General features: G+C 38.8%; 5 protein-coding genes across 9 annotated transcripts; 4 read left to right on the top strand and 1 right to left on the bottom strand.

Annotated features, from left to right (window-relative positions):
• Positions 1 to 5,767: 5,767 nt before the first annotated feature.
• Positions 5,768 to 30,295, top strand: LOC135414074 (desmoglein-1-like). The gene is made up of 16 exons (XM_064654341.1): positions 5,768 to 6,011; positions 12,564 to 12,599; positions 12,969 to 13,097; positions 13,772 to 13,927; positions 14,055 to 14,202; positions 15,064 to 15,227; positions 15,478 to 15,612; positions 16,186 to 16,371; positions 16,553 to 16,812; positions 17,719 to 17,861; positions 18,012 to 18,230; positions 19,375 to 19,866; positions 21,942 to 22,090; positions 22,768 to 22,828; positions 24,210 to 24,418; positions 25,856 to 30,295. The coding sequence occupies exons 1-16, from the start codon at positions 5,964 to 5,966 to the stop codon at positions 26,825 to 26,827; spliced, it is 3,507 nt and encodes a 1,168-aa protein (XP_064510411.1). The 5' UTR covers positions 5,768 to 5,963; the 3' UTR covers positions 26,828 to 30,295.
• Positions 30,296 to 38,624: 8,329 nt separating this feature from the next.
• Positions 38,625 to 63,420, top strand: DSG2 (desmoglein 2). 2 transcript variants are annotated; one of them, XM_064654355.1, is made up of 15 exons: positions 38,625 to 38,823; positions 45,528 to 45,563; positions 46,451 to 46,585; positions 47,551 to 47,709; positions 47,971 to 48,115; positions 49,311 to 49,471; positions 50,298 to 50,432; positions 50,576 to 50,761; positions 51,810 to 52,069; positions 52,898 to 53,040; positions 53,690 to 53,917; positions 55,855 to 56,085; positions 57,108 to 57,250; positions 58,260 to 58,595; positions 60,623 to 63,420. In XM_064654355.1, the coding sequence occupies exons 1-15, from the start codon at positions 38,779 to 38,781 to the stop codon at positions 61,643 to 61,645; spliced, it is 3,366 nt and encodes a 1,121-aa protein (XP_064510425.1). In that variant the 5' UTR covers positions 38,625 to 38,778; the 3' UTR covers positions 61,646 to 63,420. The 2 variants fall into 2 exon arrangements, with proteins under 2 accessions (XP_064510425.1, XP_064510432.1); XM_064654362.1 differs by having other exon boundaries at positions 57,108 to 57,254; positions 58,264 to 58,595.
• A 241-nt stretch (positions 63,421 to 63,661) lies between these two features.
• Positions 63,662 to 132,698, bottom strand: B4GALT6 (beta-1,4-galactosyltransferase 6). 4 transcript variants are annotated; one of them, XM_064654385.1, is made up of 10 exons: positions 132,062 to 132,157; positions 119,560 to 119,613; positions 118,557 to 118,673; positions 118,093 to 118,206; positions 112,059 to 112,183; positions 111,394 to 111,510; positions 110,400 to 110,587; positions 108,028 to 108,150; positions 107,013 to 107,114; positions 63,662 to 65,518 (listed from the first exon to the last, which is right to left on the bottom strand). In XM_064654385.1, exons 3-10 carry the CDS (start codon positions 118,654 to 118,656, stop codon positions 65,194 to 65,196), a joined length of 1,194 nt encoding a protein of 397 aa, XP_064510455.1. In that variant the 5' UTR covers positions 118,657 to 118,673; positions 119,560 to 119,613; positions 132,062 to 132,157; the 3' UTR covers positions 63,662 to 65,193. The 4 variants fall into 4 exon arrangements, with proteins under 4 accessions (XP_064510455.1, XP_064510446.1, XP_064510474.1 ...); XM_064654376.1 differs by lacking the exon at positions 119,560 to 119,613 and having other exon boundaries at positions 132,062 to 132,698; XM_064654404.1 differs by lacking the exons at positions 63,662 to 65,518; positions 119,560 to 119,613 and adding an exon at positions 85,394 to 88,100 and having other exon boundaries at positions 132,062 to 132,693.
• On the top strand, positions 84,242 to 91,627 carry LOC135414099 (transthyretin). The gene is made up of 4 exons (XM_064654411.1): positions 84,242 to 84,415; positions 85,189 to 85,328; positions 89,450 to 89,585; positions 91,345 to 91,627. The coding sequence occupies exons 1-4, from the start codon at positions 84,347 to 84,349 to the stop codon at positions 91,450 to 91,452; spliced, it is 453 nt and encodes a 150-aa protein (XP_064510481.1). The 5' UTR covers positions 84,242 to 84,346; the 3' UTR covers positions 91,453 to 91,627.
• On the top strand, positions 94,622 to 101,226 carry LOC135414108 (transthyretin-like). Its single transcript, XM_064654422.1, has 4 exons — positions 94,622 to 94,781; positions 96,505 to 96,635; positions 99,141 to 99,276; positions 100,880 to 101,226. Exons 1-4 carry the CDS (start codon positions 94,710 to 94,712, stop codon positions 100,985 to 100,987), a joined length of 447 nt encoding a protein of 148 aa, XP_064510492.1. The 5' UTR covers positions 94,622 to 94,709; the 3' UTR covers positions 100,988 to 101,226.
• Positions 132,699 to 144,179: the final 11,481 nt, after the last annotated feature.

Here is a 144,179-nt window from a genome sequence, read left to right as displayed (position 1 = left end):
TGTATAATCAGATACCACTAATTATCTTTCACATAACACTGATGGTTGAAAAAAATGCAACAAATAATTAAAGATATAATAATGTTAAAGTACTTGCAATAAGATATAAATTGTAGATTGCTTTTTGTTTAATAAGCTATAACAGCTGAAAGATGTCTGGAAACAAATGTGTATAGGTATTTTATTTTAGAGATAAGACAGGTTTTCAACCTGTGCCCGTATTGACCAATCATTTTCTCTTGAGGCTCTGAAGGCAAGATTAATTCTGACTCGTGAATTAAGTCTTCCTCAGGAGATAATAATGAGTAAGAGAGGATAACTTTGGGGTTTGAGAGAGATGGCCAGGGCTATATTCCTCTAAGACTTTCTTGACTTTCCACCACGAGACTTGAAGACCTCTGAAGAACTTCACTGGTCAGCACCTCATGTTCTCTGATGTCACCTCCCAGATTTTGCCACTATGGGGACATGGAAGTGAATGTTCTATTTTATACCAGAAGTCTGTACTCTGTCACTGCAGACCTGCCTTACACAGAAAACGCAACAGAGTTGGTCCAGATCCTCCATGCAGACAGGTCTAGGATCCGGGAATTGTTCCTATGATTGTCATAGTAGAAAGATGGCAAGAGCATTAATACTGACTTTCAGTGTTGGGACTCAACATTTGGGGGGAGTCATGGTGGTAACTCATGAAGGTAACATTAACCTGCATGTAAGTCTAGACCCTACTGCAAACCCTAGAGTCAGTGAACTTGGCGTCATAAGAAGATAAAACTCACTGGGTGCTCAATATAAATAAAAGAAAAATTTTATCCCAAATTGGGAGAATAAGAAGGCATCCAGGAATGTTAACTGCTTGAAAAAGTAGCAGGTGACTACTACCCAGGGCACTTATGAATCTGAATATTGTCCTGTTGCTGTTGACTCCAAAGGTTTGAAAGAAAAGACAGGAATTATCTCAGAATGAGCAATTTCATTATTATATTGCTCTAATCATTCTTATTTCCACGCACTCTTTCTTACATACATTCTGCTCCTTGCATCATGTGTTATTTTCCTAGTTTTGTTGCAAGGCTGTCTTTCTGATTATGTTCCTAGGTTTACCCCACACATTTTCTGCAACTTCAGAAGCTATAGTTATCATCACATTTATTATTATCAACAGTCACTAACAACAGCAGTAAACTGAATGAATAGGATGCAAAAATCATCTATTCTAAAGAAACTAAAGAATTGCATTTGGCATGATCCTGCCAAAATCAAATTCTAACATTCAATTTCATATCCAGACAGATGGGACCATAATATAATGAGAGAAATCCTTTTGGACTGAAATGGATGGTTAGCAGTCTGAAATAACCTTGGCAGGAAAAGCCCACACTGCATACAAGTTTTATCAGCAACAACACAGATCCTGTTGATATTTAACTGAGATTCCTGAAACATATCGAAACATAAAGTACATGATGAAACATAGACCTGTGTATCATAAGCAATGCAAAGTGTGTCTCAGTGCCTTACCTGTCAAACAATTCCCAGGAACTTCAGCTCCATAAGTGTAAAATCAGATATATCAGAGATGAGTGCACCAGGTGAGACAGAGTCCTGCCCCTGCTTTGCTGAATTATTTCAGACCAGTCACTTCATCTTGCTGTGCCTTGCGTTCCTCATATTAAAATAAGGCAAATCATGCATCAATTTGACAGAGCTCAGAGCATTTCCCATTTGCCTTCTCTTGCTAATAAAGACACTCTCTTTTTTAGCCTTCCATATAGGTCTGAATACAGCATTGACAAAATAATTTCAATCTACATTCCTGGGTGATTGCCAGAAAACAGTGGTTCAGGAAAGACTTAGGCTGGTTTTCGCTTTCAGAATGAAGGTCTTTATTAATTTAAGTATTACAGATTCCCCAGATACTGCTGCGTAAACATGCTTCCTTTAATCAAGAAGATAAAGCTAGAGCTGAAAAGTTTAATTGTTTCCATTGTTGGGGTTTTTCGTTTCCCGCACAGGAAGGCTAAGTGGAGAGTGCAGTGTTAGGGAGTGCGTTCATGACTATCTCATGTAGATACAAGACCCTCTGTGGGGGAATTGCTTGTTGATGACCTGGAGGACAAGCCTTCTCTCCGAATCCCATGACAGGGACAGGCATGAGTCATATTGGGACTGTGCCAGGAAGGGTGCAGGACCAAATATTTTCCTGTGAGATGCTCAGAAAGTTGATTGAAATGTCATATATATGCGTGTATGTATATATTTGTGTGAAAGTAGACTGCATCAAATATGGATGAAGCTATTTGAAATCCGCCAAAGGCTTGGACTGATGATGCAGTCTTGGAGGTGCATTTTAAAAAAATTACTCAAGAATGGTGTTTTAAAAGTAACAAGACCAACTGTCATAGGTAAAGAGTGCTTTCTGAAGTGCTCAAACATGTTAGTTACCTTGCACAAATGGAAGTCTCTAGGATCTGGACTCTTAGCTGGCTCTGTAACATCGGTAGGTGACTGGCTGAATTTTTAGATATCAAAAAAAATTTTGAAAATTCTTTAATGAAAAGAAAAGTCAAGTTTTGATTAACTGCATTATATGCCAATTACATTTTTAATTATAGAGTTCTGTTTACAAAATGATCCTCAGCCCTTTCCTCTGCTGTTCTGGAAGGTGCTAACAAGGGTAAGAAGAAAAAAAAAAGCATAAAAACCTTCATATAAAATATAAAGGAGAGAAAAGCTCCAAGAACAAAAAATGACTGTTAGGTAGATGCCACTAATTCTATGTTATTAACTCCAGCATTCCCAAAGGGTAATGGTCAGTGGATTAGGATTTCTTCTTCAAACTGGATTAAATTACTCTATTTTTTCAATCATTTTCATTTAGACTAAACTATTTTTTAAAAATTGTTAATGTGCAAATTATATTTTTCAAAGTTTGAACATTTGTTTTGAAACCTTATTTGAAATTACATGACAAGTTTTCCCATTAAAGAATTATTCTAATTTATTTTTTTCTGATAAGTCCATGTGCACTCTTCATAATGAGGTGTGGCAAAGAAAGACATAGTGTAACAGCTGCAGCTTTCATTTTCACTTCTTCTAGGGCTATTGTAGTTTGAGGCATTTTATCGTCTTTTCTAGATCAAATTATCTTCTGTTATATAATAAAAAATTTGACACAACAGAAGTTGGATATTTTGGTCTGTAAAAGAACATGCCTATTTTACATTTCCAAGAAATAACTTCTATTCAGTAGTCAAAATGGAAATTCAGCACTGCTAGGAGCAGTTTTGAGTGAGACACACTTTCAACCTTTCTTGATTTCTTATCAAGCCTCCAATATAGCTTTCACATGCAGTGATTTCTTGATAGTTTAAATAAGTTCTATCAATCTTCTTTCTGGGATATTCCAAAAATAATCTACTGACTCAACTCTCTGAAGGTCTGTAGAGAAGTTTGAGAACTACTCATTCTGAAGCTCTGTTTGCCCTTTTTCTATGGCCACTGGCCCACTTCATATTGCAAAAATATAACAATATAGGCCTGACACCAGAGTCTGTTAACTATGAGTTTGGTTTATTTAGCACAGTTCATTGAACACAACATATATAGTTCTTTTGGATTGCCAGTGATAAATGCATTAAAGGCAGAATAGCTACATACAGCACTAACAATACAATTGCCATCACAAGCTTAATTTACCAAGTCAAAACACTAAACGTAGCTGAGGACACAAGGCTTACCAAAAAGCATGACTTTTGTGGAGGGAGAGGAGGACAAAACTGCCAATATGTCCCTACAAATTTTGTGTAAAAAATTTGGTACAGGTATGAAATTGGGGTACATCTTATACCTTATTTATCTCTATTGTGTAAAGTGCTGAGGGTGGGACTGTGGTCAAACTTTCCATTCTTTGTAATCATGTTGTACACAATATTTCTTGGTAGGAGATGTAGGAGATGGACTTGCTCTGTACAAAACATTTCTGAATATCAAGCAGAAGAACGAGACCACGCAACTTCCACCCCACTCCAAGCTTCTCCCCAATGCCATGGCAACACAAAGTACAAGACCTCCATCCAGTTTCCATATCTGCACCATGAGCTCCATCATGTATTGAGCTTTGCATTTTCTTCACCGTTTTATGCTTCCAACACTTCAAACACTGACTATTGCATTAGTAATATGGATATTTTATGTGTTACTGCAATAATGATCATATCGGTCTGGTATAAAACAGTAAAAAACATACAAAAATAATGCTGGAAATTCTGTAAAACAAAAAAATATAAGCCTCCAAACAAAACATTTGAAAAACCTAGAACAAAAAATGTTTTTAAATTGCCATTTTTGGAATATTTGATCAGGCAAAAGTTCTGAAATAAGATACTTTGGTTCATAAAAGAACATGCATATTTTATACATGCAACAAATAACTTTTTATTTTTACTTAATCCAAACACAATTTTTAGATTGTTAAAAAATTCACAGAAAGGGGAAAATCTAGATGTGATCCATTTAACTTTGCCTATTCCAGTTTGCCTCACTGACTCACTGCTTGGCACGTTTAGCTTAGTACCACAAGCTGAGTGACAATGGGGACATGCACAACTGGCTTTGGCAGCCCTAGCCAGCTGCAAGACACCGAAGCATCCATGCTAAGTGGCATGGAGATATGGCATGCTGCAAAGCTGCTTACCCAGCAGGAGCATGGGACCTCATCCTGGCAGGTGCTGAGTAGCCCCAGAGGTGCTGAGCTCTCTTTTCCCAGCCTGCGTCCAGTTCTAGGAGATACCAAGTTCCATGGAGGGCTCAGCAGGCTCAGGAGCACACCAGTCATATTGCATTTGGGGGGATGAAGTGTGTACCCTTCTCCCAGGTCCAGTGCCAGAGCAGAGGGTCACTCTGACTTTTTCTTGCCATAACGGGGTGGTTCAGGTGTCCCAAAGACACAAGGGGGGATTTACAACACTTCTTCTGCAGAGAGGGCTTCTGCAGAGAGAGCTATTGCAGAGCAAAAGTGGGGAGTCTTCTTTGATTTCTCTGTCCCCCAATAACTGTGCTCCTGCCATGCAAAATGAGGCCAGAAGCGAGCTGTGTGGGTACATCCTCCCTCTCCTCTACTTCCTGTTGTTTTGTCTGGCTCTCCAGTTTCTCTGGGACAGGGCATGTGTGCAACTCCCTCTCCGCTGTGTCAGTGAGAGCACAACCCATTGGAAGGAAATGGTATGGCATGAGGCAGCTTTGCAGCTGGTGAAAGCAGAAAGTCTTCCTCTGCTTCAGATATGCCTGTGGCCTCATGAATAAAACATGATTTTTTTTTTTTTCCCAAATTGACATGTTACCTCTTTAACAACAACAACCCCATTCTGCTCTCAATGTTTCACTTCTGTGAATAATGTACATGGAACTGACTTCTTTGTGCCTGTAAGTAAATGGACTTCTAATTCAAACAAGTAATTTCTTAAAGTCCATATTCTTCATGGTAATATTCATTAAGTTCTTCTATTATACTGGGTGCTAGAAGAATACTGGCAGTTGCATTGAAAGCAATGATAAGTTACCATTTTAATGATTCCTTATGTTGTGAGTAATTTATAAATCACTCGGTATCTTCTCAGCGAAGCTTGCCTTCTGTTTTTAAAACTTACCCTTTCGTATCCAACAAAGGGTTTCAGTGCAGTAAGAATTAAGGTGTGTCTCTTAGCTTTTACCTGCAAGCAATAATGATGTTGTCAAGCGTTTCAGGTGAGACCAGCCCAGGATTTTGGGGTGGGGAAAGACACTCTGTTATACAGCATCTTCAGTGCTTCCCTCAGAGGGAGGCAGAGACACTTTGAAGGGCTGACTATAAGGACACATACCAAGTGTCTTTTTAAATAGTCACTAGAGCTGAGGGGGGAGGGGAACAGGAACAGGCTTGTAACCACAACTCAGTTGGACTTGTATCCGAGAAGTCAGATGCCATGGATTGGCTCCCTCACCGAACGGCTGCTTTTCTGTTCCTTTTGTTGGTAAGTCAGATTTTAAAACAGTATTTGTAAATTCTGTGACTACGCCGGTTGAGTCTTCCTCAGGAGACCATTACATTTTACATTGTAAACTAGTCCCCCAAAATATCTTACGAAATTTACAAAAAAACCAAGGCTTTGCTCATTTTAAACAGCACTTCTAAACATTCTACAGAATTAATTTAGTTTTTCATTAAATAATGACAAATGTTACTTTCTTTGTTGACTTTCTGCAACCTCTTGATGATCAGCATGTGGCTTTCTCTGTTTAATGCGTGACTTTTCAGACAAATGTTGTCTGTGTCTACTATTTAAGGGGTCACTGTTATTAATAAAAGACATCATTATAAATATTGTAATGATTAGGTATAATTTGTTTCTACATCTTTACTTTTTTATCAGTTGAAGGAATATCTTTTTCTAAAGAATTCAAATCTCTTTTTCTAAACCGATTAAACTGATTAGCAAGAGCACTTCAAGAGCTGACAAAATCCTACAGCTATATTCATGAGAAAAAAACCTAAAAATTCAGTGAAAATCTTAGTTGAGTAAAAATCAAAACTGGGCCTATTTTATCATATTACAAAGAATTCCTGTATTATAGTGCATTAGTGTCTGAGCCGCCATGTGCTGAGCAAGAGAATGCATGATGAAAGTGTTGCTCTTTGGGTTTGTTTTCTCACTGTAAGAGGAAAGTTGTGGCTATGGTCAAGGGGCATAGTTGTACAGTGTGTTCATCAAGACATGGAAATTACCCAGAAGGGACTTAAAAGGACTATGGAGGCCTTATTGCTCCTGCAATCTGATTTTTGTGTGGATTAATTTTACTCATCTGTGCTGCTCTTTTGAAACCAGGTAGAGGTTTAAGGCCCGGAAGATTGAGAAGAGTGAGATTTCTATTATAGTTATGCCTTTCTGTGATTTTCATGCAGTTTTACATTTTACACAATGTATTACTAAGCATAAATGTTTATTAACTTCTCGTTACTGACGTTTCTAGGAATGTTGCAGTCTGAGAAAGTGTGTTATAGAATATGAAATCCTAAAACTAACTTGAAAACATAATCCATTAATTTTAGCTGACAGCTCTGCGATCAGTAAAGTAGAACTAATTAGCACAGGGCAGCTGCCAAGCAAACAACAGCAAAACTTGGCAAAAGCAAGTTACAGTTTGGATAAGTTTCTGCTTGTTTAGGCTAGTGCAGAGATCTCCGAGGCTGGTCTGTTGCACATCACTAACACCTCTGGATTTTCATGTTGCTCTAGTGACTATCCATTTCACTCAGTTACCTGGTGATGCATACTCCCAATGTGTCAAAGTTCAAAAAGCTTGACTGTACCATGTCTAAGATCTGTCCATTCAAAAGAGATTTTGCTGCTTTACTTCTCTCAGCACTTCTGAAGCCATTTTCATTCTTTTAGTATATTATTGTTGCAATTGTGAGTGACGGAGGGTATGTGTTGGGTCACAAAAAAAGAGCAATTGTGAAAACTGTCATTGTGTTTTGATGACTATCAAACATTTGAACTTCTACTGCCCAGAGGAAACAACTGTAATTATTATGTGTTCTTCTGCATAGCAATGTTCATGATGGTCCATACAGCTTAATAGCATCTTTCAGCACTTTATAGAAAGCTAACAGAAAAACTGTAGAGATCAAATAAATTATAAATTTATGTATCCAATTTTAGTGCATTGTGAGAAAGAGTCTTGGCTTTCAGCTTGATTAATCTTTCATGAACATTACCTGTCTGAATGGTTTGTCTGGTTAGTATATTGTTAATAAGTTGCTTCAAATAAAAGTGCCGTGGAGTTATACATATTTTAGTACATTACTACACTTTCAAAAAAAAGAAAACTTACCAGCCCTGAAACTAGTAATTTTCTACTTGGATTTCACCATCGGTGGGACTGATTCTGCAACCCTTGCTCACGTGACTTCAAAGACATTATTCTCATGAGTAAGGGAGTTCTGTTTGTGATACTAGCACAGACACGTTTTATGGAAATAATCTGTTTGATCAGGTATGACTCTTCTCCTGCCAGCTATCATGTGACAGCCAATAATTTTAAATACACCACATCTCTTATGCACTTTTGTCTGGCTACATTTTCCCATGTGTTATCTACGCTCTTTTTTTTTTTTCCCCCTCCAGTTGTTAGGCTATGGTTACACCTCCTACTCATAACTTGGTTGCACATAAAAAAATTAAGGGGTTAAACTCTCTCCTTGCATATGCATACGAAACATCTGCCAGGATTTAATCGGGAACTTGCAGGCTCTTCTGCCAAATAATTTTGTTGTAGAAATAGAATCTAAACCAATTTCACATTCAGGAATTATCACCTAAGATAAGGTTCTCATGCCTGCAGTTTTACATTCCTAAGTAAAATGGCCATTAAGCAAACATGCATTTGCAGCCAGAACACTCTAAGCCATATCAGAATTCAGGTTTTATTGAGGAGATTTATTGAAGGCACTTAGCATGACTAATTTGAAAAACTCAAATTTGAATGATAATGGCATACACCCTACATTGAAATTACTTTTCTGTTCATTTTTCTAATGGTTACTGTATGGGAATTCATTATATCTGTATGACTTAGCAGAACAGAAACATTGCAGTGGAAACTTTCCCAAAGTGTTCAGTTCTTTGAATAAACTTATTTTAAAATAAATAAAACTTTGGAATATATTCTTCTACCTGACACAACCATTGTCATAACTCTGCTGAAATAGCAATGGATCCTGGGTGCAATACAAAATATTGACATCAGTAACTGATATAGGAACACCTGATTTCCTCTAAATTAGTAAACAAAATGTCAGAAAAATCATCCTGAAAAACTTTCCCTATAAATTGGAATAAGTACATTAATTAGTGACCTATGAAAATGAAAAGTATAGAATAAAACCCCATCACGTTTCAATTAACAAGTGATTAAATGGCATCTTTTTAAAATATGAGGTTTTGTCTTATGTTTGAACTCTGCTTCTTATTATCTCATGTGCACTGATTTATCATTTTTTAAAGAGAATCAGAATGAATAAAGGGAAGGGTTCATTATTGCAACCCTTTATTAATCAGAGCTTTGGATGAATACGAAGATATAAAAGTCCCAAAACGCTGACAGTACCAGAGCTACCACTGCACCCTGATGACTAATGCAATACATTTGAGTTCTCAGCACTCCTCCCATCCAGGCCAATAACAATACTGCTGTTGACTTCAAAGAGAGGAAAGCAGGTCCCATATGAATAATGCTGGGAAGATGTTAAAGGCGTGTTCAGTCATTTAGATTTCAGTAGGTGGAGGAGGGAGGATTCCATAATTGCGTATAATATTGCTTGGCACTCAATTAATGATTAGTTAATTCTTGTTTGTAAATTGCTTTGAAGGTGCAAAGAACCATACACATCCTATGGGCCTAATTCTATTTTCAGTTACATCAGAATAAATCCAGAATCACTCCAGTGTGACTCTAAGGTGTCATTTTGGACAAGGGTTCAGGTATCATTACAATAAAGGACAAGCTTTCAGACAGGACACTGTGCAAATGACAACCACCATAACTTGTTCCCTGACAGCACAGCTCCCAGACCAAAACAGAAACCGCTTCTGCAACCAGCCTCTAGCTTCTCTGCAGCTTCCTTTTTCTTTTCACAGTCTCTCAGAGACTAATAGACCAGCAAATCTTTGCATCATTCTGATCAGCCTGCCTACCCCAAGGTCCTCGGGATGCATCCCACACATTCCAGTGACTCCTATTGCTTTAATTAATGTTATTCACTGGGTCTATGGAAAGTGCTGCACTTGGATACTGGTTTAGAAGGAAATTTTTTTCACTACCTAGAAATATGATAGAGGTAGCTGCTAGGAGACAGCACTTCTCTGCTGGAAATAGCACTAGAAAAAAACAGGTTTGCCTCCAAGATAGATATTAGAAATAGATAACTGGTCTGGGGGAAGACTTCTAACTGCTGGTCATAGCAGACAATGGGAAAGCAGTAGTTTGGGAGGTAGAGAAACCTCCATCCCGGTATCAAGTTGGATAAATATAATCTCAAAACTGTTGAGGTTTATCTGATGAACCAGACAGCTTTTTCTGGTGTCTGCCTGCCCTCCTTCCTATAAAAGAGAGATATACCAAACACAGACATCAAGTTCATTGGATCAGCCTTTTCAAATAATAACACAAATTTTACTAAGTACTCTGGATTCGATATCTTCACTAGCAACAAGTAGCAGAATAGGGTTATCCTTGGTTAGCATAGGACAAGTGTGGAAATACAGGGCCTAAATTTACAATCCCCAGCATCTGCAATGGACAAAGTCCTGACATTCTCATTACTGGTGCTCAAAAACAAAGAATGAGACTCCAGTGTAAAATACGTATTTTTCATTGCTTGAAAACAGAACTTGGTTGAAATTAAGTGTTTTATCAGTATTCATAGCCTTAAACAACAGAATTCTTTATGGGCATAATTCTTATTTCAGAGGTACTCAGAATAGTTTTTCAATTAAGCCTGCTGAGTATGAGTGATGTGTCTGGGTGTGAGGTATCAGTCTCACTGTTGAGTAACAGATTAGGCCACAGGATGCAGACAGCAGACAAGATTCACTAGCATTGCACTGGGAGGTGTATTCTCATACTTTGCTGGGTCAAGACAATTGCTCTCATGCCAGAAGGGATTTCAGCCCAAGGGTGGAGAGTATTTCATTGTGCTCACCAAAGGAGGCTCTGCTCAACTAGTGGGATTGATTGATAAGAGACTATTCAATTAGTGCTCTTTCTGGTAGACCTCATCACTCAGGATCTCTCTGAGGGTATAGTCTGTCCCTTTGACTTTCCTGTGTTTCCTCAGGCTCCAAGGGGGATTACAAAAGGACAGGCCTGAGCTCCCACTGGGGTGGAAAAACCCTGCCATTTACCTGAAGTCTGATATTGTCCCTTCTCTGAGATGAGTAATGGCCACACATGAATTTGAACCCTATTCTGAAGCTCAAAATTTAAATAGTCACCAAGACATAAACTCAAAAATATATTAATGCTCTTAGTGCAACATGAACATATTGTTAAGATTTTTCTGCAGAGTACTTTTCTGAACCATTTATGTCAATAACTTCCTCAAAGACACACGGAAAAAAAATCCTTTCCCTATGAATAGTCAAATAAATTTCAAGGTATATGCACATCACATGGGCAAATCCACAGTCTAAACTCCCTCATTCAGAAACAGATTAGGGCAGCCATTATGTGCCAAGGTCTCAGGGAATGTTCTGGGCAAGACCAGATCATTGAAGACATTGTTTTGTAAATGACAGATGGTGGACCTCTTGCAGAATAAAGGTAAATGGGGAAAAGAGGGAGAGCAGAAGAAGGGTGAAGCTGCTGTTCATTAATCTGTTCCATGTAAGAGGTTGTCTTCACATGAAGTAAGTGGAAAAAAGTCTGTGTCCATGTTCCAGCCTTGCCAGAACAATGCAATAAATTTAAAGTGAGGAAAGTCCCATGATGTAAACCATAGGATAAAAGATTGTCACAGTACAACTGGCATAAAACAAACAAACAAAAAAGCTATGGGAAATTACAAGGAAGTGGAAAATTCATAAATGCAGATGTTAACAACTTTTTCTGAGAAAAGAAAAACTCTGAAATACTTTTTGAGTTACCTGGATATTTTGTTTTTCCCAATGATGAATGAAAAAAGCACCTAGCCCTGAAAATCCCATATTCTTCACCTTTATTGTCTGAAGAGAGGAAAACCAGGTCCTAAACCCAAAAAAAATGCTCTGAAGAGGTTACACCTTATTTAGAAATAAGGTTAATTAAACTGTGCCTTCTTTTAAATTGTGCTAATCAAGAAATTGAGGCTTCTCTCATTTAAATTTTAATTTTAAAGTAATTACATATTGCATCTGATCCTGTCACCTTCATTTACTCAAGACTGGTTGCATAGTTAGGTCTCAAATCAAAGCCCACTGCACTCCAGGGAAATATGCTTGATGACTGCAGTTCTCTTTCCATCTTACTTTGAATGTCTTCAACTTCATTGGGAAGTTCCAAGAAATTATTTTCATTCTTTCTGGTTAAAAAACCTAGTTAAGTATTCCAGGTTTATTACGGACAAGGAAAAATACATTATTTAGAATAAAGACTCCTTCTCTAGTTTCCTAGATATTTTGGTAACAATTCCTGCAACCAGCTGAGGTGTTAAAACATAAAAATCTGTGTGAAAGCTGTATTTTAATGTAGGTATAGCTTGAAATTTGCTATGGTGTATCCATTCAAACCCAGAGTTCTGTCTTGAAAGACAGAATTAATTTTGAAGGTTTAAACTGTCAAGGAATTCAAGTGCTGGAGACAGAAAAAATGAATTGCACAAAGTCATTTCTGGAAATCCTGTAGCTACTGCCTAGATAAGCTATTTCAATAGACTTGAGAAAAAGTACTTCTCCAGTCCTGCAGTACAACAATGTCTTGCAGTTGGGCTTTGCTTACTGCATCTTGCCTTACATTTTTTACACGACAATCTTTCATTGTTCTTGCAGGTACTCTTGGATTTCAGCACAGGATTTCATGTAGAGGTAATATATATTTCTTTAGAAACTGTTTTTCTGACCAAATGAAATGTAACCAATGAAAAACCAAGTGGAAAATACTGAACTAAGACACTTCTGAACCTGAAGATTGAAAACATATTTAAATATTAAACAGCTGCAGGTAATAACCTGCTCGCTCCCTTGAGAGAACTCTTTCTAAACCTAAATGAGTATCTCACACAAAGGAATAATTTTAAAGTAAACATGTACAGTCTTAGAGTTTGGGACTCACAGACATGTAAAAAAGCACATGGTCTAAAAAAATCTGTTTCCTCTTTATCATTGAAAATTCTAATTGTCTGTATTAATTTAAAATGGATTGACGTCATATGACACTGGAACTCTGTGTCAAAGGTAAAAGAATGGGATGAAAATGGAACGGCAAGATGGAAAACCTTCAGAAGACAAAAACGTGAATGGATCAAATTTGCCGCAGCTTGTAGAGAAGGAGAAGATAATTCTAAGAGGAATCCAATTGCCAGAGTAAGTAGAAAGAAAAACAAGTTTCACTGACAAGGAAGTTTTTTGCAAAGACAGGCTGACAAAACCACAGAGAAAAATATATTTGCTTAGAGTAGTTAAAGCAAGGAATACAGAATAGAAGAAAGATGACGCAATATTTCCAGCTCTGTTGAGACAGTCTCATAAAGTGAACCCATGTGGCTGCTGAGGAGTGACCAGAGGCTTCCTAGAACGTTGCCATCAGTCTACTTCCTGGGCAGCTCCAACCGATGTCTTTGCATGCAGCGTCTGTGTACCAGAGCACAAAATTTTTCTTTTGTCTCTCACCCTGATAAACTCCTAAGCAGAAGCTCAAGCATTGTGTATGACTTCTGCGGGAAACAGAGCAAAGATGATATCCTCCTGTCCTGTCCTTTCACTTACTGAGGTCCAGCCACAGTGTGATAATCTTGGAGGTTTCTCTCTTCACTTGCCTAACAGATTTAAGAGAAAGCCTATCCAGCACTTAAGGGGAGATGGATCTCTAGGTTAATTGTTTAGTAGAAGAACTCTCCATTGGTTCTGTCAACTGAACCTTGTGAATAGTGGTTGAGAAACAGAAAGTATATAGAATGTTTTATGGGAACTAAGAATAGGAGAAAAAGCCCTGCGGGTATCCTCAGTAAACTTCCATAAATTATTATTTGTTGCTGTAGATCCGATCAGACTGTGAAGAAAACAATCCAGTCACATACAGCATCTCTGGAGTTGGAATTGATCGTGCACCCTTTGGAATATTTGTTGTTAACCCGAGAACAGGAGAAATTAATATAACCTCAATAGTGGATAGGGAAGTAACCCCAGTATTCGTTGTAAGTACTCCCATTTTTTATACCTTTTTGATGATGGATCCAGGGTGGGGCAGACAACAAATTAATTTGTTTCAGATTGCTACTTTGCTTACTTTTGGTTTTAAAATGAGTAAATCTCTTTATCTAGATACGTTGCTTTGCCAAACACTCAGTGACAGGTATGGATTTGGAACCACCTCTTGAACTTCGAGTCAGAGTTCTGGATATAAATGACAACCCTCCTGTATTTGCACAAACTGTATTTACAGGATCTATTGAAGAGAGCAGTATGGACAGTAAGTAACTACACTATGCCTTTATAGCAGTGCTAGTGAAGCTCCCAGAATACAATAAATATAAACCTGGGGTGCTCATTCTGCTTTTTCTTAGGCAATGACATAGATTAGCCAGGGCTACTGAAAAGGAAGGAGCACCAGATGCTTCTCCAAGTGCTGTTTGAGCCAGGGCCTGAGCTCGTTGCCATAAATTAAGCAGCAGTGCTTCCTTCCCCCTTTCCTCCCACACATGAATGCTGAATGTTCCAGTTTCTAACCATACCATTATGCAAATTATTTCAGATGTGAAAATTAAAAATAAATCAGTTCATTTAGGAAATAAAAATAACACTACACTTACACTTATTTCCTTTGAGGATATATAAAACACATTTTTTTTCCCATTTTTCTCTTTCAAATATTTGTATTTGTAGCCTGTGTATTGCAGTCGCAGTAGAATATTACTAAATAAACCCTTACTTTAATGATTAAAATGGTTCTTTTTACCTAAAGTAAAGAAATTAACTGAGGCAATGGTGCCTAACACTCATTTTCTACTTTACAGAAATTCTCATTTAAAACTGTTGCAATTTTTTACATTAATATCTACAAGCTCAGTACTTACTGTATTTACATATTCCCTACGGTGATTTCAAGAAGTTCAGTGAAAATCTGCGTTATTCCATCTGACCTTGATTTTTAATTAATTTAAAGTCATTAACATTCAGAATCAGTATTAAAAAACTAAATTTTTTATTTTCTTTGTAAATGTTAATGAAAGCCTTCTATCATTTTCATACAAGTTTTAGCATTGTGTCGATGAGTTGTTTGCAGGAATACAAAAGATTTTCTGATTTTTTTTTAATTATTTGTTATTCTTAGACACACTGGTGATGAAAATCATTGCAACAGATGCGGATGAACCTAATCACTTGAATTCTAAAATTGCCTTCAAGATAGAGAGTCAGGAACCTTCAGGTCCACCCATGTTCATTATGAATAAATATACTGGAGAACTCCATCTTGCCAATTACCTTGACAGAGAGGTAACATTTCCTTTTCCAAAGTTAAATAACATGATTTTTTGGTGTATATGTGTTATGAGAGCATGAAAGAAAATAAAAGAGAGAGAAAGGCTGTGTTTTTTACAATAATTATTGGAGAAATGCATATTTTCAATGTGTTACAATAAAATGTCTAAGGTAAATTCCTATATTAGGAAATAGTAGCAAGACATGAGTATTTATAAGATGCACAGCTGGTCTTCTAACACACTCATTTCTCTTTTTGTGACAGCAACATAGTAGCTACACTCTTGTTGTGAAGGCATCAGACCGGGATGGAGCTGCAGATGGAATATCATCCCTTTGTAGCTGTAACGTCAAAGTGATTGATGTCAATGACAACTTTCCAACTCTTGCTCAAAGCTCTGTGAGTTTTCAATACCAAAAGCAACATAACTGTTTTAAAACCCTGTTAAAAAACCCCGTTGATAACAGAGCCCTTACTAACCCATAGAGCACTTTCACATTTGAATGCTTCACTGGAATAAGAGGGTTGTATTGTCCTTGTTCCCTTGTAGTGTCCTCGAAACACAGTCCATAGATTGTGCACCAATTCTGGTAACACAAATAGATTATTTTTGTATTCAGAGAAGTCAATCCTGACACTGTCAGGACTGACTTCTTTGTATTCAGAGAAATCCAGTACTTCAGGCATCCAGATCCCTGAAGTATGGCTAGATTATGTAGATTAACCCAGTCTTTTTAAGATCTTTTGCTATAGAAAGCACAAATCCTCTCCCTCTAAGATGCCTCTGCAAACACTTGAGGTGACACAGCTCTTCAGATCTGCAACCAGAATCACAATTGAATACATGTTTTTTTATTTGATTCGCATGGGCTGTGCACAGGACATTCTTCAAAAGAATCTCTGCAGACAGCTGTGTTTTCCTCACATTATATATATTATAATTTGCTAACAGGTACTTATCTGTCATTCCAGTTTTCAGCAAGTATTTCAGAAAATTCACTCAGTTCAGAACTGCTACGAATACAAGCTCTGGATGCTGATGAAGAGTTTACAGACAATTGGTTAGCAGAGTTTTTCTTTATATCCGGTAATGAAGACAACTGTTTTGAAATTGTTACAGATCGAGCTACAAATCAAGGAATCCTTAGAGTAATTAAGGTATGGATAAATATTGTGATTCAACTCTTGAAATAATCATCTTTAAATAGTTTTAGCTAATTGTTAACAAAATTAAATGGCCAGTAAAAATATTGTCACTCAACCATTTAAAATAAAAAATATTTAAATAAAATTAGGGAACTTTTATGTATTATCTATTTCTCTGTGGTTTATCTTTTAGGAATTGGATTATGAACAGCTCCGAACCCACTCACTGATGATTGGTGTTAGGAACGTAGCTGCCTTCCACCACTCTGTTGCACAAGAGTACCAAATATATGGAACACCCCTCACAATAGAAGTAAAAAATATGATTGAACCACCGAGGTTTCACCCGTCTTCAGTCGTGTTTTCTCTATCAGAAGGCACAAGAGTGAATCATGTTATAGGAACATACACAGCCATCGATGAGGACACAAGAGCTATTGCATCAAATGTTGTGTAAGCTCTGCTCTGTTTAACTTCCTGGATGGAATAATTCTTTTGAGATTTCAGTGGGATGAGGAATAGGTATTTTAAAGGATGCTTTAAAAAAACAACTTAAAACAACATTCATTCATTGGCAATAGAATAATAGCAATACAATAGTATATCGTTCAGCCCTTTTTTGTGCTACAATTGCTTTCTTTCCTGACCTACTTTCCTTAGCCTTATGTACAAGACAAAGAAAATAACATTTTTCCAATAGGCTGTAACTTATATAAATAAAACAGATGAGTTTTTTTTTCTTATCCAGCCTAAGAATAATTTTTCTTGAAATGTTTGCTACAAATAGGGAATTTTGTTAGCATCTCTAAAAAAGCAAACAGAAAATCCCAATAATGGGCAGTATTATCCAGTCAGAATAGAAGAGGTCACTACCAGCTCATTCTATAGCAAAAAAAAATTAGTTGACACTTATTTCCCTTGAAATTGATGATAATAACTGGGATCAGAATTTGTTTTTTTAATGTATGTAGAAATAAATACAGCTTATTGACGAAGGTTTGGGAAAAAATCATAAAACTGAGAAATGTGTTAGCAAATACAATTTTAGAATGTTACAGGAAGAGCTGTGGATTTAACCACTGATATCAACAAGGATTCTAGTAAATTTTACAGAATCCAGAGAGATTTAATTTCAAAACTATGATGCCACTTGCAAAATGTACACACCTACTTTATTCCTAATCACTTTTCTGGTGTACATTTTTTGAAGTCTATATGACTTTTGCTTGAACAGGTTTAAATGCAAGAGGACCTAGCACAGCCTAAAGAAAAAAGTTCCAAAATGCCAAATATTATTTGCAAAATAAATATGTAATACATATAACATAACACTAAGTATTTTCACTTCACCAAACACAGATATAGTATAGGACGTGATCCAGCTACCTGGTTCAGAATCAATCAAAACACTGGTGAAATCACACTCAACAAAGTTATTAACCGGGAATCAGTCTATGTCATCAATGGGCAGTACAAAGCAGAGGTTCTGGCTATCACCAGAGGTAAGAAAAGAGATTAAGTTTTCTGAAAGAAAACTCTTTTTGTTTTCGGATTTCTATCAATTTTTTTTCCTGTTTCTAGTTTTCCAACCCAAACTGCATTATTTATAGTATCGATACTCCCTCCTGACCACAAATATCTCCTTCTTACAGGGGTTCCTCGATATACTGCTACAGGCACCATTGTGCTTTCACTAGATGATATCAATGCCAACTGCCCGACTATTAATACTGAATTAAGGAAAGTATGTATGCATTCCCCATCAGTGATTATCACAGCAAAGCACAGGGATGGAGGTCTATATGCTACGCCCTTTACATTCACCATACATGGTGAACCTCAAACTACATGGATAATCAGATCAATAAACGGTAAATTAACCTACATTTTATAACAGAATAAACCATAGCAACAAGTTCTTATATAACTGAGTAGGATAATATTTCACTAACAAAAAAACCCAGTTACTAGAATCTATTCTAATCTCACTTAAATGTGATTTTATGCTCATATGGATCCAAGAAGTTGCTCCATATTTGCTTATAAATATATAAAATCATATTACAATTAAAATCAGAATTATTACATGTTTTTTTAAAGGAAACAGAAATTTTAAAAAAAATAGGGCAGCAAAAACTATACATTGAGTACAACTGTGACAAGAACCTCTGTTGGTCTAAACACGAGTAAATCAAAAGGAGTAATTTGATACTTTTTATTTCTATAGTATCTAAAAATCCTAAGCATATGACAAAAGTCTAAAAATTTTGTATTAAAGAATAAAATTTTTAGTTGGCAGAGCCGTACTTATGTGAGAGGCATGTGAAAATGGCAAATTAAAACTACAATTTTTGTAATTTATTGTACCAATTAGACTTACTTGTATTTCTGCAAAAACTGTTTTCGTCAGTGTGCAGTGGAGCTTTTCCAGTTTCTTCCAATAGGACATGACAAACTAATGAATTAATCAAATCTCATACATTACTAAATGACAGAATTTGCATAACTTACTGTATGCATAGAAGACTACATTAAATGTTAAATATCACAATTACAACTATTCTTGAGTCCTAAGCAAATGCACCTGTGTAACTCTAAATTTTTTAAACCTACTCAAAAATCTTTTGAAAAAATTATTTAAATTCCTTGTGAGAGGAAAAAGAAATGCATAAAACTCGCAATTTTTATGTTTACCATTGTGCAAATAAAAATCAGGAAAAGCAGCAGTAGAAATAAAAAAGTGCATTTGCCTCTTTTGTATTTCTCAGGCTTAAAAGTGATAACTAGACTGATCTGGCTCAAGTTTTACAAAAGAAAATCTAGCATAGAGGAGTATCATAAGTTTCAGCTTTGAATAAGTACTGTAGATGAATAAGTAACCGAAGATCTTAGAAAGGGAACTGTTAGTCTCATATTCTGTTCTATGAATATAACTAACAACAAGTAGAGATTTGTAGAGCATTTATAGCCAATACCTTCACCTAAATATTTTTCTCTTTTTTTTGTCCCCCAAAGCTTCCTCTGCAGAACTAGTGAGTCAGAACATTGACTTTTACCTTTATAGGATCTATGTCACTGTAAGAGACAGCCAAGGCCGACGCTGCCCCAGACCACACATAATTCCTGTGCAAGCTTGTCAGTGTGATAGTCGGAATTACTGCACCAGTGGGGCCACAAAAATAATTATCATCGGTGGTGGTGGTGGTGGTGCTGGTGGTGGTGGTACTGGAGGTGGTGGCACTGATACTGGTGGTGGTGGAGAAGGCCGGGAAGATGGAGGAGGACAAGGTGGTGGTGATGGTCAGACTAGACCCGGAGGAGGAGATTATGTGGACCACACAGACTGGCAGTCTTATACTGATGGATACGATGGGGGTGAGGGAGGATATACTGCACCCATTGACGACAATTATGGAAATGAAAATTATGGCAGAGACTACCAATCACCGACCACACTTAGCGGTGCTGCCATTGGCCTGATGTTTCTTGGTGGATTAATATTTGTTCGTAAGTATAAAATTAAGAAAACAATTTTATTACCTTTCTAAAAGTGTACTTTGTAATTCTTTTAAAACAAGGTGACTTTTCTGGTTGGTTGTTAATCTATCGGCTCCTATAGGCCATTTGACAAGAAAAATTTGTCTTTTAAATTAAAAGAATTTCTATATATTTTATGTTATACACATTTACATACACATTTCATTCAGAATTAACTACTTCCCTTCTAAAACTTAGGGTTTGTTTTTTTTCTTAAGATGTTATTTAGTTCTCAAACCATCAGACAAAGCTGTTCAGTCACTTAAAACCTAGAGTATGCAATTTGTCCTTCCATTATGTTCTTAGAAGAAATGGACAAGTATCAGCTCCAGGTTGGGTAAGAAAAGATGTAAAGACCAAGATTCCTTTGTGCTCAAAGACAGATTTCAGTAGTAGAACAATAGATACTATCATCTTAGATTTTACACTTTTGGCTATTGCTTCCAAATATTATATCTATTAAAAACAAGTAGTATTTATTATAACAGGATCAAAAAAGTACATTCATTCATATGTCCTAGTATTTTGAAGAAGTATGAGTTTCATGGATAAGAATGGCTCAAGTTAAATTTATGCAAGCAATTATTTCTCAGAACACCACAATCAGATATGATCTACCCTCTCTAATGGCTTGGGCATCAAGTAATCAACATCTAAAATTTAACACTGAGGAAATACTGACTAAAAAAACTGAGGATATGGATTTTTTACCCTGATTTTCTCAGGAGCAGGGTTTGTTTGGGGTTTTAATCTTTGATTAGTAGGAGTCAAAAACCACAAAAGTTTGGAGTGGCAAGTGCTGTGTTATGTGTGACTAATGTTACAGGACAATCATTCTGCCTTTGGAAATCTCCTCTCCTAGTTGGTAGTCTGGACTAAATATGTCCTTAGTAGTGCACTGTGAGGCAGCACTTTGTACACTGTTCAGCCTTTCCCCCTTTTCTCTTCAGTTCACTTTGATGTTCAAATGATCAGAGGGCTGTAGTGACTCTCCTATGAAGACAGGTTGAGAGAGTTATGGCTGTTCAAGCTGGAGAAGGCTACAGGGAGACCTCAGAATAGCCCTCCTAAAGGAGGCCTACAAGAAAGGGGAGGTTTTGGAAGAAATTCTTTACTGTGAGTCATAAGATACAACCAGGTTGCCCAGAGAAGCTGTGGATGCCTCATCCCTGGAATTGTTCAAGGCCAGGTTGGAAAGGGGCCTTGAGCAAAATGGATGATCGAAGGTGTCTCTGCCCATGGCAGAGAGGCTGGAACTAGATGATCTTCAAGCTCCTTTCCAACCCAAATCATTACATGATTCTATGAATTAATATTGCATTGCCTTTTTAAAATGAGCAGTGTTTTCAATGTCGGTATTTACAGAATTCTGCAATTTCCAACACTGTGTTCTTGAAACAACAAAGCATAATAACAGCACACTGGGAAACCTGACTCACTCTACGTAAACATTTGTGGAAATCTGGGCTTAGGGTTTGCCTCTGTTGTTTTTTCAAATCAAGCATTATGCATATGTGATGTGAAAATTGCAACTGGAGCCTTAGCCAAAGATCACTGTAGTCTGATGGATATCTCTCCTCTGATTCTCATATGTACATTATTACTAATGTGTATTTCTTTTCAATTACAATATTTGAAGAGACAAATGTATGCTTATATATCAGGAATGAATAGCACTAAATGCTATACATAGCAAGACTGGTTCTGTTTGTTTAATTTTCATATGTATGCAACTTATATTGATTCAGTTGAGACAGATCAAAGTCTGTTCCCAGGTCTATAGGCATAAATTTGGAGTAACAGCCCTACTCCACCCCTGTGTTGCTCTACTATAACTAAAGGTACAAATTATTCTGAATTTCTAAATACATTCATTTCCAAAAGCAGCTAATGATTCTAAAAGCCAGACTTGCAGGCTGCTTGGTTTGAAACATTTTAAAGACATATTTTCAAAAGTTTGTGAGCACCTCCCCTCTGAGAAAAGCAGCTATTCCTGTGAGAAAGAGATGTCCTAAATCCCCGTTTCCCGTTCTCTTCCTGTTAAGTGATTCCAATTTTGATGTCAATGAGCGACTGTTGTGGCTGTGGACGTGGCGCTGCAGGTGGAGTTGGAACTGGATTTGAACCTGTACCTGAATGCACAGAAGGGGCAATTCATCCATGGGGAATAGAAGGTGCCCAGCCTGAAGACAGGGTCAGTACATTCCATGTTTCTAAAATCAGGAGTAACTCATATTTAGAGAAAAGACTGCATTTGACTGTAGAGAGTGATTGTGGCATTGTGTCTTCTTCTAAAAGAAGTCTGGCATTGTCAACAGTTGCCAGGCAGACACGAAAGGTGATACTTAATTAATATTCTCAGATGGAGCTTATGTGCTTTTAATTGTGTTCAGTTAGCTTGGCACAACAGTTTGGTGTTACTATTCCCTCAAATGAAACACAATAACTAGCAAACTTCTTCAGTGAAAATTTAGGACAAAGTAACACAAATCATCCCCACTGATCACTGTTTATGTTGACAATTAAAAAAACTTGTACTCTTTGGTTTCGTTTGGTTTTAGTTTTAGTTTGGTTTTGGTTTAATGGGAATGATAATTAAGAGCTCTCCCTAGAGAGGAGATCATGGCACTGGGCCTGACAGAGTTCAAGAAGCATTTGGACAATACTCTCAGGCACGTGGTGTGACTCTTGGGGATGGTCCTGTGCAGGGCCAGGAGTTGGACTCGATGATCCTTGTAGGTCCCTTCCAACTTGGCATATTCTGTGATAAATAGCTTGAACTGCTAATTCCTTAGCATGATTCTGAAAGTCTTGGTCTTCATATGGGAATTTCAAGGTCATCACTAAAGGAGTCAAACTGTTGTTTTCCAGGATGTCTCACACATTCTTGCCCCAACAACAGCTGCAGGAGGTGATTTTGGTGAACCCTCTGGTAAGTAGATCCCAAAATCTTCTATGTACACTGTCATAAATCTATCTTTCAGAATTTCATGCCTTCTGATTCATGGAGCACTTTAGTTTCCCAGCTATAACACAACCCTTCCAATCTTACATCTGCAGATAGTCAAACTGATGTTACTAGAACCTCCAGAATGAATAAAGAATCTGAGGGTTGAGCTTTTGAGGCTTTCAAATCTCAGGCAATTTTTCTTTATCATTCCAGCTACTGAGTGGAGGGTCTTTTCCAGACACCAGTTTTAGCAGAAATCAATCTTGAGGCCAGAATAAGGAAATTTGCTTTCATAACTCAGCATGAAAGATTCCCAGTTTCCGGGCTCTGCTTCCCAAAAGACATGTCAAGCAGCTAGGTAATTACTGATCATTTGTGCATTAAACTAGACAGAAAGCTGGTACATAGCACAATAAATTTATGCTTCTGAGATAAGGTTCCCCCAGGAATTCGATGACCATAGAGAATAAATCGATCTGCGTAGTGCCACTTTCTCTTTGTCCCTCATTCCTCACATGACAACAGGAAGGAAGGATGCTAGTACAGATCCATTTTCACTAGCTTCTGACAGGAAGAAATGTTATTCTGCAAGACAATTTCTCTGCTGACTATTATTTATACAAAAACGTTCTCGTACGTTTTCACTTCATAAAAATGAAAAAAAATATAATTTAGTCTATGTTTCCTAATGTAACCATAGTCAAGGCTTTTGTATGCAATTCTATTATCATAAAATACACTGATCATTAAGACCACTCTTTCCTTGTTATCAATATATGAAAAAATTTTGAGAAGATAAAGTCCTGTAAGTATTACTTTATAACTTATTGTGAAGACTGTCTTTATTCTGCATTATAAGTCAGTGGTTATTTTGATCCATTATTGTTCTCTCTAACCCCCCTTAAAAATCTAACCACTAGAAAATGTGAAAGGAGTAACAGAGCCTTTTTTTTTTCTAAGACCTTAAGGCAAAATAATTTTAAACCTGATGTGATCACAAATATACATTTATGTATTTGCATAACTATCCACAAGCGTTATCTGATTTTCTAATGCAAACCCCATGACAGCATATATGTACATCAGGCAGAACAATGTCTCCAGTCAATAACCAAAGTAAATAATTGATTTACTAAAGCATATCTGAACATGCTGCCTAGCCTCAGGAATAAAATCAAGGTCTTAGATGCCCACTAATATGTGCTTAATTGTTATTGCAGGTTTAATGCTTGTATGTATCTGTGCCTGTGTCTAAAATATGCTTAGAAACTCAGTAGTGTCTTTATAGTATTTATAAAAACAACTGATGAATTCTGTGTAAATTTTAATAGAGCATGGGAAGGATAACTTTTTCTGTTTTCAGAGATATATAATAACACATACGGAGGAGGAGGAGTAGTAGCTTCCGGTGTTGAAGAAACTACAGGGGTTGGTTATGGCACTGGTACCGGTTACGGAACAGCTGGAGGAATTTCTGGAACAGGGGAAGTAAAAGGGTCAATTGGAGGAACAATAAAAGAGTATCGAGAAGGAGGAGTGAACATGGCCTTCCTAGACAACTATTTCTCTGAGGTAATTAGTTGATATTCTTTGAGTTACATCTGTGAGCCTACTTTTTGTTAGATTCTTCTCCCCAGGTTACATGGTAGAAATCCAAAATAACTCTAGTCAATTTGAAACTTCCATAGTATAAGACTGATGTAAAAGCAAAACTGATTGGACGAGTAGGAAAAATTACACTAGTAGTAGTACTGCCTTTGAGCTGCTGCTGTAGTAGATTTGATTGCTCAATAGTCTTTTTGTAAAACTGATGGACACACTGCATTTGTGGGTAGAAAGCAACTAAATTATTTCAGCTTTGTAAGTGGCCACTAAATTAATGTATTTTTCACCTTTTTCAGTGTATAAAGAAATAACTTTGTGAAATTGTTCACTCCTACTTTTGGTACAGCCTGAAGTGACTTCAACCCCTAAAGAACTGTGAACATCAGTTCACTGTTTTCCTGATTTTTATTGCCATTTCTGTTCACTAAAATACTTGTGAACTACAAGGGACAACATTATGCAGTTTTGCCATTGACAAACATGAATTAGCCTTTAAATATGGTATAAAAAGAAGGTATGGAATTTACATGATTAATGTCTTCATGAGATATATTTTCATAATAGGCATGAACTATGAGGCATAAATGTTATAATTGCATATGTCACCAAAATATCAATGTATAAGGATTGCTATATTTCAAAATCTAAGCAAAGGTCAGTGGAGGAGAGGACAGAGCAGTCTTGATGTCCTGAGCATGGACTTCTCCCAGATTGCAATTAATAATTGTCTGGTAGCCATGGCCCTCCACAGATTACTCCTCCTACTGACCATCTCAATCCCCAAACTCTCTGACTCTCTCTCTCCCAGACCTCCCCTTCCATTGTCTCCTGCTTCCTCCAATCTCACCACGTAATCACTTTAAATTCTCCTCTTTCCTGCTTGATCTCTCTGCATCAACCACTTCAGGATCACCAACACCATCCTAAATCAGCAATCTCCTTCTTGTTCAAAATGGACTCCCTTCTGGGCTCACCAAGTCTTCCCCACAGTGGCCAATCCTCCATCCCATCTCTTCTATCCTGGCCTCTCCACTGCTCCTCTCAATAACCTGCTTCACTCCTCTTCCTACCACTTTGTTCACATAGTGCTGCCCAAAGAGTGCATTCGTTCACCCATCTCCTTTGCCCCACAGTCAGGCCCACTGATGGTAGACCAAATTGGAGATGCTAAATGTTGGCAGAAACAAGAATAAAACACAGTAATGTTTGAATAAAAATTATTTCAGGGTTAAAAAATGTTGATGGTATAATCTGTTCTGTTGATGTCCCATCTTTCAAGTCAGCTGGGCCTTACTGTGATTAGGGAAACCTTATTGTGGTTTGAGTATCCATGGTTAAAGGCCTGATGAAAAGTCACTCTGTTCTGTTCCTTTTTTTTAATTTTCCTGCTTTTGTAAACTACAGAAAGCATTCGTGTATGCAGATGAAGATGAAGGTCGGCCAGCAAATGATTGCCTATTAATCTATGATCATGAAGGAGTCGGTACTCCTGTTGGCTCTGTGGGTTGCTGCAGCTTTATCGGAGAAGATACAGATGAAACATATTTGGATACATTAGGACCAAAATTTAGGACCCTGGCAGAGATCTGTCTGGGCAAAGAGATCGAACCTTTCCCTGATGTCAACCCACCCTGGCCAGGCGTCAACGTCACCTTTCCCAACCCTGAAAGTGATCTAAACCTCCCACCACCTGGAACCACCATCGTTGTCAATGGAAGTGCACCTATGCCTCCCCCAGTTGGCACTACAACGGTTGTTACTGAAAACACCTACACATCTGGGTCAACCATACAGCCCCCAAGGCTGATGCCAGATCCCTTGCTCCACGGCAACATGACGGTGACTGAGACCTACACCTCTGGCTCCCCCTCTCTTTGTGTTGACCCTCTGCGGGCATCCAACGTCGTCGTAACAGAAAGGGTTGTTGGTCCTGCATCTGCCTCTGATTTGCGTGGCATGCTAGATATCCCTGATCTCACAGATGGGTCCAATGTTATTGTCACCGAAAGAGTAATCGCGCCTAACTCCCGGCTTCCAGCGTCTCTGAGCATTCCCGATCTGGTAGATGGGTCAAATGTGGTAGTGACAGAAAGGGTGTTCAGACCTGCCTCTGGCATGCCAGGCAGCCTAATAAATATCCCCTCAGAGTTATCAAATGCCCACAATGTGGTGGTCACGGAGAGAGTAGTGTCAGGGTCTGGCATGAGCAGCCTGGGAGGAACAAGCCTGGGGGGGGCAAATCTGGGGGGCCTGAGCAGCACAGGTCAGATGCTCAGTGCCGACTGTCACCTTGGACAGGCAATGGGCACAGCATCTCCAGGCACCTCCCGGAGACGAGTGACAAAGTACAGCACCGTGCAGTACTCCAGTCAGTAAGGCCTCTGCCAGCATCCCTTCCCGCTGAAATCGCCGTTTGCACTGACACTCATTAGCTGCCACCCATCAAGAATATTGTTATTATTTATAACTAAGAAATAGCGCTAAAATTCCAGGGATTCCTACTTGTGTGAGGATTTCTGAAGGGTGCCCCATTTCAAGGTTAAATGCAGGACTTTGTCAGTGAAGGGAAAGCAGAAGTTAGCTTTAAATCTATTTATTTCTCTCCAGCTAGCACTACAAGTGTACAAACAGACATTAATGTTTTTGGAGAGAGATCTGATTACCGAGCAGAGCAGTGAGAGAGGATCCTTGTGTGCATACAGTACATCACGAATTAACATCATACAAAAGAGTGTTAAAGTACTATGCTGCTGAGTGATCTCCCACAGTAAGCAGATTTGGGTTAATAGCCCCTCACTGACAAGAAAAGAAAAGAATGTAATTAATAATTAGTCAACTCAAGACTAAATAAGCACTTTCAAATGCATCATTTTACTTTGCATGTAATTCAAGAAGCGCTACAAAACGGCACTTTCAACCATTTCTCCCATCACCTACAATAGTTATAAATAATAATTATAGAAACATAATACATTTTCACTGCTTTTTGAAGTTCTCAGTAAAACAAACACTCTGCCAGAGCCTGCCATGCTGTTACTCTCATGGTGAGGAGCGTGACCAGCGATTCTTCGTAGCTCGTGCTGCCGTGTTGACACTGTCACGCAGGAAGATGTTGGGTTTCATCTTTTCTCCATTACCATTACAGCTTTGCTTAAATATAAAAGGACTTCAGTGACAACCGGGAACTCTTAGTCAGAATTTTGTGCCAAACTATGACTACCATTTAAATCTCCAATGTCAGGTTATACTAAGAGGGCTATAATACACCATGCCAATTCTCTTTTCTAATACTGACAAGAAAAGAAAGTCTTAGAAGCTTTGCGGTGTTAGGAGGCAATAGCAAGTACTGTATCACTGACACTGGTAGCTGAAGTCTTCCTGAAAAGAAAAAAAACACTTGGAAGCAATACAAATTTGCTAATAAGCAATGTGGAGAACTTTTATTTCATATGTCAATGTATTTTGCATTGATATTTTGAAAGTTTATTTGAATGTATTAATTGAAAAAGTCTTTATGATTCTATAATTTTAATTAAATCTGGCTTTTATTTTCCCACAAAAACAGCTCTACTGGACTCTGTTATTCTAGTAGTACCTTATCATGGCTTAGAATACAATCCGAAGGAGCAAAATACTGAAATGTAGTTCCTATCTCATTTTCCTTCTGTAACATATGTATAGTAACCCTAGTGTTTGCAACATCACTTCAGTGTAAATAAAATAGAGTTATAGAGAGGGACTAGCATTTATTGCTAGATCACCAAATCAGTAGTTACCCTCAAATTTTACTTCTTCAGCTTTGACAGATAGGTCACTGAAAAGTTTAAGAGTTGTGTGTGAACCTCCCAGAGTATAAAATGGAAAAGAAATTTGCATATCCAGACTAACTTATCTCAGAATAAATGAATGACAAGTTTCTGAGTCTGATATCAAGAAAGGGTTTTTTAAAAGATGCTTTTCAAAATGCAACTAGACCTGCTGTCAGTAACAACCTGCAGTGCCCTCTAAGTCAATGCCACTGCCATTAACATCAGTAATCCCCAGGAGTTATGACCAAATTCAAGGCTACCTTGAGAAAAGGTCTCTTCCATAGCCTTAAGTTCTTTTCTAAAGCAGCTGTGCATGCTAAGTGTTCTTTCCCTAATATCTGTAGTATTGTTGGTTCTGCTTCTTTGTTGGTTCTGCTTCTTTCTATAGCCTTGCTTATCTCAAGTATCACTAAAATTGCATTGCCTTCAGAGGGATTAGTCTCTCCTATAAGTTATGTACCAATTGTAATTACGGTTCCTGGAACCATTCTTTAGAGAAGGAAAAGACGTACTAATATATAAAGTTATATATCCTTTTATATCTGGAGAATTTGTGTGGAAATCACTGAAATGCTGACAAACTCCCCTTCATTTTGGTAACCACCTGTTTACATAAAAAACATCAAACACTTGAAATATATATGATTCTCGGGACATTTAGAAAGCCTATGCAATACAGCCAAAGCCCACTAGAGAAATTTTTTAATGTAAAAAAAAATAAAAATGAAATCTTGTGTAAATATTTCCATAATTGTCTTATGCAAATCAGAAATATTTTTCCTAATTGTGTTTAAAGTAATAAAATTAGTCTTCAGGAGCACATGCTGAATTCCTTGAGCAGGAATGTTGTGTGAAGTATGAGTGTCTGAACTATGGTCTCTTGCATGTCTAGAAATAGAAAGAGGAAGAATTAATAGAGAAAAATTGTTGTTTCAAAGGACAGATTTTGGTTATGGAGTGATTGTCTACTTCTAGTACTATCTTTTACCAACTCTTTAATTATCAATTATTATTTAATACAATTTTTTGAAATATTTCTAGCATCTTTTAATATTGGTTTCTCACATCAAACAGCAATTACGTTATCCCTCAGTGCATTTCCAGTGTACTTCTGAATATTAATTCCTATTGCTGTGTAATTTTTACAGACTTTCTTAAAATTGTTCTCTTAGTGAAATGAGGATATTTTTAGGCTACTACAAATTGTGGGGAAAAAATGTATCTGAAGATGTGAACATATCCTTGGTTCATTAAATATTCTCTGCAAATTCTTTTCCTATCTTTATTATTAAAAAAATAGCATACAGTTTAATCCTGACTAGCAGATGCTAGTTTTGTTTCTTTTTTTCCAGTTGTAATTTAGAAGCCTGCTTGCTGTCCTACCTTTAATCATACTGTTTAATAAGGAAGAATTAATGGTTTTCAGGAAAGAAAGACAGTAGTGATATCAATCCTGCTCTAAACCATTCAAACAAAAAACCCTTATTAAAGTGTAAGCAGCTTGCAACACCAAGTTTATGACTTCCTTATTTTTTTAACTTGGGTTTTCTTGGCAGCAGGATCCTACAGTTTTAAACAGGCTCACTGACATCTTGGCACGATGAAAAATATACTGTCATAGAAGAAAAGGGAGCCACAAGCTGAGGGTCTCATTAGATTTCTATCGTGGGAATATGATCTGAATTTGAACTGCGAGTTTCAACACTTTTTACTCTGTCCTGATTTTGTGGTAATAAATAACACTTTTAAACTGTTGTGAGAAGCACTTAGTATGTGCAATATGAAAAGACCACACAATTTAAGCAGCAATGAAAAGAAGTCTATTGTTTCGCTTGAATTAACATAACTGCATAATTCAAATGATCCTTACTATTAAATCACCAAATGCATCATTTAAATTTTATTTAAAATATAATTAATATTACAGTGGTTGTGTGTCTTCATAAATAAAATATTAGAGATTTGTTTGTAATAATTTCTTAATGGCACTGAAAAAATACAATAAATGATCATTTGGAACATCATGTTTTAAGTAGAGCGGCTCAGGGTATTTTTTTTCCATTTATCAGTGGGAAATGTAGTTTTTTTAAAACTGATGGTTCATTCAGAATAAATCTCATTCTTTCAGGAAAAAAAAGGAAAGAAAAAGTATTGATTTAGCAAGTAAGGGATCCCAAGACAAAACTATTTCAGGTGTCAAATTGACTAAGATACTTTGTTTTAGATTGTCAAGCAGAAATTTGTGCCAGGTCTCACAAGAATTACAGTATAATTTCCTCAACACATCATTCTCTGAGTTGTTCTTTCTCTTTAGGAGGCTTTTTCTGTGATATCCTTCTGTCCTGCAACTCTCCAGAGGAGCTATAGATTAATGTTGGAGAACAAGCCATAGAGAAGAAAGAGAGCAGAAGGCACTAGAAACCCAGTATTTGGGCAGCACAATCGCAGGTACATTCAGTGAGTACTGGTCAAAATTAGTTGAATCAAGCAAAAGCACTTTGGTTCTAAAAGTAAAAACTGAACATTTTGACTTTTCTGAATCAAATTTCTTTCTAATGTTCCAAGTCAGTGTTCATGATAATAAATGTTTTTACAGAGATTTTTAAAAAAGGTTCATCTGAATTCAGTAAATAATTGTCTTTTAAAAAGAGAATCGTGTATTAAGTAAATGTCACCTAATCTATCATTTTATTTTGCCTTAACATTTTGACATCTTTTTTCCTCAGTGTTTCATACAGAATGATTTTTGGCACTCACACATATTTCAGATAATGATTTAAATATCTTTTCAGGAAGTTAAATTAGAAAAAAAAATTGTACATCTTCAAATTTATAGCAACAACATTGCTATTGGTCTGATGATATTCCAATTCCAATGCAACAAAGATAATTTATCATTTAACTTCTGTGTATTTAAAACTTGCTTAAGTGGAAGTAGATCAAAATTATGTTAAACAACACCAGTTGTTTAACAAGTAACTTGCTCAAGTAACTTGCGTTAAAATCTATGGGAGCACACGTACAAGTTAAAAATGGGTCAATAGACAGTTATTTCATATTTCAAGTGCATTGAAATTTTACAAAAGGGAGATTAATGACAAAATTACATTTGGTGATAGTTTGGGATGCACATTTTGTCATATTTTCTTACTGTGACCAGTGGTCAAAGAGCTTCTTGTAATTCAGGATACAGTGAAATAAGTTATGAAATGGAACAGTCATAATATGCCTACTTAGGAAATAAAAGCTGCTTAATTGACATCCACTACATACCCTGAGTTTTGATGCTCATTATACACTGTTGGGCCCACCTGAAAACTTTGATAGCTATCTGCTTAATCCTTTTATTTTTCCTACCTTTTGGGAAAGCATTAAAAAATATTAAAAAAAAAAATACATATACATTACTTACAGGCTTTTTTCCATCTGCTTCATTAAAGATTTGTTTCAAGCCAGTCAAAATCTAGGTAAAATAAATAGTAATTTTGTACCTGCAGGCTTTGATTTTACAGTGATCCAGTAGCAAAGGTCTAGGTGAGAGTCTGTCTCTGTGCCAGTCGCTGCAGGCTCAAGTTGTCAGGGAGGTGAACTGTGACACCAGACCAGAACTCAGGAGACAAAGTCTTCCCAAGACCTTGGTACGTTGTTTAATTTTTCTGAATTTTCAATAAACTGTCTTTGAAATGGAGAATGGCCACTTAATCTCTTCCCCTTAGGAATATGATTATAAATTCATCAATGTTTGTAAGATGCTCAGGTGTTCAGGTCTTTTGATAAGACCTATAAATACATTGCCAGCCATGTGCCTGTAGCACATATGCAGAGGACACTTCTCAAGTCTTTGATGCTGAATGTCTATTAAAATGAATGCCATTTGACTGTAAAATCCACTCTAGATCAAATGTTCATATACAAATAGCAAAATAACAGCTATTGGACATGCAAAATTCATTAATACTAGTAGGAAAATAATGCTTTCTTGTGTTGTTTCTGGGTATGTACATTGACTTTTATCTCCTTGACTTTTTTTAGTTAATATGTTACTGAATAAAAATGACCATGGTAGGCTGTAGGTGCACCATCAAAAGCCTTAGAAAGGGACAGGAGAAATTCATGTGTAACAGGTCTATAAATACAAACCAAATAGGCTCACCTGGGTGAGTACTAGGGAACAAACTGCAAACAATAGCCAGGATTGTACACACTTCCTAAATGGCATCTCCAATTGCCATTCTCAGAGACAGAATGAAAAGAAATACACCCATTTGTATTGTAAGTCTTATCAGTTCTGCTCCACTGTCATGCTGGGGGTGCTCTAAATCTTATTACACCTAAGTTCAGAGTTTAGTCTAAAAATTAAGCAGGAGTACACTGTGAGACACTGGAATAGATTGCCCAGAGAAGCTAGTTCCAGATAGGTGCCCCATCCCTGGAAGTGTCCAAGGCCAGGTTGGTTCAGAACCCCAGGACATCCTGTGGTTCTGAGCAACCTGGTCTAGTGGAAGGTGTCCCTGCCTCTTTTTGTAGGGCTGCTCTCCAGTCACTTCTCTCCCAATTTATACTTGTGCCTGGCTTTACTCCATCCTACGGGCAGAATTCAGCATTTCAACCTGTTAAATTTCATCCCATTAACCACTGCCAAATGCTCCAATCCATCTAGATCTCTCTGCAAGGCATCCCACCCAGGGAGGCTGAAACTAGATGATTTTAAAGTCATAAGATTCTATGATTCTACATCTCTGATGTAGACTGCTGACTACATCAGCAGCCCTTCTCATATCACCAGGAGACACTAAATAGGAAAGAAGAGTGGTTTAAAGGACAGGAGTTCACAGTCCCATCTAACCTGTTTGTGTTTTATTAAATCAAATTTGCCTAATGCAAATGAGAACAGAAGGGATTCAAGAGAAGATCAATTTTACTGCTAACTTTCCTGATAAATGGCCATCCTAACCCTAAGAGTTTCCAGTAGTGAAGATTCAACAGCTTCCCAGTTGTCCTTTAATTACTACTGGAAAGTTCAACTGATAGCTTACTTAAATCTTCATTTTTGCTCTTCATCATCCCCTGCTTTATCTTCATTAGCTTGAATCATGTGACTGCTCCTGAGTGCCCTTCTCACTTTATAAATCAAAGACTTGGAAAATTTAAGAATATGTATATACATTGTGTCCTGAGTTTTTTTCATTTAGCTTGGAATTACACTCATTAATATATTGTTCTATTATATAACCTCATCTAGTTGAAGATGTTCTGTTCATTGCATTGGAGTAGATGACCTTTAAAAGTCCCTTCTTACCCAAACAATTCTATGATTCTATAAAAATTTGAAGGAACTTTCTCTGTTATCACAACCAGTCCATTGATAACTAGCAATCACATTACAGAATCACTTTTGTGAGCTGACTGAAATCTGCCCAAAAAAACAGTTGAGTTCTTGTCCCTAAGTTTCCACACGAGATACTCCAACACCCCCAATCTGAGAGTTCACCATTTTTCTAATTTCCAGCCTAAACTTCAGATCAATTGATAACTGGTTATGTGCCTGTGTTGTTCTTCAGTTTTAAATGGGCCCTCTTTTTTTGCTAAGCCAAACCCTTCTAAGGTTACCTACTGACACAGTGCAAAGGCACACACAATAGTTTTATGTATATTAGCTCATGTATCTCAATTGTGACAGAAAAAAACCCCACAATAATACTCCTTTTTCTTCTGAGACTGGGAATGCCACATTCCTGTATATAGAGTCGCTGATACACTTTGATCTACTTACATTGTACCATTGCAGCTGACTCTGGACTTGACAGATTACAATAAGATCAGCAGAGAGTGCTTCCAAGGTGCAACTTTTCAAAATTACCTTTTTGTTGAATACAGTTCAGTTGTCCAGCATTGACGAAAATTCAAATACTAAAAAAAGGCTAATATTTCTACAAATGTCAAACATATTTCTACATATGCCGAGCATAAACTGGGAGAAGAGTGGCTGGAAAGCAGCCCTGCTGAAAGGGATCTGGGGGTGCTGGCTAGCAGCATCCTCGGTGTGAGCCAGCAGTGTGTGCCCTGGTATTCATGGCTAGGCTTCGCGAACAAAGATTTGGGGTGCCCTGGTAGCCTAGATGGAAAACCCCATCCAGGAATACATCAACCACAGCATGACCAGTCAGTCAAAAGAGGCAATTATCATTCTGTATTCTGTGTTGGTGTGGGCTCACCTGGAGTGCTGTGTGCAGTTCTTAGCTCCACACAAATCAAGAATGTGAAGGTCCTTGAATCTCTCCAGAGGACGGCAACAAAGCTGGTGAAAGGGCTGGAAGGAACCATCTATGAGGAGTGGCTGAGGACTTTGGGTTCATCTAGTTTTGAGCAAAGGAGGCTGAGGGGCAACCTCCTTGCTCTCTACAGCTGCCTGTAGAGAAAGTGGAGAGGGAGGTCCTTATCTCTTCTCCCTGGTATCCAGTAGTAAAACATAAGGGAATAGCTCAAAGCTGCACCAGAAGAGTTTCAGACTGGACATCAGGAAGCATTTCTTAATGAAAAGGGTGGTCAAACACTGGAACAGGCTTTCTAGAGAGGTGGTTGTTGCCCTAAGTCTGCCAGTGTTTAAGAGCCATTTTAACAATGCCCTTAAGTACACACTGTAACTATTGGTCAGCCCGGAAGGGGTTAGGCAGTTGGACTGACCATTGTAGGTCAGCTGAACTATTCTATTCTATTCTATCAGCTGCACAGAGAGCAACTGTTTATTTGTATCCACCTAAATGCTCTGTGGCATGTAAAATTTCCCAGAAAGAGAGTGACACTACCCTGAAAAAAGTCTCCAGGCAAGTTCAGGGCAGCCTCGGTTGCTATGCTATGCAGACGAAAGCAACAAAAGGGTTGCTCTGCCACTCCTTGTTTCATACACATAAAAGACAGTATTTCATCCTGTCAGACAGTAACAAAACGCCTGTGTTCAGGGCAAAGATCTGGTCTTGCTATATTATGGGTCCACCAATCCCACAGCTCAGAGCTCGGCAGGCTTATGCATTTCCACAGCTGCACCTGGCACCTGGAAAGTTAAACAACCTGGCCACACCAGAAAAGAAAAACCAGGCAGGCAGAAAACAGGAGAGTGGATATAAGGGAAAGAGCTGAATATAGAAAGATAAGGTGAAAGAAGCTGAGTGAGAGAGGAGTTAAAGAAGAAGAAAGGGGGGGAATTATTCCTGGTGGTTATAAGGGATTAAACTGCTTGAATTTGTTTAAGAAACATGACAGGAGGCATGGGGAATAAAAAACATAGCTAACACACAGAGGAAGAACAAAGACTCCATTCTGAGAGTGCCAAGTGTTTGCTTTAAGTATCAAACCCTGATGCTAATGTATTCCTCTCCTCAGTCTGTCCATTTTTTTCCCCAAAAAATTACAGGTGGTTGGTCCTGCAACCACTTCGAAGCTGGTGACTGTACCTAATGCAACAGCTTCAGTCTCAAGAGTTGTCTGGGGGTTAGCAGACAACTGTAATATATATAATTTTTCACAGAATATGCATTCTCCATTATCTATTTTGAATAACTAAATGCAATTTTGATATATTCATGCACAGCCCTGATACACTGCTTTCTACTGGGATCTTTTCTCAAAAAATGAGTAGCAGCTGGGGCCATGGTGCAGTAAAGAATCTTTAAACAATGCAAAAAAGATTAAAGACATAATTTCAAATAATGCAAAATATTTGTTTAATTCATCTCAAATTAATTTCAACATTTCATGACTAAGAATATGCACTTGAATTTTCACCTTAACACCATTTCCTAGGTACTACACTTGTCACATTTGGTTGAATCACTTGTCTAAAAGAAGAAACTGTACTTTTCTAGAAGAAACAAAAAACCTCAACAAAAAAACACAGCTGCAGTAAAGTTACCTTTGCGTTTGTAAGAAACACAGGTGGACTCTGCTGGTCTGATCTAAGCATGTCCTTGTCCTCCACCCCAGGGAAGCCAGCAGTTTCCAGGCACTGCTGTAAGGCAGTATTAGTCAGCACAAAGAGGGAGTGGCAGGCAGAGCTGGGGGCAAGGCAAGGTTTCAGGGGAGTCACCAAGATCCAGCCACTGTCCCCTACACCAAGGGTGCAGTAGTATCTCTCTAGAATACTTGTGCTGACAACTACCATTCCTGAAAGCAAACACTCTCCCTCCCGAGAAAAGTTAAGTTGTTTTAGACGATAACTTATTTGCTGTTAAAAGCTTATCAAGAGAATTTAGACAGATGTTTGTACACTGAGACAAGAGCAACCTTGTACATGCCTCACACCTTGGAAAACTCCTCACCAGGCACCGAGAAAGGGCTCAGCTGCTTTATTTGTTTGAAAAGCAAAGATGAACTTTCTCTTTGTTCTGCAGTGTTTGTGAACTCTGAACTGCTGCTGTCTCCAGAGGGAAAACAAAAATCTAATGTTCAGTGGAACCTCCCATGCAAACTGATTGTAGGGGCAGAACCGCAGCCTGGTTGTGGGAGGAGGAGTGTTTAGCTGCTGCCAGGTTAAAGTGAAGGAAAGGCAGAAAGAAATTCAGCTTCAGTGGTTGCTGACACACTATCTGTTTAAAAAACAAGTCGATACTGTTTGACATTCATAACAGCAGGCAAATTATTTCTGTAAAATATGAATAATATAAGATTTTCATACAAGGGAACTAAGTAAAAAAAAAAAAAAAAGGTCTAAACTTTTTTATGATGGCTGAGGTTCTTGTAGGATGTGTAAGACATGTAGCTGACCCACACTAAAATTATAAGCAACATAAGAAGAGACATCTAAGCTCTGGCAAAACAATTTGCATAATTGTGGCTATTGAGCTCTGGGAAGAAGAGAGGATTCTATTAATGCCTCCTGTAACTTCAAAGGGGAATCAATGTTAAGGATTTTTTGAAAGAAATTAAATTAGCTTTTTACTCCACCATATCAGCATTAAAAATTGACTAGTAGGTGTAACTATATATATACTATCACCTCATTAACAACACGTTGGATCAGCAACTAAAATCTGTTTCAGAATTCCACAAAGCAACTAGTAGATTAAGAAGAAAGTTGCAAATCAAGGTTCTTCTCTCACAGTCTTTTGATGTTAGTAAATACTTAACCATCAGTCTAGGAAATGTAACATACATCTGAAAATAGAATATAATTCTAAATCACCCAATTAAAGGGGTGTAATATGAACCGCTTTGAGACATGCTCTGCCTCATTTATCTCAAACAGGAGTAAGTAAAAGAGAACTTCACAGTACTTCTACCAACATTAGCTATGGTAGCTACATCAGCTATTAAACATATACCAAACTACACCTTAACACCCTGAAGAAGATCCTCAGAGCATCTCAGGGTGTTCTGTTGTGTGAACATACACAGTACTGTTTGGCTACAAAGTGATCAGTCCAGTGCAGTGCTTTAGTGTCAGAACAAACAAAGAATCCAAGAACCCTTAATACTGTGTGTTTCACATATATTTTTTGTTTATGCCTTTTGTTTTCTTTAAATTAAGAATTTTTTTTTAATGCGGGGTATCAGCAAATTCTGTAAATTGTCATATTCTAAGTAAATAACACGAAGAGAAATAACCTTCAGAATAACTTGTGAGGTAAAGCTGTTTCCCTCGTGATGCCCATGGATATTACAATTGTTGCAACTGACATCACACACAATATGAAATTATTTATTGTGCACTGTTGCAACATGTAATAAAGAGACATAATGTGATTGGAAGGACTCCCATACGGCTGGTTCCCCTCTCCGAGCCCTAACAGTATCACACACAGTATCACAACGAGCGGCTTCAAAAATTACTTACCACAATTGACTGTGATCCTGGAAAGATTAACTAGGTAACTGCCTCAAAGAAGAGAGGATGCACGGGAAGCACATTTAATTGTTTCGCCATCACGAAGAATCAGCTATGCCTTCATAAGCATCAATTAATCAGGTGTATCCAGTACAGATCTCTGCCAGATAAGAGTAGGAAGGGTATGGCTCGGAGCGCAGAAAAATGAGGCTTACGGGGACGGCTGTACTAAAAACGCTCACAATTTTATTTTCCCATGAGACTGCGCTCCCTCTATAAGTTGCTCGTTAGTTTATTAGTTTGTTGTCGCAGCTGCCCTGCATGCCTCCTGCACGGTCCGGCTCGCTCCCCGTGGCGGAAGGGAGGAAATAAAACGCAAACTTCGGAAGCCCTTTGGGCGCCCAGCCGCACCTTCCCGAGGGCTGCGCTGGCGGCACCGCCCCATCCCTCCCCAGGCTCCCCGGGCGGAGCTCGCTGGGGCGGACAGGACCTGCCGCCGCGGGACGGGCTCCCCGAGGGTGGGACGGGACGGGCGGGGCTCGGGGCCGGGTGCCACTTGCCCCCTCCCGACGCGGCTCCCGCCTGGCACACTCCACCCACCCGCGGATACTTGGGCGCCCCTGGACGGGCCGCCGGCATTTCCGCGGTGGGCGGCCGGAGGAGGTGACCCGGTGTGTCCCGGGCGGAGTGCCGTGGCCATGTCGCGGGGCCCCGCCGCGGCCGTGCAGCTCCTGGCGCTGCTGGTGAGTCCTGGGATGGCGCGGGGGTTCCCCGGTACCGGGGCGGCGGTTCCTGTGCGGGAAGAGGGGCGCGGGAGGTGGTACCGCCGCGGGGGGCTTGTGTGCGGCCGCCGGGGAGAGGCGTTCCCGTCGGGGTTTGGCAGCCTTCCCACCACCGGCCTGCCTGTGGCTAAGAACGAGTTTTCTTCCTTTCTTTGGGAATTAGATAAAAGCCATCGCCATTTGATTGTCCGAAAGCAAGTGGAGGTAGAAAATCCCGACAGGAACGGTATCTGGGATGGGTGGGGTTGCTGAGGCGCTGGGAGGAACAGGAACACAGTGAAAGAGTTCCCATTATCGCCGTCTTCATGTTCAGCGTATTATCTGTACTAATAAATTGCACTACCCTTTTGAGAGAATAGTGCCAGGAAGGGAATACGAATCAAAAAGTTTAGAAGTCTCTATCACCTTAGAGAAATTAGTATCTTAATAATCCAAGACACTTCAGGCTTCCTGCCCCCCCGCCCTCACTATTTTTCAGCCATCAGCCTTTAGACCTTCCATCCTATGAAATACTTTTTCAGGCTGAAAGCAAGGGCTGTCACATAACACACTGAGACCAAAACACCTGGTTTGTTGGATTTGGAATGATGCTTTTTAGGTGTTTCTAGCTGGTTTACAGCAAGCTCTCTGTCAGAGAGCCTTTCCAGGCTGGCAGAATGCCTGCGGAAGTCCGGCCACCACCGCTCACACAAAGGTGCAGGTGGAGGCCAGGCCCTGGGCTGTGCCCTGAGCTGCTGAGCAGGGATCAGTAATGGCTCATTTCGTGGTGAGGATGGAAGGTGTTGAGGATTGGGACCTCGCTCCCTGAGCTTGAGATCCTGCAAAATCAGATTTGTTATCTGGAGAACTGTTGTCTGATAACTTTGATATAGACATATGGTTGTCCACAAGTCAGCCAGCAACAGTTAATCCTGTTTTTTACAGCAAGCTAGGAGTTAGTTTGGTTGGAAAATGTTTAAGCCTCATTTTGTCCAATAGAACAGTGGAAAAACCTGTGGAGTGCTACTTGTACAAAAGTTTTCACCAGTTCTTTGTGTAATACCTGAAGCCACACCATCGTCCATTTTAATAGGCTTGCACTGGCTCAGGATGCTGTTAATTTTGCCTGAAGAAAATTATTTTTCTCAATTCTCATCATCCTCAGTCTCAGCTAAAGCTGGGGCAGGGTATGGTGTACTGAAAGTCAACTCAGTTTGATGCCTAAAAGCCTTATTGTTGAATAGAATATTAGAACAAATAAGGCTGCCTTAGTTGGTTGGTGTCAGAAGAGAGAGAGAGGCACTGCTGGGTTTTGCACTTTTGGTTTTTTGATTTACTTTTTTTTCCTGATCTGGACAGAGCCATTCATGTGGCAGAAAGTCAAGTTGCTTCTTCAAGGGTTTCAGATTAGCATCATTTATTTATTATTAATCTTAAGAAACTGCTGAAAAACAAGGCTAGTCTAAAAGTAGTGTCTTCTCAAAACATCTTCTATATTAGACACAGCAAAAATAGTAAGTTCTTCCTCTCCCAGTTTTTCCTGGAAGTATCTCTCGGTGCTGCTCCCTCCCTGCCTACAGGCTGCCTCCCTGTATCATCATCCCTGGGTACCTCACAGAGGTCACGGCAGATTTCCCCTGGTCCCTGCCTCTGACTCTTTTCCAGGAACGTTTGGGTGCGCTGAATGGTAGTGCACCCGTAGGGTTGGGCTTGACTTGGTCCATGTCCAGGGCACACACCCAGAGCCATGGGCCTGCCAGGTGGGCATGGCTATCAAGGATTATTAGACTGGGAAGTTTCTCAGTCATTTCTAAAGAGGGTGGATATCATGTCTTCAAGAGAAGAAATCTTAGAACACTTCCTGCATTTGAGTGAAAGAAGAGTTGGCAGAGATGTATGAATCTTACTATGGGAGTAGCAAAATTTACTTATTCTCTGAATGTCTTCCTGAGGTTGTGCTTCATTGATGTTTGGGATGTTAGACGTAGTCTGGGTATGGTGAAATTTAGGCTGAGTACATTAGATCACTACTGTAATGTCAGAGCCACTAGCAGTTAATTTTAAGAAGTCATAGAAACAAGTTAAATAAAAAAATACCACAACATGATACTTAGTTTTACAAGGAGCAAAGGTGAGCTAATTCAAAGCAGCCCAGCTTCTGTTACCAGTAACATGTTGAAACATGGTAAAAGTTATCAACAAGCATCTGTGCATTGATTCAACATTTTAATATTGTTCCAAAAAGCAGGGGAAACCAGCTATGGTGAGGTCTGAAGGCAGCTGAGAAATCCATAAGATCTGGTATTTTATCCATCCTATTGAACTAAAGTGGTGTGTAATTTTTGATACCAGACTTCAGAATAAAGTGAATCTGTCCAAGAGAGAGTAGAGGAAAGTGAAAAAATGCAATCTGAAGCCACAAAATCGTGCTTTATGATTTTTGAAGGGAAATTAAAGAACTGAGAGCTGAGAAAAGACAGAAAATGTAAGTTTGAAGATACATGAAAGGTAATTGTGAAGAAAAGGGAATTGCACTGTACAGTGAGAGCATTGTCGACATCTCAATATAGATGTTTGAGTTTCTGTTATGGTAAATGGAGATGCAGTGGATGCTGAGTACACCTGTTTGGTTGGATCAAATTGTGCTTTCAAAGCAAATCTCCAGTGTGAATTTTATCTCTCCTGGGAGAGATAAAATATATGTTGGGAGATGCATCAATCTGCTTGTGGATGTTTGATCTGTGGGACCAGACTAATTCTATTCTGAAGGAAAACCATCAAAACACAGGTTGTGTAGTGTTGGGATCTCAGTGTCAACTTCCTTTGATCTAGAAATTCTCCCATACTGGGCTTACAAACTAAACATACTTACAGTCAGTAGTGCACAGAGAGAAGTAGATACGGGCTGGTTTTGGGGCAAGTTGAACTGCACTTTATCTCTTTATTGGCTATATTTCTGCTGATTATAACAGAAGTTTAGGCACTTGGCTTTTATTTATACACATAAATTTGTGTGCCTTACTCTGAAACTGAATCTCATGCAAGTAGCAATATGGTCAACTTGCAAAGAGCTAAAAATTAGGATAATACAATGAAGATAAAAATTAACGAAGGCTTTCCATCTGTAAGACTATCTAGGCACCACCTTAGGTAAGTGAGGCTGAGGGACCTCCATCGCTCATTTTTAAGAACAGGATAAGGAGTTGTCAGGAAGCACTTGGGTGTACTTTGTCTTTCAACAGGGCCAGGAGATGTACTAGTAGATAACCTTGGATGGTCCCCCTTGCTTGCTTCTCTAAGGTCTTCACTTGTCCATCATCTTCAACACCAAACTGACTCATGGAAGGTACAAGCTCCAAATCTCCCAACACAGAGCATACAGGAAAGATCACATTTCTAGGAATTATTGTTTCATGGCGTAGTGAATGCAGACACATACCTTCTTGGTTACTCAGTCTATATCTCTACAGTTTAAACTGTACGTTGAAACTCTGTCCTTCAGTCACTTCCTGACTATATATGAACAGGAATTTGGGCAAGTGCAGCCTTGCATGTCCTATACACAGCAGTCACTCCCTTCTTTCCCATGGCCTCTTGCTGGTTACTGCTGCTATCCTGTAGTATTTCATTCCAATTTTGTTACTTCAGGCCTCACTTTTTCCACCCTGTGTTTTGTAACCATCCAGTTTTCTTCTGACAATGCATTCTCAGCTCTGTCATCAACAGGTGTCATCAGTAGATGTCTGGGTTTTGTGCCAAGGCTATGATTCACAACAAATGGCAGACAGAGCTTTCCTACTCTTACTAAGCCATTTAACAGAAGGCAGCTATAGGGTATTATAAAAAGGGGAGAAATTCAGAATTTAATGCCTGTTGAATATGTGACGTTTCACTTGTCCTTGAAGAAAATGTCACTAAAAAGTGCTTTTTTTCCTATTTAAAATTTTTGGAACCTTTAAAAAATTTCAATAAAAAATGTGAGATCCCTTTATATATTTGTTCCACATTTATTTATGCATCTTGTAAATAAAATTGCCATTCTTAAACATTTTTGTGAGTGCCTTTTAAGTCCCTTATGAGGCTCCGTGTGGACTACAGATTGAAAAGTGCAAGAGCAAAAGTATTTTTTACTATTTTAGCATTAAACTACAATGTTTTGAAGCCATTTGCTATTGTGTAAACAAATTGATTTTTACTTTTACTTGTCTTAATGAAAGACTTTCTGTCTGTAATGACTGATAGAATTTTCTACACTTTCTTGATATGCATCTCAGTGGAAGATCTGCTTATTCTTGAACTTCAGACGCTTTTGTTTATACTGGATACTCTCGGGTTTCCAGTGCAAGGAAACTTCTCACCACATACCTCTTATGTTCATTCAGTATTGAGGTAGAAACACTTCTTCAGTTTAACAATAAGAACAACCAAGGATGTTTCCAATGACATCTTGACAATTATTCACAGAATCACAGAATATGCTGAGTTGGAAGGAACTCACAAGGATCATCGAGTCCAACCCTTAGGCCCCTCACAGGACCATCCCCAAGAGTCACACCATGTGCTTGGGAGCATCATCCAAACGCTTCTTGAACTCTGTCAGGCTTGGTGCTGTGACTACTTCCTGGGGAGCATGTTCCAACACCCAACCACACCTTTCAAAAGAGTTGTAGCTTCTGTTGGAATATCTTGACTATAAAGCAAAATTCTCCTGTCACTCTTGGTGGTATAATCTCATTGATAAAAATAAATTTTGGAAATCCATACTATTAATAAAACAAAATAAGACTAAGAATATTCATGAAAACAGCTTGGTCTAAGGAGTAAGATCCTGTAGCCTTCATGATGCATATCCATTAGGGAACTTACTGCTTACTAATTTTTGTCTTCGGAATATCATCATGGCTGGGCTTCGTGAACGAAGATTTGGGAAGGGCTCTACCCACATTTGTTAGAAGCACGTTGGTGGCTAAAAAGGCCGATACGAGATAGACACGTCCGGTTGCAAAAGGCACAGCAGAAAGACTCCTTAGGTGGTATATTCTGCAAGACACGATTCTTTCTGCATTGTCTTTTCTCCTCAAGAGTGATCCTGCGTGCATTCTCAAAAGCATCAGCAGCGTTAAAGATAGTGTGTCTCCAGACCTCCCAATTGGAGGCCAGAGTAGACCAGTTATGGTGATCAATATGGCCAAGGTTGAGATGTTGTTTCAGGGAGTCCTTGTATCTTCTCTTCAGGGCTCCTCTCTTGTGGCAGCCGGTGGCAAATTCACCATAAAGTAGGATCTTAGGGAGGCGGTGGTCCTTCATCCTTGAGACGTGCCCTGCCCAGCGTAGCTGTGTTCTCATCAACATGGCCTCAATACTTGTGACTGCTGCTTGTTCAAGAACAGATGTATTAGTCACAGAATCTGCTTCGGAATATATACATTGGGAAAATTATCATTTGAAAAAGAGTTTTGTTGTGCAAGTTGAAACAGAATTCTACTGTATTGCTCAACACAGTCCACTGCATTGTGTGGGGAGGAGATAACATCTTTTTTAAAAGAAGAAGCTGTCATCAATTCAGTAATCAAGGCTGAGTCAGAGGGAGGAATAGGCAAATAGGCAGAACCCAGTCAACAGACTAGAAACCAGTCAAAGAGAATATAAATAAACACTCCTTGACTTATTTGGGTAGAAAATCACCTTTTCTGAGCCTGCTTTGCCTTAGCAGTGGTATGCCTAAAAAAATAATCAGTAGGTAGTAATAGTTTTGAGAATAATAGCAGTATTCTCTACCTATACAAAGCACAAAACCTTGATTTGTAGGTTTTGTCTGCTGTAATAGCCTACGTTTTGTTGGTGCTGTTTCCCTACACCTACATTTTTTGCAGTTTGAGGGATGTTGGTACTTGCAGAGTCTTTGGTGCCTGGAGAGAAGACATAAACATGAGGTCTCTGGTAATTTGGCTGTGGCTCCAGTTCCTTCCAGCTGGGATTTGGCACCTAACTGAAGTGTAGCTGTCCTGGTGCCTGTAGAGGTGGGCAGTTGCAATACTGAATGTTGGCTTGTAAGGTTTTTGTCAGAGCAAGTGTGGCTTGCTAGCATGCACATGCCTCTGTCATGTTTAACTACATGATGCATGTATACCATTTATCCTCCCAACACAGTGCTAAGTCATGTACACCTCAGCAGTTGTTTTTGGTTAGTCCTTGCCTTTAAATATTATTTATCCTGTTTTGTTCTCTGATGTGACTGGTAACCCGCCACAGCCACAAATCCATGGTTTGCCCAGAAGAGGGATCTCCTCTGGAGTGCTGCTGTCAACTAGCACTTGCTTCAATCAATAGCAAATTCTCATCAGTTTGGAATAATGAAGTGTTATTTAGCACTAAGGAACGGCTGTTTGAAAACTACTATAACGTCTGCATTCCTTAGAAAAAAAATTACTAATTTCTTATAATCTGTTCTGTGATGGAAGAAAAGTGAAAAATTAATAATTATTATAGTATGTGTTTTTAATGTCAATGGTTATGGGTGAATTTTTCAGAAGCTGTTATGGGTAAATAATAAATATTAATTTATAGAGGTCAGAAGCCTTTTCCTTATGGCTTTGCTGTTCTTATGAGGGAGGTCATGTCAGTTAAGTTTTAGTACTGCTAAAGTGACATAGAATTAATAATGGTTATCATAATTTCCATTGCAGATCTGTTTGAATTGCGGAAATGGACTCTACGTGAAGGTAGGATACAATGGAAAACTTTTTATTTATCTGTGCCCAAAGAAGTGTTCTCTGAGCAAAGTGACAAAGCCATGCCTTACTTCAGTTGACAAATATCTTGAACTTTACCATTTTCTGAAATGTGAAAGCTGCATAATGGATAAAGAAATGAAAGCTGAAATTAAGTTAGTAGACTCCTACATCCATCACACTAAACTTTGGCACTGAACTTTGATAAAACTTCCCCTAAAATATTAAGTTTGTAAATAACGTTTTTGAAGTCTGTAAATGAAAACAACCACTATTTTATTGCATATGTTAATTGGAAATGTTTCCAGATGTTAATTGGAAGTCAACAGAGACAGCAGAGACTTAAGCTGGACAGAAGGATGACGGGTGTCATGCAGAGTGACAGTGAGAGGTAGCTGAGCAAGGATAGCAGAGGCATTTGAGTGAGTTGAACTGAGGCCTGATATTTCACATATTCTGTTTCAGAGAGAAGTTTGAGTACATGGCAGTATTGGTGGGATGGTAAACACAGTGATAAGGAGAAATGGTGGTTCAGAACAACCTTAATGCCAAAATTTTTCCCAGATCTGATGACTAGCACTGAAATCTTCCTGATCAGATGTATTTTCACCAACCTCTGGTCATGGGAACTTGCTCATATATTTAAAGCATGTCTTACCTGCTTCTGTCTTGATGAAAAGACTAATGTAGTTTTCCTCTTCAAACAACTTGAGGAGCTCTTAGATTGTAACTGAAAAGGCTGATGCTGCTCCACAATTTTGAAGTCACTAGCTATTGGAAGTGCACAAGTTATTCAGAAGTCTGGGCTACAGCAGCAATAAAGCATTTATCTGAAGTGGCTAAATGTAATGCTGACATTCAGTCTTGTTTTTTCACAGGTTTATAATCGAAATGACAGGAGTGGCATGTTGTCTCATCCCAATAGCCTAGTCAGGCAGAAGCGAGAATGGACAGTCCCTCCAGCCTTCATACGGGAGGAAGAGGACAATTCCTATAAGAATCCAATTGCTAGAGTAAGCCCAGAAAAGAGATTAATACGGAATAGATATAAAAACAGAGATTAAAATGTAAAATAAGGGTGTGGCTGCCCTAAACACATGCACAAGTATTTCTTTAATTTTAAAGGACTGTTGGATGTCAGTTGAATGTCGCCACATTTCCTTCTGTTTCCTTCCTTCATTAGATGTGTTACTTATGAAGCCTGATTTGGCTCAGTCTCATCTTTTCCCAGCCCCAGTTTTCACTAAACTTTTGGGAATGCGGTATCTTTGAGCTTTTTCACTCCACCACCCCTACTCAGCTGTGGCTGAACTTGGCAAGTGGGTCCCAAATATGCAGATGGTGATTGGGCAGGAGGGTGTAAATAGAGCATGATTATATATGCCTAGTCTTTTAGGAAACAGAGCTAAAAGTGACCAAGGCGTTATCCTTTGTGCAAGAGTGATCTGCAGTTGGTTTAGCACCAGTGTTGAAACCTGGATGCACCACAGCTGTCACTTCAGCATACAAAGTGACTGCAGGTCATAGCTGGCTGTTACCCACTACTGGGGCTGCCCCTTGATGGTGGTGCTGGCCCAGTGCACGTGTGCTTTTCCAAATGTTTTGGGTATTTTCTGACAGCAGGGAAAGGGTGTAATCTCTAGTCTGTGCAGCCTCTTCTACCTATTCATCTCCAGGACTGACCATTCTTCTTCTACCCTATCACTTCTCCATTCTGGTCATATTCAGTAGCTTAGATCTGATCTTCTAGGTCATCTCCCTGCTCCAGATGTTTCTCATTTCCCTGAACCAGATCCTCAGACAGAACATGCAGCTCTTCCTGCGTTCATCTCATCATCTCCACAGTCAAAGGAGTGCAGTGAAATGTGTTTAATATTTGCTTTTGTTTCCTCATTACAAAATAGCAAAAATATTTTATTGCGCTTTTATACATGGTTTTATTTTCTGAGTGCTATTTAATCTGTTATATTCCTGCTAGATACATTCAGATCTTGAAGATACAGGGATAGTAGTAACTTACACGATATCTGGTCAAGGAGTAACAGAACCCCCTTATGGATTATTTGTTATCAATGGAAAGACTGGAGACCTGAACATAACAGGAAGGGTGGACAGAGAAAAGACTCCAATGCTCCTTGTAAGTTGAAAATTAATTTTTTCCTTATAAGTGCCCTCCTGTTCATTTTTTTACTTATTGTCTTCAAATGTGTTTGCTTGAAATATTGTTAATATTTCTGGATATTTTTGTGTGTACGCATGCTTCTATTTCTAAGCATATGCTTATATAATGTCTAGATTTTGTTATATATAATATATGTATTTCTATTTTGCATATGTATTTATGTGTTTACAGTCACTCATTGGGTGTGTTTATTGTTTCTGTTTGTGTTATTATCAGCTCAGAGGTCATGCACTAGATAAGAATGGGGCAAAACTGGAAGAGCCAATAGATCTCCCAATTAAAGTTGTGGATATAAATGACAATTTTCCAGTGTTTTCACATGAAGTTTTTGTTGGTTCAATTGAAGAATTAAGCGAAACAGGTAACTTATTTTTAAATTTTTTTTTCATTTACCTTTTCCCAACACATGCAAGAGCACAGGTGAATATGCACTTCTCAGCAGTATATCTGCAGTAACAAGGGTACATTACCTTGCTGACATAAGCCAAATTATCCGTGTCTGAATGCAAGCTTTTATTCAAGGCTAAGCTGTGTGGTATGATTAAGGGAGTCCACCTAAAGGCAACAGAGAACAATATTTCCTCTTGTGACACCTTTGGTTTGATATCAAAGCTTCCACAAATCCAGGAACCAGAGTCCTTCGAGAGGAATTGCACAGAACATGCAATCTGCCTTCTGGCCTAGCAGTCACAGCCTATTTGGGAGGGACTTCACTCTGCCATGTTCATCCAAAGCCCTGCTTTGTCTATGGGCTGGAGAGGTATTTTGCTGTTAAACACATATGTCTGTGCCATAACCACTGAAGAACAAGTTAATACCCATTTTTCTATTGACATCAGTAAACATAAGAGCAACAGATTATTTCCAAGAAGATAAGAAAAGCTGGAATAAAACAACCTGACATTGTGTCCATTTCAGTGTCATAATAATTTGAAGAATTCTTGGGTTAGGTATTGAGTAACCTCAGCAGTCTTTCAAGTCAGCAGCAGCTATATGTAATGGCTCTTCTCATGAATTCCTGCTAATGTCAAAACCTGGGCACTGGACACTGAGGTACATACTTTCTCAGAGGACAAAACCCTGAGCCATGAGTTACAAAGGGATTGCACTGTGGGGACCACCATGTATTTTCAGTGAAGCTGTTGGAGGCCATCAATATAGAGCAATTGTATTAACAATGTTGAGGTAGAGGAATTATCAATGCTCCCTTTAGAATATTATGTGAGGGAAATGTAGCTCATTTTCAAAAACTTATGCTTTCTGCTCTGTCAGGATTATTGAGAAAATTCAACCTGTTGTTTAATTAGTACATTAAAGTCTGTGAGTTACAGATATGTGGATACAGTCTTTTTCTTGGCTGGAGGATAAATTTTTAACATGTACATTTTGGTTTTAGGAACACTTCTTCAGCTGTATTCATTACATAAATAAAGTCAAGAGCATCAGGCAGTTGTGTAGTTCATCTAACAAAATTATTTATTGTTGACATTACAATAAAAATATTTGCCAGTGCATGGTTGTATAAACAAGTACTGTATTTTGTTTGCTTTTTCCAGGTACAATTGTAATGAGGATAAATGCAACAGATGCAGATGAACCAAATAACCTAAATTCCAAAATTGCTTTCAGGATTGTGTCCCAAAACCCTAGCGCTGCTTTCAGTATGGATAAGAATACTGGCGAAGTTCGAGTAGCAAAAATAAATCTTGACAGAGAGGTAAAAATCCCTCCCATTTTTATGTGGTTTTCTGGTGCCTGTTGTGTCACCCTCAGCTCAGACTACAGGGTGAAGAGCTGGCCCTCTTACCTTTTTTCACCTTCCTTGGGATTAAAGCTTTTTCTGTTTGATGCGTATTTTTCAGGGATTGGGGAAGGAGGTGATGGGATTGAAGTTGTATACCCCCATTACCTACCTAGGACAGCACCAGCCTGGTGGTTGTTGCTTTCTGTACCTCCTGTGCAGTCAGGGCAGCAGTTACACAAAGCAAGGGGTCGTTTCTTTCTGCTGGAGAGCATATGGCAAACACAGTGCAGACCGTCACCTGCAAAGCTGCTGATTGCACCTGGATTTTTGTAGCCTGCTATGCAAATCGGGGTGCAAAGAATTAGGACAGGTGCTGCTGTGAAACAGCATTTGAAAGCCGCGTGTTGCCAGCGATGTCACCTGTGCTTGCAGAGTTTTCCTTGGCCAGCAGATGGGGATGGGGATGTTAGCTCTGCAGCTGAGGGACACAGCTCTGCCTCTAGCCCTGTCCTGACATGCAGATGTCACTGGTCCTGTCCTTGTTTATGGCCACTGATTTTTTTTTCCTTTTGCCATGTAAGTACAGTCTAACTCTTTGTGGGGAAGATGCAAAAGTCCCATATCCTTTTCAAAGCCTCAGTTTTACTCCAGCAGAATCTGTCAAGTTAGTTGTGTGTGAGATGTACTTTAGATAGAGAGGAGTTATAATTGACCATGAGAGATATTACAAAAATGTAATAGAGATATTAGAGAAAAGAATTTTTAGCCTTGATTAAACACTTTTTTCTTATCATGACAGACACAAAGTAGCTATTCTTTGGTGGTGGAAGCAAAAGACCGTGGTGGTCAATTAGGTGGGAATGCTGCAACATGTTCTTTAGAAATCAAGATTTTGGATGTCAATGACAATCTGCCTGTTGTTGAAAGTCATACAGTAAGTACATTTCTCACAATTTTTGACTTGTTCCTACACCTGCCAATATCCTGTTGCTTAATATGACATTGTGCAAAATTTCTTGCACTGGTGAAATGGGGTAAATCATGACATCCTTTTAAAGAGTAGTTTTTTGATTGCAGTTTGAAGGAAGCATTGAAGAAAACAGAGCAAATGTGGAAATTATGAGAATAAAAGTATTTGACAAAGATGAAGAGTTTTCTGATAACTGGCTGGCAAACTTTACATTTGTTTCTGGCAACGAAGATGGGTTTTTCCGTATAGTAACAGATACCCAAACAAATGAAGGAATTTTGACTGTTGTAAAGGTTAGTATAGATTTTACAGATTCTTCTGTAATTAACAGAATAATTTATTTCATCTAAGTTGACAAACAAACTATATATATTCAGTTAACATATAAAAATGTACATTTACATGGGGGACACTCCTCCTTTGTCATATTCTTTTTTATGTATTCAGTAATTCTATGCAAATTAATATTTTTGTCCAGCTCTTCCATTTGCATTCTCTGTGATCTCCAATATATCTAGTAGGCCAGAAGTTCCCAGACTTCACTTGTTATTTGGGCAACAGTGCTAACATACTGTAAACTTGTTGATGTGTACATATTTAAAGAAATAAAATTTCTTTATTTCCCCTGGCCACAGATAACGTTGGAGGCAACACTTGAGCCATGGGCTACAGACTGTTTTATGAATATTCATAAGCTGAAATTATGAAACTATTTTCCATAGATGGAAACGTGTATTTTACAAATTTCACTTTCCCTTAGTCCACAAGAACTGAAAATGCATGGTGCCTTAAGTACCTTTTTCTTTTCTTCCTTTTCTTCTTTCTCCTTTTTTCCTTTTTTTATTTTTTCTTTTTTTCTTCTTTTTCCTTTTTTTCTTTTTTTTTCAGCTTTGATTTCCTTATCTGAAAGCTGCTAATTGTAAAAAAAAAAAAATAATAATAATTGATGAGCATTATTAAGTAAATTCATTGGTTTAAAAAAAAAACAAAATGTAAAATTGGAAGAGATAAATAATTGAGCACTGATTCACTACAAGTACAGGCAAAAAATATGGTAGGACTCCTTGCGTGTACCTTAAATTAGTTTTAATTCAATAATATAAAGCCATACTTATGGTGTCATCCACTAAAAATAAGAAGAGTGAGAGTAACGTTAACAAACTTCTTCATACTGTAGCATCCTTATTGCTTAAATATCGCTTAAATACTTCCATCCTTATTACTTAAATAAGGATTCTACAGTATTATTTAAATATTAAATGTATGCATGCTGTCTAGATATCAGATTCTGACAAATACAGAATTTTTTTTTTATTTTTGTTATTTTCTTTATTGCTCTAGGAGCTGGATTATGAAAAAATGCAAAGCGTAAACTTGGGCATTGTTGTTACAAACAAAGCAGAGTTCCACAAGTCAATTAAATCCAGTTACAAAGCACAAACAATACCAATCAAAATTAAGGTGATTAATGTGCAGGAAGGCCCTGTGTTCCCTGGTGGCACAAAAATTATTGGAGCAAGTGAGAACCTGCAGATAAAACAGGTTATTGGACAGTATCAAGCCTATGATGAAGACACTGGAAAAATAGCAGAGCGCATTACGTAAGGATTTTTTTTTAGCCATCATAACTGAGTATGTTAGAAGTCACATCTTATTGTAAAAATGTGCATGTTGAACTGAAATAATTTCAAAGGCAAGAATTTTCTACTAAGCATAATTCACACCTTAAACTAAATCATTATCATCTTCTTCAGTATTCTATTATGCAATATTCTTTGTAGTACATGGTGAGACGTGAGTGTTTAGGCTGAAGCTGTACATCCTTGCACAGTGTTTGTCATGCCTGTCTACTTTCAAGAGTAGATTTACCCATCTGATTTCATTGTCTCCAGAAACATTAGGAAGAAATATGCAGGAACATCAATCAGTAGGACAGAAAAGGTGTACCACAGATATGTCTGCATGTGTGTGGTTGGATTTTGAATCATAGCTCTTCAGCTAGAATGTTATTGAATCACCACCATAGCTTTTACAAATGGTGTACAGGAGAGTTGCATAGCCCCTCTCTCCCATGCCCCTAGTACAGTGTCTCCTGGGTGGCTGATGCTCAGCTTTTGCTGAGAGCAAATGTGGAGGGCAAGACAGTGACCAGCAGTGCAGCTCCCTCTCCTTTTTGGTCTTGCTCCCTGAGTGTACTTTCTGTAATCTCTGCACACCTAAATCCTGGCTTTAGGGGAAAAAGCAGGTTTCAACATTCAGCATAGGTTTACAGTTGAAACCAATTACAGTGGCAGGAGCATCAGACCTCAGACCTAGGGATTTGATCTCTGCTTTAAATGAAGAGTAAGCTTACTGTAAAGATGTTTTTTCTGATGATGTTCGTTTTCCGCATTATAACTGTGTACATCTTTATATATGATTTTTATCAGATATCTGAAAGGAAGAGATCCAGCAAACTGGATCACTGTAGACTCAGTCACAGGTGAAATCCGACTTGCTAAAAAACTCGACTACGAATCACCTCATGTAGTAAATGGCACTTACACTATCACCATGTTGGGTGTAACTACTGGTAAGTTGAGAGGGTTTTCTTTTCACCTTAATTGATTTGTTTGCCTTTCTACAACAATAGTTGGTTTAGTCTGCCTATCTTTAAAGTTAGGCACGAAGTGCAGTTTCCCATAGGCTGTGTATTCAGAGGAGAGACACGGGCAACACATTACCATGGAATGGGTTCCCATGGTGCCTGTTTCTCCTCTTTGACTAGATGAAGGTGAATGTTTCGTAAAAGTTTTGCGAAGGTAAGTCTGATAGGAACATCCCTTCTGAAGGTAGATATTGCCAATATCTCAGTATGCCAATTAGCAGACTTCATAGTCTCAACTTTTCTTGAATACTAAGCAAGAAAGAACTTCCCTGAACTTCTTGTGTATGTAATTGAAATTCTCCATTTATAATCTACATGTTACTGTGTAACCATACAGGAAATTTTTTTAAAGTTAAAATAATTTTAAAGTTAAAATAAAACAACTTGCCTTCATAAGAACTTTGTCAATATTTTTTATTAACATTAGGAATGAAATACTACTCTCATAAGCTCCACGGAGAGCTCTTTCAACTTACTTCAGTAATGTTGGTGGTTTGGAAAATATTAAGTTTTTTATTTTAAGATTAAATTTTTTGCACAAATCAATTAAATTTTTCTTATTTTAAAATTATAGATTTTCCTAAGAAAACGGTCACTGGCACAGTTGTCATTCAAGTTCAAGATGAGAATGATAACTGCCCAGTTATTGTGAACCCTGTGCAGACTGTGTGTTCAGATACAAAATTAGTTGATGTTACAGCTAATGATTTGGATGGTTACCCAAATAGTGATCCCTTCAGCTTTACTGTCGTTGATGAGCCAGAAGGAACAGCAAAAAAATGGATAATTGCATCCAGAAATGGTAAGATGTATTTTTACTTTCAGTTCTTTGGAGTCCCGGTGTTGTAATTTATTAATTCCAGGCAAACTGACAGTTTGGCTGATTCAGACCAAAAAAAACCCTATATATGGAGTCAAGCATTAAGACCATCACTTGCATTCTGCTCCCTTCTCTCCAGAGGTTATAAAAGCAGAGTCATGTTCTCTGGGGCATATTGCCTTCCCTCAGCTGGACCATCTTTTCCTGGCTTGATGCCCCATATGAGGTAACCAGGATTTCATAGCTAATGCTGGGATCAAGCTATCCCCATCTTATCACAGAAAGCATGCAGTTGATGGAGGATGGTTTTTGTTAAAACCGAGCTTGGAGGTGTGGTTGTGTTACTGGCTGCAGTTGCTCTAATTTACAAATAAATAAATCTGTCTGCACAGTGGACCTCGAAAAGGAGAAATACAGTGTAACCTGTCTAAAGATTGTCCAGCATGATAGGAACAAAAGCAAAGCAGAAAGCATAAATAATTTTAACAAGTATTTCAAAATTAAATGAGCATTTTCTTATATTTCCATTCGTATCAGCCTGAAAAATGCTCAAAGGAAATGCTTCAGGTAGATTCAAGGCACCAGAAAACAATTTGTTTCCTTCTCAAACACATTCTGCCCTCTGCAATCCTACACTGCAAAGCAATCAGCAGAGGCATCCTAATGGCCAAGTTTAGGACCAAGAAAGAATCTTAGTTTTCATCACCTTGCTTGCAGCCAGACTAGTAGTAATTGTAAGGATCACAGCTTTTCCAAATAGGGTAGCGTTAGCAGCTGGGAACATCATCTGGATGTAGACAGCAAGCTGTTCATGAGCCAGCAGTGTGCTCTTTTGGCCAAGAAAGCCAATGGTATCCTGGGGTGCATTCGGGAGAGCATTGCCAGCAGGTCAAGGGAGGTCCTGCACGTCCTGCCCTTCTACTCAGCTGTAGTGAGGCCATATCTGGAGTACTGGGTCCAGTTCTGGGCTCCTTGATGCAAGAGAGACATGGAGCTCCTGGAGCAGTTCCAGCAGAGGGCAACAAAGGTGATTAAGGGACTGGAGCATCTCTCTTACAAGGAAGTGCTGAGAGATCTGGGCCTGTTCAGCCTCAAGAAGAGACAACTGAGAGGGGCCCTCATCAATGCCTATAAGTACTTGAAGGGAGGGTGTCAGGAGGGTGGGGCCAGGCTCTTCTTGGTGATGCCACCCACTAGAACAAGAAGCAATTGGCAGAAACTGATTCACCAGAAGTTCCACCTGAATATGAGGAAGAACTTCTTTACTGTGTGGGTGACCGTGCACTGGAACAGACTGCCCAGAGAGGTTGTGGAGTCTCCCTCGCTGGAGATATTCAAGAAGTGTCTGGACACAATTCTCTCCCATGTGCTCTGGTATGACTCTGCTTGAGCAGGGAGGCTGGATCCGATGACCCCCTGTGGTCCCTTCCAATGTTACCCATTCTCTGATTCTGTGATCTCCTGCCTAGCTGGGCCTTGACATGACACAGCCACAGGAGCAGGTGTTATGTTGGCTCCCTGTTCTCTGCCTGTGGCTACAATAGATTAATCTCCTAAAGATTGAAGCTGGGTTTTTTTGAGTTCAGCCTTTATCTATCTGGATATTGTGGTTGATACTATATAGGTGATTGGACTTCCATAGTAAGTCTCTGGTGGTGTGAAACTTCAAAATTATGTGAGGCTGCAAGCGAGCATGGCTGCTTTGTTACCAGTATGAATTACTTGATAAAAATAAAAGCACACGTACTGTAAATAGCAGCAGCTAATTAAACTTAATTCCATTGCATTGGTTAGAGGGGCTTTGTTGGGAGACTGTGAAGGGTTTTTTTTTTACTGAGTTTATGGGAGTCAATTTTCTCTCCACTCATTTCTTGTATTTTCTTTTTATTTAATCCTGCCCCTGGCCACTTCTGCCTCAGACACAAGCATACAGCTGCTACCACAAAACCTGAAGCCAGGCAGAACTGAAGTTCCCATCTTAATAAAGGATTTCCAAGGCCTCAGCTGTGCTGCACCACAGTCTTTGCAGCTGACTGTTTGTGAGTGTACAAATGACGGTGTGTGCCAAGAGAAGTTTATTGGAAATAAGTCAGTGGGTCTGGGACCAGCAGCAGTTGCACTAATCATCTTGGCATTTTTACTTTTGCTGAGTAAGTAATTGTTTCATATTATCTCAGAAGTACTGTAAATATGGTCTGCAAAGCATCAGGAAAGAAATAGTCCAGTTCCCAAGTTTTATCATCTTGATATATTCTGTGTAAACTCCTAGTCTTGTGGGAAGTCATGGCAGATCCCCAACTAAATTTTGGTGATATCAGCGTTTCAACCTCAAAGGATTTCAAGCTGTAGATTTTAAAATTAATATGAACAACTTTAATATTTGTTTATGGTGCTGTAAATAACAGGTGGGGAAGCAGTGAGGAATCCTTTTGGTGTTCCCACATGTCCCGAGGTGAGCCCTAACTCTTCCTACTCAAACCACAGTGCATTCTCCACTCTCTTCTCTGTCACTGCAGGTCTGCTGCCTTGCTCAGAGCAGCATGTGATGTTGTTCTTTAATGAGACAAAATAGAAGCTCGAAATAAGGGACGAATACTTGTAGTCAGGGTATGGCCATATGTAGCAGTGCTGCATTTAAACTCACAATAATTTATTGCTTGTGCTGGCAGCAGTCTAACTGTGATAAAACAGAGTTCATGCCACAGGAATAATATGCTCTGCTCCTGAAAGTGGGTTATTTTGAGTTCCCCGGGCAACACTCTAGCCAAGTGAAAGGAGTGGTAAGGTGGAATTTACGTGATTCCATGTTATTATCTAGTAATAAAAGAACGGGAGGAGTTAGAAATGCTGAGGTTGTACAGTCATATCAGGGCTTGGGTTTGGTATATGAGATCTTTGATAGAAGTGTATCTACCTACATGTGTGGTTATCTGCAGGATTCAGGCCCTGACGTGTTAATTGTCAGTTTACTCTCTAGGAAACTGGCCTAGCATATGTTTCTAGTAAATGCCTTTTTTGGGAACCTGTCTTTAGTCCTTGTCAGCCCTCATACTGGTCACTAGCTCATTAAAGATACATTTAGATATGGGAGCTGTCCATACTTATACTGGCTGTTAGTATGCTTAGGTGCTAACAATCACATAGTTAATGGCAATCTTCTGTTTCCCTATAGTTATTCCACTGTTACTGCTGCTGTGTCCTTGTGGCTCGGGAGCAGTAGGATTTGGTGGAGCAAAGACATTTGCTGCAATACCAGACTGCAGTGAAGCAATGCTGCGTCAGTGGAACAGCGAAGGAGCAGCTCCTGAGGAGAAGGCATGTATCCCTGATAGCATTTCTCTTTGATTTCTGTTCCAGTGTTCATTTTGGCACTTGATGCCTTTTCCACATCACAGGCTGATGTTTTAAAGCTCTACAAAAGATTTTAGCAACACATGAACATTAATTAAAATTAACCCTGTAAGGCTCAGCAAAGGATGTGTGGAAGATGGATTCCACCAGCAGCTGTAGAAAAAGCAACCATAGCACTTTCCATAGGGAAAGCAATCAAGCAAATGTTGATGGTATCTGAGCAGAAGATAGGACTGTGGGAAAACCATCAAATCTATAGAGAGTGAAACATTTGCATTTGCAAGCCTGGAATGTTCTTCACCCCTTTGGGAGCATGGTAAAGCAGAAAGAGAATGGGTTATAAAGCTTAGCTTCTTCTTGTTGGTTTAAAGTTTAAATTACTTCCCTGTGTATTTTCTAAACAGAGGAAACTCTTAATTAAAAAAGAGAAAGGCAGAAAAAAAGTGCAAATCTGCAGAGGGAACAGTGAATGCCAAGGGAAGTTTGCCTTTTGTTGTTATGATACAAAACAAAGTTTTCCAAAAAAAGGGCATGACACTGACATGCTTTTGCACAATAAAAAAGAAACAGAGGGTGAAAGACTTTGATTTAGGCCCAATGCTCATACCAAATTCTTGTTAAAAGATAATTAACAGGGAAGCCAAACTGCTAGGAAAAAACAAAGGGGCAGCCTTTTTTTAGTGTTTTGGTTTTTGTTTTGGGGTTTTTTTTACGCTTTCAATCCTCTAAGTTTCAAGAAAACAGTGATCTGTAGAAACATTGCCATGATCCTTCTTGGGAATACAGTTGTGGAAGCTGCACCCTGTTTCAGGACGCCTTTCACTCTTTGCAGCAACACGTATAAGTGCAAATTCAAACAAGTCATAAGACAGCACCCTCCCAGGTCCCACCCAGCCCCACTCTGGTTTGGTGAGTTCCATGTGCTAGACAGCGAAGCTTTCATGTCACATCTTAATTTGTCTTATTTATGTAGCCAGTGCTAAGCTTCATTCCACCCACTGCACTGGGGAACTCAAGAGGAGCAACAACAGCAGCGGCAGCAGCAGCAGGAGGAATGAGTGGAGGCGAAACTGTAACAGCAGCAGGCAGCTCTGTCTCTCACGTGGGAGAGCATCACAACACTATAACCAAGGAAAGATGGGAAGAGCAAAGACATCTTCTTTCCAGTGCCGAGCATGGAGCCATGGCAGCTGGAGCGGCTGAAGGCATGGCAGGTATAGAGGGCAAGACAGTGGTGTCTGGAGGAGGACTTGCAGTGGGAGCGGCAGGAGCTATGAATGAAGAATTTTTAAGAGACTACTTCAATGACGTAAGCATATGACCCAAAAATAACAGTATTTTGATATTTGCACTTAGCATTGTGAAATTTTGTTCATTTTACTACAAACACAGATGAGTAGATAATTGTGTATAAACAGTCTTGATACAGTGCCCAATGTTGTATGCATGTGGAGTCGGGGGCATTAAGGATTTTTGGGTTAGCCTCATGTGCAAGGCTTAGAGCATGACAGTGCTCGGTTTTATAGCACTGAGTGCTTGCAAGGTGTCCCACAAATAGACCTTCCTCTCAAGGAAGGTTCTTTGGAATGGGATCCAGGAGGCCGTTGCCCAGGAAAAAGTCAGGAGAAAGACTAGATGATCTAAATCTCAGGGACTTAGGCACGTTAAACTGGCCTGTAGGAAAGCACCTGTGACTCATCATGAGTCAGAGCTACAGACTTTACCATGAAGCAGGTTTTGGAAAGATAAGCTAAAGATGTCAAACGTCAGAGGGTGGGTCTGCCTTTTCAAAATAGCTGACTTGCTGTTTGCCCAACAGCCTGGGTAAAGGGCCATTCATCAAAAGCCTGTAAGGCACATGTTGCAATCTCTTTTCTACATTTTTTTTTTTTTATTTACTGACCTAACCATTGACCAATAGGCTGTTCCTACTCATTGCAAGTATTCCTCTTTGTGTAATGCACATCATTAGTCTTTTGGCTGGTGATCTCCTTATAGTGAAAGTTTCACTTCCATACCTGTACAAACACCTTCCAGCTGGCTGCTGATGTGGTTTTGCAGGGGAGTAGCTGTTCAGATATGAATCACCACCTCAGGCCAGGGAAGAATTTGAGCTTTAGATACTTGTACGTCTTGAAGTGCTCTAGCTGCTGGTCTTCTGGGTGAACAGACACAACAGTAGCAATCTGCTTTCCTTCCAGTCTTTGTGCTTCCTAATATTAAGACATACTTTAAGCATAGCTGCCTGATGAAGTCCTGCAGGACGGAAATCATACTCAGTACTCTGTACAACTCCTGTGAGGCTAAAATATCTCAGATTATAAGGGTGCAGAAACAGACAAGTAGCCAAACCAAATAGTTTCAGATGTGTGCTAATTTTTGTAGCAGAATCTTGGTTCATGTGCCTACTCCCAGAATCAAATGCAAATAGACATATAGTTGGTTTGGGTCTGGATATATACCACATTACACAGATGCCTGAGCTAATATGAACTCTAGAACATAAAATGTGGCAGAAGGGTGGTTCTGAGCACAAACCAGGAACCATATTATATAAAGCTGGTTCAGCAGGCTCAGAGGATTTGGCTGTCTTCACTTCTAGAATTGGAGCTGACACACGCATGTACACAGATATTTGTGCTAGCACCACAGCAGCTCCATTGCAGACACTGCTTTCAGATTGAGCTGACCCTGTAAGCACTGTAGTCAGAACCCATGAGCCCTCCGTGTTGCCAAATGTCCTGCATAGTCTAAGAATTTACATCATGAGTCCATCATGTATGAGACTATGTATCCATACTTACCAATCCATTCAACTTTTTGATTTGTTTGCTGTTGGGCATCTTGGGTGTGATCCTGGAGGCTGCGCTAGTGCAAAGGACCATGGCAGGTGAGAACATGTCAGCATGTACTCATTAAATGTTTGTTTAAATGTTAGAATACTCTCAGGCATGCTATCGGGATTCTTTCACAAACACCTAGTTAGAGGTGAAGTTCATTCACTGACCTAAGTTAAAACCATCTCTTTGTGAATATGGAGCAGTATCACAAATGGCACAACTACTTGGAAGGAACAGCAGCAGGTGGTGATAGTATCAAAGGTTTTCAATTTAATCTCAGATTTTTCTTCTCATCAAGTGTGCTTTCAAGTTCAGACCAACTTCAAAAAAGCAAAAAACCCTTTTATGCATGGCCCCAATATGGTTGACACTTTCTGTGGGTTCAGTTAATTTTTTTATTTCAACCTTTTTAACCAAACATTCCTGATTTTTCAAAATTGTTATGTATAGAGCTGACATTGATGAACTTTTGCTTGCTTTTGTTTTCTGTCTGTAGAAAGCTGTCTCTTTTGCGGATGAAGATGAAGCACAAGCTGCCAAAGACTGTCTCCTGGTTTATTCCCAGGGAGAATCAGGCTCCCCTCATGGCTCCGTTGGCTGCTGCAGCTTTATTGAGGGGGATCTTGATGACCATTTTCTTGATGATTTAGGAGACAAATTTAAGACTCTAGCAGAAATATGCATGGGCAGACAGATCAACATGAAAGATGGTGGTTCCAGGAGTGAATCGGGTTTCAGTCTTAATGACACAAAGTCGCAGTTCTTAGATCAGCAAAATGCTTCTAGCTCTGAACAAGCCTTTGCCTTGGGCAGTCATTTCCAGCCCGCCCCGCCAGTGCACACAGGCAGTGGCACAGGAGAAGACACCTTGTCCAAGGAAGTGGTCACAGAAACAACCTTTTCATCCCGTTCTGGGCAGCACAATGCCCAGCCCCTTCCCACAGCCCACACGGAGACCAATGTCAGCATGACGCAAGCATCCTATTCTGTGGGGGCTCCTGCCCACTCGGCCGGTGTCTTTCTAGACCCCCAGTTTAAGGAGAATGTAGTGGTGACAGAGAGAGTGCTGGCACCTGCATCGAGCATTCAGAGCATGGTAAAAATCCCTGATTTGCCACATGGAAGTAATGTGGTGGTTACAGAGAGGATGGTGAAGTCGGCAGGTGCAGGGCCAGGAGCCCTGATGGTTCAGGATCTTCCCGACTCCAAGTATGTAGTGGTGAGGGAGCGAGAGAGGGTACTTGTGCCTGCTGCAGAGCAGGGCTCACTCAGCTTCCCCACTCCGGCAGAGGAACACAGCATGGTAGTGAACGAAAGGGTGGTAACAGCCTCGGGGCTGCAGAGCAAAGCTGAACAGGCTGCAGGTGCCAGCTTAGGAAGGCAAGAGCATGTGTTGATTACAGACTCTCCACTTAACCTTATGGGCTCCAGCTTAGAAGGGCCATCTCCTGCCAGTGCCACACTGAGCAAGTCTTCCAGGGTCACCAAGTACAGCACGGTGCAGTACACTCGCTCATAGCTTGGCTCCTCACAGGGGTGACAGTGTCCGGCACCCTTGTGTCTGTATGCATCCTGCCTTGGGCTCTTCCATGAGATCTGAATTTGCTGGAGCTTCCAGAATGACATGTACTCACTTGCACTAGTTTGTATAAATGTGGATTATATGACCAGGAAGCAAGTAAGGAAATCTACTGTTACTATTATGTAACATTGGCAGCAATGCTTTTGAAGTGGGAAGATGTGGAAAATATATTTTTTTTTCTTGTTTGCTATATTTATAATTGCTTTTTATTATTCAGTTAGTGTAATAATACCACATTACCAGAGCTGCATAATTACGGAAAACCATGAAAAAAAATCTCAAATCTAGTGATGGATAGTAGCATGCAAAGCACAAGTTAGGCTTCTGAACTGCTCTTGAGTGTATCTGCTGAAGTCCTCCCATGAGGTGAATCAATTTCTCATTTTGTGTTTGCCACCTATTACCTTGTGGGCCAGGGAAGCTTCTGAGCTGCAGATCTCTGTACCTTGGTGACTTGCTAAGAAATCTCTCGTCCCTGAGAAGCCCAGGCCACCAACATCGGTACATCTTCAGGGCAGTGGTGTGTTGATCTCCTGAAGGGATGTCACAACTTCGGGTTATCAGCATTTGTAACTTAAGCAATCAATACTTGCACATTAGCACAGGGGTTAGAGACAGCAAGTAGCAAAAAAGCTGAACACCGCAATTTTTTTGTCACCTCAGTGTAAGAATTCTATTACTTGGTGTAGGTCTACACTGACATGGACAAGTAAGCATTTGCATCACGTACATTTTTCACTGGCTCTTAATTGGTCCTTTGTTTAACATATGAGAAACAGCTAAAACTTACCTTACCTTTAGAGGCAGAGATTCAGACAGTGGCTTTGCTAGCAAAGTTTATGGCTCTTGGACATCTGTAGGATCTTATTTACAAGTGCAATTAGGTATTTGCAATTCTGTCTGTGAACTCTCAGATACAGAAATGCAGCCTGGTATGTATGAGGTTCCACTGGTTCCAGTACAAGAGCTCAGGTGGCCTTTATAGTGCTGTGTAATGGCAGCTTTATTTGGCTCTGACAAGACAAGAGAAAGCTCCCTTTAGGTGTGCAACACTTGAGACTACTTTTATTTCCTGGAAGTTTATGTGGTAAAAGCAGAAGACAGTACTGCACTGTTTGGCAGTATGTATATATGCACATGTAAATATTTGTATGCTGTTTGCAACATTTAAAAGTTAATTTTATAAAGAAAAAACTGTCATATACTTCTCGTGTTTTCTCAGAGTAGATCAGGTATTGGTACTGTGTTTATCTCATACCTGTGAAATCAGCAAGGTGGTCATATGGTACTGCAAATCCTGTGGATCTGCAGAGCTTTCAGGTTGTCTCCATCTCTCCTGCAGTTTTCCTGCAGCTGCAGTGTTATGTTTTCCACTGATATGTTTTGCCTTTGACTAGAAATGCTTTCAGTGTGTTTCATTTTACTAATAATGATGTAAAAGTTGCTTCAAAAACATAAACATATAAACTAGGAACCATGACTATGCTCAACATGACAGATGTGCCATTATATGAAGTAGAGTAGTATTTCCAAACAAATCAAACTACTTTCTTGCTTGCACCTTTGGTTATTTCTCTCTTACACTTCGTTTTTAAAATATGTGTATTTACTTTTAAGCAAGCCTGCAGTACTAAGTGGTCACCACTTTCCTGACTCTCTAATGGAATATCTCTGTGGGTTTATGCAATCTTAAAATAAAGGACTCTACTGTATTTTTTGGTTCTTCATTCAGGCAGCTACCCCAGTTAAAACACTGACATTCCTATTACAAATAAAGAGTTTAAAGATGGAATGAGAACTGGGATTTCCCAAACAGCCTGAAGGAATATATGAAAGATGCAGATGTAATAAAAGTTGGTGTCCTGCTAACTTAGAGATTCTGAAAAAACTGTGAATTCTGCCTTCTGCTTAAGTGGACTAAATTCTATAATAATTTGATGCAAGACAACAGCATTCTAGGCACAGTTTTACTGGGCTCTGAGTCAGACTCTTCTGATCAGTTTATACAGACAACATGGCATAAAATATTGTCTCGGTTTTATAGTTGTTAACACATGCAGTTGTTAACATCCAGAAGAAGATGTAAGAGTCACGACTGTGTCCCAGAAATCCTGGCTTCCCTGTGTATTGTTTATATATAAACCTTTATCACAGATCTGCTTGTGCTGTGAAGAGTCTATTTGAATAGATTCATTAAGAGCGAGTCTCCATTATTTCACTTAGTCTTGTACCAAGAGTTCAGATGCTATCAGCATGTGCTAATGCTGGCAGAACATCCATCAGATTAAGTCACTTCTAATAGAACTGTGTTTTGTAAATGATGGTGAGTGGTGGGAGGAATGTACAGACCCAAATTAATGGAAGTGCCTGGTTAGCATCTGACTACTAGATAACCCTGAGAGGGGAACTAGCCCTAGACACTTATCTTTGAGAAGATGCCTTGTTCTGACTTCAAAAGGAAAAAGAAGGTCTGTAATTTTCTTATCTAAGAATAAGGGAGCACAGTTACACTGAGATGCCAGCATGACACGGATTATATCCATGCTGCTCTTCTGTGATTTATAATAACTGTGAATCCTTGCTGAGTATGTTGGACTCCATAAATATGAACCAGCCTGCCACAACAAGGATACAGCATCCATCCTGCATACCCACAAGGAAGTATTTCCTGTGTCATCCCTCAGAGCCAGGCTAGACTTCGCAGAACAGGGCAATCTCTTCCAGGCTCCATTCCTTTCTGGGAATTTGACCATAGTGCATAATGAAAGGCTTAAAGCTTGTCTGGGTTATCAGCAGTAAATCAGCTTTAAAAGAGAAAACAAATCAGCTGCTGTCCCTCAGAGAGTGATGGTAAGTGTTTATGGCCTTGAGGCATCCCAAAAATGCATCACTCCATCAGGGTGCACTGCAGTAGCAAAGCTAGTGGCACTGGTTGTCTCTTCTGCTGGCACCTTCTCCCTCCTGGTGGCCTTTGAGCTTCCTGTGAGCTCAAAGTGCAGTGGCAGTGACAGCCATCCATTCTTCCTGTCTTATGGGCAGGAAGGTTGGCCTCTGCCTGCTACTAGTGCACGCTTTCAAATGCATTCCTCCTGCCAAACCAACTTAGGTGAAAATCAGGATGGGAGTAGAATCACAACAGGAAGAAGGACAGCACCGAGGTGTCTGAGGTCCTCTTAGTGCTCACCACATCGTGCAGAATTTGCCAACACACCCTGAGCTGCAGGGCAGGCCCCCAGCAGTACCTGGTTTTGTTGGCATGACAGGCAGAATGGCACCTGTCCACCTGGGCCCATGAGGACTTTGGCTCAGGGGCCATCCATGGAGGTGGCTGAGGGACCCATCTGGGCTGTGGCCTGGTGTGGGGAGCAGCACTGTGCCCTGTGCCATAGCTGGTATTTAGAGGGGTCAGAGCATGGCAAAGGACTTGGGGGCTTTGGCTTTTCCTGACAGAGTTTGAATCCACTGTTGTCCCAGCCCAGAATGGATCATGTGGGAATGATTGTCACATCTCCTGCTCCACAGAGCACACCTGCAGCTGAAGCACACACTCCATTACAAAAGCTGCAAATGATAGAATTTACATGGTTGCAAGGCACAAGTGCATGGAGAAGCAAGGCGCTGGGAGTTACTGAACACACAGAAGTGGCTTCCAGCCATGGGAAAAGGTGATCTCTCAGAGCCCTGGTGTGAAAACCCTCTTCCATAGGCATCCTCCAATGGTGAGTGCTGCTGATGAGATACTGGATAACAAGAACTCTTGGCATGACCCAGAAGAGGCTTGATGTCCAGGGATAACAGGACAGCATTCGCCTGAGGCAAAAGGATAAATCAGGAATGTGACTCAGTAGAAACAGGGTATTTGCCTTCCCTGCAGAAAGAGCTATCACTGAATAAAAAAACAATGTGGAGCAGGGCCCTAATTGCCCAATAAGCTCTAATTCCCCAATAAGCCTCCAACCCTCTAGTGAGTCACTGCCAGGAAACAACTGCACAAATGTAGCTGTTGTGACACCTGAGCTGAGCAGAATTATTTCAGTCTTCGGCTCCCAGTTTCTCCAAGTGGCCTCACCTCAGGATCCGGCACTAGAGGCAGTCAGGCACCCTGGCACATCATGTTGCTCAGGACCCAGCTAAAAAATGCATTTTTATGTAATTCTAAGCAACCTTTTTTACATGCCAAATGGTGAAAGTTCCAACTTGTGTTAGCTAACGAAGCCCATGGAGAGAGGGATTCACACTGTGCAGATGTTCCCTCTACTTACTTCATTAGTTTCTATTAGATACTGATACATGTACAAAGTGGTAGCACTGGTTTTAAAATTGCGCTGAATCTCCTTTCCTTGAGATATACAACAGAAGGTGTCTTCAGCCATATGGTGGGAATGCATCCAGAAGGTGCTGTGGACATGTTGGGGAAAAAACACATAGCAAACAGTTCTCCTGGGTGCTGGGGGGTCGAGGGTTTATAGCCCTCCCACCTCAGCTCTAAGCTGGTTTCTGACCTACGATTCAAATGTTTCATAAGAATAGTTCTCCTAGATCTGTTATCTCTAGCAAACAGAACTCAGAGATATCACCTCACAGTGATTAAGCAACAAACTGCGTCGGTTGATTCCCTGGCTAATGATTATCCAAGATCTTTGGAGAGTGACTAAAGTTTAAACCCGGGGGGAGAGCAGGAGTTTGAGTAGACAGTGCTAGTACCACTGAAACAGCTCACAGGTCTCTGTCGGGCCTTGAATCCAGCCTCTGGGAGCAGCCAGCTACTCTTCTCCTGCTGAGGACGGGGCATCTGGGAGCAGCTGTGGAACACAGGATGGTGGCAGACACTGAGCTCCTGGGAGTAGCTGAGTGGCAGTGACATGGCACTGGGCAGCAGGAGGGCCCAATCCCTGGGCTGGGTGCCAGGGGCAGGGCTACAATAGCCCAGGGCAACCTCCAGCCTAGCTGGGTGCCTTCACCACATTCTCTGGCCACCCACTATGCTTTCCTTGCTTCCCTTGATTTCTTCCCCTCATGAAAATCTCTCAGCATTGTCTTTCTAACATAAGGCAGATTTACTTTTTTTTTTTTAATCTGTAGATATTACCAATTACTTCTTTTATCCTTTCTTGAAAAGAAAACTAAAACCAGAGCTTACAAGTAGAAGGAATTATGTACTTACGGCATCAGCTTTTAGATGGAGCCAAATCCCATGTCCCAGATGATGCATTGCACCTGATAAAATGCACACCTGACAACACACAACTGGTACTGACAGAGGGAGATTTGCTCTGTGTGCAAGGATGCTCACCATTCTGCCATTTATCATCCTGTTTTACATCACTACTGTAACCAGCAAGCTTGACTTTTGCAACAGCAGGAAAGACAGATAGCCTCTCACACTCTTTTTGAATCAGAACCCCAGAGAGGTACTGTCAAAATAACAGATCTGTTAAAGAAAATCTTCCTTGTCATCCATCCTTTTTTTGTGAGATCAAATACAGATCCGTAACAGGTTTTAATTTTTCGTAGTCCTCATAACTTGGAACTCCCTACACTCTTCCTTTACTGGAATAAAGTATTTTTCCCTAACACAAACAAACCAAACCATTTCAATCAGAGTTCTGAGATGTGAAGTTTGTCAGGCATCTCTTTAAACAAACAAGCAAATTAGACTTAGTGTCAGATGGGTAAAAGAGTGGTTGTCCCCTAAATGCCCCAAATACTCTTTTCCAGGGTGTGTTAGTGGAATTGGTTAGTAGTTGAGCTTACTGCATTTGGGGCAAGTGGCTGTCAGCTGGGGCAGATGAAGCCCAGACTAGAGCAGGTAAACAAGCAGGATGGATCTCAAGGATGTGTCCTAAACAAGGAGCACAGGATCATTCTCACACCCCAGTTCTTTGAATTAATGAGCATTTAAATATTTGATACCATGTGAAGCAAGTCCAGGCAGCACCCTTGAAGACGTTAGTTAGGATGCTCTTATCAAAGAAAGAGAAGGCAGAATGGAACTGAACACAGGTCTTCTCTCACAGGAAAATTTCCCTTACAACTTGAATATAGTCAATCATCATTATAAACTCTGCTACATTTCCTGGATCACTCTGCTCATGTTACTTCATAAGATTAGTCCAAAGTACTTGTGAGACACACAGAATATTTTTTTCAAAAGATAGAGTTAAAAGAAAAAATCTGCCTTTAAATCCTCATCCCTTCCCATTGTTTTCATCCTTTCAAATCCAAAAAAATTCCTGAAAAGTAGTTTAAAATTAAAAGAAGATACAAGTACCTTGCACCTGTTGAGCATAATAGAGTAATAAGAGCTGAGAAAGCAACTACAGTAAAACTGGACTTGTAAATTAATCCAGGTCAGTATAGAGTTAACTGTTCAGGGATTAAGGATGTCTTTTGAAAGAGATCTTTAAACAAACATTCTGCTAAAAAATCCTAAACTTTTAAGACACCAACTAACCCCTTTATAAGAGGTATTTCAGTGTATTGTTTGTCAAAGATCTCACCACTTTGTTGTGATTCCCTTCCTACAAATCCCACTGATAACTTGTCATGTAATCTGACATCCCACTGTACTGGTTTTAGCTAGGATAGAGTTAATTTTCCTCATAGCAGCTCCCATGGTGCTACATTTTTCATCTGGGACCAGAGCAGTGTTGCTAACACAGGGATGAGTTGGTTATTACTAAACAGTGCTTGCAAAGTGTCTAGGCCTTTTCTGATTCTCAAATTGCCCTGTCAGCAAGAAGGCTGGAGGTGGGCAAGTATTTGGGAAGGGAGAGAACCGGGACACTACATCCACAGTGCAAAATCCAAAGAGAAGGGCAGAACATGGTACTGTTCCAGAGTGTCTTTACTTATTTCTCAGATATCCTATTCAGGTTTTTCACTCAGAAGGAGTATTCTGTCCTAAGCCAAAGAAAAAAAATAATACTTTTGAAGAACCTGAGTGGAAGAAACATTCTTGATGTGATGTGGTGTGAGAAGCATGAAAATAATATGAGGAAGAAAGCTTCCAAGCTTATGAGCAGTGAAATTCTACCGTAAAGACAATTTTAGACTCTCTTATTGCATCAGCTGAAGTTTGAGATTAGCAGAGAAAGAGAGTATGAAACAATATATGATGGTGTGGAAGAAGGAGAGAAGCTGTTGTTTTTAAAATTGTTTCTGGGAGAGAGTGTGCTGAATGTACCACTCACTCTGAGTTTACAAAATCATCTGCTGTGTCTTAGGGATAAATACCCTGTGAGGAATGTTTTCTGCACTGAAAGGAATTTGTACCACATACAAACGAGCAATTAGGACCACTAGGGTTCATTTCAGAGAGAGCCTTCTTTGGAAAGTGCTGCCCCTCAGATAACCCCTCTCTGTTTCTCTCTCACATCTACCTTTTCCTGCCGTGCTCTACGGCCAGATTAAAGGATCAATATGTGCTCTACGGCCAGATTAAAGGATCAATAGGAATTGAAATACTCCACAGTGCTGCCTACTCATCCAGCAGACTGAGTTCTTTTTTGTTTAGAGGAGTTGGAGTTTGACAGTATCTATCTGAGTGCATAAGTTTGTCTGCGAAGCATTAGAAAAGAAATCCAGGCTTTCGAAGGGAAGGGAAATCTGCCTGCAACATTTTTTCTTTGTTTACTTTGATGACAGAATGATTTTTTTAGGGGATTTATTTTTTTTCATGTCTGGCTCTGTCTGCCACCACAGATAAGCTTCTGAATCACAGTGACAGAGGAATGGCTGACATTTTTCCTGGTGTTGTTGAAAAGAGAATAAGAGAATTGGTTTGTTATCTTTATTACCAACAGATGACTAGCTGCTTCCCAGAAGGCACCAAAGGTGTAATGCATTTCGCAAAGCAGAACCATTTAATCTTTCCTTCAAAAAATCACAGAATTTTTAGGGTTGAAAAGGACCTCTAGGAGACCATGCAGTCCAACCCCCCTGCCAAGGCAGGCTCACCCAGAGAGCATGTGACACACAAACAGGTCCAGATGGGTTTTGAATGTCTGCAGAGAGGGAGACTCCATGACACCACTGGGCAGCCTGTTCCAGTGCTCCGCCACCCTCAATGTAAAGTTCTTCCTCATGATGAGGTGGAACTTCTTACGGTTTAGTTTATGGCCATTGTCCCTCATCCTATTGCTGGGCACCACTGAAAAGAGTCTGGCACCATCATCTTGGCATCTGTCTTTGGGATATTTTTATGCATTAATGGGATCCCCTCTCAGTCTTCTCTTCTCTAGACTAAGCACACCCAGCTCCCTCAGTCTCGCTTCATAAGAGAGATGATCCAGGCCCCTAATCCTCTTTGTGGCCCTCTGCAGGACCCTCTCGAGTAGCTCGTCTTTCTTGTATCGAGGAGCCCAGAACTGGACACAGTACTCCAAATGTAGCCTCACTAGTGCGGAGTAGAGGGGGAGAATCACCTCCCTCGACCTGATGGCCACACTCTTCCCAGTGCGTCCCAGGATACTCTTGTCCCTCCATCTGTGTAGGGAAGCCTCGGAAAACAAAGCAAACGGGGGAAAAAAAAAAAAAAAAAAAAAAAGAAGAAGAAGAAAAAAAAGATATTTTTCCGGAACTGAAGAAGAACACCCACCCAGGGGTGGGAGGAGGAGGCGAGTGGTGCCTGAGGCCACCAGGTGGCAGCCCGGGACCGCGCCTGTCCCCTGCCTGCCGGCGACGCCGGGATGCGAGAGGCGCAGCCGAGCCGGGTGCGGGAGGGTCACACCCGAAACGCGGTGTCACAGATTTCAAGGGACGGGCAACGGAGCGGGTGGCAAAGGCGTCCTCACACCCCGCAGAGCTACACAACAGTCGGTGAGGGCTTTCTAGCCTCGTTGCGTCTGAAAGGCTTTCGGTTTGGATAGAAAGACATCATTACTGGCATTAAAACATAGCCACTGCTCAGTAAAGCTCATGGGATTAAAGAACAAGGTCCTGGACTGCAATACAGCCTCTCTTTTCTAGTACTCTGTTTTGTGTAGGTAACAAATCCTTCTAAATAATAATGATTTTTCCAGCTTTGTCATCGATCTCCTAAATAAGATGCTCTCTGGCTGCATACTAACACTCTCCTGCTTTCAAAAGAGGAAGAACTTAGGAAGAACTTATAGCATTTTTCTTTGAGAAGTTTTGGTGCATTCTGTAATGAAAATAGAAAAAATACTCAACCTAATTAACAGAACTGCAGCTAACAAAAGGTGACCTGAAGGAGTAGTACATTTCCTTATTGGTCTTATAGTCAAGTAATACCAGAGCAAAGTCTTTAGCAGCACACCTCCGTGCCCATATCCTTCGCTTTTCTTCCTCTCATCTTTGCAGAGCTTTAACCTGAGACAGCTCTACCCATGTCCTGGCCTTATACAGGTGATGAGTCAAGCTACAAGGGAAGGAAAAAAAAACATCCCAGCGTTGCAGTTCACTGTGTGGTGGTTTCTGTTTGGCTGGCACCCTAAGTCAAAAGGAACAACCTATCAGTGACACCTCTAGAAAGGGACTTGTTATGGATGTTGATTTTTTTTCATAACAGCAAAAATTAAGAAAGGATTGAAAAAAACTATTATACAAAACGGCACAGGATGTCCCCTTGGAAAGAGAAGAGTCTTGTTATGTGCTATGCAATAAGATATGTTTTTCCACCCCTTTTCTCTCTCCCTTCTTCAGAGGTTTTCCACAGAAAACCATCCATTCTTTTTCCATCTCACTGTTCTGGAAGATTTGCAAGAGGAGAATAAACTTGGCCTAGGGTCAAGACTAGACCCTATTTGCCACAAAGGTACGATTGTGTTCGGTTCATTAGGGTTCTCTTGGTAGTTTCCTCAGCATCTAGGCAAGGGCACCACTAGAGGGTCCAGAAATCTCTTTTCCTGCTGAGCAGAGCTCAGCCTGGGATGAGAGGCAATTGTAGTTCTAACAGGAGTTTCTGTAAATCACAGCAATAATATAGGGGGATATATGTAATTACAAGGTAAGGGATAAATTAGTCACAATATCGTAAGTGAATATTCTGACAAATAGTGAGGCTGCCATTGTCCTTGTAATTTAGTTTTCATAGGTGCAAGCAATATACTTTTTGATAACTGTGGTCAAAGATGGACTTTAGACTGCAGATGACTAATCACAAAAACAGTAGGATGTTTGTAGGAGCAAAAAGAGAATGCTCTCTATTTTTGAAGGGTATTTTTCTTCCTTTTTTCCCCAAAAGCTGCCTGCTCATGGAGTTAACAATCAAAACCAGGGGCTGTGTGCATCACTGCTCAGAAGTACACACTGGTCCCTCCACCTGCTCATTTCTCTAATTTCCACTATGTCCACATGGCAAGCTCTCCCAGGCCCTTACTTCTGGAGTGGTCTCTGGGCACTGCCATGATGAAATCAATGCTACCTTTTCAGACTGAAATCCCAAAAAAACTGTGCCTCGGATCCTAATGGATTCAAATGAGAAGAAAAGAAAGGTAGTAACATCCTGTCCTCATCAAGGGTGCTGTGAGAGAACAGAAGAACCTCAAGGGCAGCAAACACCTCCTGCAGCTTGTCAATTCTCTTCTTTGAGTCCAAAGGAGACCCATAACATACATGGGAAAAATTTGTTCTGGGATAGGAACTGCAAAGTGAATGTTTACCTTATGTTTGAACAGCTGATTCATCCCAGCAAGAAGAGTTCCATTTTTGGACCCACCTCTCTAGGCACTAGCTACCCTGATGAGCTAAAACCAATCTTAGCAAGCAGTGTCCTATTTGAAAACAGCGGTTACTTCCAAAGAGAAATTACATGCAAAGCTACAGCAGAGTGGGGTGACAGGAGCATTACAAAAGCTCTTTAGAAAAAAAGGACAGAGTGTATTTGTTTCTTCTAAAATTTGAAACAAAAAAACCTCCAGAGTCTCCTTTGCAAGGAGCTCTGTAAAGCAGGATGTCCAACAAACACAAAGCCTTGAGCAGGCAGAGGGACAGCACATGTCTAATGTCAGCTAAAACACAGAGACTGACCCAGAAAATGTTATTTCAGCCTTGTTTTTTCTTGAGTTACTGCTTCCCTGGGAGACTTAAGCCTAACAGGTGAAAAATACCAGTCCCCTGAAAAGCAAGTATATTGAACTTCCCACAGATTTGCTTTTCTATACACTGCTTTCCGTTTCTGTGTTTGATTTGCACAACAATCTGTGTCCATCACCTCCTGAAAGTGTATCCTCTCTCCCACCACACAGCCTTCCCTTCTGTTGTTTTTGCAGCTCTTGTTTCTCACCATCCCTCCATGCCAATCCTACCTTTTACTTCCCTTTTAGCCAGGCAATTCCTCTCCCCACTGGCTTCCTGTCTCCTATTAAATGCTCAGCTCGTGTTCCCTCCTCCCCCTCAGTCTCAGGGATGGGTCCCCACGCAGCGCTGCCTTTCTTTCTCTCTGCTCTTCCTTGCATGGTTCTCCTTGGCACAGCTTTTCTACTTAAAATAATCTAAGCAGTTTTCCTACATAAGGGGGCCTTTGCTCCTCATGCTTCTGTGGATGCACATACTGTGTACTACCACCTTCTCCTCCCAGCTGACAAACTACATCTTCTTCCCAGGCTTCTCTTTCCCTTTCTGTCTGCATTCCCAGCACTAGCCAGCTATGCTGTTTCCTGATTTTTCTGTGCCCTTTTCAGTGTTCCTCTGCAACCCCACTTAAAGCAATTTCTTCCAGAAGTTCACCCTTAACATTTAATAATTATCTCAGCCACTCAGGCTTGTGTCTTCCTCCATTTTCTGAAGCTCCTTGACCATTTTTGCCTGAGACAGTGGAACATATGCACTGGGAAAAGAGAAAAAAAATAGGGAATTTTTCAATGAAGGAAGCAAATGTGTGAGCTCTGAAAGATCTGAAGTCTTTAAACAATTTTATATACACTTTCTGCTCTCCCAAAATAATTACTTCAGAAGGACTAGGGTAGGACTTTAGTTTCTGAGACGCCCTAACAGCAGAGACCCTCAGGGTACCCAGTAGGCAGAGCCACTCTGGGGTGCAGAGGCTGAGTGTGGAAAGGAAGGGACCAGTTAATCAGGATCCTGACAAGCCCCTGAAGATAAAAATCTATTGAAGGGTGAGGCTGAGATAGAAGCACAGTAGCTAAAACTCAGTTCTCAAACAAGAAACTGAAATGTATAATTACACAAGAGCACTGAATAGAGGTTTCTGTTAATCTGTGATCCGATAATCTTCTTTCATTGCCACTTAGCAACAGAATTCCAAACTGATGATGGAAAGCCATGTTGACTTAAAATTCCTCTCTTTGCAGGGCAGAGATGAGAAAAGGTCCCTTTCTGCGCAGGCATAGCAGGTTTTCCAGGTACTGGTTATATTGTGCCTTTTAGCACTAAAATGCAGACAACCTGAATTTCAAGTTGCCCAAAGTCCAGCTCAGTTAGGTAAACAAAGTTGTTTATAAGAATTAGCAAATTTTACTCACAGAAACACAGGATTAATCCAAACACACACATCCACAGATTTCATTAAAATCATACATCATAAGAAGGGGGAATGTGGAAAAAGGGATCAGTGGGCCAAAACTGCTGCACTGGAAATTACTCTTAACTGATGGGTCAAACACCAGTCATCATACTTTTTGGGGATCCACGGTATCACAGAGATGCTCAGAGAGTAATGCAGGAGGGTGTTATCCTACTGCAATGATCCCCATCCAGATTCACTGGCCATCATTGTTTCATCTTCAAGAGACGCTCTACACCCAAACAGAGAGCCAGCCTACCTCAGCCCTCTCAGGTTCAGCTATTTTCATAAACATCACAAAAAGTGTTAGATTTAGGTGCTTCTCTTCTTTCTGTCTTTCTTACCTTTTATTTTTCTACTTCTTCTTACCTTTTTTTCTTTTCCTGTGTTTTTTGACTACAGAGTCGAGCAGTCAGATAAGATACCATCTTTCACAATGAGTCTGGGGGTAGAGAGGCAGCTAAAAGACGTCCTATAAGCTGCTTAACAGTCAGGCTCAGCCGCATCTTGGAGTGGCTGGTGAGGCTGCGTGCCCTGCTTGACATTCAGCAGATTCTTCCCCACAGTCCAATTCGGATGCCTTTTCCTTTGCACGTGTCATGATCCTCAGAGACAAGACTCCAACAGCAACAGCTTCCTCTCACCTTGAGGAATTTGTTTCCCGTACTGTGGAAAGAATGGGCTCCCATCCCAGAACTGCTGCCCATCAGCAGAGGAGAGAGAGGAGGTATTCCAGCCAAAGGGCGATAGACCCAAGGGTGCTGTTAAAATGAATGTTTGAATTAATATTTACATTTTAAAAGGACTAGCTTTGCTTTTCTGGGTTTATCTTCAGCCAAGGACATGGCCCCTTTTTTTTGTTTTGTTTTTACAGTAATGTTTTCTCTGAAACTGAGGAGCAAAGACCTGCCCATGCCAGACACGTGAACTCTGTTTAAGAGGGTGCCTTTGTACCACAACATGACTTTGCTCCAGATTGTTGGAGCTCTTTATTCCCAAGCCAAACCAACTATGGTGGCATCGGTCTGTCCAAGGGGGCTACTGAGCTCCATGACTGCTGGATGCCTTGCCATGGACTGCAGGACAGGGTCCCCTCAAGAAGGACTTGATGGAGAGGCGAAGAGGAATGGCAGGGTATGGCACTCTGCTACCTCTTCTACTGTTTTTGGGTGGCTGGGTGAGAGGAACAAACAAGGAATTCTGCTTTCAAAAGAGCCCAGGGGATGATTTCTACAAGCAATTACACCTGTTTAATTACACCTGTGTTGGTAGGTGTTACTAGAGCACCTATGGACCTCTGCAGGAAATAAACCCACCATCCATGAGTCAGCTGGATTTGTGCAGCATGCAGTTGTGCAAGCACTGCAGGCAGAGGGGGGAAAAAGTCTCCTAAGACATGTATAGCTCAGTGCTTTCATGCCCTGAGATTTTCCCAACTTCTGCATGCCAACACTGGGTGTAAAAAAAGACAAATTGCTCAACAGAAAGGAGTGTGACTAGCAATTACACACTTCTGCTATTTACAGCCTTCCTCACATAATGGTACAAAGAAGGAGCAAAATTAGTATGTGTTCCTCTTTTTATGTCACTTTTTGTACTTTGTGGAAGAGCTTCAATAGATTCATCAAGATGATACTAATAAAAGATCTACAATTCTGTCTATAGTCAAATATTCCCCAGATAATAGTTGTGGGCTGGAGTTATTTGCTGGTTTTTCCCACCTGAGGTTATGCTTCTTTCATCATTTTTCAAAGACTAAAGCACCTACTTCCTGATCATCATCTTTAAAGAAAAAAATAAAATTTGGGTTTTTCCTATCACCAAGACCCCAATAGCTAATAATGTCAAGCTCATTGGAAATCACCAGTACAAAGCAGTAGCCAACAGTGTAGTGAAGTCTAATACTGGGGACAGAGGGAATCTTTTAAATTGTCTGAAGGAAAGCAGGGTAAAGAAAGTAATTCAGAGTGCATAAGTCTTTTGTCCTCTGTTGAGGGAGAATGCTAGTTAGCATTGATCTGACATTTCAAAACCTTTTGAGGCTGTCCAAGCAATTCTAAGGACTTGTCTATTTGACCACACTTGAGAGTTTGTTAAGGTAGAACATAAAGTGTGGCAACTGTTCTGCTAGGTGTGGACAAGCTGCTGGCCTCAGTGCCTTCTCTGGCCTACACGAAAGGGATTAAAATTCTTTTGAATCATGCTTAGAGGAGAAAATCACAGAGATGAAGAGGATTAAATGAATTTAGTTTACCAGTACATATTTCCCTAAGCTGGTCTCCAGTGGCTCCAATTTTATGGGCTGTAATGCACTTTCAGGAAGACATGGGATGCTGTGCACTGCATCATGTAGTAGCAAAGAGATCATAGTGCTGCCCTACAAACAGGGAGGGCACAACCTGGCCTCCTTAGGGCACCACTTGGCCTCATGCAGCCCCCAGATCAGCTTTGCATGAATATTGGGGTGATGAGGAGTAAGAGAGGTCCATGAGCTCTGGTCGGGGAACTGGTGTTAGAAGGCCAGTACAGCAATCACAGTTCATACTATAAGGACTGCAGATTTTCTTGGATTACTTTAGTCAAACTACACTGAATTCCTCAGAGATTTGAAGAACACAAACTCAACCTCTGGAGGAAAAAATGACCCGAAAGTTAAAACAAAACCTAGGTATGTTTTACGGGTACAATCTGTACTATAATCTGCATTATAGAATTTATAGATTTTAGAGTAAAGCAAGAAGAGTTTAGACTAAGTGCCTGAATATGAAAGACTTATGGGCTTCTATTGAAGCTAAGTCATTGATATATAGCATAGAGTGGACAAACATCCAGCATCAGGGCATTCTTTGGATGGCTCTGCTACGAGCTGGAATTGCTGCGAGCAAGAAAAACGATTCTTCATAAAAGTTGCTTGACCTCCACATCTTGTAACAGTGAGCAGTGGGAATAATTCCCCAATAGCTCCATGCTCATCCCACACTGTGAATCACTCCGCTTGCACAGTGTTTTTTTATAAAATATTTAAAATCACTATGTGAACTCCAGGTTTGTGACACAAACTGCTGCTAGTCAGGAAGTCAAACTTCCTATGTGTTTGACTTGAATACAGGCAATAATCATTTTTCTTAACTCTAGCAGAGACCTGACAGGCTGCTGTAAGCCAGCTACTGTTTCACCCCCTGGACACTACATACTGGAGAACACATAGAGGGTCTGTTGGATAAGGTGGTTGTTCTTCTGCTTGAGTTTGTCCTAAAGACACAATAGGCCTCTGCTTTGTTACTGTTATTGGTAAAAGCACGCCCAGATGCAGAAAAAGTCCTGAACAGCCCTGAGACTGAACAGTTTCTCAGCAATGGTGTGTGGTGAGCCAAAATACTATGCAGATCAAGAAAGAGAAGCCATATGCCCCTGAGAAAGAACATAGACAGAAACAGGGCTGGGATAAAATGCACACCTCAACTGCAAAAAGCAGATTTTGTAATAGCTATGATTTTAGATCTAGAACAGTGGCACAATGGTCATAGATACAGCTAAGTTGTAGGCTCAGCTGATATTTATTCTACTTTCATGCTACAGGAGGTGGTTTGAACCTAGTTCAGAGACAGTGAGGAAAGACATTGCTATTTTTATCTGGAGCAAGTGTTGCATTGAACTATTCATAAGCTTGCGCTCTATAAACCTGAGCATGTATCTGTTATGTGATTAGAATTCAGTCTCCCAGCTTGGCTCACAGTAGGTAAAGAGGGATATAACCACAGAGGCTTAATCACGGAAAAGTATACACACACGTTGCCTTTGTTCATCCATTTAAAGCAGCAATCTGTGTTTGCAATTATGTATGGCAGACAGCAGTTCAGGCAGAAAGCACACTGGAGAGTTTGTGTATTTACATATATGAAAGCATACAGAAGCTAGATTTTTCCTGACAATATATTACTGAATGACTGCCAGTTAATCTTCTATTGACTCAGATATGCCACTGAATTTCAAAGTGTACAAATTGGTTTTGTCCCACACAGTACAAAACTAGCTCAATTTATGGGCAATATGGTGAGAAGCACTAGGAATCTCAAAGTCACTCATATTTTTATAGTATGCTTTCATCAAGTATTTCCTATCTTGGTCACAGAGCTAGCTTTCACATCTGCTACAGGTATTACTAGCAAGAGCTTTTGGCTCAGGGAAGCTAGTCTAAGAGCAGTGGCTGGTCTACAATAGCTATTAACTCTTCTGCTTATGCATCACACTGCTGGTTCCACGGCATAGAAGTGTTTAGCCCTTCTTCAAGGGTTTTATCCTTGATATGTTGTAGTATACTTCATTCTTGTTCTTAAAAGTTGAGGAAGAGCAAAATAAAAAAAAAAAAATCCAGATGTTATTAATATATTCATGTATTGCACATAAGGGTCATAATCTGCTCTGTTCCTGCCCTTTTAAAACACCTATCTTTTTTTATCCCTCAAAAAATACAAAGTTATTTCCTGTCAGTTCAATTTTCATGCAGTACACGTTTGTTTTTGACAGACCAGTGACATTGGTAAATGTACTTGGAAGTTGATGTAAAAGTTCAGTGAAGTCTGTGGTAGATACAGGAACCCTGTTTATGAGATAAAATGATTAGTACAGCATTTCCTCAGAGGTTTTGGCAGGAAGCAGGCACCAGTCCAATTAATAAAAAGAAAGGCATAAATGTGTCACTGTAACTTGGAATCTTCCTGCTCAACAGCATGCCCAAGGGGTTTTATTCCAGGGCAGATGAAGGTATTATTCCAAGATGGGCCAGATCGACAGGAGGGATATATGGTCTGGTTAGCCCAGGACGCAACAGAATGCAAAGGCACTTACAGATACACCAGCAACAGTTCACATCAAAGCTGCATCCAATGAGTTCATGCAGTGATCTACCTATGTCTATACTGACCTCCACTAAAGAAAGACTTGAGCAATTCAGATAACATTATAGGATGATTAGCCATTAACCAATGGCTAATTTGGCCTTGTGCAAATTTGAAGAAGCTTTTGAAGAGCCTGCCCAGGCAGCCCTGCATGATGGAAAAACAGGCATTTCCTCACACCTATTTGTATTCATGTACCAAAATGAAGTGCCTTAGACTCGGCATTTTACAACCTTAAACAGCAAGATGCAGAGCAAAGTACATAGCTGCAATAGCTTAGCAAATATATGTAACCTAAGAAAAGATTATAATTTAACCCTGCAGGACCTTTTTTGGCCATATAGCTAGAGGAAGATTTTAATTGTCATATCCGATCTAATTAATCCTTTGACATCTGCAGTCTGCTAAGAATAAATTGACGGTTTACAGAAATTCACTTTAAAAATGTCTTACACTACCAGAAGAGTGTAGTCAAGACCCTATGAAAATAGTGGTCTCTGTTAATGCTTTTTTGCCATCAGAAACATTTCCATCATGTTGTAGATTTACTGTGTACGTCTTACTGTAAAAAGGGCACAAAAAATAAATTTATGATATGAACCACCTAATCATTTTACTAATGAATAGATTGACCTTTAAAAACATTGATCTCAAGGCAAGTTCCAGTATCTTTCAGCCGCAGAAAATGTTACAGCATCAGGGCTGGCATTCTGTCAGCTTTGTGTATAAACTGATTTTTTTTTTTTTTTAGCAATCACTTGTCTAGACTGATAGATTAGTATGTAGACGTGAATACATATTAAGTTGAATAATAGAAGTTTGTTTTCAAGGGATCACAGGGACTATAGGGGTATCTAATGAAGTAGTAATATTCAGTGCCCAGTGACCTTGGAGTTTAAACACTCTAGAGCAAAAGCCTGCTGAGATAAGCAGGTGCTAGGTGGATTCATACACTACAAATGCCCTAAATCAACAATCATCTGTTTAGATGGGGGTTTTATATGGAATTTGGGCTATGCTCCCTGTACATAATCTTGAAATGATAAAAAAAAACTGTGATTTTATACCTCAAGACGAATTCAACCCATCTATCTTCAAAATTGTTTTCTAACAGTATATAATTCCTCACTGGATTTGATTTAGGACACAAAACAAGGATGATATTCTTATTTTTCTGTTTAAAATAAGTAGTGTTTCCTTACTTCCCATTGAAATAGGCAGTTAATCCTATGAATAAATTCTGAGAATGACCATTAAAACTTTAAATACAGACATACTGCTCATAGAAAATGAAAATGGCAGCAGCAGGCTGACAAACATGTAAACACCACACATACCTGAAATCCTACCATTTTTTATTGCTATTCTTTACAAATTGAAATTCACACTCAAACATGAACCTCCCTGGGCACATTTATTAATTAGAAAAGCATTATCCCTGGCTTTGCAGAGACAGGAAATATTATATAATTAGCAAATAGTGAAGCAACAGAACATTTCTCACTGGCTTCAAGCAGTTACTGTGTTGAGCACTCTACTGATGAGCCAGAGCTCTGCCACAGCAACTCAGTTGGCAGACACCTGGAGTAAAACTCAAAGAACTCTTGACTCTAGTTCAGAAAATTCAGGCAAACTTCTTTGAGAGGTAAATTTCAGGTCTTTTCCTGTAAGCCCCTATGGAATGTTACTCCAGAGAAGTGAAAGAAGGTGTCACATTTAGGTCTCTATATTATAGAAAGGATTTTTTCAGAGCCCAGGAATTCATTAATTCTTTGAACAGTACTAGGGAATTCTACCCAGATTACTGAATGGCTTACCATCTATCAGTCCCTTTCATTCCAATGTCACAGGAGGAGCTTACAGGTTTTTATGGTCAAAGTCGGGTATTCCAGCCTGTCTGAGCATTTTGTCATGTAAAAGCAGTTGCTTTCTAAATAAAGTCAAATAGAAGGGAATGCAGCAGAGAATAAGGAGCTTATCTATGTAGAACAAGCCTAAGTGTGTGGAAGAGAGAGAAAAGTACTGCAGCACAGTGGGAAAAATCCTTGACACAAACAAGAGTATTAGCAGGACATGTTTGCTCTTGACCTGAACACTATAATGCTTCCAAGCAGGGAACATGCTTTCATTAGAAATAGACATTAATCCTAATTCTTCAGAGATGAACTTCAACTGATTTGGAATTCAGATAAGCCTCAAAGCATTCACATATTTGAGGATTATCTAAATTTTTCCATAACTGGGGGTCTCATACTTCTTGGCTTCCATAGAGCTGAGGTTACTGTGCACACCAGGGACTCTTTGCCATTCTCTTTTCTGGCCCCCTAATCACCCTGTATGCTGGGTGAGCACCTCTTCTCCTAGATTTTGTATATGTATATGTATATGTATATGTATATGTATATGTATATTGTATATGTATATATATGTATATGTCAAACCATGACACCTAGCCCCCGGATAGCTTTACACTATCTCTGGATTAGCTTTTGAACCCTACTGCTCCTTCCTAAATATCTCTTTCTGATGAGTTTTCAGGGACTCTGTCTACTTTTTTCATACAAAAGGACTTTTATGCTACTACTCTGTGCTAAGGCTCTGTGTTGGCTCTGGCACATATCTTGCTAGTCTCTGGGATCTGTACTGCTTCCTGCTCTTCATGGCAGCTTCCCTGCTCCTTCTGAAGGCCTAGTTTCCCAGCCCCACTTACATCTCAATGTTCAGCCCCTTTTCATTTCACCTCATATTTTTTAGTCTGGGATAAGTTATTTAGTTTACAACTTCAGAACGCCAATGCACAGAAAAGGTTTAACAACAACAGACAACAGCCAATCAGTACTTGGTGGACACTCAGCAGTTACCTACCCCTTTCTCCTTTTCCATCCCACAATCGTGTTTTGATTCTCCATCAAGGGAGAATCATCCTTCTCAGCCAGCTGTTCCAAATTCCTACCCCTCACATATATTTTATGGAAGACATTATCATATGGTGATACTACGTTGAGACTAACCATGGAAGGAGGAAGATCTATCTAGCATTGCTTTCACTAGTCCATAGTAATTTTAAATTAGGTTCACATGGGATTTTAATAGAATTCTTTATAAATTCTAGACTCTTAATGATCAGAGATATAAAAGATACTTTTTTTTACCTTCTCACTGAGTCCACCTGTATCTTAGAACTTACAGAAATAATCTAGTTATGTACAAGATGTGTGAATGGAGATTCACAAATACACAAAGTATAATTTCCACTCATACTGGTGCCCCTGCTAATAGTCTAAGTATCCCTATCTAGGTTATGTATGGGATGGTGAGAGCTAAAAAAAAACCCACCAACAAATGAAGAATAAGGAAAAAATTCATGTTGGGGTGAGAATTTTTCATGTTCCTTATGCACTTTAAAAAAGAGCTGCCAAAAGGTCAATGTTATAAAAGAGGGAAGTAAAATAGATAATATGGACAGCTGAAATGTACTATCCCTGTAGACCTGATTTTTCAGAAACTGCTACTTTGCAGGAAAACCTAGGAGAAAATCATTATTTTTTAAAGTAATTCTCCCATAGAAGAGCAATTTCTCATGCAGACAAGTGCCAATATAATTAACTCCTTGGCATTATTTCCTTGCAGAACAGCTGATAGCAAAACACAGGATAGACTACTTGCCCTAGAATACAGATAATTTCTCTTCCAGACGTACAAAGCTGTATTGCTTCAGAAAAATATTTACAAACAATGAGAGCAAAATAGTGAAGTAAAGTGTTGGTGCACAGATCTAAGAGCAGTATTTAACTTTGTAAGATCTGAATACAACACACAAGTGTTAGATTGCAGCATGCTTTGTTACTGCTGGGCACCTTGCACTGACTTTTCCATGCAGGCAAAGTGTGTGTAGAATGGTACCTACATATCAGCCTGCTTTGCTGTAAGGACAAAGGGCACTTTGATCCCAGTTCAGGAGATTACTGTACTAGAGATTTTTTTTTCAAAAATCAACTTTGCCTAAAGAGAACGACTGCATAAAGCAGCCTGAAGGCATGAAAGCCCCTGGAAAATACCATCCATGATTTCTCTTTAAAACCTTCATCATAATCTTATTCAAGTTAAGGGGCAAAACTGCTTTTTATTAGAATACTGTGAAATCAGTAAAAAATAAGTGTGCCAGCTCCTGAGTAGTGTAGACTGAGGGTTGTTTAGGCCACTGGGAGAAGGAAATGCCAAACAGGGCTGTTTCTTTGTGTCTGAACTAACACAAGGTACAGAATGGACAATTTTTATGTGATGCACCTGAAGAAACCCAGCTATACCATGCCAACTCCCCCATCTGACTTCTCCCAGGGCTAAGTTTGCCCCTGAACAAGCTCTGAAATGTACATTTCGGTGCATAACAATAACATTTCCAGCATAATAAGGGTTTGGCAACTAGAACGTTAGCCAGATGTTAACATAAGCTACCAGCCTATGCTAGCTGCCTTGGCTTCTTCTGGGGTACATGGTGCAGGAGAGGACTCATTTAAGTTCTCTGATACCTTTAGCATCCCAAAGGGACAGATCCCAGTGACTAAGAGGAGACCTCAATATCTACCTGAAGATGAGGAAAGATGAATCATTAGGAACTTCCACTGAGTGGCAGATTTTGTCAGATCCTATCTAAATTGGGTCTCAAAAAAGAAACATTGCTCCTTTCCAATAAGCAGGGGGACTGTTTGGGAATCTGTCCTCTGTCAAGGACCATTAGCACTGCTTGAGCCAGACAATGAACAAACTCCATCACACATATACCGAGTCTGCATCCATGTGTGGGATCTGATCTTCAGAAAGCACTGAATACACTGAGAAGAAACAAGTGCAGGTGCAGAGAAGCCCTTGGGGCATTATTGTGCACAACCTAAGGGCAAGATAAGGAAGATGTCCTAGAACTGGATGGATTTTTGGGCAAACAAAGGTCATTTGTGTTATTTTGTGGAGGGCTTTCTACGAGTCTAATCTCCCCAGGCAAGGGTCATGTTTGTATCCCGTTACTTATTTTCTTTGCTCTAGTGATCCTGCAGTCCTTCCATTGACTTCAATGGCAGTGCTATTCATGGACTGACTCTAGGACTGGGCTATTTACTAAGCAAATAATCAGAATCAGCAGTTTTGGAGTCATATGGGCACCCAATAAGCAGCCTGTTTTGTTGTCGGATTGGCTATAAAATCCCAAATCCCCTCAGCTCCTAGCTGCTGGCACCAAGGCTCACTAAAGCAAACAGAATGGCCTTTCAGTCTGTGCTCTTTGTTTTCTTAGCTGGACTGGTATTTTTCTCTGAAGCTGCACCACTGGTGAGTCTCTTTGTATTCAAACTCAGTCATTACAAGAATGATAATCTAGATTTTCTAGATGACTAGCATCCTCATCATCATCCATGAAATTCTGTAACCACTAGGCTTTGCTGGAATGTTATTTTGTTTTTTAAGTAGCATCTTCAGAATTCTTAAAATTTCCTCTTTTTGCCATTTACTCATTTATTTTAAGATATTATGGAAGGGTCAGGGATCTAGGAGATGTGACCTTTTTTTTTGTTTTTGTCTGTTCATGACTCACATCCCATATTTTCAGTAAAGAGATAGCTTTACTTTCTTTGCCAAACAAGTGCTCTAAAGCACTAAAAATTATTTTTGAAGTATGACTAAGGATTCGTTATAGTATAATGAAGATTAAGAAAGGGATGTTCTTTCAACCTTAGGATGTCATAAGTATTTCTTCATTGGTTTCTCTGGCTAACATACTCTGTCTGCACTTATAAGAATTTACTATTTTCTTATTTGTGATCTCATTATAAAGGCATACTTTATAACATTTTCCTAAGGCCATATGCAACTCTAAATATTTATCAAGCAATCTACATGTGTGTGTGTAATGAAGTTATCAGTATAAAGCTCTAAGATACTCTGCTTAAGAAATAGATGTTTGTGAACTAGCTTTGAACGGCATTTGTCAAAGAACTACTTTTAAGTAAACAGTTATTCTGCAATTAGAACCCATCTTTTCTTTGCAAGAAGGTTTTTGCAGGCTGGTGAACAGTTCCTATACAACTTCTCCTCCTTTCCCCAAGGTCTCCCATGGCTCTGTTGATTCCAAATGCCCTCTTATGGTGAAAGTGCTGGATGCAGTCAGAGGAAGTCCTGCATCCAATGTAGCTGTTAAAGTTTTCAAACAGGCTGCAGATGGAAGCTGGCAGGACTTTGCTACTGGGTAAGTTGTGTGGTCTTATGGACTTTTCAAGAGTCTTTGGGCAAACAATTGAGAAAAAAAGGGAATGGAGCTCTGATCAAAAAAGCTTTATGTTTTCTAACACATATGCCACACCATCACTGTTAACAGCACAGAAATTCTGGTCTAAAATCCATCAGATTCAAGTGGAACAGCTACAAAGCACACTTAGAACACCACTGAGGATCAGGCAATGATGCTGATACCTTCAGTCTGTGAGAAATGTATGGGTAAAAAATGCAGTTTACTAAAATTCAAATAGAGGAGGTATTCAGACATTTAACTTTTGTTGCAACAACTCGTTAAATCAAACTTTTGAATAAGTCAAGAGAAATCTCTAGTAACAGCAGAATATTCAATGAATGACAAGCACAAGCATGGACAGGAGTCACCAGAACATTCAACTGTCTTTTCTAGGATTTTTTTATAGCATGATTTACATAAAAGCTACAGAAAAAAAAAGAAAAGACCTAGAGAAGACTATAAGGAGAGAGACACCTTTCTCCCCAGCTGAATTGTTCCTTTTCATAAAATTCAAAACAAAAAATATTTTTCCCCATTGAAAAGTAAGAAGAAAGACTACAATATTGAAGGAGAAACAAACATCTCCACTCCCAAATGCTGAGTGTTAATCTAGGAACAAATAACTCTAAAAAAAGATTTTTATACTTTAAAAAATAGAGAAACTCCATGAAAAAATAACACACTGTTTTCAAGGAAATCAGAGAAAAGGATAATGTCCTATCCCTAGTGAGTATTTCTGTCATTATTAGAAAACCAAATTGTTTCAAATGTTTCATCAAGTGCTCTTTAGCATCTCATACAAAATACAGTTTACAGAAGAATAAGATAGGTGTAACATTATTGTTAAATGCCCTCTCTTTTAGGGTATAACAGTGTTATTTGTTCAGTTTGCAATGCTGCTCACAGCAAGCCTAAGGAGACACAGTTCACAGTTAACTTCTGTTGACACTTTCTGTTAGTACACCCAAGAAAATCAAATTACTTCTTCTTAAACATAAATTGAGAAGATTAACCCTAGGCTTAGGTGAGAACCATTTTGCTGGGGGATGCCAGTAAAGGAACATGAAATCATAATTTTTATTGCAGATAAAGGTTTTGACCTTTCCCTTGACTTGCACCTTAACAAAGGCTGCTTTCAGTGATACCATTGACACTAGCTGATGACACTTCTTTGAACTGGGTTTTCATATGAGATTGCAATTTTATTCTTTTGGGGAAGCCAGAATTTCCCTGTGTTAGACCAAGAGAAAATATGAATGCAGTCCAAAAACACCACCTGCAAATACTCCTGTCAGGTGAACAATATTTTGAAGTTACAGTACCTAGCACATATATATGGAAAAGTTACATTTTGTACAAATGTTTATAAAAGGTTTTCCTTACCTTTTTGTTTGCTTACTTTTACTTTGCTAACATACTTTATGGAATTAAGCAAATGCAACTAGCAACTGTTGAATTTGCAGTATTTAAGGGGCAGGGGAGAGCTAGCATAGCAATAGCTACCTTCATTAAGAGGCTTATTTCAAAATGACTCTAGCTAAAAATACTCAAGAAGAGATACCAGCTAAAAATATGCAGAAAGAGATAACTTGAGCTGAGACACATATTGAGGAAGACTTCAGGGCACAGAGACCTGGGAAGCATGTGATTTGTATTCTATATGAGCTGCTCCCATGACTAGCTTTGACCTTTTCACTCCTCACAAGTTTCTGGAAATCTAGGTCTTATCATGTAGTTCAAGAGTTGCAGTCACCAAACATAGCTTTTATGCAACAGAGGTTGTAAATAATGAAAAAGACTGCAGCATATTTGAAGTGGTTCCCCAACCCTCTTTTTTTTTTTTGTTTAACTCCACAATAATAGTTCGTGTTCCTTAGATATTTCTTCAAAAGTCTGCATCTCAGAGCATAGTTTATCTCAGTGCAGTATGTGTCCTAGGAGTTCGTAAACATCATTGTACAGACAGTGTAGATTTAACCTGTACACAGTATACAACTAAGGTCTAGACAGTGAAAAAGAGGATCAGGGTTGCAGTCTAGGCTGGTGCTGTAGTTACTTAACTGGAAAAGCACAGCTTTTTTAACTTAACTGTCCATCTTACAGCAGATGCTGGCAGTCCACATCCCATTAGGAATAAGCAACCACACTATATTTATTCCCCCACTCAGACAGAGTGTTCAGAGACAAGCGCTGTTCAGAAGGAATCACTTGCAGCATTTTGCTACCAGCACTGAATGCAGAGCATCCTCTGCCTTGTGCTAATCCCCTCCTGGCTCTGAATCACACACTGTCCTGTTGGCAGTCAATGCATCAGTAATTCTGAAGGGTTTCCTTGTGAGACCACTTGCATTGAATGGCTACCACTTAATAACAGAAATAAAGAAAGTGCCATTAACTTCTGGTAGTGGGCATGTGTTTTGAAGTGAACTCTTGTTTCCAGTTTCCCAGCTGTTCTGGATGGGGAGCATCTGCAGCTCTAGGTCAGCACCCATTAAGGAAAGCACCATTCAAGCTGCATCCACACTTTTTTCAAACTAAAATTTATTTGTTTTTCTGGACAAAGATTTTGAGACTGGCACCATTTTCCCTTTTAACTGGTTTTTGTCTGGACTATCCAACTTACAAGCAGAAGTACGTGGATTGGTCACTTGTTCTCTGAACACTTCTGCAGTATCTCAGCAATTCTGTTTCACAGTTTCAAGGACACTTGCCAATGAATTCTTCCTCTTTCTATTAAAGCAATATAGATTAAACCAGGAATTACTAATTAAACCAAAGGAAAACAGAAGTGTACACTTCACAAATTGCCTGTGAGACATGTTTCAAATAGGGCTTGGATTCTCTACTTGTTTGGTCTGCCCTGAGTATAGTTGATTACACTTGGACCAGTGAGACTTTTGTTAGTCTTGACATATAAGAAAATATGAAAATTATCACGAGATTTTTTCAATCCTGCTCCCTCTTAATTTAAGCAAAAGGTCTGTCATTCAGTCTTTTTCATTCACCATCATTAACCAAAAATAACAAATAAGATGAAAGAGGAGGCAGTGACTGGGAAAGAAAAGCTCCAATAACGCCCCTGATTCTGTCTTGGATAAGCAGTGCTTTCTTCACATCCTCTCTTCCTCCTCAAGCTTTTTTGTTTGCTGTCTAGACAGTTACTCCTTGCCATAAGACAAGAAAGTTCTACTAGTTCTTCCAGTCGAGACTTTCTTCATTTTTCCTTCAATTACATCATGTGGTTATGAAATGCTATAAATATCAAATAAATATTTCCAGTAGAAAAAAGACCCCAACAAAAACAAACAAACAAACATTTTTAAAAAAAATGGAAAAATGAAAAAGATATAAACAGTGTTTAGGAGCCAAGTATGTAAATATTTAAATAGCTGTCATACAAAGCTTGAAAATCTTCCTTTTAAAACAAATAGCGTACAATGCCAGCTATACTTCCCTCTTACTTCTGGACTTCCTTCCCCCACAGTTTTTTGTTATGAGTACATAATCTCTGAGCTGGGAATTCCTCATTTATATGGTACCCCGTGGAAAAGGCCCTTGCTCTTCAACCAAGGCATTACAATTCAAATTAATAAAATCTTGTGATGTTAAATTGCTTTTTCAAGACACTACCACTCAGGGTCACATAAAATCACATCAGTGTATAAGCATATGACATATAGCCTCAGTGCTAATAACTAGAGAACAAAATAACTTTCCACTAAAATTTCTCTTTTCTCCTTAATTATATTTTGAGATTTGGCATCTTGCCTCTCATCATGACAATCTTCTTCCTAAGACTCTAACATTTTGTTTCAGAGGGCACTTGGTACATGTTACTAAAAGAGGGACCTTAAACCAGGCAGTTTTGATTTGTGATGTAGATGGATGAGTTGGTAGCAATGGCAGACTCTGCAATATGGAAACATACACTACATAGAAGGAGGGAATTATTTCAGATGATTGGAAACTGATCAATGCAGAATTTGGCACATCTGCTATTTAATATTCCACATTGACTGTTTCTGAATAGCATCTAAATAAAAGTATAAAATATTTATGCAGATATTTTATAATTACAGGAAAACTACTGAGTATGGGGAAATCCATGAGCTCACAACAGAAGAACAGTTTGTAGAAGGAATATACATGGTTAAGTTTGACACCAGCTCTTACTGGAAGGGGCTTGGGCTTTCTCCGTTCCATGAATACGCTGATGTAAGTAGTTGCAAATATACTTAATAACCTGTATACACTGACTGTGTAGCGGAATCAGCTGGAAAAACAAATACAGTCCTTTAATACCAAAGGAGCAGCATCAGTGAAATGGTTTGCTGCCACACAACATTGGACAAATAAAGGCAGTAAAAACTCAGCCAAAGGAAGTAGCCAACTTCCCTGCAAATACTGATACAGCTTTTCCAAAGTGGAGCTGTGCCCATTCACCCAGTCATACCCGTAGGGATCTTTGTTCAAAAAGAGCTACGTTATTCAAAAGCAGACAGGATTTATCAAAGCAAACAAGAAAATAAAAAAGGTACAGACCTGTAATTATGGGGGGAAAAAACCAATTCTTTCTGGTGTGTCATTTTTTTAATGATGTTCAGTACTAAAATATGCAATTAAAAAAAAAAAAGAAGGCATACAAATATAAAGAAATAAGCATAATGGGAAAGGAAAAGTTAGTTATTTCATCATACTCATATTTCATAAGCAAGCCAGTAATATAATCCTGTCCTGTCCCTCCTTTTGCTTTCAGACCTACACTGATTTATTTTGTGCTCTATTCTACTACATTTACATAGCACTTCCAAAAATCTGTTTAAATTCTTGCGGCTTAATCTGTCATTAAACTTGAGTTTCCCCAATTTAAGTAGTCTGGAATAGCTACTGGTAGTGTTGTAGAACATTTTAAACCACAAGTTTATGAAGCTCTGAGGAAAATTAAAACAAAGGACTGAGGCCCAGGTCCATAAAAGTCTGGGGTGTAGTTTGGGTGATTTAGGTCAAATAAACAAACCTCAAAAATATTCCCTAACCATTTGGGTGTCTGAAAGTTGTAACTGCTTTGCCTCATAAGGTGCTTAAAAGTGCCTGGTTGAGACTGTTCCAGCCAGGCTGCTGAATAAGATTTTCCTTAACATAATACCCTACAGGTCAGCAAACTAGCTTGGGAAGTGTGTAGAGTTCAGTAACTCTGTGTCTGTGTACAAGGTAACTGAAGCCTACAGTCCTCACATCCCAGGAGCTTAGCCCTTTGTCAGGACTGGGACCTAGGAGAGAACTCACTAGTCCTCTTGTAGAAAGTACATCATGGTCTAGAAAATAGATCAAATAATAGGCTAATGAGAGCCAAAGAAAGCTTGAGTTTGACCCAGGTGATGACATTTTCCTGGCAACTGGGTGTCCCAAGCTCCAAGGGACTGATTTGGAGAGCAGCAAATTAGAATTGCCTTAGGGCAAAGGGTTTTCTCTTTGTTCTGGCAAGTCCAGTCATTCAGTTCTCAATGCAAGAACTAACCCATCACCAGTAGTGCTAAAAACAGGAGGGGGCACTGAAGTACAGAAAGCAGCTTTGGGCTCCAACTTGTACCTTGCTTGGCCACCTCATACAGAGGTTCTATTTAAATTCACCAGGCGGAATTTCACCCCAGTCGTTCTTATTGGTCACTTGAGATACCTCCCCCTCGTTCTCCCTCTCCACATCCACAAAGTAGTTGCCTGGCTCAGCTGTAGGTATCTCCACCTAGCTTCACTGCAGCCAAGGCTCTGTGGACCTCAGTTCAAATCTCACAAATTCCTCAGTCCTCAGCAAGCATCACAAAGTAACGGGGAGCATTACCCTTCAGAAAGGTAAAATCACTGAACAGAACTGGCAAAGTACTCTGCAGATGAAATGGCATGTGCTTCTTTGTTCTTAATATGGTAGTTTTGAACATCTGTAGTTCACCCTGATCACAAGTTTTCTCTTTTCCAGGTGGTCTTCACTGCTAATGATTCCGGTCACCGCCACTATACCATTGCCGCTCTCCTCAGTCCTTTCTCCTATTCAACCACTGCTGTTGTCACTGATCCCCAGGAATAAACATGTATTGTCCTTACACAAAAACTCTCCTCCACTAGAACTACCATAGGCTTTTAGGAGGAAGGGCTTTCCTACTGCTAATGCATAATGTTTTGCTACATTAGATTGTATTTTTTTTCATTTTGTAACCTGGCAAACTTCAGACAAGTCAATAAAATATTACTTCTTTAAAACAGTTTTGACTCTATTGGTGACTCTATAAAGAACACTTTATTGTGTTCTAAGGTATCATAATTATTTTTTTATTTGCATTGAAGTGCAAAGGACATCTGAAAAATACATGCCAGATGGCACTTGATTTAACTCTGTTACCTTCCTCCACCACCTTAAAAAAGTCTCATCAAATACACTGGCTCAAAATAAGAAGTTTACGGAGTTCTGCTACCTTAAAAAATTTACCAAATATATGTCATCAAAATAAGAAAGTCATCCATGCTACTCCTAGTTTACACACGGAACAGATGGTCCCATTCTCAACTAGGTCACTAGATAAAAAGGGGAAATTCTGAATTCTGAGCAGTAGAACAACAATGAAGAAGCTGTTCAAACATGTATGTCTGGAGAACTGAAAGAGTTAAAATCTGTGTACCTTTATTTAAAACTTCGCGTAAACCTCAACACTCTTGTGTTTCAAGAGGAAAAGGTTGCTGCTCAGTCAACCTAGGAAGTTCTGAAGGAATTTCAATTAGCAGTGTTTCTAACAGCTTTGATATTAAAGTGATTATTTGATATAACCCAGTGGGCTACCCTACTCTGGTGCATTCCAATTAAATCTCTAACAAGTCAAATCTCTAGCCATCATTAAAAAGAAGTCCTAAAATAGAAGCATCATTTTAATATTATCTTCATATTTTCAGAAATAGGAAAAAGCTGTAGAGTGACTGTAATTGAAATAACGTTGCTGATAAACTGACCGAAGACTTTGAGAGCTTTAGCAGTGATTTCTGTAGACTCGTGGCCTATTGCATTTAAAATATCCTGAAGCAGAGGAATTGGGTTTTAAATGTGTTACACAAATTACAGAGAAAGATACTGAAATCACGATCACCACTCATTAGCCACTGACCTTGGAGTTTACCCCTACATCCAGAGCTTGCTGGGATGTTGGCATACCAAGTGAATTCGCAAGTTACAAAAGCTTACCTTTAACATTTCATTATTTGGTTGCTTTTTCCCCGGATTTCTGGACACTACCATAATTACATAACACTTGTAAACAGTACAAATAGTTTCAAAACAGCACCCATCTTGAAGCATGGAGATTTCACAGGATCCTGATGTTCCTGGAGCTTGAAAACCAGTAGGCTGGATTTGCAGTGGGCTATGTCAAGCCCTCAAAATAGGACCTAAATATGTTCATATAGGTGTAGTCATCAAAAAACAAAACAAAATAAAACAAATACTGTGTGTAGTCATCCATCTGATGACAGGATAGACCTAGTAAGAGTGTATGTATACGTATATGTGTCTAACCAAAGAAAGACAAAGTTTAATTTCAAGAAGTAACATTTCCCTAAAATGAAGCAGATACTTCTGAGAGGAACTGACTTGCAGTTGTAGAGGGAAAGTCCTGAACTTTTAGTGACCTATGGGACAAATAAAGTGATAGGACTTAAAACAGTTTAACTGTGCTTCAGAAATGGTTGTGTAGGTATCTAGTTATAATGCTGGAAACCAAAATATTTTTCTTCCATGGGGGATGCATAAGACAACTAGATAGCCCAGACGCTACCCACTTACTTTTTATTAGAGGTGGGAAGAAGGCCATCACAGAAAGAAATCTCTTAATAGGCAAATATGGGAGACTCAGTTAAGCCAAACCATAAACACAGATAATTTCTCACTGAAACAGAGGGTAATAGTGAATGGGGTAACATCAGGCTGGTAACCCATCACTAGTGGGGTTCTGCAGGGCTCCATCTCAGCCCCTGTCCTCTTCAGCCTCTCCATAAATTACTTGGACACAGGATTGGAAGGCATACTAAGCAAGTTTGCAGATGACACAAAACTGGGAGGAGCTGTTGCCTCCCTCGAAGGCAGGGAGGCCCTGCAGAGAGACCGTGACAATTTAGAGGACTGGGCAAACACCAACCAAATGAAGTTCAACAAGAGAAAGTGTTGGATTTTGCACCTGGGATGGGGCAACCCCACATGTACATACAGACTGGGGAATGAGAGGCTGGAAAGCAGTGCCACGGAAAGTGATCTGGGGGTCCTGGTCAATGGCACGTTGAATATGAGTCAGCAGTGCCCTGGCAGCCAGGAGGGCCAACCCTGTCCTGGGGACATCAGGTAAAGCATCGCCAGCCAGCTGAGGGAGGGGATTGTCCCACTTTGCTCTGCACTGGTGCGGCCTCACCTTGAATATTGTGTGCAGTTTTGGGCACCACAAGATATGAAAGATATTAAGCTATAACAGAGTGTTCAAAGGAGGGCAACAAAGATGGTGAAGGGCCTTGAGAGGAAGCCATATGAGGAGCAGCTGAGGTCACTTAGTCTGTTCAGCCTGGAGAAGAGGAGACTGAGGGGAGACCTCATCATACTCTACGACTTCCTCATGAGGGGAAGAGAAGGGAAAGGCACTGATTTCTTCTCTGTGGTGACCAGTGACAGGACCCAAGGGAATGGCCTGAAGTTGTGTCAGGGGAGGTTTAGTTTGGATATTAGAAGAAGGTTCTTCACCGAGAGGGTGGTTGTGTACTGGAACAGGCTCCCCAGGGAAGTGGTCACAGCACCAAGCCTACTAGAGTTCCAGAAGTGTCTGGATGATACTCTCAGGCACATGGTGTGACTTTTGGGGATGGTCCTGTGCAGGTCTAAGGGTTGGACTTAATGATTCTTGTTGGTCCCATCCAACTCATCATATTCTGTGATTCTGTGAAATAGCTAAGTTGACACAAAATTTGTATTTCCTTCAACTATATGAGATCAATACAGCACTATTCCTCAATAAAAAAGAGAAAAATATACCAGAATAGACACTGTTTCCAAAAACATTGATCATTGTAGTTGAACTAGGCAATATTCACAGTATTTCCACAACCAAGGATAAAACAGACTTATGTTTGCAGACAAGGTTCATGTTTGTATGGGTTACTTATTTTCTCATTGTTTACTAAGTAAACAATATGAATCTGCATGTTACAAGTCATATGGGTTTTCTGATAAGTAACTTCATTTTAGAAGCTTTGATATAAAAATCAGAGATCCCATCAGTTTCTGCCTCCTGGCCCTGAGACTTCCTAGTGGTAGGCAAAATGGCTTTTTCTTCTGTATTTCTTGTTTTCTTAGCTGGCCTGACATTTTGCTGCTCCGAAGCTTCACCAGCGGTAAGTGTCTCAGGATTTAAGTCCTTCTAATGATGTAGACCCAGCTTTTTCATTTTACTTTAATTAGTACAGGCAAAAAAATAGAATATTCTATTTTATTGCAATTATTTTGATTTCATAGTATATACTGGCTGTAGTTCTCTGCTGCTGCTCTTTTCTGGTTCTCCTTTCTCCTTCTCTAGTGACTAGCGAGAGGACTTTATGGTTACAGAAGTAGCACTTGTCATTAGACATAGCAACTATACAAAACCCAATGAAAAACAAAAAAGGGAAAAACTATCATATTCACTACACAAAAAACCTCGAGCCTGTTGAAAAGTAACTAATAGCCTTCATAACATGATGAGCAAGCTGTGTCATGAGGGATGTCATTTCCAGTTGCGAGACCGTTGCTGCAGAAAGGCCTTCTCTAGACTTCTGCTCTATCCAATACAGCTCAACCTGATGTAAGCAAAAAGGGATCTCAAGACTCATTGAGGCAAGGAAAGAACAGAGCCAAAGTCAGGATCTTCTTCCAGAGGGCTCATTTATTCCAGCAAATTAAGCTAGCAACACAGATGCCTCAGTCTGAAATTCTCCTACAACAGCCTCGTCTCTCTCTTGTCAACTACTCATGTTTCCTCTCAAGCTCTGATCTTTGGGAAAATTAATACCTGACCAAGCTTGTTGAGGAATTAAGACTTTCATTGAGCTCCCAGGGTGTAAAACCAGGAAAATCAGTGGTAGCAGTGCAGCCCTCCTTGCCAAGGTCTCACAAGAAACACTAGTGAGTCCCTGCATTCCAGAAAGGGAGTGTGAGGAGTCTAGGCATACAGGCACTACAGATATATGCTGATACACTGGTGGGATACAGGGCAGGGATACAGGCCAATGGGATGTTCAGTGCATCCCAGACTGTAAGAGGGGGTGAAAGAGAGGGCTCTTAGTTTTTAACAATCTACATCACGATTCATTTTGCAATGATTACATGGATATCAGTGACTGCTATTTTGAGACCATCCCTGATTAGCACCTTCTACAAAGCTCTATTTTCTCACTTTTCTGCTGTAGAATCAAGTAATGGAAAGTCAAAGCCCTGATTCAACTCTGTCTGAACATCAGGGCATAATCACTACTTGTGATGAACACGTTGGGAGTGAAACATGTCATCTTCGAAGGAAGGTTTTCCTCTCCTATCCCTGTATAGGTGCCAGGGCTGACAAATCTGATTCAACATGCTGTTAGGGAAGAGTCTGTATGTGGTGCTTATCAAGTTTACAGCAGAATTAAGAAAATGGCAACAAGATATCAGAGGTATCTCAACTCCAGAAAGCTGTGCTCAAATTGCCACTTCAAAGTACAGAGGAAGACTTGACAGATTTTTAAACAGTCCTACTACCTTTGATGGTTTATTTCCTGTTGAGGCCACAGTTTAGTTACAACTTCACGCTAGAGATGATGTGTAGCTAAGCCATGCCAAAGAGAAAACAGAAATGTATCTCACAGCCGCAGTGCCTCCCTAGTGTACATGGCTACACGCACAACAGCTCCTGACATCTTCCTCCCTGGCTCCACCGTATCCAGTCCCCAGAAAGATTCAGGTTATGTTTCTGCAGTATACAGTGATCTTGTTGTTAAAAATATGGTCTCTGCTGTAGATCTGAAGAATAATACTCATTACTGCTTTACGATGCACCATCGCATACCCTTCTTGCAACATAAAAATTCTCTCTTCCTATTGAAGGACTCTCCTGACTACAAGCATCCTCTTTACATAAGAGTTCTGGATTCACTCCGAGGAACTCCAGCTCCAAATGTTCCAGTTAAGTTATATAAAGAAGCTGCAGATGGATCTTGGGAACTGTTAAATTCAAAGTAAGTCATACTAAAATAATGAGTGAAAGACGGGAAAGGCAGTGGGAAGACGCAAAATAGTTGAAAGACCAGTTCCACATTCTCTTAACGTGAGATGTCTTTTTTGCTCAGAGGAAAGATTATGTACTATCAAATTAACTTGCTGCAGACTGCCTTTTAAATGTACTACAGCTTCAACTACCAAAATGGGTTTATAATGCTTTATAATTCCTATGAGCACAAGGAAGTAAACTACCCTTTAATTCTATCATTGCTTCTTCTTCCATTTCATTACAAAGGTTTATATTACTTATAGTTTGAAACCAAGACTCTGGTTGGAAATCCTGCCTTTACTGGCTGTTTTCCTCCTTTCTAAATCGATTTCCACTTCATACAACATCACAGCTTTAAAGAGAAACTGTTTTGAACATTTCCCACATCATATTTGATAGCCTTCTTTACTTCAAGACAAAGGACTCGGACAAAAGGAGAACATTTGGGGATAAAGCTTTCTCACCTCCTCCCCCACAAAGAAGCAATCACATCTCAAATAACAAAAAGAATCTCCAGATATTTAAATACTGCCATGTCTTTAAAAGAATTTAATTGTAGAATTTCAAGTGTATATATTAACACTTTAAAAACTCAAAAGCAATTTTCATTTCAAGTATAATCTGAAATGAAATTGGAAAAATTCTTAGGGGATACACAGAATGAACATTCTTTATTCAACAAGCAATATTCCACTTCCACACTTACCTCATCAAGATAGTTGCAAAGTCTCAACAGAGACCTTTCCAGGTATGTTAACAGTCTATTTCACAGGGGAAAAAAAGTGAGAAAGGGTTCCTAAAGGGCTAAAGCTGGTATAGCACAGGAATTTCAAAAGTGGGATCCCAGACTCAGATGCATTTCTAGAAATTCCATAAGAAACTGTACATAAGTGGTTCTTTGGTGTCATGGAGCAGTGGGCTGGCAGATGCAAAACTGCTCCTATATGCATCCTTGAAAAATATAGCTACAGTGAAGGCCACACATAATTAATTGTACAAGGTGGGGAAAGCAATCTATTTACGTTGTCCTACTTAAATTGCCCCACACCCCTCAAGTGAGAAGACAACTTCACACATATTCTGTCACTGGAAGTGCTTGATATTTTCCAGTAAGAGAGTGTTCAGTTTACTTATCTTCAAATTTGAGCTTAGAGACTTTATAGGAAGACACTCATCTAAACAGCTGGATGTTGACTGAAGCCTTAATATCTGAAACAAAGAGCAAAGTAACGTCAAGATAAGCTAAGCAACAGTCATGCTAATACTAAATCAACCCCTCCAGCCTTAATAATTGGTAAATAATTGAATGCTAGCAAGAGATTCTGAAATAAATGTTCACAATTAAAGACATATTTGGTATTATCTGAGAAAGCTTATTAGAGAAGTGACCGGTTATCTATCAATGATTCATCTTTGACAAAGAAAAATAGTGACAACTGAATGGATAAAAACGTTCTGATAACTGACTACAGAGCATCTTGTAAAATACAAATAGTGTTCTATCACTTTGTAATTATAAGCTACATTAAAGAACAAATCCTAAGTAATGCTATGGACAATGACTTATTTTTTCCCTCTGCATGCAAGTTGAATCAAATATGTTCAGAAAAAGATCTGGCAGCTATAACACAAAACAGTGGTAGTAGCTACTAAAGTCAGATGCTGGCAGCTCTGATATTTGCAGATAACCTATCTAATAAAAAACTAGTATTATAAAATTTATTTCACAGAAATATGTTTCAAACAAAGAGACATGACTGAGAGACAGCATAATTGCAATATTGCTTCTGGAACCCTAAATGGGTTCAAAAATGTACAGCTTCAAGCCAGTAGTAGGGTTTTGGATAGCACTGATAGCATCTGCAAACCAAACAAACCCATCTGTTTGTTGAGGATGGAAAACTAACTGGCCAATACAAACTGTAGGGAATTCCATAAGGCTACACTGTTAGCTGACCTAAGGTCATTCATTTCAAATAGCAGGTCTCAAATTTCTAATAGCCAACCGCAAAAAACATTTACACTGATAAAACAACTCAATATATTTAAATAAGAAAGAAAACGATGGAAAAATCAGAAGAGTTGACCCTACTTGGTTGTACAGTAAGTGCATCATAGAGCTTCCACATTGCTTACAGCAGTGGTGAAGTTTTCCCTCTGAGCAGGTTCATTTAATTAACTCCAAGACTCTGCCAAGAGTCTGTGAACAATAATGCCAGTTTTTGGCTCACTCCCAAACCATGGAGAGTAGTGACATGGCAGGCAGCCATCTGCTGTGGTCATTGTGGAAGTAGCAAATGCCAAGATAAGCTCTGAAGCATCCATAATACAGATGGACATAAGCCATTCCAGATCAATAGAAGTATTCATCATATTACTTAAGCTAGGCATCGCTCAAGTTCAATTGCTAAAAACTGCATCTTTCTCGGGTTTTGACCAAAATATAAAAGTGTGTTCTTCTACTACCACACAGACAAACCAATGACAAGGGAGGTCTCCCTGAGCTTACAACTAAAGAACAATTTGGAGCAGGAATATACAAGGTTGAGTTAGACACGACCTCTTATTGGAAGAATATGGGTTTGAATGCCTTCCACCACCATGTTGATGTGAGTATTCATTTTCTCCTGTACTTCAGTTGCAAAGAATAAAGCTACTTAATATGTCTATGCTTTAGTTACTAAGCACACACATTGATTATAAAGTATTTTCATGTTGACACTTCAAATCCACAGTCTCAAAGCTTTGTAACAACGTACTCATGACAGAGCCTAGTTACTCAAATAAGCTCTTACATGCGTTACTTACGAAGAGGATTTCCATCGTTCTACCTCTGCTTATGCCTGAGATTCTTTTTGTGACTACTCCTAACACTTGAGAGAGAACAGGTAGAGTACTCTGTTAAGGCTCCTGGGAAAAGAATTTGTCTGCCTTTTGGACCCAGTATTTGTATGGCTACAGAAAAAGTTTCTAATTTAGACTTTTAAAGATAATGGAAGTATATACTGTGTTCTGGATGCTTGGATCCTCAGTTTACAACAAAAAGTATAACATGCCTTTTTGATTTGCATGGGACAAATAAATTGGTTAGAGGAAGGTGGTCCAAACTAGGTACCAAGGGAGGTCTGCTGCAGGATTTGGGACTCCTTGGGGACTGTCCCCTTCCCTCCACAGCACCAGGGCTTTCCTATGACCTTTCAGGAGTAGCAGTAGCAGTTCTAAATTAGTTGTTTGACGGACTGTGACAGATCTGCTCAGCCATTCCTCATCTCCTTGGAGAAAAGATGAAAAACGTCTGGGTTTGGTTTCTGCCTCCCTGAAACAGATGAAAGATTAAATTCTTATACCTGACAATAATGAAGGTTAATGCTGGATAGCCTTGCCTACTGTGATAACTGAACTAAAAGATTTACAGCATGCAAATAAACTGATTATATATCAAGATGATGTTTAAGTCTACATTTGAGACTAGAAATTAATTTAATCTAGATTACAAGAGCCTTCTTTCTTAAAAATAAGCCTCAGTAGGGATCATGTTTTGCTCAGTTCACTGTTTTTTTCATATGCATCTTTTCTATTAATGTTGAAGGGAGCACAAGTTGATACACAGACTGTATCAAACTGTGTCTATTTTAAAAGTTGACACCTCTCATCTCACAATACAAAATAATGTACTATGTAGAGTGAGAAATCAAAGAACAGGACGTGCTGATCGGGGAGATGTTAATGGGGCTGTGGTAAATCATTCATATGTAAGGTTATTCTCATACTGTGGCCAAAGAACTAATGCAGTCCTTCTCTAACTAGTACATTTGGAAGTAGAACTAAAGAAACTCACTGTTTCATACTTTGGCCTAACAATAATTACTGTCACAGTGTTTATTTCTGTTCCTTGAAGTTCAGACTTCATAAGAGCAACACAAGTATCCAAACACTTGAAAGAATGGGCATTCCATTTTGGTTGTTTTTTTTTTAAATAAAGACAATTTGGATAATAAATATATTTTACATTTTAAATAATGTGATATTCACACTTTTAATAAAGAATATTTAACCGGTGGAAAAACTGTATGTTACAAGAGTCACAGTTCAGAGTGAGAATATTTCTGAAGTGTCGTGTGAAGTTACATAAAATGGTCACAATGGTTCCATTTAGGCTTGCATCTAGAGATCACTTCTTATTTGTCTTATATTTGCTTTTTCTTTTTCTAGGTGGTGTTCACAGCTAATGATGCTGGTTATCGACATTACTCCGTTGTTTTTGTCCTTAGTCCCTTTTCTTCCTCAACTACAGCAGTAGTTAGTGAGCCAGTGGAATAGAAGCTGATATTAAGCATGAAAATTCAGATGTGAGAATTAAAACTTCCATAAATGATAAGAACTTAGTATCTGATTGTATCAACAGCTATAAGATTTCACAGTAAATCACTGTATTTCTGTATTCTGTCAGTATTGGCCTTCAGAACAGTTTAGGGTTTGAAAAAAAAAATAAGCTCAGGAAAAAATGTATTGAAATTCCATTACTGAAACTCTGAGAATAAACCAAAGTCTTGCATGAAGTTAATAAACTACATTTCTTTTTGCAAAGGAGGTGAATAAAACACATCTGAAAGGTGTCTCATGAAAAGTAAGCAAATACAATCCACAACTACCATCTCCTATACTTTGTCACTGAAGCCCACAACAGATGAAGTCACATGGGATTACTTACTCAGGGCCCCACATAATTATCAGATAAAGTCACCTCTCAATTCTGATTTTTGAGATATAGAAGCAAAAGCAGCTTAAAAGTAACAGCAAGGTGGAACAGCGTTTAAGGATTCTAACTATGCTACACATACTTAAAAGGCCTTCTTTCCTGTTTTCCAATATATCATACCTGGTGACACTTCCAAGGAGAGTCCATAGCCAGTGTTTCAGAAAAGCATATCGATCAAACATACCTGAAGAAGTTTATTCATTTACTTTCAGAAAATTCTGAAAAATAATTTGTCTCCAGCTGAAGTACCCCCCAAAATTACTTGCATACCTCTAACCATCTGACACTTTAATAGCTGTAAGGTACAAATAAAAATAAGGATAACTGATGATTCCTGAGAGAACCAATTTCCTATTTAATGTCAGGAGAAATATGGATGAATCCTTCTATTCCCATTCTAGTAATCCATATATAAGGAAGAAAGATTACGATATTCAACAGAATAGCAACTCTGTCTTGGGAAAGTATGCAAAAATATTGAGTCATTTAGCCTAACAAAATCAAAAGCTGAAAGCATATAAATACCAAAAAAAGGGAAAACACTTTGCTAGTCTAGCACTTCATCCTGTCCCAGCCCAACCTGATATATTAGACAGGTGTAATCCTTCCTTTTTCTGTTACTTTGGGGTTCTGAGCACTAGAAAAATGAGCACTTTGTCTAGAAACAAAACACAAAGATGATATGTTTTCCACAGAACCTCAGAATAAACAAACCAACACAATCTTTAGAACATTATATTTCATAAAAGACAATGATAAAAAAGTACAAACATTTTCATGAACAACAAAAATAAAAAAAAAAAAAGCTATGACAGTACACAGGAAATTCCCAGCATTTGTTTCAGTGCATTTCTCATTAAGCCTATCTCATATACCTCTACAAATAAAATAATCTTAGGTACACTTCCTCTTGCTGATATGCAATGGATCCTTTCAGTTTTTTTAAAGAACTGGCTCATTAGTGACCCACTACAACACAGTCATTAGTAAACATAACAGTAGAAAAATAGACTGTCAAGATCCAAAAAAGGGCATTTTGCACTTGCCTTTCAATATACTGTCTATTGCAAAATGGACTTTATGTTTTATATGCTCCGACTTAAATTTAAAATATAGAAAATGGGCTTAAGAGTATCTTAGCATATCAACCAGATTCCAATCTTAATACTTCTGTAATGGTTTTACTTGTTAGTTAGCAAGACCTTTAGAATCTTGTAAAAGACACCCTTTTTCCTCTCCCTCCATGTTCCCTCCTTGAAGAGATGTCCTTAATTTGCACTGTCAGCAATGCAAAAGCCAATGTGATTGGCTTCTTTCTACATTTTACAAGAATCATGAAAATATCAAAAGGAATGTGCACAACTCTTAGTTCTGCATCATATTTATTTTGTTTGAAGGCACTGTCTATGTTAAAATTCACTACAGAATAGTACTGAGTTCAAGCAGGTAGTATACAAACACTATTGTGATGTAATTTTAAGATGGCAACTTTTAAAACTTCCCAACAAAATGATAAAAGGTACTTAGGGAATAGTGTTGGTCAGCAATTCATAATTTAACATCCATCACTTTGGGCACCAAAATGTAAACGTTTTAAGAACTCAGCTACATGTCACAATTCATTCACGTACTGGTTTAAATCACATTTTTCTAGGACCATACATGATCAATCACTTAAAGCTGTAAAGTTATATTAGTTCAGCCACAGCAAATGTGTAATATAGTATGTATATATGTAAGTATATATACATATATATGAATTAGATTTTTTTTAAAATTGCACATAAATTTCACAGAATGCCTAACAAATGGGCACAAAAGCATGCTTCAGAAAACAGTACAGACCTATGGTACCAAAGGATGCTTCATAATCATAGGTGTGAAACTGAAGGTGAAATTGTACTGAAAACCAGAAATCACATCAAAATTACATCAAGGATTTAAAGATTTATTCAACTGTTCTTAAAGAATAGTATTAGTCTGCTATGAAATGACTAATTTTATTTTGAAGATATAATTGTTCATACACTGTATTATCTCCCCTTTCTCCATATGCTTCAAAATGTTCTATATAATCAGTTATAGAAAAATCTATTAGGAGGTGATTGAACCACTTCAGCATGCTTTTGAAGGATGTTTTCTTCACTTTATGCTTTTAGATATTTTCACTGTATTACCTCATTCCTAAAGCATATTAGATTAACTGGCAGATTTTAAGGTAATTCCAATATGGTATAAAATATCCCTTACGATTGTTCTCAACTACTTAAATTAAATAATTGTATTTCTACTAAATATTCGGGACGTCTACAACTAAGCTCATAACTTCACTGAAGAATGGCTAAGGGCAGAATTTGCTGCTGTGATGTCAAAGTAATAAAAGATGTTTAAGGCAAACTTAAAATATACAAAGCACCACACCATCTGTGGCAGCAATTCAGGAAACCAACACATAGTAATGACTTAAAGTTAGTATTCTTTGTCAACACTCTTGAAGAACACTCTATGGATAAACAATCCTTATTATATATACTGCTTCCCACTCTCCATGGGAGCAGAAGTCAGTCTTTGGTTCCTAAGGAGCTGAGTAACCTTGACAAACAAAACACTTTAGTAGATCTTGGTCAATATCTTTGCATTAACATAGAAAATAAATCACCTGGCCCTTTCCCTTAGTATCAATAAGGGATGTAAAAAAATATTAGCAAAAGATAATAATGCTTAACAGTGGAATACTTTTCAGTAGCATAACAATACAAGCAAAGAGAAAATAAGAAGATACATTTTTCATTTTAAGTTGAGGAGAGAGGCTCATAGTTACTCATACATATAACACCACAAAAATAGAGAAACAGACAGGACCAACCCTTAGCAGGACTGCACAACCTCAATCTCATTGACAGTCATCGACTCGAGGATACTTAGTGCATCACAGAAGCACAAAGCACCCTGCCAGAATAGGCCCTCAAATAGCTATATTGAATAATGTATTATGAGTGGAATTTTAAAAAGCACCTGGGATTGGCCTGCTTTCAGTTCCGCTTTCGGCATCATCGTCCCCATCAGCAGAACAGTGTGACCAACACCGTGGTTCTGAAAATCCCACGCTGCAAGCATTAGAACTATTAGAACTATGTTTTATTATTCTCTTAAAAATCTAACTTTGATATTCTTCCAATGAAGACACATTTTTGGCTCTTCTGATTTTGGAGGAATAAAAGTGCTGTTTACTAGGATTCTTTTTTTTTTTGAAAAAGAACAATACCAAAATACTGTACGCATTCAGACACATTGTTTTAGGCATTAAAATCCCTGACATTGACACAAGTGGCACACTTGGAAACAGTTAGAGTTTCTGTAGATCATAATATGCAACAAGCGCAAGATCTTCTGTAATACACATGCAATATGCATATAAATAGACTTTAGATGGCAGGCAGGGTATCATACAATTTTGCTGGCAATAAATAAAATTAAAAGCTTTTTTCCTAGCAAGTTCATATATGAAATTGATTTTTCTATATAGATATGCAGGAGGCCTAGAGCTCAAAACTAGTATAACAGTTTACAGTCATAGCTGGCCAACAATTAATATTTCCTTCATTTTACATAAGGTATAACCTTTTTACAAGCATACTTACATTTTACACTTGTTCTTTCATGCTAATGAAAACATTCCTATAGATTTCAAACAAGAACACACTCAAATACATACTGAAGCATAAAATATCGAACAATTGAAAAGCAATGTACACACATTCATTTACATCACATATTTACAAAACACATTTAAAAAGAAACAAGAGCATTCATTTAAATACGAGGGGGGTGGCAGTTTAGTATAAAAAAATTCCTGGAAGAGGCTTCTGTCCTTACTTCCAGAGAAGCTACAAGTCTGTTTCCTACAGTCTATTTAGTTGAATGGTTAAGATAGAGAATATGAAGAGTGAAGGCTTGAACAGTAGTCTCATGCTGTAAACATCTGAGTGGTAGCTGCTGGCTTTTCTTTCAGAACAAAATGCATGGTACATACAATAATTTCTCATCTCAAATATGCATCATCAAATGGTCAAAAAACTCTAATTCTAAACTGCTGTTTGTTGGGTTTGTTTTGGTTTGGTTTACAGTGTCTACTAGTAGCTTCCAGTGTTAAAAGTTTATTCTGGTAAGGTAGCTTGTCATTCCACTTCCATCAATAGTCTCTAACAGGAGCAAGTTCTGGTATGAGATTAACAGTTATATTTTTATACAATCTACTGACAAGTATTTTAGGAGTATATACTAAATTGTTCAATCCATCAATATACTGACGTTCTCTGGAATACCTCAGAAGTTTATATCTGCAGAGGGAGTTGGAAGAAGAAAATATCAGAAAGATTTGCAAGAAACAATTTAATTATGTCAGACACGACACTGTGACAGTCATTTCATTTTGAAATACATCTTAAGTTCTCAAACTACCTTTCTGCCCTTTGAAATTACCAAATTACCTACCTAAGCTTTGAAAGCAAGATTTTAAAGATTTTTAATACATTTAGATTTTATGGTCACATACACAAGTCAATATTAAGACTAAATAACAAAGGAGGCATTTAATATGTATACTTTTTATGGTCCCAAACTAAGCAGATATTTAAAGATTATTCAATTTCTTCATGTTGTTTTGTAATAAAACTCAACTGGGGAGCTCAGGGAAATATTTAGAAACCTTCACTGGTCATCATTACACATTTAAATGCCTAAATTGTTTTTCATTTCATTCTTAAGACTCCCGCATTTGCAAACATCTAAATTTGAGGTGATTAAAAAAACTGGTTCCCCTCCACCAAATTACCAATTTATACATTTTAGTTTCATATAACAGATTTACTCATGTCTACTGTACATGTCTATTTTAAAATTATGAATAAAACAGAAAAAAGATGTTCCTAGAAAGAGACACCCACTGAAAACAGAATTGAGCAGTAATTCTAATTACCTGAGAACACACATCATAAACCCTCTATTTTGTGTTTCACATTCTAATTTTTACATTTAGCTCATCTGTTGCATTCTGGTTGCTATTCCAGTCTAGGGCAGCCAGAACCTACTGGCCACCTAAAGTGTTTTGCATGTTTGTGGCAAAAGAAAGGAATCCCAAAAGGAAAATTTATGTCAACGTATGCAGGAAATGAGAAGACCCACATCTCAGAAAATAATGAAAGACTATGGAAGAAACCAATCCTTGAGGAGTTTTAAAGTCTGTTTTCATGCAGGAGTCGCTTGCCCTAGCTGTACTCTTTCCTTTTGAAAAATATCCAAATTAACCAACTGATGGAGCCCTGCCAGCACTAATGCCCAAACTATTATGAACAATAACATTCTGCATCAAAGATTAGGATGATAATATCTTCTGACACATAAAGCCAGTCTCTCTCAGGGTTAAATAAGAAATATCTGAACAGCAAACATAATGTGTTTAAGAAAGTATACAGTTTAGCACCAAATAACACTGATAAGCACTGACTGCTTATTCATACGCTTGGATATAAGAAAAAAATGTACATGTTTAGAGGTAGTATTTGAACATTTCTCTGTTATTCTTACCGTCCTAAAAACTGGACTTCACCTCTGTGATGATGAGGAATGGATTTGTACTTCCCTAAATCTCCCTCTGGTCTTGTTACATTGTATCCAGCATAGTGAACCCTGCGGTATAATACATTAACATTTGTAAAAACATCTTCTTAAAACTCTTCATACAAGTTATAGTAAAAGTGAAAAATATGCATCAACTATTTTAGAGTCAAGTCTTTGCATTCAGTGACATTCTCATCCTAAAAAACTCATAGCACTCCTAAACCAACAGCTAAAAAAGCTGGCAAAACAAAGTACAAAATAATAATAATAATAATAATAATAATAATAATAATAATAATAATAATAATAATAATAATAATAATAATAATATTTCATATTTGGTATTTCCTGCTTGTTCTTAAAGCTCAACAGCATAAAAGCATTAAAACTGCAAGAAAAAAAGAATAAAAACAAATCCGTCCTTTAAAAGATACCTCTTTATATATAAACTCATGCAGACACTTCATTTCAACAGATCAATTTGAACATTTTAGATATATTTACTGGGAGCAGTTCGCTGACCATGAGCATTGCTGTCCATTGTCCAATCTGGGACTATCAATATATTCACAAATTAACCTCTCTCTCAAACACTGCTCCTAAGATAGGAAACTCATCTACATGTCTCTTGGACGGTATTCCATAATGCTAGCAGCAAGGAAGATGTAAATTAAAGGCAACACACAGAAGACTAGAAGGAATGGGATTAAATATGCTTAGTATTGTTAACTGTTGTTATATCTATTACAAGACCCATCTCTTAAAAACCTGCTAACTGTCCCCAGGCCAAGAAAAAGAACATCACACTTATGCCTTCAAATGGTATAGTCTGATATTTCTGAAGCAAACTCTTTAAAATTAGAATTTACTCATTTAAAACAAATTACAAAAAGGTAGTAAGTGACAGAAAAAGAGCACCTAATTGGTCTCGAAGGGTGGATACTACAGAACAGTGAGAAAGACCTAAGCGTTGAATACTCACCTGTTCCAAAGATCATCATCCTCTCCACCCCACCCCCAAAAGGCATTTGGAAAACCATTGATCTTCTTGAATTGCTCCACTGTCAGGCCACTTACACCACCGAAGAACTCATTGTATGGAAGGCTGAAAACAAAAGACAAATTCTATATTATTAGCTGAACTTTGATAGGTAGCCCTGTCTTTAAACAATACCTTTCCAAAAAACAAGAACTCCAAACTAAGGACATGAACAGATGTTGAATGTATTCACTATGGGACACTAGTTGCTAGAAATTGTTGGCATTAAGTAACATACACCAAGTTGAACAAAAGGTTTGCAGTAAAGTCTGATTTGCATAAAAGGTGCTCTTACACTTTAGTATCACCAGATGAAACAAAAATCTATCCGTATTTCAGATGGATGATTTAGACTCATAGCTGAAATGTTAAGCGAAGCCCTGAAATTATTTGCATTTTGACACAATTAAACTCAAACCCCCCCTCTTTAATCAACTGAAAAATTACACATCAGTAATGCATCAATTAAATAATTTTAATTCATCACTATATTCTACAGAACTGTTAAAACTTGAAACAGTTTAACAGTACATATTCAACAACAGTGAATGACATACTTATTTAAAAACATTTTCCAGTTTTTAGAAGATAAACTTTTAAATCAAAGGGATCTGTAGGCTTTTCTGTAAGCAACAGTAACTGCTAGCATATATTATTAAGTAATAAGCAGTTGGCCAACATGAACAGCCACTGTACCTATTAACATACTAAGCCCCAGCCAATGTGATTTCCAGTCCTCAAAACACTTTGTCAATCTAAAAAAAAAAAATAGAATATTTAAGTATCTATATTTACTACCATCAATATTGACTTGCATCCTTAACCCAGAAGCTGTTACAGTAAAGTGTGTTCCTCTTTCACAAGCAGCACGCCGCTTCATAAAATAAAAGTCTCTCAGGACATGCTTCCAAATCTGGAACTTTCAAGGAGTTAAGACTATCTACAAAAAGATTTACCATTGCTTAGGACACAATTGCCACACTGAAGGACAAATAACTCCAGAATGCAAGGGGGAAGAAAAAGAAACAGAGTCATGTAGCTTCTGATCTCTGTGGTAACACAGGATTGAACCAAATCTTAATAGCTTTAGGGGAAGGTTGCTATTATAATCTCTTTCAACATTTAACTGAAATAAAAGGTGTTCTAACCCACCCCTCAGAAAAAAAACCCTACACATACCTCCAAAACAACCAACAAAAAAGCACCATCAACCCAAAACCAGAACCAACTGGAGTATGACAGTTAATGGCACTGTTTGAGGTTTTTATTCATATGTATGTATGTGTGTGCAGTACACATGCACTTTTTTTGTATATATACATAAACATATTTATTTTTGCATTTTATAAATCTGGATTTATTTATACATTTATCAATTTTGTAAATACCTATTTAGACATTTTATAAATGTATACATAAATATATAAGGTGTTTTGTAAACACATAAAAAGATAGATGACATCTCTTCTATATTTATATATGTTAATTTATATATTTTTAAATACATATGAAATCTTTAAACATTTGACTGCTGATTGGCTGACAGCCTCAAGTCCACAGACAGAGCTGTGGTTTCAATGCACTGGTTTTCATCTGTTAGTTGACCAGGTTGTCAACTCGATTAACTTCACCAATAAAGTTCAGGATAGCAAATACATGCATGTAGCAAGCAATAAGCTACAGCTTTATGTGAAGTGATTCAAAGAATGTCATGAGATAGCAAAGTGTTAAAAAGCAAGTGACACATCATTAATGTAAAATGGTAGAAGGAAAGGAAGTAACAAAACTGCAGGTCCCATTACATTCATCAAATGTCAATAGAGACAGAATACAATAAACATAATAGTCTAGCAGTAAGAAAATCTCCTGCTTAAAAAGCAGTACGAAGCAGAAATAAATACCAGAGTTATGAGAAAATTAAGAAAGACCTTTTTCCTGTGGTATTTTGATGCAGATTATCTGCTTGTCTTTTGTAACAGCCAGCACAAGGGCTTATATAGCCAGAAAAAATTTCTAGTAAGTTAGGTAAGCTTTTCCCCCTTGACACACAAACCTTTTCTTTTTTTTTTGATCAACCTCACTGCAAAAAGTTCAACACCAGAAATTATAAATAATGCCTTCTAATTAGTAATATATCAAATGTAGACATTAAACTTAAATCTTCCTTTTAATAACTAAATATTAATTTCTGTAAACAGCATGGTAGGAGGATGTTTTATTGTTTTCTCCTCCTGCACTTATTGTCACAAAATTCATACCTGTCTTAAAAATATTTCTGCATATTTAAGAAACAGCATGAATAAAGTGTTACATACATGTACATGTATTTGTCCAGCTTTGCTGCAAAATGGCGTGGCATTTCTCCACATCCATAATAATTTCTGTCATTTTCAGGTAAGTGATCCACGTCATGAAATATTATGCAGTCCCAGACAGCATCCTTCATAGCCTCTTTGAAGCCAACATTAAAGAGCATTGCACGATTAAAAGGTTGTGTACCTGTCTTCAAACAGAAAACAAAGGAGATATTGTAAAAATCAAGAAGGGACAAAATTTCAAGACTATGAGAAATACATATTCTAACCAACCCCCCTCCCCCAACACACACACACACAGAAGTATTGACAAAGATGCCTCTTTTGACCAGCTGGTTATGCTGGGTTTGATGCACCCCAGAATGGGGTTTGCCCTCCTGGCACACACTGCTGGCTCATGCTGAACCTCCTGCCAAACAGCACCCCCCTACATCTCTAAGCAGGGCTGCTCTCCAGTCACTCCTCTCCCAGTTTACACTTGTGCCGGGCTTTACTTTGTCCTAGGTGCAGAATCCAGCATTTTGCCTTTTTAAATTTCATCCCATTAATCACTGACCAATGCTCCAATTTATCTAGATCCCTCTGCATCCCATCCCTCAAAAGTCAACAGTACCTCTCAGTTTCATATCATCACCAAACTTGCTAATGGTGCGCTCAGCTCCTGCATCCACTGAACAGAACTGACCCTGGAATTGAGCCCTGAGGAACACTGCTAGCGACCTATTTTTTTTCCCCTTGAAAACTTCCAATGACAACACATTCTAAGAGGCCATGTTACCCCTATAAAATATCAGCCCATATTTGAAGAAAAGCACGATATATCTGGCCATTGCTTAAACTGGGGAATGGAGATGAACTTTCCTTTTTCATTTAAAGGAGTAGAACAGTTGCGTAACAATTTCTAAATTCGAGATTCATCCAACTCTTGGTAAGAATATCAAATCCCTTCCAGTAAGGGATCTTGAGAAGTCACTTTTCAAGTAAATGCTGTTACCTGTTCAACAACATAGAAGGCAAATTCCAGACGTTGTTTCTGCAACATAGGTATCAGATGACGGAAAAAAATTGGAAGATGCTCATGGCGATTCCGAAAAGGAATAAGGATTGCCACCTTAAAAAATTACATATATATATATATATAAAGCTATTATATCACCATTTTAAAATTTTAATATTTCAATACAGATCAAGTTTCCCGTGGCTTACATAGGCTTTTCAACTTTCACATTTAAATTGGCTGGGTGTTTTACACTTTGGTTTCCGCTAGGAAAGCGTGTTGGAAATTTGCTCAAACAATTAAGAAAAAAATATGAATAAAGTATAAATAAGATTTTCCTTTTATGTTACCTTTCTTCTAGTTATACTTCAAGCAACAGACACATAGGACAGGTTTGCCTCCATATGATGAAATGTTCAGTAACCACAGTTAACGAGCCTTTAAAAGTCCCTGATAATCCATTTCAAATTTTTCTCTGAGTTATAGTTTCTTCTAGAGCACAGATGGCATAATACTTATACTATAACATAGTATATAATTTATTTATTTATATACATAAATAAATAAATATATGTCAGCAAAAGACTAAGTGCTTGCAATGGTAAACTGTTCTCATGTACCAAGAAGAAAAAATAAAACAAAACCAAAAATCAGCATCTCACCTTCCACCGTGGCTTACAGTCTTTTGGTTTCCAGTGCCCCCCTGGTTCAATGTCTAAATCTTTTGAAAAGAGTTGTTGAATTTCATCAAAACTAATTTCACTCATATTGACATCAATAAGGCCTCCTAAAGAGAGGACAAAAACCCTATTATTTATCCATTTCAATTAAGACAACTGATGTAACACTACATGTTACACCATAGACAAATGGCATCAGAAATTTGTAGTTACACTGCCTACGTATTACACTGGAGGATGATTTATACTGTCCTCCTAATATTCAATTTTTACAGAATGAATTTCAGTGTTTCCCAGTAAAAACAGTCCTTCCATAAGACCTATAAACAAATACTCTTATCAGAGGACACAGAACAAGCAAAGTAATTTGAATTCTGTACCTATTACAGAAAATTAGGGTCACCTTTCACTTCAAGTACCACTGAACAATTCTACATTATCTGCACTACCGAACCTTTACTCAAATTCTGTGTGCCTTCCCCTACTGCTCTTCCACATTAAAAGAAAATGCATCATCACTACACTAAACAAACTTCCTCAATTTAAATTCTAGATGATTATGCACATTTCATGTATAATCTTCATCCACTAACTCACCACTGTCTTCATCAAACCAATTCATAGCAGCTGACTAGATTTGAAAATTACCACCACTAGAACTAGTGAGCCCAATGGGAAAAGCATTCACAAAAGGCTACTGATGAGAGTGGAATTCAGTAAGTTATTGAATAAAGACCACAATATGGTTTGAAAAAAATCAGGTTAGTCCTTATTATGAGAAAATACGAACACTTAGTTACTTGATAGCTAAAAGTTGTCAATCATTAGCTTATGTATGTGCAAAAATTTCAAAACCAGAAATAATGACTTACAGTAAATACCCTCAAAAGCAGTAGAAGGAATCGAGAAAATCTGGGGAGAAGAGTAGTGTAACACTCATTAACCAGAAACTCAAGTTGTTCTTCAGCAACTACTATGCTCTAGATCATCAAACAAAAATCTTGCAATAACTATCTGACAAAACACTATAAAATATCCTACTTATTTTTGTCTAAAAATCTAAATATTTTGGTGAAGGTTGGTGTTTCAAGGTCAGTCAAAGAAATCACTCCCATTTTCTCCCCTGTGCCCATACCAAAAAGATCCTATTTGTGTCAAAAGATTGCTTCATGTCACTGAATTGACTAGCTATCTAAATCTTTTTGAAAAACGGAAATTTTTGGAACATACTAGGAATAACTATGGTTTTCAGAAGAAGGCAGAAGATACTGCAAGAGCTATTTTAGTTTTGGATATGATTAAATATAGTACTTCTTGTAAATGAAGAAGGTAACTTTTTAAAGTAAAATTATAGGGGGGAAGTATCAAGAACAGTATAAAATGGAAATCTTTCAAGTGCAGATTTAAAGAAACCCACATTTATATCATTATTTTAGAAGAAAAAGTTAACCTGGCACTCACTATAAAAACCTGTATAAATATATAACAGAACAAGCTAATCCTACAGAGATTTACATAAAAATTTGAAAAGAATTAAAAATAATCATAAAAAAAAAGCTTGGATGATCATTTTTGTTGTGTCTGAAACACTTCAATAACCTGAAAAAGAAATCTTACAAAATGTAGAATCAAGGTCAATCAACGAAGTAAATGAAAAAAATAAAAATCACTAAATCAATTTCAACTACCAAGAGATAGAGAAGCAAAAAGAACCTTTCAGTTTATGTACAGAATCTAATAGGAAAAGAAAGATAAACAAAAGTCAATTACTACACCAGAAAAGGAAGACAATGACATACAATATGATGTGACTCAGATGGCTTAGTCTCCTGAGAAAAGTTTAGATGTGGTCTAGCTGCTTACAGAGTTTAAATTTAAAATTAAAAAAAAAATCAAATGGTAAAACAGTATTTAGATAAGGGAGGTGCTTCTAACTTCATGCAACATGAAGGAATTCCTTCTAGACTGTTTAAAAAGTAGCTATAGTAAAACCTGAAGTATTTGTACTAACTATCGAAAGTACACAGAAGGTGGGTGAATAGAATTCAGCACTTTTTCCCTGTCATTGGTGGAGGCAGGAGAAGGCACCTCTGTAAGTATCTGGGCTTAGTAATCACTACTTCCATTAGTGTCTAGCAAGCTGCAATAAGACATATTTATACAACCCACAAAAAAAGAAAGCTGAGGAAGCAAAAAGCATTTTGAAGAAGAGAATCAGAAAGCAAAATGATTTCAGCAAATCAGATACATACAGAAATCAATAGAGTGAAATTAATTTAAAAAAAAAAAAGTATGGATTGTTACTGAAAGAGAAATGAAGCATACAGAGACAAAACAGGAAATACCTGGCTATGCTGCAGTATCTAGAAAGATACTTTTACAGTTTATAATGCATTTCCTATTAATATGAGCTAATGCAATAAAATGCAATTGCACAAAAATAGCAAATCTCACCCTGGAATATGTTAACTACTGTTACATGAAAGACAGAGAAGGTAATTACTACTTTCTTTTGTAACCACGGTTTTACCCAGTTACAATGCTTTAAAAAGAAATCAAATTAAAAATAGTCTACAGTACAAAAAAATCAAGATGGCAAGAGCTTTAGAAACTATGTAGTCTAGAAAGGTTTCAATTATCAGTTTCTCTACAAAGGAAGACAGACAGACTCTTGTACTGCTTTTATCTTGAAGTAGAGGTGTCTTGCTTATGAATTACAACAGCAGTGCTCAACCAGAGGGTTATAACCTGAAAGACTGAGTCACACACAAAATGCAATAGTTGTTCCTATCTTAAGAGCATATGTACTTGGGACAAAACATGATTTTACCATACTCCTTTCATGATACAAATTTGGCAAGTTGATGTAAAGAAGAGAAGTTGACTTCTATAATAATCTTAGACTATTAAGCATGTCAAAATATACATGATCCAAGAATCCTTCTTCCCTGGCTATCTCAGGACTACCTACAACATTTCATTGCATTAAATGGTCTTCAGAGAAGTTTGAGTTAAATTATAATTAAACACAGAGATGATGATTAAAAAGGTATACATGAAAACCAAAGGGTGAAACATATATCCCTTTGTTGAACAGCAACTTATCCAGTGAATTTTTTTCTATTATAATTATTATTTCTCTATTAAATTAAACATGAAAGAATAAGTACAAAGCAATTACTGACAAAAAAAAAAAGAAAAGATGGTAAAGAGAGAGCAGCAACAAGGAGACCTATAGAGAAATTCTAGTAGAATTACATATGGCAAACATGGCTGATAGCAACAATGGCAGAGCACAATGCTTCCCTACTCTGACAATTCTGAACACCTGGCAATTTAACACAAACTGCATCAAAGATTTAAGATAACACACCGTAAGTAAGCTGAGCTATAAGGCACCTAAGTACCTTCTGACTTGCCTCATTCCTCCACTCCTGGACAACAGACTAACACACAAGTAGAACTGGTAGTTTTGAACTAATCTCATAGAATTCCAACCGCTTAATCCCTTGAAAGTGCCATTAAAAATACTAACTTATATGCATTTGTCAATTATTTGTTTATATGTAAAATATTATATAAAAATGTGATATTGAAAATCAAACCCCACGTCTGGAGGGAAACAGGCTGAAATAAGGATATTATCACACCGTGGGGCTAATTACTACGTGGCTTAAGACAGTTTTCTATATGATTTTGTTTCATAAGAAACAGCAACTGATCTGTACTTTTGGTTCCATGTCTGTATATTTAAAATGTTAAGAGACAAAGTTTAGAATCTGGCAGTATTGAAAAGACACACAGACAACATACAGTTTCTGTTTTCTTCAACAGATAAACTTCTCAGTCAAGATAAAGAAAAATTATCATGGAATCTAGATTATCCTAATAAAATCCACTATTTTTCTTTGAAGAAAAATAAGTCAATTCCATTTGGCTGTCAGCAACATTGTTGGTATGATATGGATCTGAACTGCTATATTAAATACTTAATTCATACTTGTTCATGCTGAATGACAACCCACAAATTAGGTCAGCTGTTAGTCTAAGAGTTTAGAATTCTGGAATGCATCACAAATAGCTTCAGAAACTATTTGAAATTTTCTCTCTTACAGACTGGTAGTTTAATTATTTGATTTTAGATACTGCAAGTAAAATAAACACATTAGTGTAACAGATACTGCCGGTTACTAACAAACTCACTTCTAGTAACATATTTACACTTATTTACAGAGAGTTGTTGATTCTTCTTCTCTAGCTGGTACATTCTGACACCAAATGAGACAGTTCTATTTAAGTAATTATCTTAGAGAGATTTACTAATGCTACCATTAGTTCTTCACTCAAAAATACTGTCTGTCTACAAAACATTTACCAGAACTGAAGTAATTCAATGGATTACTGACTCAGGTTCTGATTTCTTCCAAATGCAGAGGCAAAAAAAAAATATTTAATTGTCCTTTGCTTCCTACAGCAACTCCGATAATCTAACAACAGTTCCTAACAGAGAAAGAAGCTGAAAACTCAGTAGTGGTTTCAATGGAGGAAGTTTGTTTCAGTCAAGGGACTGCAATTTTATTGAGGTTAAATATCAGAACAATTTATAATAGCAAACTATCAATGGTGAAGGTCAATGTAAAGCAGTCAGCACCTGAACTGATTTGCCTCTTTCTTTTTGGTGTTTTAAGCAGGTCAGTATTTAACAGCTGTTAGGTACCTACCTAACCCTTCCTGGTTTTTAAGGATTGCTTTCTCTACAAGCTGGAGGAGAGCAAACAATGTCCATAATTTTGTCTGAACCTGAACAATGGCAAGTTTGCAGGAAAGGGGAATTCACATGATAGCTTACAGTTTTTAACAAGAACTTTTAAGAATATTCCCAAACAAATCTATACAAAGCTATACTTTTTTTATAGCAAAGGAAGGACTCCTCTCTCTGAGCAGCAGAAGAAACAACCTGGATGAACTTACAGTAATCCTCATTCCCTGTCTCCCTGTGCTGCTGGGGGAGAGGAGGTAGAACCTGAGAAGGAGGGAGGGGTAGAAAAGGTGTTTTTAAGATTTATTTCAATTCTCATTATCCCGCTCTGATTTTGTTAGTAATAAATTTAATTAATATCCCTATTTCAAGTCTGTTTTGCCCATGACAGTAATCAGTCAGTGATCCCCCCGTCCTTATCCCAACTCATTAATCCTTAGTTATAGTTTCTCTTTTCTGTCCAATTGGAGAGGGGAGAGATAAAGTGGCTGTGGTGGGTACCTGGCATCAAGCTAGGGTCAACCCACTAAACCTGTTTAATAGCTTGGGATCTTAAACATCTGCATTTGAAAGTCTTATTTTAAAATTTCCTGAGGATCACAACTTTTCATTTGTTTTGTAAGTACTAATCCCTCATGGCAGGGCTTTGGCATTTTCTTACCTCTATCAATCCTCACTTCACTACATCATCCTGTTCAGTTTCCTACATATTGGTCTAATTGTGACTACCTGATAAAGATTTGAGAATTGGTTTCTGACTCAGGAATCTTTCTATTAGGAATACCATTTCAAAAAAGCAAATTTTTAACTATTCCTCAATATATGCAACTGTGAATAAGTACTTAATATGAAGTTCAAGTATTCTTACATATTAATAAAAACATTTATTTTTTAATTTGTAGAAACTAAAATTATTTATAAATAAAATTTAAAACACATTAGCTGTCACACTAGGCACATGATGTGACTCTTGAGGATGGTCCTGTGCAGGGCTGAGTTGGACCAATGATCTTTGTGGGTCCCTTCCAACTTGGGATACTCTGTGATTCCATGATTAGTAAAGAGGTCAAAAGTAACACATTAGTTACAGGCAAACTTCTGATAAGCATCATTGTCCATCATCAGATGCATTTTATTCATTATTTTCTGCTATATACTTGGACTCCTTGCAATTATGTTTTCTATTAAAATAACTGTATTTTGTATAAAGTACAATTCGATTTACTAGATAAACACCAAGGTCAGTTTAAAACTTACTCATATAAGGCAGCTTCTCTGGACAAGCCTGGTAAGGAGAGTAGGTGAAGTTCTCTGGAAGATACATTGTTGTTTGAGCAACGCAGTCACTAGAATTGTTTCCTTCAGGATAATCTTAAAAAGAAGAGTTGATTTTTGTAAAAACCTATGTTATCCACTGAATTTGTAACACTATCATGCAGGTGAGAGCATTAACTTTGTAAGCAGCAAATTCACAGCGGCATGATTAAAAAAGCATTTTACTGCACTAAAGGAAGAATAACTAAATGATGGTATCTTTGTTACAGCTGTGACAAGTATTTCTTTCAAAATTACACTGATAAAGAGTAACTATTTGACCTTCACTCCAGTTACAGAGAAGTAGGACTTAGGTCCAAATTTTCCTAATCAAGCTATGTCATTACTGTTTGGCTTTTTTTTAAAAAGTTCATTTAAAAATGAAATTAAATAAGAAATATTCTTACCTGTCCCATTTAGTGTAGTATTTTTATTAGTGTACAATCTGATCATGTGTCCTATTGTTTTTACATTTTCTCTCAACATTATACCACGAGCTTGCACCATAAAGAGATACGTGTTTGCTGATAAAAAAAAAAGCAATTTTGAATTTGAATTAAAATAAAGTATTTCCAAATTATTCTAACATACATTTATAATGTGTTCAACATTGGTTACTATGCCTGAATACATGGTTAGTGAACATTAATTCTTCAACATGAAGGTCCACAGAGTGAAACCTAACAGCAACAACACACAAGAATAAAATGGATTCATAACCACATTTCCGTATAAACCCCAAAACTATAAAATGCCAATAGACACTTGATATGACACTTTCATTTCTTTTTAACTTACAAAAACAACTGAGAATGACAAGAAACAAATTAATTTACCAATAAAAAAGTTTTCGTATGTAGATATATCCCTCATATATACATCTTCACATCTATCATTGAAATACAGGACCAAAAAAAAGTCTAGATAATCTTTTAGTCCAATACAATGGTCCCCCTTTTTAGTCATTAGTTAACACAACTTTCAGCCAAAATGTGCTGCTATTCATTCACCCCCAACAGCTGTTCTGTTATACAACTGCTACAAATCACTGCCAATCTCAAAGTATTAATGTTTGGTAATTATACATGAAATATTTATTATTGACATCAAGGGTGAGTAAATCAACATTCTGAGTAATTAAATGACTCACTACCAACAACAGCATGAAATATTCCTCTGTGTCAGCCATGCACCCAAAGCCCCAAATCTGATCTCAAGACATTTCCTTGTCTTAAACAGAAAGAAGTAAGGTAGAAATGAAGCTGCATTTATAACTGAGCAAGCAAATGTCTATCCAGGACTCACAGAGCTCAGAAACTATTGCAAAGGGAGGGACAAATTTCCTTTATGGAACAGTTTTTACGCTGGGTAGCAAAGAGGGTCAAAGGGATCATCTGTCACTTCGCTTACGTTAAGCTCTCAGTTGTCTGAGGGATACTTGGCTTGCTGTAATTAGTAATCACCCTAACAAAACAAAAAAAAAGTGCTCAGAGTCTTTGGAGGAAAGAACTAAACATACCAGAGGGAAAAAAAAAAAGTTAGAATATTATCTCAGGAACTCCACTTCATCAGATGACTCAGCACCAGTGGCATGAGAGATCAGCTGATAACTTCTTACAGCCCAACACAGAGACCAGAGCTCTAGAGTACTGCATATAAAGGACTCTGACATTTCCAGAGGAAAATATATTGATTAATTCCACCACAGTAGCAAACAATCCTACTGCCACCTAAAGAGATACAAACGCCAACATAATCTGTCAAGGGATATTATTTGCAAGCCCTACAAAAATAGGGGGATTTTTAAAGAATTGAGGGGGGGTTCTCACTTTCAAAAACTCCTTATCAAAAGAAGGAATATTAGTGGCTCTGAATATCCCAGGTGCTATGCATGGCATGTAATTCCATCAAACCCATTGCCAGCATGACTACCTGTTTTGGTTAACAAGAGTTTACATGTGTATAAAAGTCACTCAGCTGCTAGGATCCTGAAGTTGTCTCAACGCTTCCTGGCCACTAAAACACAAACAAAAGAAAACAAGAAAACTACAACCTTAGCCTGATGAGGCTAAGTGGATTTTTGCCATTCAAATAGGACAAAAATTTCCTAATTACCAAAGAATTATTTTCTTCAAATTTTAACACATTTCAAATTGGTATCATCCCCCTTCTTTTCCCCATGTATGTTCCCCCTCATAAGTACAGCTCTTCTCTTCTATATTTTCCTATTCCAACACTAAAATAATGTTATTTTGTAATATAAAGCACTTAGCAAATACTGATATCAGAGATAACCTCTGGAGATTGTACACTATATTCTGCTTTTTAGCATGATACCAAAAGCCAAAGTCACCTGAGTTTCTATCTCTGCAGAACAGCAGGTTTATAGAAGCATGATCTTAATTCACATATATGAAGTGTGGTGGGTTGATCTGGCTAACAGGTAAGCCCCCATCCACTTGCTTGCTCACTCCCCTGCAGTGGGACAGGGGAAACAATCAGAAGGGCAAAGGTCTTAGGAACCTGATAAAGTACAGAACTGTGACTACGCCTTTCAAACAAGTCCAGAACAAAGTCAAGAGGACTATGTAAGCCAGGAGGCTTGCATGGATGAACAAGGACCTCCTGGAAAAAAATCAAACACAAAAATAGAGGGTAGAAGCAAGGACAGGTAATGCAGGAGGAATACAGAAACAATATCTGAGCATCCAGGGATGCAGTTAGGAAAGCTAAAGCTGAAGTCCAAATGGAACTGAATCTGGCCAGGGATGTCAAAGGCAACAAAAGGGTTTCTACGAGTGCATAGGTGACAAGAAGAAAACTAAGGAAAATGTGAACTCAGTGCTCAAAGTCTGCAGTACTGAATGTCACCTTCGTCTTAGTCTTGCTAGCAAGATTAATCTTCAGGAATCCCAAGTCCCAGAGACCAGGCTGGAGCAAGGAAGTTTTACCCTTGCCCTTGGTGGAAGACAATCGGGTCAGGGAACACTTAAGCAAACCAAACACAGGTAAGAACATGGGCCCTGATGGGATGTATCATGTGCTGAGGGAGCTGACAGATGTCATTGCACAGCCACTCTTGACAATCTTTAATCGATCATGGTGAGTGGAAGAAGTGCCCGACAGCTGGAGGAAATCAAATGTTACTCCTATTTTCAAGAAGGAGGGCCCAGGGAAGTACAGGCTGATCAGCTTCCACTTTATCCCCGGGAAGGTGATGAAGCAGCTAAACCTGGAAACCATTCTTCAGATACACGAACAACAAGAAAATTATCAGGAATAGTCAGCATGGCTTCACCAAGGAGAAGTCATGCTCTAGCAACTTAATAACCTTCTATGATGAAATGACTGGCCTGGTAGATAAGGAAAGAGCAGTGGACATTGCCTGCCAGGACCTCAGTAAGGCCTTTCGCACTGTATTCCATAAGATCCTCATAGAAAATTGGTTGATGTACAGGCGGGTCAAGCAAACAGTGAGGTAGATCAAAAGCTGACCGACTGACCAAGCCCAAAGGGTGAGGTCAGTGACCAGTGGTGTACCTCAGGGGTCAATACTTGGTTCAGTCTTGTGTAACATCTTCATTAGTGATATGGATGACAGGGAGAGTGTACCCTCGGAAAGTTTATTTATCACACAAAAAAGGGGTAAGTAGCTGATATGCCAGAGGGCCATGCTGCCATCCAGAGCAACCTCAGCAGGCTGGAGAAATGTGCTGACAGGAAATTCATGAAGTTCCACAAGGAGCAGTGCAAATTTCTGCACCTGGGGAGGAACAACCCTATGCACCAATATATGCTCAGGGGCACCCAGCTGGAAAGCAGCTTGGCAGAAGAGACCTCGGAGGTCCTGGTGAACACCAAGTAGAACGTGAGCCAGCAATGTGCTGCCAAGGCGGCCAACAGCATCCTGGGATGCATTAGGAAGAATGTTACCAGCAGGACAAGGTGATCCTTCCAGCCTTCACTCAGCACTAGTGAAGGCACACCTGGAGTACTGTGTCCAATTCTGAGCTCCACAGTAGAACAGAGGAGAACTGGAGAGTGTCCAACAATGAGCCATGAGGAAGACAAAGGGACTGAAGCATCTCTACTATGGTGAATGGCTGCAACAGCTGGGACTGTTCAAACTGAAAAGAAGGCTTAGGGGGATCATATTAATGGGTGCGTGTGTTATGTATACAATGTATATGAAGGGAAGGTGCAAAGAGGGACAGAGCCGGGCTCTTTTCAGTAATGCCCAGTGACAGGACCAGAGGCAATGGACACAGACTGAAACGCCAGAGGTTCCATTTGAACACCAGGAAACTGTCCTGTACCATGAGGGGGATGGAGCACTGGCACAGCTTGCTCGAAGTAGTTGTGGAGAATATCCACAGAAATATTCTAAAGCTGTCTGGATGTGGTCCTGGCAAATTGGCTCCAGGTGGCCCTGCCTGAGCAGAAAGGCTGGACCAGGTGGCCTCCAGAGGTCCCTTCCAACTCAATTATTCTGTGACTTTGCTTCTACTATTGTCTTCCTGCATCTGTACCAACCATCACTGTCATAGTGCAAGGCCATGCACAAACCAGGAAGGCAAAATTTCACATGTAACCAAAGAAAACATTTAACAATGTAACCACGTAGAACCAGTTTTATTTATATTTTCCTTATTTTACTGCATATGATCTGCAGTAAGAAAGAGAATTTCTGACTCAAGAAAGATAGAATACAGACACAGTTTACAAGGTAATCGAATGGGCAGTGCAGTGAAAAATGAACAACATACCCATATAGAACACCTTGGAATCAATACCATACTCAATGTTCCACTTAAAGCAACTACAGTGTAAGCATGAGCTCATACCTAATTCAGATGAAATTTTACTATCAATTGATCCAGACCTGTATCAGCAATCATGAGCACACAGCCACACATCAGTCATCAAAAGTCCTGGTTTTAGGCCATTATTTAAAACTCATTCTGATAAAGCACATTAGGGCATTAAAAGGATCATCCTGTATTTCAGAGGACATATAAAAAATATCAGATGGCTCATTTTTTGTCTTAATTCTTTATAGCTCACTAGTTATTAATAGTTTTAAGTGTTAAAGTGAAAACAAGACCACTGGGGCAGGGGGTGGCAGCAATGTATTAATTCTTGAAGTATAAAAGTAACTCTTAAAATGGTTCAGTGTTTTACATCAGGTAGCTTTCTGTTATTAAAATATTCACCCGAAGACTATTTACACTATTTTTTTAAAGAAAAAGGTCTCATTCACAGATCGCTCTCTCTCAAGGAATCAAGCTCCTTTCAAGCAGTACACCAAAAATTAAAGCACTTCTCGCAACACTGCATTAGTTTATAAACCCTCAACTTCACAGAAAAAAACACAAGACTCAGTTTTACATAGAAACTTAGCAATTTGTCATGCTGTACACATACACCAAAGTAAAGCCAAAAAAATATGCCACACACTTAGAAGCAACCAACATAGTAAAGTATACAACAGAACAAGTGAAGCTGAAAATGGATCAATGACTGACGTTCTGAACAACAGCAGGAAGTTAGAACTCTGAATTCTTTAGCAACATAGAAAAGTGTTAATTAGATTACAAACGATGATTTCTTAAATGCTAAACAAAAGATGAACAAACTTGGAGATCACAAATTTGATTTAAAAATGCAGCTTTTATCCTAAAAATAAAAACAAAACCCTCAAACCAATAAACACAAAAATAAACATGGAAAAAGCCTTATCTGAAGAATGCTATCAAAGCAATAAGCAAAAAGTTAACAACCCACAACCTTAAAAAGTAAGAAGATGATCGACCATCTGAGAATTATACACTGATCTTTCCAGGGGAAAAAACATTGCTGGAAAGCTCAGATAGGAGATACTTCATAGAAAATCTGTGGATCCTGCAAAATTCAAATGTGAGAAACACAGCTTTACAGAAAATAGGTCTTTCCAAATGACCATTGACCCTAAAGTTACCCATCTGCTAGTCAACACCTGTTTTACAGGACTTCTGAAAAGCACATTCAACATAATGCATAAAAATTGGATTCAAAGGAGTTAACAGAAAGTTCTCCACTAGTAATTGTAAATGGGGAATCATCCCATGGGGGCATTTCTAGACCACATCCCACATGGATATGTTCTCATCTCAAGGTTATATGATATTATTCTCAGCAATACTAGAGATATAAATAAATTATTGGCAGAGTTTATGCATAGCAAATTACCACAAAAGTGTTAAAGATTAAATTCTACGATTACTCTAAATATACAGTAAATAGAGCTCGACAGAAGCTTTGCTTCTAAAACATCTAGGATCTAGAAATATTTTCCACTACTGGATAGCGACCTTAGTGTGTAAAATTGATTCACTAAACAATTTACCAGTGAAGGATGATACCTAAAGTAATGTAAGACTGCTGTTAACTAGTTCCTATTCACAAACTGAAATTTACCATGAACATCAGTAAATACTACAGTAAGTGTTCAACTTCCTTGGGATTTTATTTATTTTTACACATTTGTTGTTAATCAGAAGTTGTTTTTAAAGCAGATGCAACAACCAGGAAAAAAGCAAAAAAAAATTTATGCCTTAAAATATAATTTTACCTGATTTGTTGTTGAATATTTAATAGCAGTTTTGCACTATTTATAAATTAACAATAAATTCAAACTTCTTTCACAGGGATGGTGAGACTGCATTGTATTTTTAATACTTCAGACAATCCCTGTATATTCACTGCCACAAAGCATATATGCCAAATGGATGAGTCCTCAGACTGCAAGTCTGAGGAATTAAATAAATGTCAGTTCACTGTTTATTGGAGACAGTAGAAAAGGGAATCTCAAATTTCTTTCCCTAACAATATTTTTAAGCATGATAAAGGATATAATGTTCAATATAATTTCTAACACTTTTGATACTATTCTACCCTCTCAGATACTACTTGATTATACAGCAAACCATAAAGTAGTTCAATAAATGCACAATGAACAGAAGGTAAAGAAGGACAACTGCAAATCTAAGAAAGTGAACTGACCATTGGCGATACCTTGCAAAAAAAGCTTCTTTTATATCTTAAAGTCCTGAAACCAATCTCTACACTGTGTTTCCAAGAATCTAACACTGGATCCCATACAATGCATAATAATTGCATGATGTTTCCCATAACATAATTGCCTAATTTGAATACAAAAGATTACCTGAAACAGACTAAGAGCTGTAGAAAAGCAAGCAGAGATAGTCACTTGCAGAAACAGTCTTATTAACGAAAAGCCAGTAGATAAGCTATCTTTCACCACAGACAGGTATGGAAATGGTTAAAGCTTTGGCCATGTCAGTAAAGCATCACAGTTCAAATAAATGTTCCCAGGGAATACAATCTCTTCTTCTCAAGCCATGAAAAGAACACATTCAAGTAACTGGCTGGCTTAAGTGAAAACTCATTTCACATGGGGTCTTGTAATTATTTTGTCCTTATGAAGTTAGCTGCACATCGTAAGTGCTTGGTTTTTTAACCTTTTCTGTCTAAGAATAACATCACAATATGAGACTCATTGAAATCTTATGTAGGTAAGTTCCCTGACTAATAACTATTAATACCTAAGGACTTCAGGAGAACTATTGGATAAAGATGCAAAACAACTGATTCAGAAAGAAACATGCGTGTTTAGTCAAAGCTAATGTGTTGGTAAAAGTTAAAGCCAGTGAGGTGCTAGGAATGACTGTGCTGGGCCAACATAATTGAAAAATCTTTGCACTTCCCAGAATAAGGCAGAAAACTTACCTGCCTGAGTTCATAATGAGCTCAAGCTGTTAGTCAGAATGCTGAAGAACATCTGATCACTGGAAATCAGAGATCAAGCAGAGAATGTTTAAACCTCATTCTCTTCTTTGCGCAAGAGATTAATGAGAAAGTTGACTAAAATTTTTCAGTTAAAGGATTTGATTAAAATTTGTGGAACTGAAGTGAAAAACTGCAATGCAAGCAAGAAAAAGACCTCTGCAACTAATGAAAGTACTCCTACCTCTAAATGAAGCCTTTAAGAACAGGTGAACTTCAATAATGGAATATAGCTGAAAATAGCTCCCAAACAACAATCAGGCTGTAGTAAAGACATTTCCCTACAGAAATTATGAAACAATGGGACAGACAAGTTTCATTCACTCAAAAAACTTGGAAGAGACCCATGAGAACAATTCCCTAGAAAGGAGTAAAAGAAGGCAATAGCGAAAAAAAATACAAACATGAACATCTACAACATCCTGCAAAACTCATCAGCTTTTTATCAGGTATCTCCACACAGCATCAGAGAAGGAGAGTAACCAATGATTTGTTTTGTTTTAAAGAGGTTAGTTGTATTATTCCTATTTCAGTGCAGCCCTTGAGCTGCAGTAAACCCATACACAGGCTCTATCACAAAACCCTCAGACAAGGTATTGCCATCCGTGTATCATTGTGGCAAACACAGTCAACAGTATCCTGCCCTGTATTAACAACCAGCAGACCTATAAGAGCAACTACTCTCCTCTATTTAGCAGCTTGTGAAACCATATTTGGGGTACTATGTCCAGTTTGGTCACCTGAGTAAGAGACAGACATTAAAATTCCAAAGTGAGCCCAGAGGAAACCTTTCAAAATGAAGCATATTTTGTACAAGCACAAAGTATAAGAAAGGGGTTTGTTCAGTCTTCAGTAGAAATGGCTAAGAGGAGGATGAATTTTTTACTGTCTTCAGCTATACAGCAGAACTGTATATAGAAGGCTAAATTGAACACTTAAAGGTACACTGTGAAAAGACACAAGGCAATGAACACAAGGTGCAAGATGGAATATTTTAATTGCATATTACAATCTTCTCACAGTTGTCAAACACTGGAAGAGGTTTCCCAGAGAGACAGCAGAATCTGCATCCCTGGATTTATTCAAAACTCAACTAGACATAGCTCTGAGCAATACGATCCAGTAGGATCTGCTTTCAGCAAGAGATTGGATCAGATGACTTCTAGGGGTCCCTTCCAAACTAAATTTTTCTATAAACACACAGCAAGTCTTTGGTAATACCACAACAGCCATAGCTGACACAAACAAAGCATATCATCACAAAGGCTGTGCCCACATTTAGAGGTACAGCACATGGAAGCCCTGGTAAAAATTTATCTGGCTGATAGCACCTGCAGCACTCTCCTCCATTTTTGCACAAGTTCAAAAAGGAGTGAGATCATCCTTTCCTATTAGGAAAACTACTTCCTAATAACAGAATAGGAAATAGATTTATGTACAGTTGTAAGCTAAAACCAATGGAGATGCTTCAAAGTTCCAACTAGCCTGCACAGCTGCCCTTCGGTTAGGATTGCCAGGGAAGTAGCAAAGTTTTAATAAAAGAAGCAGAAGAGCATAGGAGAGAAAACAGCAGCTGATTTTAACTCCTCAATCTCATTTTACCATTCAGGATTCCTAGTTACTGATGACAAAGCAGACTGCATCTTCCTTGATCACTGCATTGTTTCATAACCAGTTCTGATGAGAACTACAAAGTTCATCATGTCCAAGGCGGACAAGTTAGAATCACAGAACGTGCTGATTTGGAAGAGACCCATCAGGATCATTGAGTCCTACTCCTGGAACCATGCAGGACACCCCAAGGATCACACCACATGCCTGAGAACGTTGTCCAAACTTTCTTGAACTCAGAAAGGCTTGGCGCTGTGACCACTTCCCTGTGGAAGTCTGTTCCAGTGCTCAACCACCCTCTGAGTGAAAAACTAGACTGCAGTTGACTACAATATTGAGAGCTCTAAGGTACTCTTCCACCCAGTCTGGTAAAGGTTCTCCGCTGGAATCAGACAGAAAGGAAAACCCCAGAGATGAATAAGTGATCATTTTCTGAGATCAGTTATGTTGTCCAATGTCATTTCAGTTATGATGCTGAATAGCAAATTGGAAAAGCAGGGGGGAAAAAAAATATCTCTTACAATACTCAGATTGGCTTGGCAGTGAAATAAGACCAGCAAATGATCTCTTGGTCACCATTGCCTTGTTAATTTGTCTTATTCTCTTCATCTTTGGATCCTTTCCAGGACATAAACTTGAACATACCTATGTATTCTGGATAGCTGTCAGGACCAGACAAAGACTATCTGAGTCCATTTTATCACTACTGTTATCCACAATAATGAAAGAGAATGTACTGGTGCCAAATATTCTTGCTCTCAGCCACCTTCTTCAGTCTTTACTACATGGATATTTGTAACTTCCAGTGAAGTTTCAGAATCACAGTCTATCTTTATTGACTAATTCAAAATCAGAAACTTCAGTTTCTATCCTTTCATTTCACATACCAGAGAAAGAGCACCAGACGAAGTGGTCTTTCTGGAGAAGCAGCACCTCTTATCTGCTTTTATTGAGACTATCACACAGAAGTATCATTAAACATTTACATGAGATTTTTAAATTTTAAACATTTCAATGTTTCATTCTGCTCTCATGTTTGAGCTCCTCTGACTATCAAAAGGCCATCAGGGTGCTGCTGATGTAGGGTTGCAGCCATCTCTACCTCATCCAATCGTCTGTGCTTACAGAAGAGGGGGAAGGAGGCACATGAACAATCCCAACATTATGTATGAATTTTCCTCAACCATTTAAACCCCATATTTTTATATTATGTGGAATATTATGTCTTAGTCTCAAAACACAGACCTGTGCCTGAAAACATGAAATGCAAATGCTTTTCCTTCCCTCATATTCTGAAATACATGGGATAATAAAAGCTTCTCTTTCCCAAAGAACTAACATTCTGAGAGAAAAAAAAAAAAAAGCTATGCAGTGATGTTACTGTAATATCTGTAATTTTTGTGCAAATAAAAACTATAAAATATTAGACAGAAATAATTCAATACCCTTTAATAAGTAATTAAGATTTTTTCCCCCTAAACAAACTGTCAATATTTCAAGTTGACCCAAAGTGTATTTGCCAAAAAACTGCAGTTTTGCTACAAAAATGCAGTAACTCTAGTTTCTAAATAGCGTGAAGGGCAGAGGGAATGTGATAGTGACCTCTTTGAGAATCCTCCCAGTGCAGACACCTTCCTTTGATAAGCTATGAATTGCTTGCTAAGAGGGAATCCCACCCTAGCAGACCATAAGAATTCAAATTTTCAATCCACTTTGACATCTCAGGAAACCATTCTGCTACATAATCCACTTATTTTTCCCCTCCCACCTTCCAGCACACTGCTGCTCCATAAAGTATTTGGGAGTGAACTTCTCCCTCCTTTTCAATTCCTCTGACCATCAGGAAGAGAAAGCAGCCAGGGAACAGCTCCAGTTCCCTACAACACAATTAGAATTTCTATCCTCTCTGACACTGTGGCTTGTAGTTTGTTGAGGATGAAAGTGTTCTGATGAACTAAAACATATCTGTACGCATAAATTATGGCAGATCCCAATCATTTATGACTTAGCTGCAGAATATATTTCATGAAAAGCTGCTCACAGGTAAAGTGGCTGAGCTTCCATAAGTAATCTTAAGCCCTCTTCTTCTCCACACACACAAAATCAGCCTTAACTTAGAAACATCTGTTTCATTACATTCAGTGAAAAGGAGCAAGTAGAGTGAAACATTCTATTCTATCACAATATGCAAATGGCATGAGCATACAGCATAGGATTATTAGATGAATCATCTGCCTATAAACCTGGGTGTTCCTAGGTTTTTTGAAAACCTTCCACTCTTACATTTTCCATGAATATGCCAGGATGCTTGTTGGTTTTTAGATAATATCTGACCTTCTTTCTCTCCATTCCACCCAGTAACATTTTCAGGAGCAAATTCCTGGGAAATCAGCATCACATCTGGAAGCTGATAGGCTGATATACCAGTGTAAGAACTTTCCTACTGCCCTTTCCTTTACCATTTTCTATACTCCTTCCTCCAGGACCCCCCAAGCCAGGACAGCTTGGTCCCATTTCAAAGTGGATCAAGAAGTGCCACAGACAAAGAATAACTTCAATATTGTAGGGTTTTGATTTAAGCTGGATGAGTTCAGAACACAATTGCATACAGGTAGGGCAGCACAGAATTAATCAGTAGCCAGAAAGAGATGTAACCTCACAAACTTATGGAACTACCCCAAATTTTTGTATTGTTAAACCACAGCTTGAAAGAGACAATTACAGTATATATGTGTGAGATAGGAAGAGAGACCAGTTTCAGTACAATTTGTTTTTCCTCAAGGTTGATCAGACATAACTTACCCCAAGAAGACTTATGGTACATACTATTGCTTTCATTTTATTCCTAATAAAAAGGAAACATATGTAATTTTCAACAGCTGAGCAGCAAGATAAAGTCGGGAATGAAAAGTCTCACCCCACTAAAGGCTCTGATTCTGTACAAGATACTACATAAGCCTTGTTTAGTGAGAAGATGTGCTTCCTAAAAAGATACCCACTGAAAAGAAGCATTCAAATAACAAAGTAAAACTCCAGCTGTGCACATTATGTAAGATGTTAATAGTTTCACTTAGAAAGATGTGTACTCTGCTATTTAAATCGTACACCAACTACTTGTAATTGAAGTCTACTTTACATATATATATATACACATATATGTATTGCAGCAGTGTCTCAAAGACCTAAGATTTCTAAATGGACCCTAGCAGCATCATTCTCACTTGCAAGACTACATCATACCCCTTTCATCAAGGAAACACTGACAGATAAGAAAGTTCAGAACTCCAACCCATGATATATTCCCTAGTCATTTTTATATTTATTTGAACTGGAATAATAAATGACAGGCTTGTCAATATTGTATGAAGTATATAAGTGTGGAAGAATTACAGAACTACAGGAGAACTATGTAAGTACAGGAGAAGTAATTGCACCTTGAAAGTGTTTACAAGCTAAATATAAGACAGTGAACAAGAGGGAGCCAAATAGCATAAAGTCGCAGTCAACAGGAAACAATTCCCGCAGATTCAGTGGTCGAATGTGGACATTTCACAGTAATGACTGCAGAGAGGCGCTTCAAGCACTGAAGATAAAGAGAGATGATTTTACAGCTATTTAGGTAGCACCTGAAAAGCAAGGAAACAGGCAGAAGAAAGTGGAAACGTTCCCTGGAAAAAAAAAATATTGCCTAGTCAACAGACACCCAACATAGTGAAAACTCACAGAGCACCATACAGGATAACACTGGCCTTAGCTCTGGGGTAATGCTAACGAGTTTCGAAAGGATCATCCAGTGAAAAAAAGCCTGACAGTCTCCCAGTAACAGAAGAAGAGCAAACTAAGGAAAATAGCACATTTTTTTGTCTGACACAAACTTGCACAGTTATTTTATGAAGATTCTCCTAAATCAACTGTTTGTCTTCCCTCTCCCCTCTGAGGTGGTTCCTCCATAAGTGGAAGTTAACAAACTAAAACCTGTGAAGAGAGATGCCACTGACGGAAGTAAACAACAAACTTTCAAACTGGTTCTTAATTTTTGTTCACACGTGCTTTATTATTAATGCAGTTACTAACAACTCGAAAGATGAATACATCCAAGTGAGTCCAGCAGTTTGGCAGTTCTTTCCTTGTTCCTGCCGTTATAACACGGTGAAGTGGTGAGCTGCTTTTGCGCCTCACTTTCCCAGCGCCTGCGAGGCAAGGGCAGCACCCACCTACCTCGCGATGGCACATGAACCTTCTAGAGCATTTGAAACCAGCAGAACAAAGATGAGGGATCAGCGCACGCTACCGCCGCCCCCGCCGCCGCCCCGATGCTCCCCGGGCGGGCGGGATCGCGCCGCGACCTCTGAGCCGCCCCTCGCCCGGCGCCGTCCGTGCCCTCCTGGTCGCTGTGACAGCCTGACACCCACCGCCGCCCTCGCCCCCGCTCCCCGGGGAGCGGCCCCCGACTCACCGATCCCGGGGGCCACGTAGATGAAGTAGAGGCAGGATGAGGAAAAGGAGAAGAAGAAGATGAAGGCGAGCATGGAGCGGTTGGAGACGCGCAGCGCCTTCCGCAGCAGTGGCATCCTCCCGCCGCGCCGGCCGCCGGCCGCTCCGCTCAGTCCCGGCGAGCCGCGGCAGCGCTTCCTAGAGGGAGACGGCCCGCTTCTCCCATAGATCGGGCGGCGAGAAGGTGACGAGGGGGCTCCGCTCGCCCCCTCCCTCGCCGGGAGCGGGCGGGTCGGGCGGAGGCGGGCGGGCGGCGGCGCTTTGTGGCCGCTCCTTGTTCCCCTCGCGGGCGGCTGGAGCGGGGATGCCCGCGCTGAACCGCAGCCGCGGGGACGGGCCCCCCTAGTGCTGCCGCGGGGCTCGGGGGACGCTCCCGCCGCTGCTCACATGCCGCCGGGCGCCGCGGCCGCCCTCTCTCCCGCCTGCTGTCCCCTCACTGGCGGCGGCGGCGGCGGCTGTAGCAGCGGCGGCGGCGGCAGCAGCAGCATCCCCGCTGCGGGTGAGCAGTCACCTCCGCGCCAAGCCCGGCCCGGCCCGGGCGCTCCCTCCTGCTCCCGCCGCCGCCCCGGGCGGAGCCGCCCCGCCGAGCCCCGCGGCCGCTGCGGCGGTTGTGGCGCGCGCGCGCGCGCGCAAGCCCCGGCGCGGCGGCGGCGGCACTGCGGGACTGCGGCGGGCGCGCGCCAGCCCCGCCCCCTCGCCACCGCGCACCAATGGGAGGGCAGGGGGAAGCGAGCCCGCCGCCGCCGATTGGCTGGTGCGCGCGCGAGCGCTGGTACCGCCGGTGTGCGGGGGGCGGGGGGAGCGGGGCGAAGCGGCTCGCGCGGGCCCCGCATCCCAACCCGCGCTCCAGGGGATCCTGGCGTGCTCGGCCGTCGGGCAGGGATATCTTCCCGCGCCCACCGCCTCCGCCTTTAGCGGGACATGGCGGGGCAGGACCGGCTCCCTGCCCCGCCCCGCCCGTGCCCGCTTTCCAGCACTGGTGCCTGTCCTTCCCCTCCTCTCCCCAGCCGGCGCTGTCTCTGTACCGAGAGAGGGAATGGGCGGATCTCGTCGTGCTTCCCGCTGGTTTTAGTGCAGAGCAGTTGGAAACGCGAGTCGGGGCTGGCAGCATCTCTCTTACGAGGCAGCTGGGCCTGTTTAGAGAAAACTGAGAGGGGATCTCCTCAATACATGCAAATATCTCAAAGGCGGGTGCCAAGGGGATGGTGCCAGACTCTTCAGTGGTGCCCAGGACAAGGAGCGATGGCCATAAACGCAAGAAGTTCCACCTCAAATTGCGGAAGATCTTCTTTACCTTTAGAGTGGCAGAGCACTGGAACAGGCTGTCCAAGGAGGTCATGAAGTCTTCCTCTCTGGAGACATTTAAAACTCACATGAACACATCCCTGTGACACTTGCTCTAGGTGACCCTGCCTTGGCAGGGGGTTGGACTGGATGATCTCCAGAGGTCCCTTCCAAACCTAACAATTCTGTGATTCTGTGACCCAACAGTTCTCCATAGAGCAGATCAGGAAGTGTTGCCTGAAGGTTTGGCTACACTTGTGCTTTCAGAGTTGCCAAATTCAAGTGTGATGATCTACACACTCCATTACCAGTTTGCTCCCAAGCGCATTGCTCAAAAAACGTATTTTTAAAAAGTTGGCAACATAAGCTCCATATCGACTCACTGTTCTGTCTTGCTTTGGCTGCCACAAGTTGCTGGGTGATAGAGTCAAGTGAGTTATCGTTCCATTCCTCCTCTAAATGGTGTCACAGATAGGAAGATGTGTGCCAAGGGGTTGGCAGCAGGCCAGGGTATGCCTGAGCACACTTGAGATGGCAGCAGGATTCAGTTGTGTAAGAATCCAGGTCTGTGTTTTAGTGTGTGTGGAGTTTAGTCAGGTATAGGATAAAGGAGATGTAGAATTGCCCCCCTTCCCCCAATACAATTTTATTGCAGTCTTGCACTATGTTTTTTATGCAATAGATTTAGTAATACCTTCATCTTGTTTCAGTAATCATCATAGAATCATAGAATGTTTTGGGTCGGAAGGGACCTTAAACCTAGTTCCCTCTGCCATAGGCAGAGACACCTCCACTAGACCAGGTTGCTCAGAGCTCCATCCAACCTGGTCTTGAACACTGCCACGAATGGGGAATCCACAACTCCTCTGGGCAACCTCTTCCAGTTCTCACCATCCTCACATTAAATATTTTTTTTCTAATGTTTAATCTAAACCTAGTCCCTTTCAGTTTGAAGCCATTCCCCCTTGTCCTGTCACTACGTGCTCTTCATCTTTTTTCAGTAATAACAGAGACAAATTATTTTGTTCACCCAGCACAGATTATGGTCTAGTAGAGTTCATCCCTTAGGCTGAGGGAATACTCTTATCACTTCAGTCACAAGCAAACTATTTCCAAATACTCTGCAGGCTTCCATATCAGTATTTTTTGTATCATAAATGTAAAAAACTCAAGTCAGTGGACATGTAAAGGTCAGAGCTAGAAATGCAAAATGATTGGTTAATTGGTGAAGTAATGATGCAAATAAGTGATAGTAATAACACAGCCAAATGTTTACTTGAAAGACCTTCTACTTAAACAGTGAAAATCTTGCTAGATGTTGAACATTTCTTTGTACAGTAGAATACAGTACACACAGTAATGATCTATAGCCACATCATGGGCTTCCCTGATTATCACTGTGATGCAGAGCATAGACATAAGGATTTCCCAGAAAGGGTTTCCATAGGAGAGGGAGAATTTCTGCTCCTTTAGCTCTGAAACAGAGATTTGTCAGTTATATTTTGATGGATATTATTGCAATGAGTACCTCTGCTAGTTTTGACTGGAGTGGAATTAATTTTCTTCACAGTGGCTAGTATGGGGCTGTGTTTTGCATTTGTGCTGAACACAGGGTTGATAATACAGAGATGTTTTTGTTATTGCTGAGCAGTGCTCACACAGAGCCAAGGCCTTTTCTGCTTTTCATACTGCCACATTGGCAAGGAAGTTTGAGGTGCATGGGAGGTTGGGATCATAGAATCATAGAATCAGACCATATTCCAGACAATACGGCATCATGTTCAGTATATAAAGTCAAGGGACAAAGAAGGAAGTGGGGGACATTGGAAGTGATGGTGTTTGTCTTCCCAAGTAACCATTACATGTGATAGGGCCCTGCTCTCCTGGAGATGGCTGAACACCTGCCTGCCCATGGAAAGCAGTGAATTAATTCCTTTTTTTGCTTTGCTTGTGTGCGTGTGGATTTTGCTTTCCCTACTAAACTGTCTTTGTCTCAACCCAAGAGTTTTCCACCTTTTACCCTTCTGACTCTCTCTCTGATCCCACTGGTGGGGGAGCGAGCGAACAGCTGGCTGGGGTTAAACCATGACAGTATTAGACAGAGGGATAGGCTGCGTGATGCATTTTGTCACAAAATTCTGAATTGCCAGAGGCGACTATGTAACTTGATATATGTCATTTATTTTATTGAGCAAAGTGCAAAACTAGCTATAGAAACACAACATTGAACTTCTGTTTATGTACATGATTTAAGTTTGAAGCTTTAGCTGACAGTAATATAGGACACAAACTTGGGTTTATGAAGCAAAAATGTACTGTATCTTTATGTCTTGTCACTATCTCACATTAAAGTAAAATTTATTTTAAATGTGAGGTAGTGTTATTACTAATTTAGTTTTTACATATTAAAGCTATTGATTTACTCTATTAACTGTAATAACTGAGTATTAATTGACATGTGATTCTCCCCCATTCTACTTTTATTAGTGTTTTTGATAGAGTTTTAGAAGATCTGTTTCTGTGCTGTAACCATGGGGAAGGACATAGAAGATCAATACGATGACAACTTGCAGAATCTTGTCAGAGTCAAGAGTGAGGTCCATGGTACAAAAAATCTTAAGGCTGGCCCTAGCTTTTGTGTGGAGGAACATTAAGTGGTGCACTACACTGCACCGTCTCTGCATAAGTAAAGACAGTTGCCATGTGTTCAGCTCAACAGTATTAATTTTGTTTTAATTGCTTAGACTGTTAGATGCACTTTTGTAAGAGTTAAAGGGATTACTGTGATGAGCATAAGAAAACCTGGGGAATAATATCTTAAATACATAGAAACATTTGTGGAAGGATATCAAAATGGAGTTTCGGAAGATAGATGTGTCATGTTTAATTGAATCTCGAGCAGCAGGACACTGCCAGAGCTGCAGCATGACTCACACACAGTTGTGGTAGATGACTATGCCCAGGTATATGCTCTGATAAGTACTTGAAACCTCTTCTTTAAATATTACTTTTTTCAGTAAAAAGATTACTGCACAATAAGTAGATCACTTGTTTGAATAAGAGACCATATCGCACATTACTTATTATTGTCAGAAGAGGAAATTGCATTGGAAATACATTGCTCTGCTCTGTTTCATCCTGCAATGGAATTTATACAGAAGAGTTCCTAAACAACTGTAGGTTCATCTAAAAGATGAAAACTGCCTCCTCATTCCTGTTTTCAATCTAGCCATCCAAAAGTGGATTTTCTATGGATCAGCAAACACAAAATCAAACAAGATTTCATCAGAGAACAGCTGCAAAACCGTCAACATCTTCAAAGCTACTATAATAAACACATCTGTCAGTCATTCCAAAAGGTCATATAATTCATCAAGTCTAACAAATGCTGCTGTAGGAAGTGCATGCGTGAAATTAAAGTAACAGGCTTCCCATGTTGCATAGGCACAATTGTGCATGATGATGTTCAGTTAACAAAATCAGCGCACTGATCTTTTGGAGAAAAGTAACAGCACACTTTCGGATAGAGAAAGAGGGAGAGGCTTGATATTTTTCGTCTCGGTCACTTCTGGAATCCATATGTAAGAGTGACACCCCAAACCACTGTGGCTTTGTAATTGTGGACACAGGGTGCTGTGAGACAATGGGCAGGAAGGAATGCCAGAAGACCTTGAGAGAAGCAAAATTATCTTAAGATATTGTCGTCAATGTGTGTAAGACATGAACCTGACACAAGCATCACTAAAGTTGTGTCAGAGGTTCGACTATTCAAGGAAGTAGAGAGTAGTATATTGCTTAGATCATTTGTTAGCACTGAGTGTTAAAAGAATACACATATGAATGTGCTGCCCATATAACATTCAGTTTTGCATTATTAGTTATAAATCTCACTTTTTTTTCTCCAGGTCTTTTACTGCCGCATGTTCACATTATTTCTTATTGCTCATATCCAGTCTTTGAAACAGGTGCAGTAAACTATTGTTTAACTATCTGTTTTTTCTCTTCTGTGTAATGATCTATCTTGAGTCTGTCTCTCTCCCAATTAATAGTCCTATACACATTACCAAGTTTCACCTGGCTGCCTCCATAGTCTGTATTGTTCAGGTAGAAAAGCTGCATGATTTTGTCACATCTTTTCTTGTCATTTATCTGTTTGAAACACTTTTTATCTACAATGAAGTACTAACGTACCATTTAAATCTTGCAACTTTTGCATTGTCTTCTTTTTTCTGTAAGTTTAATCATTAATACCAATATCATTCTGTCGTCCTTACACCTTACTTTACATTCCAATACTGTCAAGCTCACTGTCACTTTGTCTTCACTTTCAGTTAAGCCAGCCCAACTGCCTTACTTATGCTGTAACTGATAGCCCAGGAAGCAGAATGATTCTTTCACACTCTTTTTACAGGAGCTCTTTCCTACTCACACCACCTGTCTCACAAACAAGCCCAGTGAACTGCAGCCAAGCCACAGACCTCCCTTGGCTCTGAGCAAACCCCTGAGCCACAGGCAAAATTCCGTGATCAGCTTTCTCCTCACTACAAGGAATTCCATTAAATATTCCCCGTGGCTTGGCATCTTAAATCTTTTGCCATCACTGCTTCAGTTTTCTTCCTTGCCTTTTCTGTTTTCTTTAATGGTAGCAATAAAAATTGATAAATGAGCATAACATGGTTTCATTACTAATCCTACATGTAGCAGTTACTTTGTTGGTATTGTTTGTAAATACCTTGGGGTTTTCATCTACTTGGATTTAGCAGCATGATTTTGATTAATCACACTTTGTTATGCAGGGCAGCAGCATTCCAGGATCCTGTTAAATAATTGATAAGTAATCCTTCTTGCAAGGTCTTAAGCAAGGAGTTAAAATGCCTGGATTTAAAAAGATCAGGATAAGAAGCATGAGAAGACACTTGACAGTTCCAAGAAAATGCACTGTTTGTGTTAGCTTTTTAAATATTAAGATAAATATTAATTATCATTAAAAGTTAATTCAAATTGTGTCAGGGTGATCTAGACTGCAAGGAAAGTTAGTGTTCCTGAGTGTGGCACACAATCATGTAAAACTCAAACCAAAAAATAATGAGAAATAGAATAACATACTCAAGTTTTGGGTCATGTGACCTAACCTCATTACATCCATTATAATCCCATTATTAAATCAAATGTCAAATTGGAAGTATTTTGAGAAAGTTTGAGACTCAGACCTGAAACTTATTTCTAATAACTGCAGTCTCTGAGTTCTATGTTCAAAGTTTGCAAATATGTTGTGCCTGCTACCATGAAGAGTATTGTCCAACAAGAAGTGTTGTGGATCTATTTTCTTTCACAGATGGATGAAAAAAGAAAAAAAAAGAAACATTAGACAAGGCCTTATATTCTTTGTTTCCAGCATTCCTTCTATGTGTGTCCCATGCTGTGATATTTTCTAAAATCATACTCTTATCTTCAATTAAATTAATGGACAACAACTAAGTTCATATTTCAGTCACATTTAACTTTTCTAGCTAATGCTGTGTTTTTTTTGGTTTGAGGTAGATTCAGATCCAATTTCTTACAAAGAGATGTAATTACTACTTGAGGAAAGATCACCTCCATGGAAAGAAATGCAACATTTTCTAATACTAATCTTGAATCTAGAGGTCACAAGCAAATCTGTTCTAGAGCTGAACCATGAAACATTGAGGAAAAGGAGAGGAGCTCTCGGTGTAGACAAAGAGGCTCACCCTAGCTCACCCTAAAATAAAGTAACTTCTCTCTGTAACAGTTAAAACAAAAATCAGAAAAAATATTTGGGGAGAAGGTTTGCTTTTTAAGTTTTCATCTTAAGTGTTAGAAAGCTACTTCTGTTTAAATAATTTAGTAGCTGCTGTACATCGGTCTACCAATAACTATAAAAGACGCAAAACTCCTTAGCCAAATTGTAACACCTAGATTTATGAAGCCAAGAAACAAGAATATATAATAAATTCTTACATGCCATATTAATATTTTATGATTGAAAATAGAGCCTATAGTTAGTGAGTTTTAAAGTTTTAAACTCAACAAATGAAGCTAAAATACTCTTATTTATGATTTTGTCAAGAATTTTCTGCCAGCAGGAGGCCATTTTATTGCTGTAAAAGTGCAATATGAAGAGGGATTGAAAAAAGAGTATTTTGGGAATCATGGGAGTTATTTCACTGTAATTCAAATAGGTGAAAATAAATGCAGAGGGAGACATAATCACCACTAACTAACATGCAGTACTGTTTTTACAGAAATTAGAATTTAAATGGCCTGAATTACTGACATCAGAATTAGTCTGAAACCTCTATTTGCTACATTTTGAGTAATAGCTGTTCTTTAAAACAGGGAGTGACTAAAACTAAAACTAAAACTAAAAAAGGGAGTGACTAAGAAATACTAAGAGAGGACTGCAGGCTAAGCTGACAGTCTTGGACTGCTTCCCTAACCTCACTTTTTAAGATGTTATTCAAGTCTTAAAAACCAGAGTACAAAAAAAAAAAATCCTGCAGTTTGACTGGCAATCACTTCAGTGGTGAAATAAATTAATAGAAGATTTTGTGGAAGGCTTGAGGACTTTTGCTTTGCTTTGTTTTTTATGGCTAAAATCTTATCCTCAGAGAAGCAATTCCTTTGCATATATAAATAGAAGCAATCTGGTCCCACTCTTTCTATTGCAATTAAGAAAAAAGCAATCAGAGTTTGTTAAACAGACTTCAGAGAGAGTAGAATCTTACGTCTTAGAAGACAGATGTTTTCTGATTAAGCTTTCTATTGCAGTCTCATTTAAATTGCGTAAGTCACAGATAACTTTAGCAAATGTTACAGTTGGTGGAATTCCAATGCTTTGTTCAGTTCTCAATAGCAACTTCATTTAGTTTGTAAGGTAGTGTTTAAATAGTTTGAACCTTCTTAAGAGCTTCTGTCCTCAGAAAAACTCTTTGGTATACTGCAAACTTAAATAATAGTCTAAAGTTTTCCTACAGAGTCATCTTGATGGTTTTCTACTTATGCTATTAAAAAAAAAAAAAAGAGTGCTAAAAATGAGTGTGTTTTCATTATTACAACAACATTACACAGAGGGTCATGTCCTGACAGTTGTGTAGACATGGTGATGCTGACCATAATTGTTGTTGCTTATGCTTCTCACTACAAAATCTTCACTTATTTGCTTATCATTCAAGTAATAATTAATTTGTTAAGATAAAAAATTTGTGTAAAGTGTCTTTCCTAGGTTGAAACAAACAAACAAACAAACTAAAATGCAGAAAGTAAAAATCATTAAACACTTCACGTCTTACTTCCCAAGAGAAAACCAGCAGGATCATTTGGTTATAATTGAAATTATCTATATTTTGAAAGACAAATAGTGGCCTTTAACCCATCTTTTGCTCAGTCATGGGCATGAACATCTTCTTAAATGCAGCTGATTTCTTAGAACAAGTGAAATTCTAAAGGTACTGCCACTACCAAGCATTTGGCAACCTCTCAGAGTTTCAAGAACTGACAGTAAACATATGTTTGGTAAAAAGCTTAAAGATTTTAACAGAGTTGCCGTTACTCCTTGGGGAAGTAAGACATTCTGGGAGGAAAGAATACTGAAATATATTATACTGGCTACAACAAACACACAGACTTTGAAATTCTAGAAGTAGTTACAAACTCCAGTGAACTCCAGACAACATAAGAATACCAAACTTGGAAGGGTTGTTTAATTTAGAGTTGTTTGGTTTAGTTTTTGTTTCTATTTGTGTTTGCATGTTTTGGGAGGGGTTGTTTGGGTGTTTTTGGTTGGTTTCTTTGAGATTTTTTAAAATCATATCTAGTTCTAGATCTAAAGTAGATTTTAAATCACAATTTTAGGTTACCTTTGTTAGCATTAGCTAGAACTCCTTCCTTCTGTGGGTAGCTTTCCTTGCAGTATATTTCTTAGTATCCTTATAGATTAGTAATAATCTGGTGCATTATGCTACAAGACCTTCTTTCCAGTCTCCATACCATAGCATAGTTACAAAAGTTAAGGCTGAAAAATGCAAAAATAGCCCTTGTCATAACCTTCAGCATCCTGAGACTGGTCTGTACTGCTGAGGGCCTCCAAAGCTCAAGTGATTGGTTTGTTTCTGCTAGTTCATTTCCTATCCAGAGACAAGAAATAATAAGTATCCTACAAAACTCTAAGGCAGTCTTAGGATAGCCATTTATTCCCATTACTTATTAATGGTATTGCAATCGTGCCTAAAAATGCCAGTCACAGAAGAGAACCCAAAGATTGTCCTATGGTCTGTATAGATGAAAAAATTAAAATAAACCCGAATTCAGGAATTTATATCTGTTCTATATTCAGCATGTGATGATTCTGTGTAGACACGTGCATATATGTCTACGTCTTGCAAAAATGTGAGTCTTTTCACTCACTTTCCAAACCTGGTAATTTATCTTGATCTAAAACACAACAACAAAAATGAAGTCCATGAAGCTTCATATGCTTAATAAGAACAACCAAAAACTGCTGTGTAAACCAGCCTTCCAAAAACTAATTAGATGCCCAAATTGTGTATTGTTGCTCAGGGAGTTTTTCATGAGTGAAAACTTGTTAGGATTAATTTTTTCAAGTGCATGTGGTAAAACCAGTAAGAAATATTGAATTATTATGAACTGTGGTTATGAAATTATTGTTGTTATTCTCAATATAACCAAAACCATTAAGGTCTTAATTTTTTTTAGAAATAAATATATTTAAAAGCAAAAAACCAAACAAACAAAAAATAAAAGCATTAAAGCAGGAACAGCATCTTGCATCTGAACATTGTCTGAGTGCCTACCTTTTTCCCCCCAGATCTTTTGATTGAATAACATTATAAGTGTTTAAATACAGACTGAAATTAAGAGAAAAATAAAAAAAAATAAGGGAAATAGGTTCTGCATTTCAGAGTACTTTTGGAGAAAATTGAACAGACCAACGAATGAGTATGAACTTAAATTTAAATTGAGGATTAGTGACATGGCACCAAATGTACATAAAGTCAGATACAGGGAATCTGGAAAATACGGTTTTTGATAAGGAAAGAAGGTCTTTTAATTTATAATATCTTTTACATATGAATGTAAGTGTTCTCTCTGTCTTACTTAGCATCTATTTTCCATGGCTAACACACGTATTTAAAGAGAAATCTGACTTTTGGTGGTGGTAGGGAATAGGACTTGACAGCCTAGGAAGGCAAGATTACCAAATTAAATTACTGTGTATTATACTGAAAGACTAACATCCTTCTGTTCTGCATACTTTCTGTCATAGTGGAGATAACTTGTGTGTCTTATCATTTTGGAACTGATATTTTCTTTCTCTGTTTTCTACAGTTACCTTTTTCATATCACTGGGAACCCTCCCCACAGTTCCCAGTTGATTGCCTAAACAAAAGGTTCCAATTCAATTCTACAGGAAAAAAAAATTGCAACTCAGCTCTGTGGAAAGAAATCAAAAAGTCACAGGAAATAATTTGTATGGGAGAAACTATGCGCAAAGAGACCAACCAAAACTAACACAATTACCCAACATCTACGTGGTCTGTGACTTAAATTTCTAGTCCTTTCTGTTTATTTTGTTTCCTCTTTCTTTTTCCTTTATTGTCTTTTTAGTAAATACAGAAGTTTACAAAAAAATTGGTGAACAAAAAAATCATTTGAAAATATATACTCCTGTAACAAAAAATAAAATTATTAATTTATACTGTTTGTGGTTCAACAGAAAATACTTTCTTGCTTTAATGTTCTGAAAATCATCATTCATTTTAGTTATTACTGTATTTGGTGTGGCTTAGTTCAAAATCCTTAGCTGATGATTTTAGAGCTCCTTATGTTCAGCTAAGTCTAGAAACAATTTAAATGACCCAAATGCTTTAGGAGGCAACACTAAACTATCGAATTTCCAGGGCTGTTCTCATTATCTCAGATGCATAGGGAATTTGCAGAAAGGTGGAGATGAAAATATCCAGAAAATATTCTGTTACAGTCCTGCAGTGAATTTATGTTGTTTGTATGAACACAGGTTTCATTGACAGATCAGGAATTAAGTAGGAAATATATTTTTTAACTGGTTTATAAAAACCTTCTCTTTTTAATGGATAAATTCACAATTGCTATTCTCCAAAAACTGTAATTTAAGAGTACAAGAAGAAGTGAAAAAAGACAGGCAGAGCTGTGGGCGGTTTTTGTACAAAGAAAACTAAATGGGTCAGGATACTTTAGTTTGAAAGCTAGGAGAAGGTAATTAATGTATGATTTTTCCTTTTCTTTCCCTCCAAACACAGAAACTGGGAATCCTTCAAATAAATGATCAGACTACAAGTTTAAAGCATACAAAAAGAAATATATTTTCATACACTGCAAAATTAAATTTTAGAACTCACTGTCACAGAGAGTTATAGGGGCCAGATGTTAATGTGTTTCGAGAAAAATTAGTAAAAGCCACAGGATACACATTTGATAATGACTGATGGACTCAATGATTTGGTCTGAATCGATGGTTCCAGTAACCCCCAACCTGCTGACCACAGAAACTGAGGAGTCATGGTGAAGCAAATACATCCATCCTCTTTCTTGACATAGCTTCTGTTTGAGACAACACAGTGAACAAGCTGAATCACAACCATTTTGGACATTTAACATTTTGCAGTATAAAAAATCACAGCAAGTTAATCAAACAAACAAACATTGTTAATGGAATGCAGTAAAGTAACACTTTAGCTCTGAACCAAAATTTGTGAAATATGTACTTGGTTTGGCGTAAT

Source organism: Pseudopipra pipra, chromosome 1 (genome assembly GCF_036250125.1).
Source record: "Pseudopipra pipra isolate bDixPip1 chromosome 1, bDixPip1.hap1, whole genome shotgun sequence".
In the NCBI taxonomy this organism is placed as follows: Eukaryota; Metazoa; Chordata; class Aves; order Passeriformes; family Pipridae; genus Pseudopipra; species Pseudopipra pipra.
This window is presented reverse-complemented; position numbering and strand designations above follow the sequence as displayed.

Coding starts and splice junctions, on each gene's coding strand:
- LOC135414099 (XM_064654411.1), top strand. CDS start 84,347: ATGGCCTTTCAGTCTGTGCTCTTTGTTTTCTTAGCTGGACTGGTATTT. Junction 85,329..89,449: donor TGGCAGGACTTTGCTACTGG/GTAAGTTGTGTG, acceptor TTATAATTACAG/GAAAACTACTGAGTATGGGG. Junction 89,586..91,344: donor CGTTCCATGAATACGCTGAT/GTAAGTAGTTGC, acceptor TCTCTTTTCCAG/GTGGTCTTCACTGCTAATGA.
- DSG2 (XM_064654355.1), top strand. CDS start 38,779: ATGTCGCGGGGCCCCGCCGCGGCCGTGCAGCTCCTGGCGCTGCTG. Junction 50,762..51,809: donor GAATTTTGACTGTTGTAAAG/GTTAGTATAGAT, acceptor TTATTGCTCTAG/GAGCTGGATTATGAAAAAAT. Junction 53,918..55,854: donor GATAATTGCATCCAGAAATG/GTAAGATGTATT, acceptor CTTCTGCCTCAG/ACACAAGCATACAGCTGCTA.
- B4GALT6 (XM_064654376.1), bottom strand. CDS start 132,176: ATGCCACTGCTGCGGAAGGCGCTGCGCGTCTCCAACCGCTCCATGCTC. Junction 118,674..132,061: donor CTACGTGGCCCCCGGGATCG/GTGAGTCGGGGG, acceptor TTTTTTTATCAG/CAAACACGTATCTCTTTATG. Junction 111,511..112,058: donor ACTGTAAGCCACGGTGGAAG/GTGAGATGCTGA, acceptor TAATTTTTTAAG/GTGGCAATCCTTATTCCTTT.
- LOC135414074 (XM_064654341.1), top strand. CDS start 5,964: ATGGATTGGCTCCCTCACCGAACGGCTGCTTTTCTGTTCCTTTTGTTG. Junction 6,012..12,563: donor CTTTTCTGTTCCTTTTGTTG/GTAAGTCAGATT, acceptor TTGTTCTTGCAG/GTACTCTTGGATTTCAGCAC. Junction 22,091..22,767: donor GTGCCCAGCCTGAAGACAGG/GTCAGTACATTC, acceptor GTTGTTTTCCAG/GATGTCTCACACATTCTTGC.
- LOC135414108 (XM_064654422.1), top strand. CDS start 94,710: ATGGCTTTTTCTTCTGTATTTCTTGTTTTCTTAGCTGGCCTGACATTT. Junction 94,782..96,504: donor GCTCCGAAGCTTCACCAGCG/GTAAGTGTCTCA, acceptor TTCCTATTGAAG/GACTCTCCTGACTACAAGCA. Junction 96,636..99,140: donor TGGGAACTGTTAAATTCAAA/GTAAGTCATACT, acceptor ACTACCACACAG/ACAAACCAATGACAAGGGAG.